General features: G+C 45.5%; 9 protein-coding genes and 1 long non-coding RNA gene across 30 annotated transcripts in view; 6 read left to right on the forward strand and 4 right to left on the reverse strand.

Annotated features, from left to right (window-relative positions):
- Positions 1–50,201: 50,201 nt before the first annotated feature.
- csf3r (colony stimulating factor 3 receptor (granulocyte)) lies at positions 50,202–57,548 on the forward strand. 4 transcript variants are annotated; one of them, XM_037273622.1, is made up of 17 exons: positions 50,202–50,329; positions 52,489–52,579; positions 52,714–52,785; positions 53,079–53,363; positions 53,453–53,585; positions 53,797–53,963; positions 54,054–54,214; positions 54,297–54,444; positions 54,519–54,601; positions 54,799–54,997; positions 55,067–55,261; positions 55,504–55,605; positions 55,926–56,072; positions 56,157–56,297; positions 56,616–56,712; positions 56,805–56,883; positions 56,974–57,548. In XM_037273622.1, the coding sequence occupies exons 3-17, from the start codon at positions 52,725–52,727 to the stop codon at positions 57,409–57,411; spliced, it is 2,436 nt and encodes an 811-aa protein (XP_037129517.1). In that variant the 5' UTR covers positions 50,202–50,329; positions 52,489–52,579; positions 52,714–52,724; the 3' UTR covers positions 57,412–57,548. The 4 variants fall into 4 exon arrangements, with proteins under 4 accessions (XP_037129517.1, XP_037129518.1, XP_037129515.1 ...); XM_037273623.1 differs by having other exon boundaries at positions 50,215–50,329; positions 52,478–52,579; positions 55,073–55,261; XM_037273620.1 differs by having other exon boundaries at positions 50,218–50,329; positions 52,478–52,579.
- A 133-nt stretch (positions 57,549–57,681) lies between these two features.
- mrps15 (mitochondrial ribosomal protein S15) lies at positions 57,682–60,419 on the forward strand. Of its 2 annotated transcripts, none has more exons than XM_037273625.1 (8): positions 57,682–57,938; positions 58,348–58,416; positions 58,495–58,570; positions 58,688–58,736; positions 58,864–58,948; positions 59,054–59,112; positions 59,348–59,539; positions 59,959–60,419. In XM_037273625.1, exons 1-8 carry the CDS (start codon positions 57,824–57,826, stop codon positions 60,049–60,051), a joined length of 738 nt encoding a protein of 245 aa, XP_037129520.1. In that variant the 5' UTR covers positions 57,682–57,823; the 3' UTR covers positions 60,052–60,419. The 2 variants fall into 2 exon arrangements, with proteins under 2 accessions (XP_037129520.1, XP_037129521.1); XM_037273626.1 differs by having other exon boundaries at positions 58,372–58,416.
- Positions 59,408–59,782, reverse strand: LOC119135767. Its single transcript, XR_005100612.1, has 2 exons — positions 59,721–59,782; positions 59,408–59,671 (listed from the first exon to the last, which is right to left on the reverse strand). It is a non-coding gene; the product is annotated as an uncharacterized LOC119135767 (long non-coding RNA).
- LOC119135765 (cornifelin-like) lies at positions 60,394–62,530 on the forward strand. Of its 4 annotated transcripts, none has more exons than XM_037273629.1 (4): positions 60,394–60,503; positions 61,426–61,551; positions 61,626–61,762; positions 62,172–62,355. In XM_037273629.1, the coding sequence occupies exons 2-4, from the start codon at positions 61,440–61,442 to the stop codon at positions 62,274–62,276; spliced, it is 354 nt and encodes a 117-aa protein (XP_037129524.1). In that variant the 5' UTR covers positions 60,394–60,503; positions 61,426–61,439; the 3' UTR covers positions 62,277–62,355. The 4 variants fall into 4 exon arrangements, with proteins under 4 accessions (XP_037129524.1, XP_037129523.1, XP_037129522.1 ...); XM_037273628.1 differs by having other exon boundaries at positions 60,421–60,503; positions 61,406–61,551; XM_037273627.1 differs by lacking the exon at positions 60,394–60,503 and adding an exon at positions 61,262–61,324 and having other exon boundaries at positions 62,172–62,530.
- Positions 62,531–62,858: 328 nt separating this feature from the next.
- oscp1b (organic solute carrier partner 1b) lies at positions 62,859–65,903 on the forward strand. Its single transcript, XM_037273624.1, has 10 exons — positions 62,859–63,089; positions 63,196–63,350; positions 63,497–63,664; positions 63,733–63,813; positions 63,938–64,041; positions 64,337–64,465; positions 64,569–64,638; positions 64,823–64,965; positions 65,030–65,093; positions 65,263–65,903. Exons 1-10 carry the CDS (start codon positions 62,978–62,980, stop codon positions 65,389–65,391), a joined length of 1,155 nt encoding a protein of 384 aa, XP_037129519.1. The 5' UTR covers positions 62,859–62,977; the 3' UTR covers positions 65,392–65,903.
- A 1,177-nt stretch (positions 65,904–67,080) lies between these two features.
- Positions 67,081–78,465, forward strand: stk40 (serine/threonine kinase 40). Of its 5 annotated transcripts, none has more exons than XM_037273873.1 (12): positions 67,081–67,323; positions 71,174–71,303; positions 71,803–71,888; positions 72,217–72,360; positions 72,732–72,956; positions 73,071–73,123; positions 74,239–74,354; positions 75,240–75,384; positions 75,456–75,575; positions 75,662–75,746; positions 75,825–76,818; positions 76,855–78,465. In XM_037273873.1, the coding sequence occupies exons 2-11, from the start codon at positions 71,183–71,185 to the stop codon at positions 76,038–76,040; spliced, it is 1,311 nt and encodes a 436-aa protein (XP_037129768.1). In that variant the 5' UTR covers positions 67,081–67,323; positions 71,174–71,182; the 3' UTR covers positions 76,041–76,818; positions 76,855–78,465. The 5 variants fall into 5 exon arrangements, with proteins under 5 accessions (XP_037129768.1, XP_037129770.1, XP_037129765.1 ...); XM_037273875.1 differs by lacking the exon at positions 67,081–67,323 and adding an exon at positions 70,516–70,591; XM_037273870.1 differs by lacking the exon at positions 67,081–67,323 and adding an exon at positions 70,658–71,060.
- An 11,578-nt stretch (positions 78,466–90,043) lies between these two features.
- On the forward strand, positions 90,044–97,183 carry eva1ba (eva-1 homolog Ba (C. elegans)). Its single transcript, XM_037274007.1, has 4 exons — positions 90,044–90,339; positions 94,870–95,026; positions 95,971–96,053; positions 96,182–97,183. Exons 3-4 carry the CDS (start codon positions 95,987–95,989, stop codon positions 96,625–96,627), a joined length of 513 nt encoding a protein of 170 aa, XP_037129902.1. The 5' UTR covers positions 90,044–90,339; positions 94,870–95,026; positions 95,971–95,986; the 3' UTR covers positions 96,628–97,183.
- Positions 97,184–99,374: 2,191 nt separating this feature from the next.
- On the reverse strand, positions 99,375–106,079 carry sh3d21 (SH3 domain containing 21). Of its 2 annotated transcripts, none has more exons than XM_037273108.1 (17): positions 105,911–106,079; positions 105,613–105,770; positions 105,493–105,550; positions 105,310–105,419; positions 104,969–105,059; positions 104,700–104,761; positions 104,582–104,621; positions 103,985–104,079; positions 103,480–103,581; positions 103,185–103,236; positions 101,640–101,690; positions 101,444–101,561; positions 100,812–100,977; positions 100,430–100,498; positions 100,154–100,350; positions 99,998–100,061; positions 99,375–99,887 (listed from the first exon to the last, which is right to left on the reverse strand). In XM_037273108.1, the coding sequence occupies exons 1-17, from the start codon at positions 105,912–105,914 to the stop codon at positions 99,855–99,857; spliced, it is 1,470 nt and encodes a 489-aa protein (XP_037129003.1). In that variant the 5' UTR covers positions 105,915–106,079; the 3' UTR covers positions 99,375–99,854. The 2 variants fall into 2 exon arrangements, with proteins under 2 accessions (XP_037129003.1, XP_037129002.1); XM_037273107.1 differs by having other exon boundaries at positions 104,915–105,059.
- Positions 106,080–106,640: 561 nt separating this feature from the next.
- Positions 106,641–116,609, reverse strand: thrap3a (thyroid hormone receptor associated protein 3a). 4 transcript variants are annotated; one of them, XM_037273105.1, is made up of 11 exons: positions 116,462–116,609; positions 112,787–112,950; positions 110,827–111,687; positions 110,084–110,728; positions 109,822–109,994; positions 109,591–109,702; positions 109,289–109,373; positions 108,328–108,491; positions 108,081–108,243; positions 107,874–108,005; positions 106,641–107,794 (listed from the first exon to the last, which is right to left on the reverse strand). In XM_037273105.1, the coding sequence occupies exons 2-11, from the start codon at positions 112,921–112,923 to the stop codon at positions 107,570–107,572; spliced, it is 2,697 nt and encodes an 898-aa protein (XP_037129000.1). In that variant the 5' UTR covers positions 112,924–112,950; positions 116,462–116,609; the 3' UTR covers positions 106,641–107,569. The 4 variants fall into 4 exon arrangements, with proteins under 4 accessions (XP_037129000.1, XP_037128998.1, XP_037129001.1 ...); XM_037273103.1 differs by having other exon boundaries at positions 112,787–112,953; XM_037273106.1 differs by lacking the exon at positions 116,462–116,609 and adding an exon at positions 112,502–112,698 and having other exon boundaries at positions 112,787–112,934.
- An 11,865-nt stretch (positions 116,610–128,474) lies between these two features.
- Positions 128,475–139,156, reverse strand: part of map7d1a (MAP7 domain containing 1a) — a 16,128-nt gene continuing 5,446 nt past the window's right edge. For 2 of the 6 annotated variants that reach the window (XM_037273942.1, XM_037273938.1), the window contains 17 exons: positions 137,652–137,720; positions 137,279–137,299; positions 135,622–135,785; positions 135,344–135,449; positions 135,047–135,151; positions 133,745–133,867; positions 133,529–133,665; positions 133,326–133,456; positions 132,561–132,802; positions 132,209–132,440; positions 131,941–132,121; positions 131,377–131,481; positions 130,788–130,838; positions 130,651–130,708; positions 130,040–130,097; positions 129,726–129,961; positions 128,475–129,015 (listed from right to left, as the gene is read on the reverse strand). In XM_037273942.1, the coding sequence (XP_037129837.1) occupies positions 129,005–129,015; positions 129,726–129,961; positions 130,040–130,097; positions 130,651–130,708; positions 130,788–130,838; positions 131,377–131,481; positions 131,941–132,121; positions 132,209–132,440; positions 132,561–132,802; positions 133,326–133,456; positions 133,529–133,665; positions 133,745–133,867; positions 135,047–135,151; positions 135,344–135,449; positions 135,622–135,785; positions 137,279–137,299; positions 137,652–137,720 (2,030 nt within the window). In that variant the 3' untranslated portion in view covers positions 128,475–129,004. Of the gene's footprint in view, positions 129,016–129,725; positions 129,962–130,039; positions 130,098–130,650; positions 130,709–130,787; positions 130,839–131,376; positions 131,482–131,940; positions 132,122–132,208; positions 132,803–133,325; positions 133,457–133,528; positions 133,666–133,744; positions 133,868–135,046; positions 135,152–135,343; positions 135,450–135,621; positions 135,786–137,278; positions 137,300–137,651; positions 137,721–139,156 lie in introns of all 6 variants that reach the window. The other 4 variants (XM_037273937.1, XM_037273939.1, XM_037273940.1 and 1 more) reach the window with 4 other exon arrangements.

Here is a 139,156-nt window from a genome sequence, read left to right on the forward strand (position 1 = left end):
ATCCAAATGCCACCCTCGATTGTCATGCCGAGATGTCGATTGTGACAAATAATAACGGATACTAGCTGCGGCTTATACTATTTACCACTGGTGATCCTATTGATGTTTTGCTTCATATGCGCTCAAAGATGATTCAAATGTTGATTTTTTTTTTATGGACACGGAATACATCGGTGAACATAAAAATTGGAACAAGAACTTAGGCAGGTTTTAGATCAGAAGTGTTTTTGCTTTTTGGATGTGATAATAATTCCCAGAATGTTTCGACGTCAGATGTTTAAAAGAGTTTCAACCTCGTGTACTTTGGATGGCATTCAAAATCAATACGGTTGTTGCTCTGACGGAAAAGAAAAAGACTTGAAAGTTTATTCAAAAACATTGTGCTCAAATGCTAAATAGAATTCATGACGTTATAGATAATATAATATATATATTTATTTAAAATGAATACGGTTTGTAATCCCAGAATTCAATAATTGGTTTGAAAAAATATATACATACTTTATTAATGTTTTTTGTTTTTTTTGCGCAGTCAATGACAGTTATATTTCAGTACTGGGGAAAAAAAAACAAAAAAACTTGATAATCACGGTACACTGCAAGAAAAACCCAGGGGTGATTTCTATTTTCATTTCAATCATTTTCTAATTTTGATGGCGCCGCTCCTTTGAGGATTTAATTGCTATGAATATTAATGTGGATTAGCGGCTGCGGCTTTGCTTAAAAAGCCGCAGTTCTGGCTGTTGTTCTTAGATAAAGAAAATAGTTAATGAAGGGACAAGAGGATGGGAGGGAAATATGTTTTATTATGGGGCGGGGGTGGGAATGAAAGTGACAAATGAATGAGGGGCAAGTTCCTGCAGGCCAGCTCTGGGAAACAACAGATAAAACTCGCATTCTGACAGATAGGCCCGCTGTTGTTTAAATGTCTTCATTGTTGGAGACAAAGAAGTTAATTGTTTTGAGAACATTTGGTGGAAGTAAAAACACAGCTGCATGTATTTATTTGATTCTTTATATGACTCACCGCTCAGCGAGCGGATACACAATGGGGTTTTTTTTCTTGTCATAATAGTCTTCTCAAAAACCTTTTTTCCGATAAATTGCAATTTTTCTTTGAAATTGTCAACTTTTTTCCTCACTTTTTTTAACTTATAAATTTGCGACTTCAAACTCTTTTAACATTCTTTTGGAACTTTATGAACAAAGTGACGAGTCTGCTGTACGAAGTTACTGTTCGGTAAAAAAACAAAAACATTTTCAAAAAATTACACTATTGTCCCTATATTTCAATGTAATGGATTTTTTTTTTCTTTTCCTTCTTAACCATAAAACCATTGACATGTTTGTTGCAGTAAAGTCATATATGGACGGATATACCGCGTTGTATCCAAATGGACACGATATATTATTGTCATCCGCTGAGTCATCATATTTTATGCTATTGGACTCAAAGGACATGAAACATAACCAAGCAAACGTCTCCCACTTTGTGTAAGAGCCCTAAAATAGCGAGCGACTCGGGTTTAGCCTCGCGTGGCGGTCAAACGACCGTCCGACGCTCTGTCGTCGGCGCGATGAAGTCTCCAATACACACGCATAGAAGAAGTCCTGTAACATTTCAAAAGATGATCCACTCGGCTCTTCTCCGGCCGGCCATCGTTTCACGACGTGCGCTCGTAAATGAGCCCGAACCAATAAAAACCATCATTACCGCAAAGAACATTGGGCGCGGGATTCTTTTAAGGGGGGACTTTATCGAAAAAGCCGCCGAGCGGAACGACGGCAAAAGAGTGATGCGCGTGAAGTCGGTCGGCTCTGCGGCCTTAATGGAAACTATTACAAGAGGAGCCGTAAATGTCAAATCCAAGTTGGGTGACTTACTCTCAGAGCTGTTGGACTTGCTTAAAATTCCATATAAGTCTTCATTTTGTGAGAAGGGACCAAATCTTTCATGGCGAGTTACATCATGGAGTCATCAAAAACTACTTTGTATGGGTTCAACTTTTTTACCAATTCTCCAATGAGTGTTTCACCCTCTTGACAGACACACAAATGCCAAAAGCTGTGGTCTTTCTTCCAAAACATTTCACAATTGCTGCGAGGTGGCATTGTTGTAGCGCAAATGACTGCACGATTCCCAGCGCGAGTGCACAACAGGGGATGAAGCTTCATCTCCAGGTTGTGTCAGCATCTCTGCACACTACACAAAAGAAGAAGCAGCCGACGGCTCCCCAGATGCTGAGTCAGTGCGAGTTCCTAATTGGACCCCCCCTCCCCCCCGTCACAAACGGCCGGCTGGCGTCGGCGCTTCAAGTGTTGCCGTGTCGCTTTGTTGACGAGCTTATCGGTTGAAGTGTGCTTTTCAAACGCGGCTCTCAACTTTGACTTTGGTTTCTCTGAAGTACGCCCGTCGCGATTGGAATCAGCAGATCTGCGGCGGAGGGAAAAGTGAAAGTACGTGGAAAGTTTCCACAGCAGAGTCTTTTGTCGCACGAACCAATTTTCTCAATCTATTGACTCGTCATTCGGGCCCCTTTGGGCACCAGCGCAACCCAACCGAGAGAGGCGCTGTGATATTTCTTATTATCTAAATAAACGGTCGCAATTGTCAACTTACCCGGCGACAAATGGAGAGCGATCACAATGGCGAGCGAGTCGTTGTTAGGTCGACCCAAATTGAAAGGTTCCATTAAGTTGCTGGCACCTCATCGGTTCTGAATGGTAATGATGTTTTTTTTTTTACATGAAGTCGCAGCTCGGCGTTTCACACGGCCACCGGGGCCAGAATTGAATTTGCTTCATTTCCTTTTTAGATGGCTAATTCCTTTGATAGCGGAACTAAACTTTCACCCGTGATGGTGCGTGTGAGCTGACTTGAAATAAATGTGGACCTCTTTGAAGCTAGATTATTACAGTTACAAAAATAAAATGATAAATTAAAATTGAAAAAGATGTTGATTAATTACAATTAAAATGAGTGCTTAAAGAATCCATGACACGATACATATTTTTATTAACATCTGTCTTATAGATGCCGCGCCTAGATATTTGTCGACCGCTACTTGCCAGCATGAGTCAAAGCTCAGAGGCACCACGATTTAATGAATTTAATCGGAAAATAAACGAGGGCTCAACTGGAGCTGCGCTGCTTATTTGTTCAAGTGGACGTCCCACTGGAAGATTTAGTACGTCTGCTATTTTTGCCGGGCCAAGCGTTTGCTGTCTGATTAGTACTGTCAATAACGATTTCAGCGTGCATCTGGGGTGATCCCGCCAAGTCTTTAGTAGCACTTTGTTTTACATCTCTCCGAGGATGCGAACGATCCGTAATTGGAAAGAAGTACAGGCTTGCAGCTTCGAGTGGATCTACACAGAATTGATTCCCAGGTATACAGCTCATTGACTTGCTGTTTAAGGCAAAGGGTGGGTGGGGAAAGTATGGCTTCCCTCTCCGGTCAAGAATTCATTTTGCAGTTTTTCCATGCTGTATCTAGCGACTCGCAATCGATCGACTTCTTTTAACAATTTGCCAGCTCATGAGTGAAGTGATGAACTGAACGTTTTGCATTTGGAAAGTGAACGATGCCAATCTGTTATGGATAAATCATTAAGAATGAACAGGGAATGAAAATGTTGACTTTTGGGACTGAGCAAAATAATAGCCTGCAAGGCATGAATCTTTGGAGTATGTTGAAGATGGAATGACGTGAATTGGATGAATTGTGTGCAAGTAGATGCGTGTCAAAAAAACGGGTGGACGAAACATCAGCATTCACACAATGATTGTTTGCAGCATTCACAAATAATTGGTGTTACAATTAAAGTGACTATAAACTAAACAATTTAAAAATGCTTATGAATTACAATTGAAATGAACATTTGACATTCTCCTTATACCTCGTGTCATTAAGAAATGCAACGTTTAAGGCAATTGTTTTGGTTTTTTTCTTCCCAGGAATATTATTTGGTCGTGAAACGCAGCTAGGGACTTGTGGTGGTGAAAGCGTGCGCGGCCTCCTGAGAGAGTGTGCTGAATTCCGATAAGCGCTCCGACCGCGTGGATTGTCCATCTTATCTGGAGCTGGCAATGGGCGCACCAGATTGAATCATTTGGTGGGGGAAGTTGAGGAGCAATAGCTCAAGGATACATGGGTGCACAAATGCCCAATCGGACAGTGGTTCCGCTTGCTAATAGGCAAGTGAGTCACAGAGAACAGTGGGCCAAGTCCTTTTTTTTGGTACGCATTTACTGTATATCACACCAAGTCAATATCGGGCTAATGCTAATGACGTTGTGCTAAAAAGGTTAGCATTAGTAGTTGATGTAACGCACAAGCAGGATTACAAGTCTGACACATTGTGTGTGTTCTTTTTTTTTTTTAATATCAATATGAAGTAGCAATTCATTAGGATTCATAAGAGAATCCAGGCTAACATTTTTGGAGGCGTGCTAATTAATCCACATAAGGGATTTAATAACCGCCATCTTCATTCATTAGGCGTCCGTACAGAATCATTTGTAGCCGTCTCATTTTCGGAAAGATATACAACGCGTTACGGAGTTTTTTTCGCATCGGGGAATTGTAAAAGCAAAAATAGAGCGCGGGCCGCCGAGACGCTACGAAGGTGCATGGCGTTCATTCATTTACTTGACTCAATTAGTGCCAAGGCGGCGGCGGCGGCGGCATCATCATCAATTCACGTGCTAATTGTCCTGCGAGGCTCACCAACGTCTACTCGCCATCTGTGCACATCCTCTGACTCTGGAGCTGTACTTCTATTTAAAAGCTACAGTTAAAGTGCTAATGTCTTTCAAACATGACTACTCCTTATTGACCAAAAGCTAAACAAACTTTAATAGGAGTATAAAAGCAATGAATTGAAGTTGGTATAAAGACCTCAGATGAGATGTTTTTAGTAGTGATAAACATCAATTGCTACTTCAAATGCTGCCATTTCACATCAAAAGTCAACTCAAGAGTTCTACCAGCTATCGTTTATTTTGTGTTTGAAATGAAAATGTCGAGTAAACATTTTTAAAAGGCAAAGCTGTGACAGATGCCGCAGCACGATACAAGATACACATCTGCTGCTTTTTTAACATTTGAATCTGTGTTCTTACTGTTATTACTCTAGTCTTTGATGTATTCTCCATGACAACAGAGCAATCAAAACAAGTCATAAAATCGACAAAAACAATCCTAGTTTCTGGTAAATATTTAATAATAACTATGGAATAGTTATAAAAATGAATAACAAAATAATAAATAGGAATTTGTTCATTAAATATAAATTGTTTTTATATTACATCATATCGTTCTTTCAGAATCTTTATCGGAGAATGTATTGTTAGTTGGACTATTTGAAATGTGTTCCTGATGTGCTTGATTGGCTACGTCCGAGGCAGTGTCTTTTCCAGGATGTCACATCTCAGCTCGGATTCCAGTCGAATCGCAGGCCGTCCAATCTTTTCATTTCTTTCAATCGCATCCATCCCGGCCGGGTCAGTCAACCCCATTTCAGGTCGTCCCCTCTTCAATCGCGACGGAAAATGTCCTCCCACTCAAAAAGAAAAGCTCTCTCAGAAGAGAAGAAATCCTTTGAATGATTTGATTGTCCCGAAGAGGATTAGGAATAATAATAATGACGGGGATTTTCTTAGACTTGTTTTGTGGTTCAAAACCTTCAGTCTCCGATCCGAGTCAATAGCAAGCTAAAGGTACAAAGGCGTTGGTTGGTTGGTTGGTTGGTTGGTTGGTTGGTTGGTTGGTTGGTTGGTTGGTTGGTTGGTTGGTTGGTTGGTTGGTTGGTTGGTTGGTTGGTTGGTTGGTTGGTTGGTTGGTTGGTTGGTTGGTTGGTTGGTTGGTTGGTTGGTTGGTTGGTTGGTTGGTTGGCTTGGCTTGGCTTGGCTTGGCTTGGCTTGGCTTGGCTTGGCTTGGCTTGGCTTGGCTTGGCTTGGCTTGGCTTGGTGGAATGAAAAACTGCAAGGAGCACCTGGAATGCAAATTGCGGGGTGGTCACTCGCAATTTCGGGAGATTCCCAAATGGCCGGTCCAAAATCGTTTCACCCACGAGCCAAGACTGGATATATTTTAGAGACTTTTTTTTTCTTCTTTCTATTGACTGGTGTTGCACAAAATTAAACTGCCCTCCATTTACTGCAATCACAGTGCAGTTGAGTAAACAAACAAAAATCTGGCACAATTTCAGTTTCAGCTTGGTCTCTAATCGATTACACCCCACAGCAGATAACAGGGGGGGCTTATATGAGCATGATGCATTATTAAGTACTTTAAAAGATACGGCCTACGAGTTTGAACTCGGGACGTTAGAGACGGCTAATAAAAGCGGACATTAAAAAGCCGCCTCCTCCCTCGCGCTCGCTCGCATTGCGGTGACAAGCATTAGAGCAATAAGCAGCAACGTCTAAAGGATAATGCTCGCATTAGGACTTGATTCATTCACTGTCCCTATGCATAGCTTCGGGCCATAAACGAGGCTATCACTGGTCCGCATTACGTCCGCCTTTTGGCGGCGCGCACGGCATACATCACTGAAGAAGAAAGAAAACTCCCTGATTGTCATTATCCTTTGCATCCAATCACTGAGATTGCTTGCCTAATACAGATGTTGCTATTAACCTCAGTACTGGCATGGATCATTTCCAGAGTGTTGGACTTCTAAAGATAAAAAGCAACAATAGTGACCGGGGGAGGTTGTCTCCAATCGATTTGCTCACGGTGGACGTGTGGGCCAGAGACAACCAAAGACAATTATGGGCGCCAACTTAAAGGTAGCAGAGGCTAATCCTTTTACCAGCCTCCCTCTGGGTCCTGACGCAGGGATATTGACTCCCGCTACTCTCGCCCGGCCCCAAAATGACCTATCGATTTGGCCTTTTGACAGTTGTTTGTTGGAAACTTAATCACAGCCACCCGCGTTGTCATATGGAATTGAATGTTGTTTGGTGCCATTTGCCCCAAACTCTTGCTTCATAATACAACAGTGGATATAAACGGTTCACTTTTACCATGAGTGAAAGAGACTCAAAGTATTCGTTGGCCAGGATCTAGTTCGTTTACACATGGTGCAATTACATTATTGACCACTAGATGGCGGCGCACTTAAGTTGCAGATGGTGTAAATGTGAAAGAAGAACAAAACCTGTTTTTGTTGAAAATGCTTGAAAGGCATCCACTGTAATCCTGCTTTTTACGCCTACGAACTTTATGGGCATGATCATTTATGTGTGTTGTGAGACAACAAGTTTGTTGTTTCAAAAAAACAGAAAAAGCATTGTATGCCCTAGATGAAAAACCGAGCCTGACAGTATATCATTCAAATTGACTTTGGCCTGTCTGTGACATTCTGCGTTTCCTCCGAGGACTTGATGTTATGGACATTTCTGGAGCATCCTTAGCTAGTGACCATCTCCAATCAACTACTGCTTATTAATAGTTTTCAAACTTGGCATGTCACGTTCAAGTCTTCCAGCTCATCGCCAAAATAACGGACTTTTGTCACAAAGGCTCCAATTCCCTCCCAAATATGAAAGAATCGAACCGGAGCGTCTACTTAACTCGCGCCGGGGCAGGTGGCGCACACTGCTGGAATATTCATGTCGTCAACTTTGTTGTACAAACTGGAAAAGTCGAGGGGAAACTCACCGAGGTATGTTTGGGTTTTTAATGAGACGTCTGAAACAAAGTCGCGCCATCTGCATTGCGAGACGACAATACTTCAACGTTATTTACAGACTTAATGACTTTTGTGTGATCCATATGGACAAAAATAGGCCTTTGATTAGCGTGACGCACGTGGAATTGAACTCTTCCCGATCATTAAACGTGATTATCAGAGCCCCCCTGCTAATCAACGGCATTAGCATCCAAGGGTAGCGCTGACGAACAACTCGCACCTGCTCGTGAGAGCGCGCCAGCTCCACGGGGAATTATTCCTATTGATCTACCAATTGGAGAGATCGTCGGCGTTAATAACTATAAAAAGAAAGTCCTTGACTTGCTGTTCCTCAAAGTGGGAAGGTTAGAAAGATTGGTCATGAAAATCGCTTCAGGGCTTCAACGTACACTTTCTAATTTTCTCTGAGAAGAAAACAAGACAAAGACTAGCTGCAGCAATGTCGCGTTATTCTCGAAATAGAACTTGCAATTGTTGTGGAACTAGTAGGGCAAAGTCAAAAGGGGCTTGTTTATTTCTAAATAGCGACGGGGGAGCGCAAGGTGTAATGAAAAGCCAGTTTGGAGATGATATCTGTCCGTCTCCAACGGCGGCGATTACAGCCATGACAGGTGTTGTGGCGAAAGGGCTTATAGCAACCTGCAAAAAGATGGCAGGGGGATAAAATAAAGAACCTGCCCGACAGCTAACGGTGTAGAGAACATTATTTTTATCGCTTTTGGGGTTGAGGCTAAAACTGACAGAGATTACGAGGGATTGCCTTCACCGTTTGTACTGGCAATAACAATTTAGCTTTAGCGTTATCTTTGAAAGTCCACATTCTGCCGGTGAGTTTTCCCGCATAGCGTCAAAGAGACCTCAATTGACTGAAAAGGCAGGAGTGCCCAAACTACGGCCGGAGGGCCATTTGTAGCCCGTGTCCATTTTTTCTTTTAGCAGCCGGCTATTTATGGTTGAGAAAGTCAACTAAGTCAAATGAATGGAACAAAAAAATAAAACATGTAAGCATCCACACAAACATTTTCCAGCAAGTCCATGGTCAAAAGGGACTCCTTAGGCTAGTTTGCACGAGCATTCTCAGCGTCTACAACCTGTGCTCAAGACTGCTGTGCGACATCGTGATTTCTTTCCTTCCTATTTTTTCCCCATGCAGCTCTTTGCACGCTGTGTCTTTGGTGGCCAGCTTTAAAGAAAACGACTTATCAGTGTTCTGCAGGTCCTCCACCTTCACTAGAGCAACTCTCTTCGGGGGGCAGCCAATGGATGAGGAGCGGTAGAGGAAGCAAAAAAACGGAGAGTAAAAGGAAAAACATTGGACGTGAACCACAAGCTAATGCAGAAGTCCAAAGTAGAAATCGACGCTGTAATTCTTTGACGGTGCCAATGACATCCGTGTCGCCGCATCGTCAGCATGTGGGATGTTTCGTGTGTAACAGGGAAGGGGGTGGGCGGGCGGTGGTATTAAGGGGACACCCGCCACGCGAGCTCATTGTCATTCATGACGCTCGGCAGAGCTTGCACATACGCGACAGAAGGCTGGCATCCGGCGCGCTACCCGAGTCTTGCCAGTCGCTCAAATGAACATTTGTATCATAAACCGAAATTGGGTGGTTGGCTAATTGCGTAGCTGTCACGTGTTGGCTGTCAACGCATTGATGGGCTTTTGCAATGTGAATTTGCTATGTTGCATGAAGGTGTGAGGCGGAAAGAGCTTTGCTGGAAGGCTTTTGTTGTTGCACGATCCAAGCGAAGCTTTGCCACTTTCCAATACAATCAAATGAGATCCAGTGCAAAAGTTACAATGTTCAATTTCTTTTTACGCAACTTATTCTTAGAATGTTGTCGTGAAAAAAGATCATCCAAATACTCAGGCTATTTTATCAAGCCATATTCGCTGAAGCGGCAAACGAAGGAGCGCCACATGCCAACCGTAATGATGTGACAATTAGAACGCAACATCACAATGCCCGGCGGGAGTTTCGCCTGAATCGAAAAGATAACATGGGTCGCTGTTGGTGTGTTCTAAATTTGAATCCTCTCGGGGCGCAAATTACCAAACGCGCTCCCGCGTCGGGGAGACGTTCCGTCTATTGGCAGGTTTACTTTCAAACTCAGCTTGTAGCAAAAATGAATGACGTCATGCACGTCGTGCTCACAAAATGACAATGGAAGTGGCTATTGGCACTGGCTAAGAGTCAAGCTTACCTCAATGGATTTTCTCTCATGACTTTTGGGGTTTAATATGAGCCGCGATCAGCGTCAAAATGCAGAACCGGCATCGCTATCACCTTCTTTGTGGTTAATCTATGATTCCTATAGGTACCCCGCCTCGCCTCGCCTCGCCCCCTCCCCCCTGCTCAACAAAGGCTCAACGGATGGATCGCCCAGGCTTAATTTAACACGGCAAACAATGGCGAACGGCGACAAATAACGGCCGTCTCGCGAGCTTATCGGCCTGAGTGCGGATTACAAGGGAAATGAATCATTAACACCGTTGCCACTCCAAAGCGGCTAAAGCATGATTGGCGGCTCGGGGTTTTGGGCAAGGGCACGTGGGAAGGGGGCGGAGCGGGGCGGGGGAGCGGATGGGAAGCTGTTGATGCCAAGGTAGCAGATAAGAGATGACTTCCGAATACCGTAGAGGAAGGAACTAAAGCTCCAAGCAATTGCATCAAAATGTTTGCTTCATAAACTCAAAGTCCTTGCAGTTGACTTTTGGGTTTTAGGAAAGAACACAAGAACCCGATAACGTGGCACGCCACGACCCGTCGTCCCCTCTCCTAGTATGACACCGGGTCGAATTGAATGGCTTTATGGAAAATACTGCGGAGGCACGCCGGTGAAGGGGAAGGATCGCGGGTCACGGAGGGATTTGTTAAGTTATTACGGCGTCTGGAGCAAGGCCCTTATCGGCACCTGCCACGTCTCTGGCGGACCCGGTGGGATTGCGTTGACCCTGCTGGAAGTAATGGATATTAGAAAATCTTCCTCCCTGTGTGAGGGTGGAGGGAAAAGGGAGGAGGAGGAGATGGGTGACGGAGCACGACGAAGGCAGCCAGGCGGGAGAAATGGATAGAAGCTCAAGGACACAAAAGCTACATTGAGGTAGCACTCCAAACTCTGCAAAGAGCTCAAATACTGAAGAGAGGCCACGCTCTGTCCTGGTATCTAATGGCAATTTCAGGTTCTTTCAAGTTCCAAACAAAACATCCCTTCGGTGAATGTTTAATGTCGTTTTTTAATTTGATCTGCCACTAAGTGGCACTGATATTTCATCTCGGACGTTGACGAGAGGAACGGTACATTTTTCCTTCTCAAACTAAGAGCAAATTAATTGGAATGAGTTCAACGCTTCTTAATGCCGGCCGTCGTTTTGGCAAACTCAATGGAATGCTTTTTTCATGATCGGCATTGTCACAGGACACAAAGTGAAGAGGAAGTCAGCCCAATGGCGTTTGAATGAGCTATTTTGGGCTGTTGTCCTGCACCTGCTGTGTCCACCCAAGCGACGGTCCAGACTTAATGAAGATGGAACGTTTTGGCGTCTTACATTCATGCGGACAGAAGGTGCTGGCTTTCTGACAAGCGCTTTATTACCGCCAGAGTCGCCCTTCGCAAGGTCAAAGCCACAAATATCGGAGCTCGTTTTCTCAGAAATGCACTTCGGTCATCCGCCCGCGTCGTTTGTTTTTGGGGCTTTTTTACATTCCCTCGTAGAACAAATCAAAAGCAAACATAAATGTTTGATAGGGTGTCACATCTGCTGTTTGGGGTTACAAGATTTCTAGCTCTTACGCTGATGGTGGAAACAAACTCAGAGTGACAGCCAGCGTAAGAAATGTCCGCCACGGAAGAAGCAAGGCTCGGCTAAAATAGAGCAAGGAGACGCGGCTTTCTTTATCAAGAAGGACATTTTAATGTTGCTTCTGTCATCACGCATCCCCGCTCGTGAGGTTTGGACGACAGACATCCTAAGCCCCGCCCCCTCCCCCCAACAACAGCCACGCTAACCTCCCAATGATCACTTATTGACTCCAGCTCCGGCTTGGGTGGAAAGCTCAAGACTTGGTGGATAAAGGAGAGAAGAAAAATGAGCCAGCAGTAAATAGCTGAGTTTGATAAAGATCCCTAAGAATAAGCCTTATCGCCCTCTCTCAATTTGAAACAGCCGTGGAAGAAATGGCCCACTTGCCACTCAGTTTTAATTAAAAAGCCTTGGCTGTGGGTGGGAAAAAAAATTCTCACAGTTCATTTTAGGGGTGTTTAAACAATTAATTTCGAAAATATAGTTATTCAAAAGGTATTTTTTATAACTAATATAACAGTCACACTTCATAACATTTGCTCACTTGCACTTCACTTTTAAAACATATACGTATATATAGTATATATATATTTTTTTTTTAATAAAACGTAATTATTTTTGGAACTTAATAAAATGTCAGATTGTTTTAACACTAACTTAAAAAGATTTACTTTTTTAATTCCAAAAATATATCTTAATGAATGACATTATAAATACTTATATTATCTTTCTCCCACTTTTTAAAGTACATACAAACAAAACATTAAATGAGGGAGTGACCCTGCTAGAGGGATTTTTTCTTCTTCTTCTTTTTCCTTTGACCCCGTATGTTTGCACTCATCACGGACGTTTCACGGGTGAGTGTGCAAGTCAGATGGAGACGGAGAGGGAACCGACACGACCGGGTGTCTATTCATCAGCGCGGGGGCCCCGGCTCACGTCGGGCCCGAGCAGATAAGGCCGCCTGCTGTCACGCCGCTGGAAGCAATGACCAGGGGAGCTCACCCTCTCTTGTCGGATCGCGCTTCGTCCCAGGCGCGGAAAGAAACAGAGAGGCACTGTCGGGTCGCTGAGTGATAACGGCTTGACCAAATATTGACTCGGGCCATCTAGCGCTTATCTTAGAAACTTCGTCTCGAGATTGGGAAAACAAGTGAAAACGTTCATCCTATTGGATCGCAGTTGTCTCACCCCATGGCTCCATATAAGAATAAATAACCTTTCGTCAAAAGCAAGCTAACACAATAGCAGCAGAAATGAGCAAACAATTTCAACAACTTGCGTCAACCAACACTGCGCACAAGGACGTGAAGACAGCAAAGCAGTCTTATGAGGCCAAGAAAAGCATCAAGCACAATGGTAGCTGCAAACAATGATGGCAGCGGCGTCTCGACGGCCATTCCAAAGCCCCTGAGCAAAAAAAAGACAGCCAAGATTTCACTCACCTATTGTTCATGCCTTTGCGTGTCACCGCTAAGGCCTCCGATGCCGACATAGCCAATATCCTGCTCCAGTATTCACAATTGTGTCAGACGAGACTCAAGTACTCACACTCGGTCCCTACTCGAAGAGGAAGTTAGCAATTTCCCCCCCCCCCCAAAAAATAGACTTTTTGTCCACTTTAGTCAGCTCCGTTTTGCTCCCATGTTGTGCCACACTGCAACTGCCATCACAGGTATTCATTATTACATTGACTTCTGGCCACACCAAAACAAACTCAGAAAATCAAAAAGCAACGTCGTCAAAGACATTTTTGCGGTCTTTGTTTAAAGCAGTTTTATCTTGGGTACACTATGAACAACCGTCTCCAACGTGTAGTCGAAGGTCGAATTCCCTCGCCGGCGATGGTATCGCTTCTAGATTGAATTGGCTTTCTGTTTATAAGGCACGCACGCCTGGAGGGGGGCTCGCCAACCCTGAGCCAAATCACATCAAGTCGTCGTGTTCCTGGGGAAAGCAGCGCGGGACATCAAGTCCGACAAATAATTCTTCCGAAGCCCCAAAAAATAATAACAGTAAACAAACATGACTTTAACAATAAAGAAAGCGTTAGCTCCGTCAGTGCCGTTTTACAAACTGGAATGAATCGTCTCCCATCTGTCCCGAATCGTTTTGGATTGATGAACGTGGCTGTAATAGACTCCAACGTTCATTTGTTTAATATTGCAAAGTGCTTTATTGTGTTTGCGTAGCTCTCAGGCGAGCCGCCACGGTAATCCGCGCTGCTTGGCAGACGGGCACCGTGGGACCTGTTTTCGTGCGTGTGTATATGAAACATTGTCGATTTAATGAAGTGCAGTGACCATCAGCGCACACTTGCCATGCCGCCATAATTAATCGACATCGTCGCCGCTCGGTCACTTTGCGGGAGTAGTTTTAGAGCCGCGTGCGTCACTTCGCCAAATGGGATTTTCTTGTAACGGAAAGGTTCGAATCGACGCCGCGTACGTTTGCGTTTTGATGCGACCGAGTGATTGAAGAAAAAAATCCTAAAATGGTGATGGCTGAAGATTGAACATCCAGTATGTTTAAGCATTTTCCAGCTGGATGTGTTAAAACAATATTGTCTTAACAATAACTGTAAATATTCACAGCAGTGATAATAATGAAGTGGAGGAGCAACATGAAAATGGTTACGGTGGCAGCCAAACGCGATTCAAGCCTATTTCATAGCCCAGACAAAATCAAGAAGCAAACATTACGCATTAATAGCTTTTCAACCTGGGGAAAATAACAACACTCGTTAATTCAAGATGATATGTCGCCCAGGCGTGTCTGTTTTCATTCACCGATTACCCTCCAGAAACATTTTGTGTACGCAAGGAAAAACCCACATTTGAGCCCTGGAATCTGGCCAAAATGGCCGCTTCAATTCCAACAATTAGGACTTTTTGTCAGTCTTGGTATCATAGACACAGCCACCAAATGTTAAGAGCATCTGCATTTGCAATGTGAGTCCGCAAGGTTACGCTCACCTCTGCGCTACCAATATCCCAAATGCATCCTTTAATCTCAGCGTGAAGAAATACGGGGTTCGGGGAAGCCATCCCCCTCATTATCTACTTGGGGAGCGCTGCTGAGCAAGCAAGCAAGGTCGCCGGCGCGGCGGGGCCAAAGGTCGCCGGCACGGCGGGGCGATAGGCTCCTCCTCCGCCTGCTTCCACCACCTCATAGCCGACCGACCTTGTCAAAGTCAAGGGCTGAGCGGCTCCCGGCGAAGGCGGCGCTCAGGGCCGCCACGTGAAGCTTGCTGCTAATTACCCAAACTCGGCTGCCGCATCAACCTCCCGACTCTCACTGAATCGTATTTTATTTTCTGTGTTGTTGGCGTAAATCCAGGAGCGTCATCGCAATCACGTGCCCTGCCTCCAAAGATTTAACATTCAAAAACTTTGACGGCAACAAAAATTGCCCAAAATGTCATTCAAAATACACTTTAGTGACAAAAGCTAACTGCTAGCTAGCTAGCTAACGGCATGTCTGCATTTTATTTACTTTATTTTTATTTTAAACTTTCATGCCACACTGGCTCTCAAACATTGATAAAGACATTTTTTTTGAAGATATACCTTACCTTTTTTTTTTTAAAGTCTCATAAGATATACCTTACCTTTTTTTTTTTAAAGTCTCATATGGTCTTCAGAAAACTGTATTTTAGTCTAAAGCGCAGTCAGTCAGTCTCTCACTTGTTTATGACACCAAAAGTAATTTACAGAATTTTATTTTCAATTTTTTTTCCTTGCTTGTTTCTTTACCCAAAATTAGACATGCAAAATGCTGTGCGGTGCTCAGGCTCAGCTCCCCTGTAAACATTCCTGACGGATCGCAGGCCAAATCCTCACGGTTGTGAGTCACGTAGAGGAGAAACAAGGTGGGTGGTCGGATGCAGGGCACGCGATTAAAAAAAAAAAAAAAAAGAAGGAAGATTTGAGGTTTATATTAGTTTTTGCTACTGTCTAAGGACTAAATTGACATTTTAGTCCACATTTTGCAGAGAAACGCAGTGGGGTTAGGTCTCCTTTTTGTTGTTGTTGATACGTACGATGAAGAAATCCCAAGCGATGTGATATTAAAATTCAGCAGAAGCAGAAACCCACTGCGCTGTCTGTCTGTCTGTCTGTCTGTCTGTCTGTCTGTCATTCTTGCACAGAAATAGACAATGTTTGTGATTTAATGCGACTTGCCACCCCCTCCTCTTGGGGTTGTCTTTCCTCCGTGTAAAACCTCCGGCTGGAGGAGGGCACGCTGAGGAAAGCCGATGCTGTTTGTCGGAGGCTGTTTTCCAAGTCCCCGTGTGCACAGCGGGACTTGACTTCGCATGCTATCATTGTGAGGGCGTTCCTTTAATGGTGCTAAGTTTGCAAAAGGAAAACATCAAAAAGGCATCTCTATCCATGCCGAGGACTTCTACTTCTTTTTCCAGCCAATTGGATTTCCATATTCATCTACTGGAAGCTTTGCATCTTTATGACTATAAAGTATCTGTTTCAAAGAGCTCAACGCCAAACTTTTTATAAAGCACATTTGACCTCAAGGACTGCTACCAAAATATGTTTATTTGTACTGGAAAGTTGAAGTTTGCGGGGAATTTGCGCCACCTGGTGGCTATTTGCCCAGTCACGTGACACAACGTTAAAAAACGTTATCTATCTATCCATCTATCCATCCATCCATCCATATACATACATACATACATACATACATACATACATACATACACATATTATTAACCCTAAATAAACACTCATACATTTGACAGAAAAAAGTACTATATATATAAAACGCATGAAGCAACTGTAATGACTGACATGTAGGCTACAATAACCCTAAGGTGATGTGGACATCAGTTGTCTTTTGCCTCCAACAAGGACAAACATGAACACAGCACCCCAGCAAAAAGGCGCTCCCCTTCGCCGCCACCGCCGGCGGTGAGAAATGGGAAAGGACACGCATTTGGCCCTCGGCGTAGTTCACGCGGCTTCCGAGACGCTAATGGATTCACCTCCGTGCCATCATCACCTTCGATTAGGAGCGGGACAGAATCGATAGTTCTCCAAATGCGACGGAATCGTTCATTATGAGAGGCATCTGGACCTGGTGCGAATCTCATCTACGGTCCACTACCTCGGCCGGCTGGCTGGCTCAATATACATTTTAGAGCCAGACTGAAATAGACATAATTTTTTATGGGGACAGTCCTAACAAAGATAGCCAGCCAATTTCATATTTATAGTTCAATTTTGTTGACTAGTCCGCAACTCTTAAAGAAACGGTGGCCGATTCTATTCAACAAAAAGTCATTTCGACCCAAATAGGGCAGCGGCATCAACAAATCCAGCCTAAGCGTGCTTTCCAATTGATTTGGACACAATACTGTGTGGCTGGCGGTATTGTCGAGCCATAAATCAGCAGCACTGTGGCTTCTAAATAAGTCATTTTTCTTAACCCAAGTTTGATGGACGACTAAGTATGGCATCAAGCCGCTGTCAAGTTACGTCAAAGCGTCTGCTCTAATTCTTCGCCGTGTGATGTGCCTCGACGTCGGGCCTTTATTCTGCCAGCGTTCTTGGGAGAGGCCGGGCACCGGCTGCTCCGACGTGATGAATTGCCGCAATAAAGCTCATTATGAAGATTAAGTAGGAGTTACAGGAGCATTATTGATCACTGTCCTTTAAATAACCTCAAAGTTGCTTGTTTGTGCATGATCGTATGGCGCCGGTCAATGCGGCGGGAGCAATGAAATGCGGCTGCGAGACGTTTCGACCATGACATCAAATCAGGCCCGTTTGCGACTTAAATCATCAACGTCTCATCATTGTTGTTGTTGGACGCCGTAACAAGTGTGTCACTCGCGCGATCGGCCTTCTTTTCGAATCATGTCAAGCTACATATCTCTTGTCTCGCAGAAGAATCACCGCCTCAATAAATTGTGGCTTTTGAAGAGATGGAGATTGATTCACGAGATAATCCTCTGTCTTTAAAGAATGCCAAACGAGGCAAGATCAAACCGGGACAAAGTAGCCTGCCGCCTAGATGGGTTGCGGCAATCAAAGACCTCGCTCGCAATTCTTTTGCATTATTGCTGTGCCTTAACGCAATATTTCTCATCCAACAAAGGAATCGACCCAATTAGGCTTGAAGTAGTGTACTGCCTAAATGGTCATTGGATTTCAATATTTGGATTAGAGGGCGCAATTAAATGAGCTCCAGCTAGCATGCGGTAGCCTCAACGGGTTGTGGCATTCCAAGCCATTTCTCTTTGGTAGCGTATGAATGAGATCGGGTTGCAGGATCGGTGATTCTGGATTGGCAGTATCTGATCCACAACTAGCGAGTAGTAGTCACAGACTTATCTAATAATTGATCACTGATCAGCAAGACTTAATCATGTATTTCACAGGACAAATGTAAAGTGTCAAATACGTACAAACAATTGCACTCTTCCTTCAGCCAAACGCCCTCCCTTCTCAAAAGTATGTTTGTATTTCATGAGCTTGAAAGAATTCCTCTACAAGGAACTGGCGACCCTTCTAAATTCCACAACATGCGCTGATCTGCTCTTGAATGCTGTGTGGATAACATGGCTGAGGAAACACTCAAGTGGGCTCTTATATCCAAGGTGTTTTTGAAGGTCACCACTTGGTTGAGGCTTAAACGCGCTCATTCATTCGGGGAGGGGGGCGCCAAAACTTCAGTCGCCCGCTTAAGGAAATTCCAAGCGGACGGGCTGGCTGATGTTGCACGCCTGGCAGCTTGCCTCTCTATTACAATCAAAACGTCACTCCTTTTTTTTTTTTTCCAAGAGCCTGGCCAAGGACGATTGCGGCGAGCTTTAACTGGCAGCAGGTGTTGTTATTTCTCAGGGGAAAAATCATACGGCAATCGGCAGAGGACAGCGTTAACGAAGTCAAATGTAGAGATTTTGAATAAAGATAGTTCCGAAAATAAAGTTTCCGAAAAATAAAGACTAGCTCACTCTCAACCTCATTATTTGCTGCCTCGACGGGCTGCAGCGTGTGAATTCGTGAGATTGCGCCGCATTACTATCATATTTGTTTTCCAAACGAAGCACAATGCCAATCAGAGTACTCCTGCTCATGTTGCATCGTCACTGTCTTAAAGAATGTTTGTTTCAGTACTTCAGCCTCATCTAAAGTTTGATCTCAATATATTGCAGTACAAAGCAATAGAGACATTTTGTTTTTCCATACTCAACGTACATACAAGTCAATCAACGGCCACAATAGCGTACATGATCACGAGGCAAATTTTTCCAGCCGGTTAGCATTTGCTCATAAACGTGATGAATGAGCGATCAGAAAGACACGGTTCCTATCGGTTCTCTCGGGATCCAATCACTCTCCGGCCGGCGCCGTGATTCAGCACCACGTGCTGTCAAATGAAACAAACCAGGAGATCAGCACCTGCTCACTGCATGCGGCGGCGGATATGTGTCAAGCCGCCACTCAGCTCTGCTCATCGCCACCGGCCTCACCATTCCCTGTCAGGCTCAAGGCGAGAAACTCATTTGGAGTTCAGTCTTCCCGAGCCGGAATGAAAGGACAGAGCTGGGTTATAACGCAGAGCTGGGTTCTGGTATGGGCGAAGGAGGGGAGCGTGTCGGCAAGATAAGGGACTAGCGAGGTGCATGTTTGCATACCTTATCGGACCATGCCAGGAGAGCATTTAGCCTCCTTTTTTTATCCGTGATAAAACAACCTCAACGACACACAATTTGCATGCGATGCAGGTTTGCCAGAGAGAAGAGTGCAAGAATGTTGAAAACAACTCAAGTGGATATGAAGTGGGGGAGAAAAAAAAAATCATTGCTATGTTACACTTATTGTAAAAGCTGTTTACTGGATTTAATGACTAGTCAACACATTGCGCCAGTTCACATTCTTTGGCGCATAAATGGGCACCTATATTATATTATATATGATAATTGAAGAAAATAAAATACATTGGCTGAGACATTCTTGGTCAGGCTTATCATCAAATGTCTCTTATAGGAAAATAGGAATAGAAAGTCTTTACGAAGCAGTAAAAGGGGAGAAAAAAAACAACACACACGGCACTGTATCTGTTTCCAGCGATTAGCTAAAAGCAACAAATTGAAGCGAGGCCTTATTTATGCTCTCCACCTCCCTCGGTCTAATCTACAGGTGAGCGAGCGGGAGCTGCTGGACCGGACGTTTCGGCCAGATAAGCGTATTCATTGATGTGGGACACTCTGGCGTCATTTCATTCCCACTCCTATTAAAGCGTATTGATCTCGGATCTCCGTCTGCTCTCAAAGTTCCCAATAAGGCAGCAGACGCTCTAACTCCAAGTCAGCCAGCCAGCCAGCCAGCCAGCCAGCCAGCCCCCCCTTCCAAACTTCACGTGCTACTATTTGAGGTTTGGGGTAATTAAACTCCCCTCCGTGCTTATTAAATCAACGTTTGATCACCCCCGTGGCTGCAAATTGACGAGTGGGCAGCAAATTGATTGAACATGGAATAGCAGCGTAACAAAAATGCACCAAGGAATTCTATTTAAGCAACAAAACGTGTTGGCTGATTGGGAAAAAAAAAATGTTTGTGTACTCAACATAAACACTAGCTGTCATTTCAGAACACTCCCGGACGCTACAGCAAAAGTGTGTCTTGCGTGAAATTAAAACAATGGGGCCTTGCACAGTCGAACAACTATTAAATGGAGGGAGAGTGGCTGGGGGGGGGGGGGGGGGGGTTAAGGTAATCACTGTACGAGAGCCGCTTTGTCACCGGGAGACAACAAAACCAACACGAGAGCAATATCCGAGCGACGGGATCTCCAACGTGGCGGAATAATCGAATATTCAGAGATGATTTCAAGGAAAAAGTAATCACAAAGTGAACCAACTTGCTGGCAATGATGGAGGAAAAACGATGAAATAAATGTAGAAATGTAAAGCTTTTATGCCATTGCCAAGAGTACTTAAGTACATCATTCAAATGAAAAATGAGTACCGTATGTACAACAAATATTTTGCCAAGCAGGCGAAACAAAAGTATTTTAAAATCAACAAAAGCAGTATTTTTTTTAGGTGCTATTTGGTGTAAAGGGTTTGCGAATGACTATTCTAAACTCCACGGCCAACCTCCGATTTCTACGGCTTTGTGTCTACCGTCGCGTTACAAACCTCCAAAAAGTCTGCGTGCATGGATTCGCACAATTTGCTGCTTCCGTTTGATCTGCTTTTATATGTATATATATATATATATTTTTTTTTTTTATGGTTGCCGGTATTCCAACATTGCGAAAGCGTGCGCTTGTCTTGTCATGCTACGGTTGAGCACCGCCATCTAAGGATTGTCTGTAATCGGATTCCGGCACGCAGGCACGCGCACAGCGCAGGCAGCCGAGGGGGGGAGAGAAGAAAGGCTGGCCAAATTTGATCCTGCTTTTCATTGCCTCTCAAAATTGAAAGCAAGTATCAAGATGCAATCAGGTGACATTTGAAGTTCATTTCTAACATGCTTTTGATGGGTCTTGAAAATGTATTTGCTTTGACTTCATGGCTAGGCTATCCGAGGTGAGGTGTCATCGGCACCTCATCAGACTAACCAAATTATGAGTGAAATAATGACAAAGTAACTGTCAGGGTGGAATTACGGGTCAAATTTGTCAAGTGACACAGTGTCATTATTTGTGATGAACACTCTCGCACAGTCTAATAGGGAGCAAACACTTACCTGGCATCCGCCATTGATTGGCACGTCAATCTCTCATCAATCATCATAGTCGCTCGGCACGTTGATAATTATGACGTCAGTCGGGAGCGTTGATGAGTGGGAGCGAGGCGGAGGCTTGATGATGGCGGCCAGCCGGGTGTGACGGAAACCCGCTGATGTTTCTATTATCAGTCGCTCTGTTACCTGTTTGGACAGACAGATTAGATTCACCACTGCGTGTACAGAAAACAAGAATTGTCATTTCGATTTGAACACATATCGGACGAAGCAAAAAAGCTCTTTTTAATAAACGATCTGACAGAAATATATATTTCTGCTCTCACGTGGAATCTGAAACTTGTTGCCAGTTGGTAATTAGAACATGTGCAAAACTGTTTTGCTGCTTATCTGCATTGTGTTGTCTCCCTCCACAGGCAAGCGTGAAATGAAATCCAAATCAACGAAGGACTTAGAATTAGTGATACCAATGGACTGCCATTTCTTTCTTTTCCGTAGTAATGGCAAAATTCCTCAAAGAATGTCTCTAAGTGCACTTCTGCGGCAAATATTAAAACGAAACGACGGGGTCCATTCAGAGGTAAGTGGTTCCATAAGCGCAATTGATGACACCGAGGAGTCTCGTGAAGAGCGTTGACATCACCTTGAGGGTTCTATCTCCTTAATGATGCTCCCGTTTATTCTTTGCAGGGAATAGCAGCCCTGTTTTGTTTTCCTCTCCTTCGCTTCAAGGCAGCTAGCATTTGATGACGATGCTTTACATTTCCCATGAAGGAAATGGCAAATGCTAAAAAGTGACTGTTTATGCTAACGTTAGCCAAGCTAACAGGCTAGCCTGTTTATCTCCAAATTAGCCCCGTGGTCCGATAGAAGATTCTCGCTTACCGCGTAAAAGAAGATTTGTGCGTACGTCCTACAGTATCTTCTCTGGTGTAATTAGAAAACAGCTTAGCCAGGTACTGATAAGGGCCGGCTCATCTGTAATTATCAAGCGGACAAAGTGTGCTGCCCTCGCGCTCCAAAAGCAATTAGTTTGACCCACCTGAAGAGAAAAAAATAAAATAAAATTGATTTTCTTCTTTTCTTCTGTGAGCGTGTATTCGTCGGGGTTGCTGTTGCGTGCAGATAAACAGTATTTGTTGTTGTTGTTGTTGTTTTTTTGTGGCAATTATTGCCTGAGGATGGTTCCGAATGTGACTCGACTGTCAATGAGGAAGTGAGCAAGAGAGAGGGAGGAAGGGAGGATGCGGAATCAACTCGTGTGTGTGCGTGCGTGCGTGCGTTCGCTGGCAGCCCCCGGGGAGCATCTGCCTCGGATACAAGCCGTGCATTTGTTATATTTTTATTATCATACAGTATCAGCTCATTGTTTGGGATTTTTGAGGGGTGGGTTCAGCGCTCGGTCTAAATGTCACCATCTGCAGCAGTTATTTCCGAGTGAGATTACTTGCGGGAAGAATAGTCAATGCTGACAGCTGCAGGCCAATTTGATTCATTGACTCAAACATGAACTAAAATGATTGGCTAGTAAAAGTTTCATTTTGCTCTTCTCCTATTGCAGCTACTTATAAAAGCCGTTCGATTGATGTGAGTAAACAAAAGGGCATTTAAAATATGACGTTAACATCACACATTCTCTATAAAAGCATCATTATTGCCTTGACCTCTTTTTTGGAGACATCACAGCATGAGACAGTTGCCCTGGCTTACGTCACACGGTTATTTTTATTAAATGCGTAGCGTGTGTGATGCTTGCACGCGTACATTGGTGACCTTGTCAAGGTCATATGAGAAAGCCTTTGCCCGCAGACAGAGACGCTCGCATTTGCATGCATTAGCTTCAGCATGTGAGCACGGGCTGCCTTCTTTTTTTGTTTGTTTGCATAATGGACTGACAATTGTATCGCCGTGCATTGACTTGCCAGTCTCTCAATTTTTCCTTTTTTATTTGCGTTGCGAGCAAAAACTTGACCGATGGGTGAGTTTTTTTGTTTTTCTAATCTTGGGTCGGACGAATGTGTGTGCTGAGAGGAAGGAGCGGATGATATTTATTCTGACCTCCTGAGTGTGCACTCTGGCAGAATTCTTCAGGATTCCAAATGTTTCTTATCACTCAAGTTAGCTGTAAAACTGTAAAAAAAAAAAAAAAGAAAAAAAAAGAAAAACTAAACAAATCGTGGTATTTGGGGGGTCTGGAACGGATTAACAGCATTTCCTTTTATTGCATCGGGGAAAGTTGATTTGAGATACAGATTGGGCATGGTTACAAAATGTATTAAACTTGTAAGTCAAGAGTCCCACTTTCTAGTAATTGCAATTAGTTGGCCTTTTCCGTTTCTTTGTATCTTTCCCCATTAATTGGACTTGCACAGGTCGTTCATCACCTCAAACGGCCTGACCTGGATCGAATGATGCGCCGCTCTCAGCAGGCGCATGCAACTTTCTTTTCTGCTCTTTGTTCGCCAAAGTGGGCTGTGGTGTTTTGCTCCATTCAGAGATACAAAGGTAGGTTACATGAATAAAAGCTCAAGGATAATGTTGAAATTGATCAAAAACTATTTTGAAATGAATGGATTTTTTGTTTTCTTTTTAAAAACAATCAAATGTGGTATGAAAGCTTGTTTCAAGCTGTTGATTAATACTCTCCATTGAGATTAACAGTAAAACCCAAAAAATAAAATAAATGTATTGAACAAAACATATAGCTTTAGCTTACAAGTCTGTTAGCATCACACTAACATAGGGTATGAAATTCCCCAGACAAGCTAACAAAATAAGCATTGACGTCGGGGTGTAAACATTTACATCATAAACCAGAAAAATGAGATAACAATACTCACAGGCATATGTATTCTTTTTCCTGCATCTTAGCCGTGGCAGTCTTCTTTGTGCCTTTTCATCAAGTCTGTGTATTATCTGAATACGTGCACCACACTGACCCCTGATGGTCCTCCGACATAAGTTCTTGTACTCTGAACAAAAAGAGGTATCGTGTCAAACTAATAAATCTGCAAAACTGAGAACTTTCAGCTATTAAAGCAACGGCAACACCATTTGGAGAGATTCAATTGTCGCAAAGTCCATTTAGTGGTATCTGTTCAAGAGGGCCTTTTAAGGAAGTACACCTCACATGCGAGTTGTCAGTTGAAGTGGGAGCCGGGAGAGCTCTTTACATGAAGAAGGAAAATTACTTTTTTAAGTATAACCTTTTTACCCACCCAAGCCCATTCAGTGGAGCCAGGGGGCTTGTTTGTCTCCACCGTGGGGACAAGGGAGGGTTTGCATTACGCGATGCTTTTCACTTGTTTTCAGGAGAGAGAGAGAGAGAGAGAGAGAGAGAGAGCGAGGGGGGGGGGAACGAGCGGCTTGTCAAAGTAGTGAATCGTTGCAGTGTCTTTTGGGACAAAGCTCGGCAGGGGTGGCTGCAGAGTGCACTTCATCACCCGGGGGGGGAGAATCACTTAGCGGGGGCTTTTCCAGATGCGATAAAGCCAAGAGGTTGCCAAGGAGGGACGTGGGGACTTTATGATACCAAAGCAGGCCACACATCTACTGATGTTTCAAATTTGGACTTATTTCTGGATTTATTTTTGAAATATCCAAGTGAGTTAGCTACTATCTCTTATTAGCAGCGCCTAAAGTTTTCACTGCAATACCCCTAACATAGCTCACACCACAAGATAACAATTTTCATTGTGTGTGTATTTTTATCTCTCTGCATATTTCAAGATGTCCTGTTTCTTCTAATTGCGGGCTCTTTTGAGGCTCAAAGTTCTCAAATGACGTCAGCGCAATGTCTGAGGCAGCTGAAAGAAGCGACGAAGCACTTTTTCCTTTCATTAAAACTCATTACGCTTCAGGAATAGAGGACAAATTCCGGGAAAAGCATTTAGCAATTAGACATCCGGAGCCCGTCACGCTTTGTAATGATGGCCAATGCGCATGATTAGGGTAAGAGGTTCAATAAATTACGCTAACATACTTTTCGAATCGCAGAGGGAGCCGTCTAGCAGGACCCTAAAAGAGGCAGAATGCAACTATCGATTTCCCTTCTTGCCCTCCGTGGAAATTTATTTGGTGGCTGCTGAGCAGTGAGGCCCGCAGCCTCCCCGGCAGCCGCTGGGCCTTTTTCCTGACAAATTTGTCTGGAAAAGAAGGAAATTATGGATAAAACATGATCTGACGTTCATATTTCATTATTCCAAGTTCAATTTTCAAATTAAGCCAGGGTTAGAAAGCTGTTGAAGTGGGGAAGGTCAGGTTTTGGTTCTAAAATGTCATTTTTGGAGGTTTTGAGTCATGGGGCTTTTTTCTACTGAAGTGAAATAATTAGCTAATAGCTAATAGAATATAGCTAATGGAGTAGACAGCTAGCTCAAAGTGCTAACTTTAAAAGTGCCACTTTGTTTACGTGCATGGCAGTACCTGAATAGCAGCTGTTGGCTTGAATGGACTTTTTCCAAACACGAAAGATTTGCCAGTCCCAGGAACGCGCACCTTCAAATCGCTTCTGAAGGTTGGTTGGGCGACGCCGAAGCCGTCGTCTCGGTGGTCAAAAACGCCACCTTTCAAGCACCGTCTGCTAGCCTGGGAAAAAAAAAGTGTTGGCGCACTTTCAGAGGAAAGGGATTGCGCAGGACGTCTTCCAACCCACCGGCCCTGGCGGCTGCACACACCTTTTTGTCTCTTGAACGGGTTTAGAGGCGCGCATCGCTTGTCAGGGATGCTGGAAGCGAGGACCCAAGGGGGGTGGGGGGGTGGTTTCCTCCTCTTTTGCAAACTTCTTGACCCTGCAAACAATATATAACATATGGACAGAATTGGTTTGCTAATATCGGAAAATCCCTATTCATTATGATTAGACTTTTTTTTATTCCTGAACATAATCATGTAACTAGCATGTGTGTTTCTTTCTGTCGCAAGCTATCAAGCAAGTCAAAAGGAGAAAAGTTACAAGCACCAAGACAAAGCTTAACAATTACATAACGTACTTCATGAAAACTCTCCAAAACATATTCCTCAGTAGGAGGCACTGAGACGCGTCTTGACAATTAGATGGAAGACGAGACATTCAATCATCTCCTTGGCCTCCTATTCATCAAAGTGTCAGTAAGCTGCGTGAGCAGCATGAGCCGCCAAGCGCATACATCATGAGGACGTCACACACTCGCGTGAGCCAAACTACGTTTTTTTTTTTTTTTTAGGCTTTACCTGTATTCTCGGACAGTTGCACACCTGGGAACACCTGCAATGCAATGCAAAAAAAAAAATCAGCCTTTAAATAAAACAAGACTCAGTTTTGATTGCTTGTTATTGAAATTGTTACTTTGAGCTGTCCCTAATGGTTTGACTTTTGCATGTTGAGCTGTCCCTAATGGTTTGACTTTTGCATGTTGTCACCACTGTACAGTACTGGATCATTTTGATGATTTTTTGTTGGCTTTACCTCCACGTGCCCTCCTATGAGTGGATTGTGTGTGGGAAGATAGCATTATTATGGGTGATTGTTTGCGGGGCTTTGTGGGAGTAATGCCTTCAGGCTGAATTTGAAGCTGCTGGTGGCAACAACGAGTAAGGGAAAAAAAAAAGAAACGGCTCTGCTTTGGTTTGCCCGAGCCTGTGAGTGGCCAGAGAAGCACGAGAGAGAGGGAAGAGGGGAGCTAAACGCTGGCATGAAAAATCCATCACTTCACGCTTTGCAAGGCGTGTCATGCAGAAATTGCTTGAGGTCAGGAAATTGTGGGTTGCATCTCCATCTTCTTCTCCTTTTCGGCTGCTTTTGCTCCTGCCTTCTTCGTCTTCTTCTTGCTCTTCAACGCTGATCAAATGTCAGCTTTTAGTGATGTGAGACCAAGGAAAATGATTTCAAAACTTTTTCACCATTAATGTATCATACAACTCAAGTGAAAGAAAAAAATATATATACAAATTAAGAGGCAAAGTGGAATTCGACATTTCCAGCAGCTCTTCTGGAGCAAATCCGGAACTGAATTACATTTGTGCATTTTCTGCCCTGCCAATATGACATAATGTCCTGTTTCCAAACAAAGTATCCGTTTCATCGATTACTGGAGAAAATAATCTCACGTATCCTCCACGAGGGAAGAATCACAACAGCAATTCTTGGCTTTCGACACTTCACCGCCAAAGACGAGGCGGATTCGGCACCGCTGAGCTGCCTTGATTGCATCGGCGGAGAGGCGATGAAATCCAATCAGCGCAGTCAGTGAAGGGAGAGAGAGGAGTGGAGACGTCGGCCGTTTGTGCAAAGAATCGACGGCCTCGCAAAGAGACCATCGGGAGAGGGCCGTGATTGGGGGCAGGAAGTAGATGGCGAAAGGTCACCTGACCAATCCCGAACCGTTATTCGCCTGGGCGTCAGTGTCCGATCTTATTAGGGGCGGAAAGTTGGATTGAACAAACGCGCTGGTCCTTCTATTCCACCAGGTAGCACGTTGGGTGGATCGAATGAGATCTATTACAAGAGCTGTGTCAAAATAGGAAGTAAAAAAAAAAAGAACGGAAAACTCCAATGCCCAGATCATTTCAATTGTAGCTCTGCAAGCGGTGACCCTGTTTGAATGCAGATGCTGACAAAGGAGCCGTTCAATTTGCTGCAGATTGAGCTGTTACAGTCTACTTGCGGCAGGGCAGGGCAGGGAAGGGAAGGGAAGGGCAGGGCAGGGCAGGGCTGGGCAGGGCTGGACAGGGCTGGGCAGAGCAGGGCAGGGCTGCAATCGGTTCCAAATAAACCAAAGTGCCACCTACGGACCTGGAGTGGAACAGCCATTTGGCCGCATACGCAATGTTTTAGAGTCTGTTGGTTCATTTGCGCCGCAGCCCGATGAGTCACCGGGCACGGCTGCCATGTTCTGGGAAGCCGTTTGCATGGCCGCGCGGCTTTAACTCAGCGCTCGGCTCCACAAACACAATGGCCGGATGGCAGAACACCGCAGGGGCAGAAATAATGACCCTCTTGCCATGCTCCCCGCCCGCCAATGAACACTTTTCAAAATTAATGTTTATGATCGAATATTCATGTCCAAACAGAGGATTTAATCCACATTACTGGCGCAGGGGGGAGACCAAAAAAATGGAAGCTGTAATTGTGGCCGTTAAGCCGAGGCTGCTCGTTTTGTGCCTCACAAGTCACATTCACAGCGTGCTCTCGCCATGCTGACACCAACGCCTGGGCCTCCTAACATTGTTAAAATGTGAGAATATTATGTTTGGAAGCATACGCCGATCTGTTCTTCTTTTTTTTTTTTACCAGTGCTGTTGCCAAGCCTGCCCACTTGCTTCATTGTATACTGTAGAAGAGGGAAAAAAGCATGCAAAATTGCCGCGATTGTCTTTTTTGCAATCTTGTATCGAGCAAATGCGCAGTGACAAGACTCCTGATGGAATTCGATTAGACATTCAATTTGGCACCTGCGGACTAGACGTCACACGTCGATATTGGCGTCTGGAGACGTTTTTCTCGACGCGCCCGCCACCTGTGACGATGACCGGACAAGCTCACCTTGTCTTTTTTACCTCGGCGAGAGGTCGATGGGAAAAACAGCGTGTGGATCTTTGCAGTACAAGGTGGGGGGGCTCCACAACTATTTGTCTGCGTGATTGTGTGACAGTCTTCGTAATGACTCGTGCTGCACTTCTTTTCCTTTACACACCGCCTGGTGGAACATCTCAAAGGCGGTGAAGAGAGCAAAATCAATAATCTATTCTATTTAGTGGGCTGCGGTGTCGCAGTGGATGAAGTGCGAGCAGGTGGCGCTGCAGCGATGCTTCGGAACAACCGAGGGGCTCGAATTTCAAGGCCCAGTTACGGCAAGTTTTGGGCAACCCAATTTGAACCCAAATCGGTTTGTTTTTAACGCAGCATTTTTACCGGTGTGGCCAACTTCTTGTTCATTTGTGGGCATGAGATTTTTTTGGTCTTGCTAGCATAGACATGCCCGCCAAATTTTGTATCAATTAGTGCCACCAACCTTCAATAAATCTTCAAAATGCTCGTCACGTACTTACGCGATGCAAAGAATCTTCCCCCTTTCGCATCGGCCATGTGTCCAGGACGGCTTGTTCTGATCGGGCCACATCTGAACACAGAAGAATAGATTTATCGTCACGTGTCAGATGGTACAGCACAAGTGCATTTTTTTTTTTTTTAAGGTAACGAAAAATAAAAACAGTATAGTATATTAAAAGAAATAAAGTGTAAAAATTGAACGTGCATATTTTTTTTAAGGTAACAACAAATAAAAACAGTATATAATAAAAGAGGTCAAGTGTCAAACTATCATGTCAACCCTGCTCCACACAAGGCTTGTGTGCCTAAAATCCTCTTCCGCTTTGATGGCAGTCAAATGGCCCTTCGGTCCTTCCCTACTCTGCTTTCTCCACGCACACGCCTCGCTATCGACTCCTAAATTAATCTCTGTGATTAAGCCGAGCGGGAGAGCTTGACAGTTATGTCGCTTGTACAACAAACATCGATGATTTAGTCACTCGCTGTGTCTGTATATTTACGTACGTGGCTCCAACTTGCCAAGCGACATTGGCTTTGTACTTAGAAAACGTCTCGTGAGAACAAACGTCGGCGGCCTTTGAATTGATGCGGCGTGACACGAGATCCAATTGACAGACTAAAGCGAGAACATTTCAGGCGAGGAACTGGAAGTGCAACTGCCCCGTGCTCGAGACGCGTATCCACTGCGTAAACAAATAAGCCCGTTTACATTACAATGCAATTTCCACGCATCTTATAATTAACAAGTGTTAAATGACTGTCGATGTCTCATGCATACACATAAAATGCGAAATACTGAATATAGAATAGGACCCCGATGGAAAATAAAAAATGGCCCGAGGCAAATGCCAGTGTTGAACAGTGAAACTATTAGGCGATGCCTGTCATTTGCAATATTCTGAAATTGCTATTCACATCCATACGTCACCTGAGAATACAGTATGTGCCGCCATAGATCGAGCGGGGCAGATAGGTGAGGGGAAAGAAGACGACGCAGCCGGAATGACGAGTGGACGACGGCTTGCGAATGCCCAAGTAGAAAAGGTGTTGAAAAAGTGTTCAAGAGGACATATTTTGCTTCTTTTTTTTTGGGCTTCTTTTGCTTTTTGTTCACCAACCATCGCTTGAAAGTAGATCTGGATCTTCCCCCAGCGTATCTTTTGATCATGGCTGGAGCAATGCGGGGCCTTATGCAATGTTTGTTTCCATACTCAAATATTCCTTTCTCTTAAAATGCCAAATTTCCATGGGTTGTTGTTGTGCTTTTATGCGCCGTGAATGTAATGAGGTCTGAGTGAAAAAACAAAAAAAGTGAAAGTACATCAAATCACTGCCAAAGTTGAATTTCAAGTCAAGTTTCTACTGTAATTTTCTCTCTTCAACTCTCTTTGTATTATTTAATTCCACCAATCCAAAACACATGGTAAAAACGATAGTTCCATCCAAATGTTTCTTACAGCAGATGGAAGTTCGAAACGGTTGTCATGGTGACATGTACGGCGTTTCCATGACAACAAAACGCACTCCTTCCATCTGGCGGTGTTTTGATCATGCATCCGCATTTAATGGTGGAAAAAGAAGGAAAGGGAAGGACTCCATTTCCCATAATCCTCCTTTACCTGCCCCCATCATTACAGTGAAGCAAGAAGCAACAATGACCTTTTTTTATTTTTTATTCGTAATGTGTCATTTTGATTTTCGAGGGTTGTGTATTTTTCACTACTTCAGTGACAATTATTATTTATTATTTATGGTTTGTGCCTTCTTGTTTTTGTTTTGTGTCGCCTACTTGTATGTCTCGTCACCGTGGGATGAGGAAACGGAATTTCGGTTTCTTTGTGTGTCTTGACATATGAAGGGATTGACAATAAAGCTGACTTTGACTTTGACTTTGACAACTCCACGCGAGTGTTTATTTTTGCTCGGCTCAAGTATCACTCCAGCCGGGAGTGAAGACACGTGCCCCGCCCGCCATGTCCTTTTCCACTCCTTTATTCTGGTTCATCCTAATGCATCTAATCATAGGCGCAGAGGCGGACCTCCCGATGTCAGGCAAAAGCTTAAGCGGCCATTATTCGACCATGACACACTCTCCTTCCCGATCGGCTGCAGTCCTTCAGGTCTCCTCTCCTCCTCTCTTGGGGTGACGACGAGCTATTATGCTCCACATAATTGCACTTGGTCACGCCGCACATTGCCCCAGTTGTGAGCATTTCAGTTATTACCAAGGCGGATAGAACATCCAGTCAGATAAATCCATCTTTCTCCACCTGTAGTAATACTATGAATATATTTCATAGCGATTTATTTTCCAGCTACTATGCTCGGAAACGTGTCGTCGCCGGGGGAGGCTAATTAGCCGCAAAACTCATTATGGTCTTAGCGAAGCAGTAAACGAGCCATGTGGACTGACGAGCGACTGTCCCTTGGCCTCCCGCCACCAGGGGGCTCTCAGCAGGGGAGGCGGTGGCTTCCTGTCCCGTTCCAAGGTCATGTTTTGCTATTAAATGATATCTCTCATCTGATTTCCTCCTGAGCGTTAATCACTTGAGTTGCTTTTCTGGCTAGCTTTGCTTGCAAAAGGTGTTTATATGGCGGCTGTGGGGCAAAATGGTTGCATCTTCCAAATCACGGGATGAGGCAGATTCAACCCCAGAACCTCAGAACTGTGAGGCAGACATACTAACCAAATTGGCATTCCTTCTTGCCCCCTTTGCCTTCTATTTGACTTTCTGTTCGCCCTCTTTTCTACTTTTTCGACACATGTTTATTTCCCCGTCTCTTCTGCTTAAGTGACATTTACAGATGAGGGTAAAATCAGGAAGGCGGGGGATCTGAAATTGGAAAAAAGCACCGGAGTGAAGATAATGCCACGGGCTGCTGCATGATATCACACCAAAATGATACGAAATGTCAAAAGATGTGACATCGTAGCACTGATGAATTTGATGCGCCCGCCTTCTTCAGAGGAACTTTTTTCATATTTTCTTTTTAAATCCCCCTCAGGACTCATCAGCAAATTTACAGGGCAGTTCATTCGAGGCCAAACAGATTTTAAATTTAATGTTATAATCTTTTTCCAGGAAAATGGGATAAGATCAAAATGAATCTACCTCTAAATTATTGTAATCATTTCTTTGTTTTTATTTTGTTTTAAACTGACACACTAGGGAAAAACAAGGTTAGGTTTGAAATTAGCATAAGAAAAATCTGAAAAAGTCTACTTGCTTGCTTAACCCTAACCCTAACCCCTTTCATGAACTACGATAAGACTTTTTTCATTCTAGCTAGCTCACTTTATTTCGCGCAGAGCCCTCTTCATTGCAGATTCCTGGTCTTTGGCTCCCGAGGTCGGCCGCAGCGGTTCATTTGCAGTAATTTGCGAGACGTGGGGACGAGGCGGAGCAGGATGAAGGGCCCGAGTCATATTGTTTAACGCGAGCAGTCAATTACGCGGCTTCTAATGAGATCAAAGTGATGGAGGCCATCAGGATGGAACATAAAGCCTCATCAGTTGGGCAGATTAATGGTCGGGCCGGAGCCTTCCGGATCCTTGACTTAAATGAAGTTTGAGCTCTGACAAACAATCTGCGGGTCACTCTATTAACCTTCTAAATCACACTGCGGATTAAAGACGCCTAATCCGTACGGAAATTCTGAAAGGGAACAGAGTCTAGACTTAAAGCTCATTAAAACTTGATACCAACATGGATTCTTTTTTTTTGTTGGGAGCTTTGTTGTCGTTTTGGAAACATAATCACAGCGCAGGGACCGGCTGACATGACCATCCGCCAGTTGTATTTTCATGTCAAATAGGAAAAAGGTGAAGGAAAGCTGAAGGACTGTATTCCTTCCATTTTTGAAGAAGATACCAAGAAATCCTCCATTAGGACAGTGACAAAAAAATTCTTCATCCCTTTTCATCTTAGATGCTATATTGTAGATAAAAAAAAAGTGAGAGCTGTAGTATAACATTTGACAAAGTCCAAAAGAACCTACCTGATAGCTGACAGTGTGATAGAGCGATTTTAATCCCTCTGCGTTTGTCCTTTGAACCGAAAACTCCAAAGCGATGTCACTCCCAAAGGTGCACAGCAGGGCTTTGGAGAGAGCAGATGGAAGATTATTAATAAAAAAAAAACTTTTTCATCCAGGTACAGCACATAAGAGGGCACTTTATGACCCCAGCGAGGACGCCGTGATGAATGGGATGCGGCCTAAATACTTTCGCAAGGGGAGCCGCTTTTAACGGGCGCTGAAGTGCAAGCTTATAAAAAGGTGAGTTTTTTTCTGTTGATTTTTCTCATCTTCCTCCCTCGTGCTTTTTTTTTTTGAAGGTGCAGTGTCAGCTTACATTTCTTTTTTCTTTTTTGCTTACAGTGCCAGAAAGGCCAGGTCAGTCGGCAGGGGTTGTGGCTAATGCGAAGATTGGTGCCGGGTTGCGTAGCGACCGCTTTCAATGTCATTCAGGGGCTGTTCTTCTTCTTCTTCTCCAAAACTTGTGAACAAGGCTCGCTGGTGAAGGCCCTGGAGGAGGCAAAGGGAATCTTTTGATGCTACTTTGTAAACTTTGAACTCTGACACTCAAGCCGCTCTGGTTAACTGAAGTGCTTTTTATTCATTGAAGGTGGAAAAAGAGGTGTAACGCTTTTATTGGGACACCTGGCCATCATGCCTACGAGATAAATAGAAGGAAATACGAACACCCACTCTGTACTCAACTGTAACTTTGTCGAAACTTAGTGGTTAGCATGTGTGGTTCGAACGTGGGCTGCTGGGAATCCAACGAGCGATTTAACAATGAATAAAATAGAACAGCCTCTTAAAATGACCATCTTTGACACTCAATAGAGTGAATTTAATCCCCACCAGCACTGTGGTAATGATTTATTTATTCACTTGTATAAAAAAAAAAAAAAAAAAAAAAAAGTCCAAAAGTCTGATTGGCCGCAGCGGCTCCGAGACATTAATAACCAACTCCACTCGTCTCTATCATAAAAGAAGCTTATTTATGAGAAAACTCTCTAATTGACATGACAAATAGTAACCTGCAGGGGAGGATGTGCATGGGTCCTCATCAAACCATCCGCCCACGCCATTTTTTTTTTTTTTTTTTAACCCCTGAACAATTATGCTGAGACAACAGCTATTACGGCCTGTTGTCCTTTATGATTGGTTTTTCCAACACACTGCCACTTGTTAATAACTGCGCCGGGGGCATAGGAAGGACACCTGCTCGCTCCCATCAGCTTCACTGTCAATGGATGTCGGTCCCCACGGCCAGGAGAGGACGGAGAAATAGTTCACTGCGCCACAAAGAACGACAGGTAGCGAGACTGGGACACAAATACTGGCAAAGGGGCTTCTTAAAATGGCCAACATCATAATTGGAGCACCAAACGGAAACCTCATTTGGTTATCTTTAATTCCTTGATCATTTGTTAAAATTAAATTTAACATGAATACAGATTTTAATGTTAGTATTTGCCTACTTACTGTGAAAAGGCTTTCGCTAAATGCTAACGTTACGTTTTGACGCTAAAGCACATGGTAGCACAGTTAGCTATAGCTTACAGCAGTTAGCTGTAGCGCTTTAAAAAGTGCTACTGGTCAAGATCAAAGTTTGGTTTAAATAGAAAATAAGAAACGTTTTGATATCAAGATGTTGTTTACTGCTAATAATGGTTTGAGCGAGGCACTCCTTTTCGGCTAAAAACATAAAACACAATCCGAAAATAGAATCGACGTCTTACCTTCGTGAGGTTCTGCCACGATCTGAGCTACAAGCTTGATGATGTCATTCGTGCTAAATCAACCTGCTTGCTTTTCGATGGCTAATCACTAGGGGTGTAAATCGCGGGTTTTGTCACGATACGATATCATATCGATACAAAGGTACACGATACGATTATTGCCGATATCTTAAAGCCTGCTGTGATTCATTCACGATACATCACGATATAGTGCTCCACGATCGATATTTTTATTTATTTTTTTTTAAATAAAAAATATAGAACAATATCCTGATTTATAACAATTCATACGCAAAATCAACAAGGTACTGCAAACTCTTTATTTAGGAAATTACAAGAGTATTGTAGGATACAAAGTGCTTATTTTAACACTGAACTTTATCAAATTCCTCTATTTTTTCTCATATAAGTAAAGAAAAATGAATATTCTTTCTTTTTTTGTAATACCATTAACTTTAAAGTGCATTACTGAACTATTTATTTACAATAATTGTAATTGTCCGTTGAGCCATCTTTTCTTTGGAATCCAAAGTGCTTCCAAACGAATGACTTGAAGCCCAAAGGGGAGCGAATTTCCTCGTCTTCTTGGACAGACACTAGCCATAGCACCAACCCGCCCAGGAGCCGCGTAGTTGTCGGCTCCCCTTTCACGTGCCTGCTCTGCTCTGCTCACAACACAGCACGCCGCGTACTGCTCCCGGAAAGAGGAAGCAAGCAACAATGAACTGGATTTCAAAATAAAGTCGCGTCTAATGTCCGAGGTCAAACACGGCGATATAAATCGATGTTTACGTTTAGCATCGATGCCAATAAATCGTAGAGCATTATATCGATTAATCGATGTGTATCGATGAATCGTTAGACCCCTACTAATCACATTTTTTATTTAATTTTTTAAAATGCTCTGAAAACAATATTCAAACACATATTTTATAAACTTTTATGCCACTCGCATGTTGTAGTAATCCCCGTTCTATCTTTTTTTAATTTAGTTAGTTAGTTAGTTTTTAATCATTTATTGATTATGTTACCTCCCTCTATTATTCATTTTCTGTATTTGTTGATTGCTATCTTGAACGATAGTCCTACAAATTTGTATTATATGTATCATTTGTATCGATGACTACATTTGATTCTTATAGACATACACTTAACTTTATTCATCCCTTGGGATTGCTCCCTGTATTTGCAAATTTTGTATCATCAGTTTTTTACAATAGAGTTAAGAAATAGATAGCTAAAGAAAGGTTCTACTTATAGGGTTGTGTATATGCTGTACATATGTGTGTATGATTAGGTTTATTATGTATAGTTTCAGTTTCTTGTATTTTTGGACACTTTAGGAAAGTGAATCAAATTTCAGGATGGAAAAAAAGGTCTAACAAATATTTGCTCTGTTTTATCATAAAATCTCCATATGCCCCTGTTACTATTCGTGCAAGCTACATAAAGAGCCCCGTCTTATCCATGGCTAACTACTCATTCCCATGTGTCCCTTCACATCGGCAGTGAACTCCAGGCAACGACAGTTGGGTGAAGAAGAAGAAAAAAAAAAAGTCCCCGTGCTGCTTTTGAGCCTCAAGCTTGACACTTTATTGATCCCCCTCTCATCTAATCAGTAGCCTTGTCACATTATAACAAAGGGGAGCCGGGGCCAAAATGAAAGCAATTTATTTCAGCTCAGCCAAGATTGCAGGAATGGCTTGGCCGCCCGCGTTCGTTTTCCAGGGCCTTTTCGTTGACAATCTGAGAGGGGGAGCGGACCGGCTGGAATCAAAACAACCGAGTGGCTTATTCCGTCCGACCGACGCCGGTGGCAAACAAACACTCCAAGTGACTGGCCTGTATGACTGCTCTCATTGCAGCTGGCCAGATGAACGCCGAATCAATAAGGAAAGAAACTAAATGTGCCTTTATACGACGTATACAAACAATTAAGTCTTGGCCCAGGTATGGGAGGTTTCTCTTGTAACAGTTGTTCCGTATCTGCCGCAAACATAAATAAGAGTCGCCATTACCATTTAGATTGCGGAGGCCGGCCGGTTGGCTGGCCGGCCGGCCGGCCAGCGGCCGGCGGGCTCGACACACTTAATAGAATGAACACTTTGCACTGTATAGGAGAAAAGCTGCCTGGCTGCCTGGCTGCCTGCAAACACTCGGCAGCTGCAATTTCTGTTTGCTGTCAGATGTGGCAAAAGCCTCAATTGAGTCCCACAGGGGCCCGAGACCCTTTCATTTACCGTCGCAGGCGCTGTCCGAATAGGCAAAAGATACACCTGGTTTGTTGCTTGCTTGCTTGCTTGCCTGCTTGCTTGCCAGCTTGCTTGCTTGGGTTGGTGGATCGGTCGATCGGTTGATCGGCCTCCAAAGACTATCATTGCTAATTGGATGTAGACCTTTCTTGGGCTAGAGTTCCGCAAAGACAAATCCCATTTATCACTTGTCATGCCAGACGCATTGTGTGATGTTCTCCTTGTCGGTATCAACAAAATGATCGGAGGACTTACACTAACAAATTGTAATCGTTTAAAAAGCGTTTTGTTTATTATTGTTTTTTCCCCTTCGTACAGCAAGGCAGGAACAAGGACTGTGGTGACGCGATAAGGCGCAGAGTCTCTTTGGCTGTCTTATCTGTTTCCTCCGTCGTCTTACTACTGCCACTGCTCCGTCGGGGGCTAACAATAAAAAGCCTTTTTTTTTTTCTTCACCTGCGGATGGATTTGCGGGATGTTGAAGTGTGAAAGCCGCTGCCAAGTCTCACTATTGAACGCTAGCCCACCTCATTTAGTCAGAGAGAACTCCCGGCGAGTCGTTGGCTCATCTTTACAGGTACTGTTGACACGGGCACACTGCGAGCCGTGCTACTATTTCAATCAGCCTCCACTTTGCTTTGTTGATGATAAATGTAAACAATTACGAGCCATCTTCTATATTCTTACATATGTATGACTCACCATTACGGACTTGCTTGGAACTGACTTATTACTGAATGCGTAGGTTTGTTTTTTGGTGATATTTTCCTGTTGAATTCAGAGGGTGATGAAGTTCAATTGTGCTATGGAGAGTACCTGCTAGAAATATTGTCGTTTTCTAATTAATGGTGTTGACCACCGTTTCAACAACACATCTTTGTAAGGGCTTGTTGTCCCATCATTTTCTTGTCATATCAAATTCTCGCCTGAATGTTCACGTCAGGCCGTTTTTTTGTTCTATTTTGCTGTTGACCCGATGACCGGGCCATTCACAAAACGCGATTGGCTGTGAAAAGGAAAAAGAAACAAGGCCGGAAAACATGAGGGGAGGGGAGGGGAGGCGAGGGGGTGACACCCCTGTAATGCAGCTTGAGTGACGTTCCCCCCAAAACGGCTGCACAGTGCCATCTAGAGGGGCCTTGGCTTTCTGAACAAGAAGGGGAAATAAGTCATCCATTTCTGCAGGTATGAAAAAGACTGTGATTTTGTTGCCCCCACATGGTTATGTGTCAAGAAAAAAAGGGCAACAAAAAGATCAGCCACTACGTGTCCATTTTGTTGCTGTTTGATGTTGCAAGTGTACCCCCTGCAGATAAAACACCCTCATCACTTTTCCTGCCCACTGAACTCACACTTGATGTTTTCCATGCACACTTGTCAATCACCAAAGTCAAACGTCACTTGACTTGTTTTGGTGAAGGATTTTGAACAAGTGACATCAAGAACAGAAGCCTCTGAAAGGCTTTAGTCACTGCAAGGTTAAAATGACATTTTCACAACAGCAATTCTGATGTATTATACTAATATTCCCCCAAAAAATGGTGAAAATAATTTCAGGCCAGTTACAAATATTTTCAGAATGAAATAACAATATCTACACTTTGAAATGGTGCTGTAAGCAAATTTTTATGTCTTTATTTATTTTTGATTCAGACTGTGAATATTTTCTAACTTTCCAGGAATCTCGCTGAATTGACTTTTGCAGAGGTTGCGCTCGAGACGACTAGACACAGATCGTCAGCGGGACTATCAGGTGAGTCTAGAATCAAAAGGGCAAAATTAGAAATAATTGATGCCAACTTCAAAGCAAAGCTCCATTTCACCACTCCATAATGACAGAGGTCGGAACTCCTGCAGCTCTTGCCCTTGCTTCTTATGTCAAGAAAAAGAAATGTTTGGACTTTTTAGCAATGTCACGGTTAAATTCAGCTTTTTCAATTTGTCTGGCCTGGAATAGTTTGGCAAAAACATCTGATCATTATTTTGCAGGACTGTGCTAACTGAAGGATTTGTGCCTGAAATTGAAGGCAAGTCAGCCATTTTGGATGAATTCTGGCTTTCATGATATGTTGAGTCTATTGTGATATATGCTGCTTGCTGTATACGTCGGTGCTTCATATGAAACATGAGTGTGAGGTTCATTGTCAGAATGCTGCGGGCCATTCCTGAAGGGAAAGATAGCGCTTTTGTTCTCCATCTTCCAGCATCATATCGTTCCGCCTCGCAAATCCCCCACACGAGATCTCCCTCCCCCCACCCCCCTCGGCAGTTGGCAGATGTTCGTTCGCTAGCGGCATGTTAATCTTGTCGGGTAAAACGACAACGACAGCGCCCCTGTGAAACGTTTTCTTTTTCACTGGGGATGGGCGGAATTTGGTCTTGTTGGGGATTTGATCAAAGTGCCATTTGTACGTATGTTTTGTGAAGCAGAGGAAGCAACACGAAGGGTGCCATTAGCCATGAAAACAATTGCAACAAAGCTGCCAGCTAGGTAAAAGTAGCAACATTTAAAGCAGTTAATAAGCAGCAATAGTAGTTGAGGAAAAGTCCAAATGATGTTTGGGAAAGAGGCGGGATCAATTGCAAACAGGCGACGTAGTACAGATAGCGTCATGATGCAAAAAGAGGCCAGTTTTGCTTCTTACATTCTACCGTCGATAAAACGCATTCTAGCTATTCGTGTCACTCAAGAACAAAGCAGTCGCTTCCCAAAAGTGCCAATATTAGGGTTTTGACTTTTATTGACGACACGTGAAACGTAGTCAGTCATTTGTATAGCTAGCTAGCATTACTGGTTAGCATAGTTTTAGCTCAAATAGCAGTGCCTTTTGTGTACCGGTACTTTATTCAGGTAGCGTCCATTTTCTTAGGCTCTATCACTTCACTCGGACAGAAATAACTCAATTATTCTTATTATTATTACCAGCCATCTACTTTGTGGACTTTCGGGTTCACCGCTCGGGCGCATTGTGATAAAGCACTGCACGTAAGCGATGCTTAGCTCATCATATCGACTCATGTTATATTGCACACCATGTTGCCGCCCTGGGCAGTTCTCTCTGCATTGGGGACGTGTTTGAAATATGTGAAGGGAGAAGCGAGACGGCGGACTCGCCAGATGTTTCCTCGCGAGGTGCCGGCATCGCCTCGCCCTCGGCGCGACAACAAAGACACGAGGAGAAGAAGGAGTTCACTGAATCATGAAGTTGTCTCCTCTCCCTCGGCGCGTGTGTCACTGATGCGCAACTGCTTGCTTCACTCCCATGCATTTCCATGAATAACTCAAACCAATCCGTTCGATGATGTTGGTTAACTTTCATGTTGTTCTCATTTTAAAACATTTCAATGAGATAAAGAAGTGATTTTCTTTGCTAGTACTTTATGCATGACTTGGTGTGTCTACCAAGTGGCTGAACCGGTAAACAGCCTGGAAAGGTCACTGTGCGTTGGAAGTTGTTTTTGAAAGAGCCCTCATTTGAGACCCTTTCTGTACATTTTGCGCAATCCAGGCACAGCCCCAAAAGACGGTAAGTATGTCGAAAAGAAGCACCCGAAAGCTCCGAGTTGCCGGCTGAATAGAAGCTGATGAGCATATAGCAACGCACTCCTAGCATATAGCAACGCACTCCCTCCCGCTGGTGCTTTTTCAGCACACAATGGCATTTCCCACCCGGCTCTCCCGCGTTCCTTTTATTCCAACCTTCACAATACAAAATTGCCACACGTGACACCTGACATAAAGCTTCGGCGGAACTGTACCTGACGTACGCAGAGTTTAAAACCAAAGAAATGAGTGAGGCATAATACTGATCATCCACTCATCGGACCAGTAATTAGAATTATATTTATGTACCATAACTTGTTGTTTTGGTCTCTTAATGCTTTTCGACACTATGCTATGTCGCGCTTAACTGCGCTACATGCTATTTGAACTCATTCACTTCCATTGGCAGCTGCAGACGTCAAAGTTCCATTTTTACCTGCCAATAAGTTCACCTTTGCGTGACTGCATTAGGTGGCTAACAATAAAATAAGCTCAAAATGACTCCGGAGAATGTGACAGCAGAGTAGTAAATGTAGCCGATTACAATCCAACACTGGGGAGCTTTAGCAACAAACAGCCTCTCTCGTTTGCAAATCAAAAAAACAATTTCGTCTTCCTCCATCCCCTCCTGTAAATCACGTATGTCCTTTTTTGACGCATGAAAAAAAATCAGGCGCCTGGGCAAGACGACAAATGAGAGGGCACGGCGGGACAATATGCGGCCAGACGTGATAGGACAAGACAATCTGGGACGCGAGCGGGAAGTTAGCGGTGAGTTTTATGTGCTTGTTTACTCGGGAAGACGAGAGAGGACGATGACGGTCGACGCTAGGTCGCCGTGACAAGCGCGGCTCGGATCGCACGCCTCTCGGAATGAACGGCGGGCGGTAAACCTCGACAAAGTTACTTTGCTACAGGGTATTGTGCTCCAACATTGCTAATTCATGTAGCCTCTATGCTAATAGACAAGTAAATAAGCGCCACACCTCAGAGACACACTTTTGTACAGTATTCTCAAATCGAAATAACAATATAATGTTGCCTTGGTGATTTGGAGTCAAGCTTGGCGTCAACATTTGGACAAATTAGTTTGTTTATCGCTTAACAGCGACACTTCATAAAACTTTGCTGTAGAAATTCAAGCACGATGTTGATTGGAATTAAAATTCTATCAGCATGAAGAAGTAAATGATTATTCGGGAGTCTTTTCAAGTCGACCCGCAACAATGCGATGGAGGATTGTTCTTCTTCTTCTCTGTCGCCAGCTGCTGTTGGGCGTTCAAGCGAGCCGCCGCACGGTAAACACGTTGATGAAGAGCGCCGGCTGTTAAAAAAAAAAAAAAAAAAAAAAAAGAGTTTCCCCCGCCGATGAATAACCATATTAGGATGAATTAATGCCGCCGGTATTAATTAACTCACTCACAAAAGCGAGGAGATGAATACATGATGATGATGATGATGCAATCAGTCGCTTTAGTTGGTGCAAAATGGAATTTGAAACTTCTTCATGGCAGAGATGTCAGTCATATTACCCCTGAGGGACGATAAACAGTCGCTAATGCATTCATTCCAAAACATCTATTTTAGGCCTTTATTTTTGGAATAATTCTTATACTTTCTGTTCTATGAGTACTTTTGTCTGTTTTATGGATTTGTTGTTGTTGTTGTTGTTGTCTTCTGAGATTTTTTTTTATTTCATTTTATTCATTTATTGATTCATTTGAATGCATCATGATGTATCCATGGAGCATAACTGTCATCACATAACTGGCACAACTGTCCAACTGAACTTAGGCAAACATTGCTATTTCCATCCAAAAAACAGGAAACAAGTATACAGATATCCCCCAAAAAATATTGGGGAAAAATTGTAGCATAATAACGCTGTTAAAGAAAACTGCTGGAATATATATATTTTTTTTAAACTGAAGAATATAAAGAAAACATACCCCAAAAATAAATCGCTCCAAAGAAAAGTTACTTTTCCAAGTGAATGCCATACGCTTCATTTGTTAAAGTGCATAATATGCATAGCATCACATAACATATCAAAACAAAGTCCAGAATAGTTTTTGCTTTGACAATATCAACATTTGAGTAAAGCATTTAAATGATATTTGTCTGATATTTACTTTTATCAGTGTTCCCTGAGATATTTCTGAGGCGACGGCTGCACAAGTAACACGCAGTGACAGCGGCCTTGATTAAAACATGCGGCGGATAATGAAATACGAAGCGACACCGAACTCACAAAGCGAAGTGGGGGGGGGGGGGGGGGACACACAATGAAAGCGACGTGTCTCGAGCGCCCGCTCCAGCGCCCGAGCTCAAAGTCCCACTCTGCCCACCTGCTCGCCACGCGCTCTCCGGAGAAAGGCTCGGCGTCACACGCACCTCCATGATTTATGAGCCATCTGTCGTGTCTGATGTTCTTCTGGCCCAAGACAGGATGTTCCCGGCCGGCGCCGCCCCAAGGTCCACGGTAATCAAATTAGGGCCTGGATTGTTCAAATGTGCTATAGGTATGCAGCTATACCACGGTACGAGGTACGAAAGGGAATTGCGGCCTGAAGCCAGTTCAGTTTTCTTTAACTTGCAACTGAAATATATTTAATGTGTAAGAACAAACTTTATTTAGATGGTATTTTTCATGATGAGAAACAAAATAGATGATGGTGCTATTGCTCAATTGCTAGCATTTACAATCGACATGTAACTCCAAACAAATGAGTATACTGGGGATACTAAATAACGAACTTTTAAGAACCGCTAGCAACAAAGTGGCTCATATATTGCCATCATTTGTATTCCATATAAATGACGCTGATTGCACCTTTAAGTAAACGCCTCGTGAATATGTATGAAGCTCCGCATGGTAATTATCACCAGGTCAAACCCCATTTGCATCTCATTGGTCTTTTGTGTGCTTTGAACTTGCACTGAATGCAAACTGATTTTTAAACTCCCGTTTTCTTTTCGGACACCTCTAAATTGTCATTAAGCAGAGAATACATTCGAGGAGCTTGGTGGGACCAAATACTATTTTGAAATGTTGATTTCCGATTTGCCATGTTTTTGTTCTGGAAACCATTTCATGAGAAGTACAGTTACCCATCATGAACAAATGCATCAAACAAAATACAGCAGACTATAAACAGGGTTAACACATGTGTTGTACAAATACAAATGCAAGAACTTCAGCAGTGCGTTCAATTGGTCCATAGTTTGTTGCTCTCCATGCACGCGGCCAATGAAGATTGCGTATTTACGGGCTGCCGGGTCTCACTGCTGAGCGGCCGGCCAATTACGCGGCTCAAAATGTGTTATTCAGCAAAAGCAAATGGCTCCTGACTGCTGTGAGGCAGCACGCTGGGAGCGGCACCGCTAAAAAAAAGAAAAATCTCTTTCATTTGGGATGTTTTTTTTGTCGTTGTGTTTTTTTGAATGTGCAAAAGAAATGACAGGGCAACAACCACTTAACTAGACCATCTAGGTCGTTTAGCAGGAGAACTGCTGTGTTCCTCCTCTCGCTGAAGTTGGTCTATTTGGATTTATTTCACTGTTTAAGTCCTTTGAGGGCGCTACTGACGGCTGGCGCACACACACCGGGAAGAATGGCAACAAGCCAAGTACTTGCCATGTACCGCCCACACCTCCCAAATGACACCGACAGAAGGAGCATATGCTGAAAAGTCACCTCCATCCGCCGTCCTCTTCTCCAGCAAGCGGGATGCCAAACATTAGCTCAGTATTTGGTTTGCTCGAGTGCAAAAGAGTCTTCAAATTGAGAATGCAAACGGCTGCGATGCATGTTGCTTTGGGCTCAATCAATATCACAGTGGTGTGCGCGCCGCGCCCCCCACCTGCCATCTTAATGAGGCAAAGACCAATCACTAGCATCCTCCACACCTTTTTTGATCTCCAAAGCCAAAAGGAGAACAACGGGAGGCGTGACCTTCATTTTTCCCCAACAACTTCAGATGCATCATTTCAATATCCTTGTTATGGCTTTTTTTTTTTTAAATGCCACTGTAAACATTACAAATGACAAATCAGAGTAATTTTTTCAAATGCCTTTCTGATGAGTCAACGTCATCCAAGTAAAGACGTACACTGCTAAAAAAGCAATATTGTTGGTAGGTTAAGATGTTTGTAAACAAGAAGTGCTTCTACTGTTGACCCCTGGGGGAGCGACTCCTTTATGTTAAATGATTAACACGTCAGATTTTGCTCTTATGAAAACCATTCATCCAGACTCTTAGTACATCATTGCTAGTTTTTGTATTATTATTTACTGATTTACTACATTTCCTGAGCCTGCCTATTTTTTGGCCTTTTCTTCATTTATCAAAAATCCTACTGAGCTTTCACACTCCTGCCGCTCCGGCTGCAGGACGCGTCCAGATGTACGGCACTATCCGCCAGGTACCTGCAGACACGAGTCATCTGATTCACACGGTGTCACAGCCAGATTTTCTTTGGGGGGGGGGGAGGGGGCACATCCTTTCCTGGCTGGGCATCTGAAGCCAATGAAAGTTGAACTTTTCTCTCTAATCCCTCAATCTTGTCTAAATTCTAAGCAGTGCTGCTTGATTGTAGCTTGTTTTGAAATCAATCAATGAAAAAAAAAAGTAATTACAATACTATAAATAACATTTGCTTTGACAGATTCAACACAAGTGACTATGAGATAAACCGCAGAATTGATGCCGCGGCTCAACTTCACGATTTGCTACTCTGCATTTCAAGATGTATGAGGGTAGTTTTTGCTAAGATTGCAAAAAACATTTTGGGGACATAATTGTTGATTCATCACAACATTTTTTTCAACTTGACTCAGTCTACGTGGAAGTAGTTAATTACTGCGCGGAGGGACATTCGAGACAGCGCCGTGAAAAATGGAGGCCACCAACGTCGGAGCGAGGCCTGACAGGTGCCCGCATCCCCGTCGCGATTCGCCGCTAGCGTCCGCTCAGGCCGTCCGTGCGACGCATCACAAACAATATTTGCTGACTTCTCTTCCCTCTAATTGGTGTGCGATTTCCAAAAAAAAAAGGGGCAACACTGCAACACTGGCATTGTAAATTAGACTGCAGGGTGACTTTTTGCTTATTCGTCTTCCTTCTGGGAAAAGCCGGGGGGTGGGCTAACACGAGCGTGTGAGTTAAATGACAAGAAATACACTCTCCAAATTAATTGTTTGTCCCAAACTGCCGCCTCAGCACGATTTGAACTTGTGAAGCGATTATGTCGACTGCAGCATGAACACAGAGTTGCTAATTGTGGAACGGCACGCTACTCTAGAAAAACAAAATGTTGCTGTGAACTTTTCTGTACCATCTCGGCGTGGTAAGTGGTAGCAACCACATGTCAAATATTTCAAATCAATTCAAAGGAATTAGACATGTTTCAGTTCCGTTGGATATTAGATATGTTTGTCATTTTTAAAGAGGACACAGATTACATCAAGTATTCAAGTAATCCCATTATCTACATTAAAGTAGGTTGCTTCTAATCAAAATGGCCGACATCCTGTTTGAGACATTTTTCGTGGGTCGTGTTACAACGAACATGTCCGGCCACTTTCAGGCGGATTTATGAAACTAGTGTCGGGGGCCTAATTTGTTTCCGACTTGTAACACACCCAGAGGCTATCAATTCAATTCAATATTTTTTTTCGACACATATTGCACTGTCATAGAGAAAAGAAAACACTCAAGCTTCAAGGTCACCAGCAGCCAGTGAGCTAAGAATCATATGGTGTACTTGGAAAATGAGCCGTTTTGTGCGGCTGCGAATCTGCAGTCGCACCTGTGGAACAAAGGCTAGCTCTTGAATACAAAACCTATAAATGGTCATCATTGTCATCATTCCATTTGTGCTCCCCGCCGAGGCCTTTGTGAATGAATGCGCGTGGTACTCCAGTGCCATCTGTTGGCTCTAATGAAGGCACTTTTTTCTCTTTCCTTTTTTTGGGCTTAGTTTTGATCACAGGTGCTGTTTGACAGAAGGTCAAACCTTGGACAAATCCTGGAATCTGTTCACAAGCTGTTGTTTGCTGCTGCTGCTGCTACAAGCGTTGATGCCAATTTGTTCCCCGTAGCTTTTTTTCACCATGGCATAAGTTTGGAGGATTTATTCCAATTCATGAGTTGGATTCGAAAGGTAATTGAAGACATAAATGGACACGTGTAGGCAACATAGTCATGGCTCGTGTCGAATCCCAAACAAAATCTGATGATGACGCTTCGCCAAAAATAAGTCATTCATATGCTGATGCTGTTAAAAAAGCCAGACTAGTTTATGCTTTATTGTCAAATATACATCCAATGTTTATGTTCAAACTGTTCTTTAAAGCCCATAGCAAAGGTACTTGCTAATTGTTAGCCTACATTGTGTGTTAGCATTAAGCTAACAGATTTAAAGGCAAATTGAGATATATATATATATATTTGATTGTTTTTCTCAATATTAGCTGAAACTCAGCGTAAAAAGTGATCTTCAGAAACATGTTTTTTAATCTAAGAAATTGTCATTGGCAAGGCTTTATTTAATTTGAGTAAAATGGAGGACGTTTTTTAATGATACCACCTCAAAGTATGCATCTTGTCAATGTCTCTGTATTTAGAAAAACATCATATTGAAGCAAGTGTAATTATACAGCAGTGCCCTAACAGGTGAACAGATTGGTAGTTTGTGACTAAACAATAGTCACGCCCCTGATTTTCTACTCACGGCTCACCTATTTAACACAGTCTGTATTTGGTGTACATTGTCTTTGTCTACTGGACTGCGTCGAAGCACTTTGCACTGTTATCCGAGAAGTCATTTTTCCTGACACTTCTCAGCTCGGCTGCGAGTCCGCCCGGAAAGCACTCGCGTCGGTGGTCTGGAACGAGACGACGGAACAATGGCTATTCAGGGGAAAGAGGCTTATAAAACAATGATGGTGGAGAATAATGGAGCTCTGCTGGCTGTTTACCCCGCAACAATGAGCAAATGGTGATGAGCGCCACAATGCCAGACTCGACAAACGCGCACCGGCGCCGTATTTGGTTTAACATGCTGCTCGGGATCCCCATGATCAAATGTGCAAGTACGTCAGGGCGTATGCGCCGTGGAAAGTTACACATGATAATTGCGACTTTAAGCATCATCAACGAGCAACGGTGTCAGATTGACTCAGTAGATAGAAGTCAGCCCCAAAATGGCCGCAAACCTTCCGAGCTTGCAACTGCTTGTGTTTTTTCTTCCACTATGTTGTAAGACTTGGCGCAAGCAACACTCATCCTCTCCACGCTCCCTCAGCGTGCTTGTGTGTGTGTGTGTGTGTGTGTGTGTGTTGCCATGGTTGGCGTTTCCCTCCCTCAATGCTGTTGTCCCGCCGCCCTCGGCCACAAGTGACCCGCCATGCGCCAGGTTGGAAATCAATAGTCAATTCCATTTTAGCGTTGCAGCGTGCGACAGGTACTAGATAGAAGTGGATTGGGTGCGTGTCTGCCGCCGCCGCCGCCCAAGTACAAGTCCGAGCTCGACTGACCTCCCCTTCCTTTGTCTCTTTTCACATTTCTCCGTCTCCAAGCGGAGAAACGACGCGCCTCTTCAAGTGTGAACACCCAATATGACAGATAATTAAATTCATGACAAGCATGTCAATACATGTTCTTAGTTGGCATATTTTGGTCGATACCGCCAAGGGAGGTAGTATTTCAACTTTACATGCTCACTGAGCTCAAGTCTCATGACATTTGCAGCTTTCACAATTCACTAACTGGCTCCCCTTTTGGTTATATTTAGATTTCTAGATGTAATTCATTTGTTTGTTTCTACCCGAAGCTGTGTTGCTTAACCATTCATTGAAGTGGCACACATTTTGCACTGTGCCCATTTCAGTGTCAGACTTATTGGTGACAAAATGAAGTGTTCCTGCCAGCACGTATTTTGAAAATATACGTACGTACATATAAAAATACATGTCAATGATACATGATGTAAATCGATCCAATTACAGAGCACTATCTCTTCTTACCACAGCTATCCAGTCTATCAGTCATCATAAAAAAAAAAGTGTCAAACGTCCGTCGAGACAGTTTGCGTGTGTCCACGCATGCTAATAATAACACGCGTGGAGAAGAGGAACAGAAAGTCATTCACATGCACTCAGCGCATTGCCACATTTCAGCACATATGGTCGCTCCATCTGCGACTTTAAGCACATCTGGATTTTAACAGCAGGCAACGTATCACTTTGTAGACAAGGTACAAATGTCATCTTTAATGCAGGCAGGTGGACACCAAGGCAGGGAAGCGACAACAGGATTGAAGGATAGTAAACAAGTCACGGGAGGACGCCAAACCAATAGGCGATCAAAAGCTCATGATGAGACAGAATAGTACAATTTTACATCATGACATTTCGTTTTGTTTACAAATCATGGAACGGTACCTATTAACATAGAACAACCTGAGTACAGAAAGCACATCTCAATCATTTTCTGTCGTATGAGTTGACATTGCAATTGCTAACAGTTGGTTAGATAGCATACAGCGAGCTAGCATTCTGAATCACAAACTGGCACATTTTAACATGATACCGACAGAATATTATATTGGCATATATTATTCCCTCCGGATTGTACCACATTTGGGGTCATTTGACTTTGGAGGTACAGCTTGGGCCTTCGTCTCTTTCGTGTTAGCCGTCGCCGTGATTACGACAGACCCGACTGCGGTTAACGACTGTGTAATGTCAGGCCACAAGGCCATCTTTGCAGCTGCGTGACGACTAATGTGAGCTCAGTCACGTCTGCAAAGAGGAGGAGGAGGCCGGCATCTTATTAAGTACGGTAACAAGCGGGCTAATGAAAAATGGCGGCGGCGATTCATCACTTAGATTTGGGGGCTAATTTCTCCTGCTTGCTGAAATGGAATGCCCGGCGGACGGCGGCGTGCGTGTCTTCCATTCCTAACGATTAGCAGAGTGGTGGCAGCAGCAGCAAAAGTATGCCCTCGTGGGTTGACTAGTTAATGTACAGTGGAAATAAAAAGATGACACGTTTTTGTCATCATCATAAATGTACTGCGGCACATTTACGGTTGCATAAGCTAAGAAAAGCTAGCATGCTAACATCTAGATAGCTGGCTATCTAATACAATCTGGTCACATTTATTGGAGTCGGTTGACTTGCACGGTTCACGCATTTGCATTTTTTGACAACTATCATTATTCTTTAAAAAACAAACCAAAAAAACGTTGTTGTTCGATGAGCACATGACATTTCATGACCACAGCTCGTTCCAAAGTGTTCATACACTTCTTGCAACACTATTTGTTTTGACCATACTTGAACAACCTCCCTTGTTTTGTTTTGATTTGTCTTCCCCCTCCTCCTCCCCGACAGTCCGTCCGTCCGTCCGTCAGTCAAGGGCCTCTTCCTGGAAAGTTGCGCTCCGCTTTCAAAACAAGGACGTTTGGCTTCACGAGCACACGTGAAGCGTAGCCACTCCGAGCCTTATCCTGTCGTCTGCGGTGAGTAGATAAACTCTAAATTCTCTGATGGCATCTCTGCCTGACCTTCAGTCCACTTGTTTAGCCTTCTATTCATAATGACCTAGTGTATAATTCACCCGCTTTTATTATTACAGCTTCCAAGTGATAACATTTCTCTTCAATGTTGCCAATGTTTTTTTTCAAAATATGGACAGACATTGATTTGTTCCCAAGTGATAACATTTTACTTAGATGTTAGCATTTGGGGAATTTTTTCCCCTCTGTACAGATTTAGCTTTCTGTTTGTTTACTTGTTTTATGACCAGGAGAAAGATTTCCTCCCTTAAAATAAGCGAGAATTTATTCCTAGGATAAAAGATTCTTGAGTTGGATGTTGACATTTGCAAATGTTTTCCTTGCAGTATGGACAAGAAGCCATGTCATTGTTACATTCCGTCAGTTAAAAAAAAGACAAACATTTGTCCTTAAACGTGTCTCAATATAAACCATTTCTGTGTGAACATTTTTCTCTGATGTTGGCTTATTTTCCTCATAGCGTTGCGTGTTTGCGCGCTTTCTATTTATTCGAAAGAGGATGTGGAACCAATATCTTTCCTCTTCAAATAAAAACATCTGGGAGCAGGTAACTTTTATTAATGTCAAACGATGCCATGTTTGTTTAGCGTTAGCGCTTGTTAGCGTTTTCACGGTCGAACTTTCGTAGCATTGCGTGAGCATGTTTGCACACTTGCCATCCGTTTAATAGACATGTTTAACTGCTAGCTTGGAAAAATAAATAAATGAATTAAGTGAGACTTTTTTTTTTATGCCTGCTGATTTAAAGGTCAATTGGAAAGGCTTCAAGCACAAAGTAACATTCTTATCTAATCATTCCTTCTTCAGAGTGGCCTTGTTGTGAGAAATAGGTCCACAAAATGGGGAAGTGGCGTCGAGTGTGTAATTGTACGGTGTGTCAAGGATGTTGCTAAATGCTGAAAGTGTTGCAATAATGGTCCTCGTCCTCAAACATCAGCAGCGCTAAAGGAAACATATGGCGGCGGCTGTGCTACAATCATTGCGACACAATTGCACACGCCTTCATATCACTTACTGTCATTATCAAAGTTGCATTTTTATAGCTAAAGGTGGAACCTTACAAATCTGGAGTCAATACAAAAACCAACAATATATACGTATATACAATATATACGTATATACATATATGTGTGTGTGTGTGTGTGTGTGTGTGTGTGTGTGTGTGTGTGTGTGTATGTCATAGCAATTTCCTAGTTTGAGTTATTTTTCGAGGGAGAATCATACGATTTCTGTTGTTTTTCACCATAAGTCCTATTATTTACTCACAAAGAAATGCAAATATTACATCAGCAACAATATCGTCTGGAAAACAAACCTCGGAACGCAATTTCATACACACGTGTAAATGGATACGTGTCGGTCTTTATCAAATTTGCTTGCTCCCCAAAGCAAATCGACTTTTGGAGCCTTGGGCTCCTGCACCTGCTGGGACTAATCAGACATTTTCAAATGGAAAAAGCAAAAAGGATTGGGAGGTCTTTATGCGAGCCGATGATAAGGAATGAAAATTGTTCTCACATCTTCAACAAAAGAAGCAAACAACAAATGATTCCATTCATCATCTCTGGCTGCGATTTAACGACACCACCCAAAGTCAATCGCTTTGCCATCTTGTTGCCAAGGAACTAAGTTGGAGGGAATTTTTATTTTCACTTGAGAGCAACTTGAAAGGTTTTGTAATGGCCTAAAAAAATAGATCCAAATATTTTAATTGGGTCACTTGGAGAATTCGGCCACAGTGTGACTTTCTGGTACAATGCGGCTGTCGTTCCGACTTGTGTGTTGAAAGACAAAACCAAGGGAAGTTTCCTCACACCGTCTCCCAGTTGTGTGTGTGTGTGTGTGTGTGTGTGTGTGTGTGTGTGTGTGTGTGTGTGTGTGTGTGTGTGTGTGTGTGTGTGTGTGTGTGTGTGTGTGTGTGTGTGTGTGTGTGTATGACAAAAGGTTGATTAGCAACAACACAATTGTGCATGATAACATAGTATATTTGTGTTTGGCATTTACATTAGCAAATTGTCTGTTTTCTAGTTTTTCGTTTATGAACAATTATTACTTTTACTGGAATTACATTTGTGTGCGTTTTCTCTGTAGATCAATTCCAGCGCCGACCAGCAAAAACACCGACTTCAGTGGCGGGTTTGATGTGTGTGGAAGGGTGAGTAGCAGCAGCTTGTTGATGACACCACATTACAGGTGCAATTTAGTGGAGAATGATCGGATCTGTTTTTTTCCTCCATATCCTTCTTAGCTTAAGTCCAATCATTTCAAAATAAATTAAACCTTTCGGAAATGTGACACCCCGTGTCTCTTTTCCGACTGCCTGACAGGTTTTGCCGTCATGGCGTCGGCGTGGATGTCGGTGCTTGTCACCTTGGCGGCCGTGAAGGCGGCGCAATACGGTAAATATCGCTGTCAGGAGGAACGTGACGGAGGGAAATGATGATACTGTCGAAAAGTACGGGAAAGACAAGAATATACGGTGCCATGAGAACGGCTGTATTGTTTTAACAAAAGATGAAAAAATTAAAAAAGTTTGCAGTCATTCTTCTTGTCTGTTTACAAGAATGAAGTCACATTTTGTGCTTAGACAAAATGAATAAATAAATACCAAAAAAAGGATCGATAGCGGCCTTATTTATCATCGCAGCCCAAATGAGAATAATTCTATGAACTCGATTGTGTTCCTTCTTAGGGAATGACAGGCGACCGTGCGCGAGTATCCTGGCGTCCAGTTCGGTGGTGACGCTGGGCTCGCCCGTCACCGCCACTTGCGTCATCGACGACGACTGCCCCGCGCTCGCCGGCCAAGTGGAATTGCGACTCGACAACCGGGTCCTGTCCGCCGTGGTTCCCGTGTCCGACGGCAGAGCCTACCGAGTGGTGATCCCCGCTTTCAACCGCAGCCGGGCCACCCTCACCTGTTGCCTCCGGGCGGCGCCAAGTCACGTCATCGCGGGGCTGGAAATCCGAGCCGGACGTAAGGAAAAATTTTTTTTTATCTAAAATCTATTTCATGCGTGCGTAGAAGGTGCCATATGTATGACATATCATATTTGGATACTTTAGATCCACCCCCAGTGCCACAGAACTTGAGCTGTCAGGCCAAGCTGTCCACCCACGAAAGCCTGACCTGTAAGTGGGATGCAAGCCCGCCAGAGTCCCACCTGCCCACAAAGTATACGCTCCACACGTACATCGGGTAAATATTCCAACAGCACCTTCTGACGCTGATTAAATGTCACTCTTGGTAGCACTGGTGGAGCTTTCAGGTTCAGTTATGTACGTATATCTTCGGGGCGGTGCAAAAGGGGGTCCAAGCTTATTTCAGAGGGGCTGTGCCCCCGTGGCCCCTCATCTGGATCCGCCAATGGTAGAAATCTGAAAATGTTCCTGTGCATTGTTTCTTTCAGGGATTTAAAGTGGAACCACACGTATGAGCTGCCGCCGGGGGTCCGCAGCTATACCATCCCTCGCGCCGGCTTCGTCTTCTTCTCGGAAATGGAAATATACGTCAAGGCTGAGAATCCGCTCGGACAGACGAGCTCGGCGCGCCTGATTTTGGAACCTGTCAGCTCAGGTAGTCCGGTGGTGAACGCAAACTCTTTCTAGGCATGAAAAATAGTAAATCAATCCAAGCATTTTGTTATTTCTGCTTGTTTTATTCCAGCGAAATTTGACCCGCCAAGGATTATGAAGCTGCAAGCGTGGCGTATCGGCTGCCTCAGGCTAATTTGGGACTTTTCCCAGCACCAGAACTGGATGAAGGAATTTGTCAGTCTTGAAGCGCGACTCAAGACTGAGGCGAGCAGCTTGTGGACCGAGCGACCGGTAAGTAGGTCACCCTGCTCCTCCTTTGGAATTTTGCTTCGTGCCCCTGTAATTCCTGCTTGTGGCTCCTCGCCCCATTCAGATTCTGGACCAGATGACGCCCGAGAGGCACGTGTACCAGCGTGGTCTTCTGCACGGGACAAAGTACCTCGCCCAGATCCGAGTCCGATACCAGCAAAGTCCCTGGAGTGACTGGAGCGATAGCCAGTCCGCAGTCACCCTGGAAACCGGTAGGCCCGCTCGGAGTCATTCGGAGGTAGCGGACGGTGGAAGTTGAAGACGTTTATCTTTGTATCCCCCACAGCTCCCGCTGGGGCCCTCGACACATGGATGAGGGTTACCGGGAATCTGGTGCCCAACCAACTCAAGATGCTTTTGTTTTGGAAGGTACACAAAAGGTTGAATTCAACTCACGAGAATAATCACATTCAAATAAAGCTTATCGATGAAAACATGCAATTCAACTCACAGCAAGGGAAAAATACAACAAAGGGAAGGACTCAAACGTTGCGTCAAACTGCAATCTGCTACATTTGGAAGAGCGGCCCTGACGCTTCTCGTTTCTTTTTCTTTCTTTCCTCCAGCCGTCAGAACGATTCCGAGCCAACGGTCGAAACGTTTCTTTTGTGGTCTCGGCGCTAAAAACGAGAGGGAAGCTGTGCGCCACGGCCGGGAATCACTGCACCTTCCACGTTCCCAAGAAAGCCAGGAAAGTGTATCTTTTCGCTCTGAACGCCGCCGGGAAGTCCACGCCCACGTCGGTCCGAATCTACCGTCCCTTAGGTACGTATAGCCCGGAAACACTTTGCTGCGGCGGGAAACGACTCATTTGTGACAACGTCCGTTCTGTAGCCGCAGCCGGCGAGGCGATATGGGACGTTGGGGCCATCGCCGTCGGTGACGGGTCCGTGTCGGTCCGATGGGGAAACCTGGCGTCGCCGAACGTCATTGATTACATTGTGGAATGGGGACCTCTGTTAAACAGCGACCTATCTCTTGTTCACTTTGAGACGGCAGCATGGAATTCATCCAGTCTTAACCTCACAGGTACGTATTTTCTGCCTTCGTTTGTGACACGATATCCGATGATACGATCGATTCCTCTTTACAACAACAAAAAATCTTGACATGTTTGGGGACCAGTGAGAGATGAAATATCCATCTCACGTGTCGACAACTTGGTCTCATTTTTTCTCGTGCGATATGGCAGCCATTGTTTGGTTTGTCATCTCAACCTGGCCCAGGAGCTTCCAGATACACTCCAACTTCCCTCTCTCTCTCGTCCGCAGGCAACTTTGAGCCGTACAAGCCCTACGGGATCTCCGTGTATCCCAGATTTAAGAACGGCATCGGGCCGCCGAGAACTGTTCATGCCTACTCGCTGCAAAAGGGTGAGTGGTGTAACAGTGCCCCCTTGTGTGTGGCTGAAAAGAGAACTTTTAGCCTCAATTCTCGAGTTTGGGTATCCCAGTTGAATAAATATCAATTCTCGGAAATAGATGATTAAAATATGCAATGACTGCATTTTTTGCTAGATGAATATCAGAAATGTCACACGATTTATTTCACTATTCCCCCATTTTGGGTCTCTTCCCCCTTTTAGCACAACATTAATAAATCGGTCACTCATACCCAAATATGGTTTCCGGCTCTTACAAGAGAAAGGATCATTTAATGATCGCCAACTTTGATCCTTTTTTTTTTTCTTCAGCTCCATCTGTGGATCCAAAGCTAATCATTAAAAAAACCTGGCAGTACCACGTGGAACTCACCTGGGATGAAATACCTTTGGAGCGGCGGAACGGGATCATTCAAAGCTACAAATTGTTTTACTGGGACGAGACGAAAAGGGTACACGGTAGGCGACGATTGATTCCAAATGAAATGAGTATTTTGTGTACGTAAATCCAGGTCACGTATGGACGCATCGATGTCGTTTCAGTGGCAACGGGAGACCCGGAAGAGCGGAAAGTGGTTCTGACTGGCCTCAGCTCCTTGTCTGTTTACCATGCCGTGTTGATGGTTAGCACGCACGGCGGAAGCCGGAACGGCTCCATCTTTCAGTTTGACATCAAAGAAATGGGTTTGTATTGTTTCGACACACTTTTAATCCAAATTGTAAACAATAAGCAGCAGCAGCAGCAGCAGCAGCAGCAGCAGCAGCAGGGTCCTTTTTTGTTTTTGAACTTTGGAAAAAAGGCTTCAAATTGTTGAAGTCACATTCACAAGTTCAGTCCAACGCAAACATAAAACCAAGTCAAACACACCTTGGGTCTTAAAGCCATAGCCGTCTTACGGTAGCTTGGTGCTAACACAGAAGGCTAGCTCACCGAAAAGTCATCAGCTCTCTGGGCAATTCACAAGCCACTGTCATGGATTCATCCGTCTTTTTTCATCACAGATCCTGTCTCTTCCATAATCATTGTGGTGGCCACTTGTGCTTGTTTCTGTTTGGTGATCATTCTTCTGGTCAAGATTTGTTCCTCCAAACATAAGTGGTAAGTAAGTCAGATAGAAGCGATGCTACGCTGCTACATTCAGGCTGCGACCGTGTTCCATGTCATTCATTCTCTGTGGTCTCTTTTCGCAGGCTGAAGATGCGTTTTTGGCCCGATGTTCCTGATCCTGCAAACAGCAGCATCAAAAGCTGGACCTCCGAATCCACCCAGGTGACACATTTCAGGATTAGAAACCAATTTGCGCTATTCCACAATATTGGCCTCCATCCAACCTTGTTACTCTGACCAAACGTTATGCAGGATATCCGAGCTTCGTGGGACTTTGATGAGCCAAATCCGATCTATCTATCCCACTTGAGCTTCCTGGAGATCGCCCAGAAGCCCAACAAGGCAGAAGACGTCACCGCTTGGTTGAACAACGCGGAAGACACCAGCGACCTTGGAGAGTCCATGTGCGGCTCGCCGTTCATCCCCGGTTTCACCTCCTCCAACAGCGACTCGGTGCCCTACGCCACCGTCATCTTCCCCGCCGCGCACTCTCATGAGTACTTGCGCTCCGAATCCACGCAGCCCCTCCTACAGTCGGAAGAGTTGCAGAGTCCCAAGTGTTACCAGAACATAGCCGCGTCCGAAGACCCGCAGGTCTTTTTTGGACCCAAAGAGGACACCGTCGCAGCCACCATCCAGTGGGAGGACTTTCCTTTTCTCAAAGCGTTAACCTTGAATGACACTCAGTGATTGACATGACTTTACAGGGGGGCAATATAAAAAAGCCTTTCTATTGAGTTTCGAAATCAAATGAAGATCGTTTTGATTATTTGTATCATTCAACTTTTTCAAGGTAATAAAGTTTGGTCTTTTTTAATGAAGAAATGTGTCACATCGTATACTGCAAGTTTAACCATCATGTCATCAGAGTTCTTTACATTTTTGATAAAAATGTACATAAGTTGAATAGTTGTCCTGGAGCGTCCGTTTTCCCAATCGATGTGTTCTGGGTTCGTTTAGTAATCCTCGATCGAGGATCGACGACTGCTCGCGTCTAACCAATATGGCGGAACACATCTAGCGGTCGACCGAGTGTTCCGTTCTCCTTTTTGCCCGATCTCCTTCGCCGCTTCGGGCAAATTTGTGGATTAAAACCAACAACATGTTGTCGAATATAGCTCTAAGGACCGCTCTGAGGTGTTCGGTGGGCGTTTTGAGGGAAAGTGCCCCACCGGCGTGCTGCTCGGCGTTGCTCTCGAGACACAAAGTCAGCAGCGGTAAGAAGACAACATGCAGAGAAACAGAAATGGAGGCTGGACTTATATATGTATATATATATGTATATATGTGTATATATATATGTATATATATATGTGTATATATATGTGTGTATAATGTGCTACTCAAGTCCAAGAAACTTCTCGAACAATAAGGTTAATGCAGCATTCACAAGTAGCATTGTTAGCTTATAGCAAAATGCGACGAAATGCGCATGCGTGGACGACACAGTCGCTGGACAATTCATTAGGTACACTTACACATTGTAATACAAGGATGCGTTCTCTGTAACAATATTTGTCATCGTAATGTAACATTTTAATAGTTCACGTGAGACGGTTCATTTACATTGTTAATTTACAAGACTGTTTCAGGCTTCAGTCATCAATGTTTCTTGTTTCTCTTCAGCGTCGGGAAACTTTGCCTTTGCAGCACCAGCCCGACATTATGCTCGCACTGCAAAGAAAAAGGTGCAAGGTACGTCATTGTAAATGACATGGCTACGGCTCTGCTTAAAGGCTCACGTTGTGCCGTCTGCTATCCTCTGCCTTCCAGGTCCCGAGAGCCAACTCAGCGACCTCTCTCCGGCTCTGCTGAAGTTGGATTACGCCGCCGTACCCCTCGCTCAAACGTAAGCACCCACCCAGTGCACGATATACACTCACACAAGTAGTCACGTTCCCAATGCGGGTGGTTGTGTAGCTATGACGTCTACTGCTCTCACATAAGTGCCTGTTTGCCAATGCAGGACGGACGATGTTGTCAAAAGACTTCTTTCGTTGGAGTTGGCGAGTCATGTGAGTTATTTGAATAACTCGTAACAGCTACATTGTATCATTGACTCCTGATTGATTGATTGATTGATTGATTGATTGATTGATTGATTGATTGATTGATTGATTGATTGATTGATTGTGTGTCCAGAGTGAAAAGCTGGCGCTGAAAAAAGAGCAGCTGATTGCCAAGGTGCAACGGGACGAGAGCGACCGCAACTCGGTGGAAGTTCAAGGTGAGCTTGTCTTTGCTGCCACACGCACGCATACTGCGCACATAAACGGTTGAGTGTGTGCGCTAAATGACGCTTCGTGGGTGTGTGGGTGTGCGCTTGTTGCAGTGGCCATTTTGACGGCGAGAATCCGCAACTACCAGGAGCACTTGCTCAAACATCACAAGGTGAATTCATGACGTGATAAGGTTCATCAGAAATTTGTGTCAACGTGTTTCCTTCCTGTCGTTTCTCACACGCGCGCACACACAGGTACTACAGGATATCCTGTGTCAATCATGACACGCACAAGATAGTTGTGGTCGGAAAATGTCCACAATTTCAACACAGTCGTATTGCCTTAGTGTTCACGTTTGTTTTCTTTTTTTTTTATCCACACGAGCCGTCCTTTATGTTTTGTAGGACAAGGCCAACAAGAGACGCATGCTCATGGCCATCGACAAGAGGAAGAAGTTGCTGAAGAACCTGCGGCTGGAGCGCTACGACGCCTTTGAGAATGTGTGCGAGCAGCTGGGCATCACCTACACCTTCCCGCCCGAGTACTACAGGAGGGCCACTCGACGCTGGCTGGCCAAAAAAGCCTTCTGCATCAAGGTAGCAAACACGAGGCGTCGCCCCCTGTTGGTCAACACTCATGGATGCCATCTTTTCATCAAAATGTGGCAAAACACTTGTCCATTATTCTGGACAGAAATCTTATATTCCATTTCATCCATCAGTTTTTTTCTTTTTGCAGAAAATACAGAAATAAGTCTGATCGACAAAATGAACAGACACGAATCAACTTTTACGAAGCATTTTCTATGAAAATCCTCCCCAAATAAAACAAAGAAAAAATTGTTGTTAATATAAAAAAAACCGCATAAATGCGGAGGGGCCGAAACACGAGTATGCTGGTGGTCCACTTTATGTCATATTAATGTTTTAATTAGCATTTGCAGTGGAAAGAGTGGGAACTGCAAGCCTGCTTTCAGTTTTGTCTGACACGCATATGGTCGCCCCCCCCCCCACAGGTCTTCCAGGAGGTGCAGAAGCAGAAAGCCGAGCAGAAGCTGAAACCGAAGCAAAGCGCAGAAGCGGCTGAGACGCAAACTGCCAGTCAGTAGATGCCTTTTTATTTTACAACACTTGGGTGTCCAAACGACAGCTTTGAGACCCATTTACGGCCCGCTGGTCATTTTGATGCATCCCACGGCAAAGTCACAGGTGAAAAAAAATCCACTGTCACAACTTTTTGAATTTTTTTTATTTTCTCAAACTTGATAAGTGGGACTGCACTCCAGAAACACAACCATGTGCATGCAAGCCGTTGAAAAATCAAGATTCCATCAAATATCCCTCTCAGTGGACTATGTGAATGATGCAAAAGAGGAAAGCAAAATAAGCTGCACCGTTTCATCCGAGAATCACCGCAAAGATCTTGTCATCCTTTTCAGCCGTTTAAGTTTCACCAATAAAGGTTTCTTAACCTGAACGTCAAACTTCCTGTGTGGTCTCAAGCGCTGCAGTTTGCTCGCTCGCTCGGTCGGGGCCAGTACGCGCTCACGCATTCCTTCTGGTAAGTCGCATTCTGTTTTTCATCACTATGCAAAATCTGAAACGATGGTCTGTTTAAATTGAACGAGAAAACATGCGTGCAATTCATCCATGTCGCAAGCTCGTTTTGCATACTCGACATATTCATGCATTTTTCTCTCGAGTAGTTTTTTCTTGCCAACAGATTGCCTAAGTTTCTAGACCTAGAGTCAATTGGATAGTTTTTCCTTCTATGTCGTATTTCAGAAGAAATGTTTCACTCAACAGAATAAATCCAAAAATCCACACAAGAAATCTAAATAAATATACAAGATGTCTATTTTAAATAAAAATGTTCATTATTCTAAATGTACTGATGAATTAGATTGAAGGTGAGAAAATTCATTTCATTTATTGTTTTATTTTAAAAGTTTTTGTATTCAAAGATGTTCTGTATTATGAAAAAATAGGTGTTATTTTATTGTTTGTATGGGGGAAAATCAACGTTTATTTTTCTTAGTTTTATTGTTTGTATTTTGATCATTATTAGGGGGTTAATTTAAATTGATCAATTTAGTATTTACTATATTTAAATAATTCATTTACTATATTTGAATAATTCATCATTTTGTGTTTATGTATCTATAAAAATATTGAAATGGATTTTTTTTTACTTTCTTTTGTACAATTTTAAGAGAGCACCACACACACACCGTGCCTACAAATACAATGTGAAGCAGGGTAGCTCAAAGTGAATGCTCATCTGCTGACACCAGGCTTCATCTTATAGGCTTATTACTCACCCTGTAGAGTGGGAAAAAAACGAGCAGAGCACAACAACAATGTGGCAGGATTCAGATTCAGGTCATTTTTTTTTTCCTCCTGCAAAGAAAAAAATGTCGTAGTAGTAAATACGTCCTTGTTTTTTGTAATGATAATAAATAGCTATACTGTACATGCATCAGAACCTGCGGCCCACATGTCCAACCCAGTGGTAACCAGTCAACCGGGCGCCGGCGGCTATGGCACCAACGTTCAAACGGGACAGTGGAGCACGGGCCTCTGCTCTTGCTGCAGTGACTTATTGATTTGTGAGTAGAACTATTGTATACGTTGGAAAAAGAATTCAATCATCACAAATGTTATTCCAACTTTCCTCCACCAGGTGCTTTCGGCTGCTTCTGCCCATCCATACTGGGCTGCTACACTGCGGACAAGTACGGTGAAAACTGCTGCTTGGGCTTCGTGCCGGGCGGCTTGACGGCTATGAGGACTCACATGAGGCTCACGTATGGCATCCAGGTATGTGGAAGTGCAGAGAAGAAGTGCTTTGATTTCATTAACAGCTTGCGCAAGGGAGGAACTGTTGCTCAGTGGGGTGCCAATTGAGAAATGTGTCAACACTGAAATAATATGTGCAAGTTGCAAGTAAGTCTTAAAGTTGAATGTGCTCCCACTAGTCTAAAGATGGTATGGGAAGAGGTGCAATTAATGATTATTTTCACTCCTTGAGTATCATTTAATTAAATGGGAAAACTTATGAGGAGCACAAGTGAGGGAATTTTTTAATGGAAATGGGTGGAGTAAAGTCTTGGCCTGCTTTAGTTTGATATGGGGAAACAATGAGCTATGGCAGGCAGAAAGCAGCATTGGGTCTCTAGCTATTAGAAAGTCACGTTTCCATAATGTGTGCCCTTTCATTTCTTCGCAGGGGACAGTTTGCAACGACGCACTCATGTCGTGCTTCTGCGGCCTCTGTGAGTTGTGCAGAATGGCCAGAGAGATCCGCATCCGGAATGGAGAAACTTTGCCGTAATGGCAACGGTAGAGCAAAGGAATGCTTGTGCCCCAAAGAAGAGATACAATAAAGATTTTTTTTTTTTTTTCCAAACAAATCATCGTGTAGGTTCCCGACCCCAAAAGATTTGGACTTGGTTGTTTATTTCATTAAAATGAAACATGCAGAGAATTCTGCAGCTGACCAAAGATGAATGTAAATTAAATGCATTTGCACTGAAATTCAACAATGCACATTGGGATCATAATAAAGAGGGTTTTGTGAACTTGAAATTCAATGAAGTCCCACATGTGAAAAAAAAAAAGTGTGGTGTGTTGATTTGCATAACCAATATAGACATAACTACATGATTATGAAACTTAATACGGTTAAAAATAAAAAAAAAGCTTCCGAAACCTTTTTTCCGGAAAAAAGAGAAATACCCGTCTTGATTTAAAACCGTTTAATTAACTTAGTGATATAAATGATCTCGAAACTAATAAAGCGTTCCCATCCTTTTACGGAATGTCGCTCAACTTCCTGTTTTGATGACGTTGATTGCTCTGATTGGCTACTCCCTCCGTGGCCTAGCAACGGCGGAGGAGGCATTAGCAACCCTTTCCTCGCCAGTAGCGAGTAGCGAGTAGCGAGCTTGCCTCCACTGCTAGCACACTCACCGTCGTTTTCGAACGGGCTGTTTGTTGTTGAGCTTTTTTCTCTCTCTCTCTCCAGATTCCGACATGTCGTCGAGGACACTCCCGCTGCTGTTCATCAATCTCGGTGGAGAAATGCTTTATATTCTGGACCAGCGGCTACGAGCTCAAAATATCCCCGCCGACAAAGCTAAGAAAGGTGCTTAGCTTTTTGGCCGGCCACCCGACTCCAAACAACCGCTTCAACACGTCACAAAGTTTCATCATTCATCTTCTGTATTGTCTTTCTTTTCATCCTCGACTAGTCATGAATGACATCATCACCACCATGTTTAACAAGAAGTTTCTGGAGGAGCTTCTCAAGCCCCAGGAGCTGTATTCCAAGGAGGCGCTCCGCACCGTCTTTGACAGACTGGCCCACGCCTCCATCATGAGGCTCAATCAAGCAAGCATGGACAAGGTTAGCGGGGTCATAGTTGATTTCAGACTGCCTGTAAGATGGTATAATGCTACCGCAGCAAACGCTGAATTGTTGCATTTTTCAATGATGACCAAATGTGCAATGTTGATCACATCTGGATTCAGCCCTGTTTTGCATCATTCCAGCTGTACGACTTGATGACCATGGCCTTCAAGTACCAGGTTCTCCTCTGTCCACGGCCGCGGGACATCCTCCTGGTCACCTTCAACCACATGGACGCCATCAGGGAATTTGTCAAGGACACGCCTTGCATTTTGGCTCAGGTGGACGAGACGTACCGGCAACTGATGGAGGTGCGGCGGCACTTTGTAACACCGTGGCAATTAGGTGGCAAGCAAGTGACGTCATCTCTTTCGTTTAGATGTACACTCTGTTGCCGAGTGGCGAATTCCAGCTCATTAGACAAACTCTTCTCATCTTCTTTCAGGACATGCACATAAGGGTAAGTCGCTTCCTAACAATTGCCTATCAGTGCCACAGGATGGCGCTGAAGGATGACAGAATCACGGACCTTTTGCTGCAAAAGCATTTGTATCAAATGGTTATTTTGCTATCTTGTCTGCCAGGTATCTATTTTCCTCAAGGACAAAGTTCAGAACTCCAACGGCCGATTTGTGCTCCCCATCAGTGGTCCGGTGCCTCACGGGACACAAATTCCAGGCTTGATAAGGTGACATGTCGGCTTTTAGATGAATGTCGTGATTCTCCCCTCGTGCCGCGACGTCAAGCTTAAGTCGTCGGCCCCCGTGGAGCTAATTGCATTAGCCCTCTTTCTTGGCCTTTGAATTCTAACTTTAGACAACTTGTGCTGTGCTGTGTTGCTCAAGGCTTATGCACATGGGAGTCAACACAAAATGAAGACCTTTCCAGACCTAGTTGCAGTAGAATAGTTGTCACTGTCTAATCAAAAGCATGGGGGGGGGGGGGGGAGGAAAAAAAAAGTCTCATGATTTTTTTCATTCTAGGACGTATAGCTGCACTGGCGAGGAGACCGGCAGGCTGCAGTTCAAAAATGGCGGAAACTACACGGCTGCACTCTGCGAAGGATCCTTTGAGCTGTTTGGCGACAGGGTCACCAAACTGGGCACGAACATGTGAGACTTTTGCAACCAAAAACAAGTTGAAAGGATTTACACGACCAGTATGTTGTTACGGTGTTCCAACAATTGTGTATTTTCCTCTGGTGTGGCCTCACAGGTACAGCGTTTGCCGTCCGGTGGAAACTCACATCGCGGGAACCTCCAAGCACTCAGCTCAGCACACCAAGGTAATAAAAAAAAATATTGGTACCTAGCAAGGTTATTATATTTAATCCAACCTAACTAAATGAATATATAGCATATATTTTGTTTACGAAATCAATAAACGCCGCACATACGAAAAACTAAAATCAAAACAACATGAAAAACAAATCCTTTGCGGAAAAAACCAAACACTTTTGTTGCTGCCAGGTCAACCTGGCTCCCAACCCGCTAGCTAAAGAAGAGCTCAACCTCTTAGCCAAACTCATGGGAGGCTTGGAAGTCCACAAGGCCGGCGGCAATGCCGAGAGCGATTTCCGGGTTAACCTGTTCGCAACCGACGAGGAGGAAGAGTAAGTACCTAAATCTGATGATGACATTGCAATAAAAACGAACAATTTTTTGGTGTTGCCACAGAGAGGCGTTAATATCCAGACCGGATGAGCTGTCGTATGGATTCATAAACATCCAAGCTACAAAGGTATTGCTTTTCTTGTTATGATGCCCACGTCACTCACCAGGCCCCCCCCCCCCAACATATTCATATTAACATATTCAAATGGCGACCTCAAGTGGACAAAAATCGTACCCGCACCTCACACACACATGTTAGTGTTTGAAAATAGTAACAAGCATTTTCCCAAATGCAGGACCAAACAGCCAACGCCGAGCTGGCCAAGATCATGGGTGAGTTCAGCGGGTCTCGGGAGTCACCTGAGCGATCCCCGAGTGACTGCAGCAAAGGAGACGACCTCCTGGCCATGATGGATGGTCTGTGACGCCGTTGGGTTAGGATGGAGCGGCAAAAGTCATGCACAGGCAACCTTCTGGTTCTTTTCCTCCCTGTGCCGTCGGGATTGTGCTACATTCAGGCTGAATGGCCCACAGCCAATTTGGACACCACCCAAACGTTGTAAAGTACGCCATGCGGGTCATATCCGAATTGGTGGATAATTCAGGCACCGGCATTTTTTAAAAAGGACCTTTTATCGGATCGTTTTCATATAATACGGACGGCTCCATCATCCCAAGTGCTCTTTTCTAATCCAATTGTAATCCAATTTTGATGCTGCGACATTACGATACGCGCTCAGGAGGGAAAGTACGATGTCATTTTACGTGAAAGTCTCAAAAGGAAGGAAAACTTGTTGGTGGCTACCTGCAATGTCAAAACGTGTGAATATGTTTCTTTAATAGTTGTATTTATTGGATTTATGTACGGTTTTCTCTGACTAGATGTGCATATTTCTGCAATATAGCAGTTCCAAAAATAAAATGACCTTTTACAGATGTGGTTTGACTTGTGTGTGTGTGTGTGTGTGTGTGTGTGTGTGTGTGTGTGTGTGTGTGTGTGTGTGTGTGTGTGTGTGTGTGTGTGTGTGTGTGTGTGTGTGTGTGTGTGTGTGTGTGTGTGTGTGTGTGTGATGAGCCAGTAGAGAGCGCTGTTGTAAATGTTTACATTTAATTTAGGAGCAGCAGCGTCCTTGAAAAGGCTTTTCATATCATTTTCTAATCCACAGAATGTATTCTACCATTTATTCACAATATTTTCAGGCTCATACCTCAATTTCACCCACGTGTAAACTCTTATGGGGCCAAATGAGGTTATCAGCATGCAAAAGAAAATACCAAGCCATGCATGCATTTTCTTTTAGACAGTTACCGGATCGAATCTTGGACGCCCAGCTCATTCTTGTGACCTTTGCAAAGAAGAAGGAATATGAAAAAGAAAAATACTCAACCTGTAGCACTGGTGTCAAACTCAAAGGCCCATGGGCCTGATTCAGCCTGCAAAAGTCTGAAAGTAATATGTTTCTTAGTTCTGCTATGATAGTACATGTAATATGACTCATGAATTAATAATGCGCATCCTTAATGTGGCTTAGGGCCAATGCATTGCTGAGTCACAGGGATTTAAATAAAGCCTCTGCCATTTAGGCTGCCCTTTTGTTGTGGTTTGTGGTTGCAATTGAGACGTGATAAGCAAGCCTTTTTTTATAAACGCCTATCATTCAAAACGGAGTCATTGAGTAACTAACAGTGACCCTTTTTTTTTTTACAGAAGTGACTTCTAAAGTGTGTAGCTCATTTTTTGTATCGACGTATATTAAATACAGGTATATTATAATCTATACAGGTAATCTACCTGTATTTAATCTAGTGATTATACTGTATAGGTAATGGGTCTATTACAATCAAATATGGTGAGATTGTTTGAAGTATTTTAAGATATTTCGTAATTATTGAACGCATTCAATCATTTGTCAGTATTCCAAATGATGAAGCCATCTCTTCGTGTGACACCCACCTCCTGCTTTGTCGCCCAGTTTGCAATGGTTTCACACGATGATGTAATCGCATCCTGTTCCATTACGCAAATTGCAAAAAATGTCATCGTCGGACAGCAGCTCGCCCGTGATTGGCCGAGCCCGGCCGTCAATCTTGCAAAGAGCGTGTGCGTCACTTCCGTTGTCAGGTGGCGCTGTCGCTGTGGAAAGATGCGATCAGCGGCGAGCGAGCAGGCTTTTCTTCCCTAATCGCTGCATTTTCGGCGACAGCCACCCGACCCGCGGCGGTCCGTCCGTCCGTCTGGAGCCGTCGACCAGCACACAACCCACCCTGCGCGAGAAATGTCGACGTTGTGAGGGCGGAGGACGACGCCAGACTTTTCTTTTTTTGGGGGGGGACCGACCCGGCGGTTTCGGCTCGAGGTGAGCTAGCCAGTTAGCCTCGTGCTAAGCAGCTGTAATGTTTGTTACTTTGTTTAAATGGCCGGCCTCTGCTCCCGCTGCGTGACTGGCGCTCGTCAATAGAACCTTTTAGCAAGGCCGCCAAATGGAATAAACGTGCACAATCCGTCGCTGTATTACACCAACTAAGTCGTTTGCACGGAAAACTTGGTGGTGGAGCGTGCCTCCTTTGTGTTTTTGCATGCCTCTCTCTCTCTCTCTCTCTCTCTGTTGCTGGCGGCTCCAACCTAAGGAATTGTTCACTTTTGTTCCGACCGAATTTCAGTCGAATCGGCTTTTTATTGATGATTCTCTCGAGCTCCGCCTGAGGTTGTAAACAGCTCGCGGAGGGATTTTAGCGGCCAGTAAAACGACTCGTCGATATCGATTGTTGCGGGGGAAAGATTCCCGGGGCACTTTCTTCGGTACAGCTCCATGATCATCTGAAATCCATCAATCAATACAGCTCTTAAAACATGTGCCCTTGTTATGATTCTCTTGTGCAAGTGTGAGGAGTCAAGGCACAAACAGTGCAACAGGGGGTTGTTGAGAAGCCAACAAACACTTGACAGTATTAAGTCCTCGGTGAAAACCAATGCTCATGCACTGGAACTTTTTGATTTTTTAAAATTAGTACATGAAGGGCAAATACAGCCCCAAATGTGAAACTAAAAGGGACATTTTCTTATGAAACAATGTGAATTTAGGCCAATGTTCCTTCATTGTAAAACCGTATCTGGTGTCTTCAAGTTGGAGGTGGAGTGCTTGTAGCCTGAAATGTGATCGTTTTAGGTTGGCACAGATGACAACAGGTGACGTAACTGTCATTTTTCATCATCTGTCCACCCATTTTCCGTTGCGCTTCTCACTTGGGCTGCAGGTGACCTGTCGCTAAGCGAGTTTGGCGGACCGTACAACTATTGACTTGAGGCTGAATTAAGTGCGCAAACTGTTTTGGAAGTGCAGCAACTTGGGTTGGTGCAGGTGTACCTAATATTGTGGCTGAAGTGTCTGTGGATTCGTCTTTGCAAAGAAGCAGCCAGGCTAAATTTAACCGGCGGTAAGGTGACGCCGTACAAATGCACCGGGAAATGTGAGCCTCCACGTGCCATTGTTATTCCAAGACCCTTCATTAGAATGACGTCCGGGCGATCCAGTCAGGAGAAGTCTCGGTCGGTCGGAGTTGGACTCGCAGCTACCTCAAAAGGTGCAAAACTGCTGAATCGGCTTTGCCGCTCATTTTGTGTCTGACAGAAAATACAGGACGGGAGAAGGCCACCATTGGGTGGGAAAAATGTGCGGCTTTTTGACCTTGCGTCTCTTAGCCAATCAAAGGACGTTGGCAATGTGGTGTCATGTCTGCAGATTTTGCCCTTCGTTTTGTTTTGGGCTCCAACAAGTGTGTGTGTGTGTGTGTGTGTGTGTGTGTGTGTGTGTGTGTGTGTGTGTGTGTGTGTGTGTGTGTGTGTGTGTGTGTGTGTGTGTGTGTGTGTGTGTGTGTGTGTGTGTGTGTTTTTTTTGGCAACGTGGGCAGATCTCGTTAGAAACCTTCTGTGTTTGATTCAATTCTATTTGCGGGTGCCGGCCTCTCTCTCGCTCCTGTGCTCTCTCCGCTACCTCTTGTGTCCGCTGCAATGTGATCCCCAAGACTTGTTGAGAAAAGAGATGGCCGCATGGCGCTGATGTCATCTAGGTCGTCGCGCATTTTGGCGGCGGCGGCGGCGGCTCTGACCTTTGCTTCAACTGTGTCGGAATCAAATAAAATGCTAGCTCTGTCCGTGTGTTGCCTTGAGGAGCTTGTTGTTGTGCTAAATAGCGAGCAAGCTAGCTCTTTCCAGTCAATCATTTACATTGCCCAGAGGTGCATGGATGATTGTAATTGCTCAAGTTTTCTTGTTCAGTGAGCTCTTGCCTGTTGGCGTGTCGCACTGACAGGAAATAGACCAAACCAATAGATTTTGCACCGTTTACCAAAATCAATTTGTGTGCTGTGGTTATATGATTTCCTGTCTTTTTTTTTTTGCTGCTGCTGCTGGCTCAAATCGGCGTGATGGTCTCTTCGTCAGCGTGACTTAGTGTCACGGGCGCTTTGTCTGTCACAAAGCCTGGCCTCATCAGACTCGCCGGCCGATGACTAGCGGCAATGGGGACAGATGGACGAGAGAGACACCACGATGACACAATCTGCTGTCTGGGATCACAAAAAAAAAAAAAAAAAAAAGCCTCACGGAAGTGAGAATTCGCAGCGACCGCCAACCGTCCGTCCCTGCCTGTGCTCTGGGCCCAAAGTGCCAACTGACGGATGATCCATCCGTTGGATGCACGCGAGAATCTTGCCTGCTTTAGTTACCGTGTCTCACTTGTGGTGCACACAAAGCTCGTGATGCTGTCCAATCTGGTTTTTATTACAATCTTTGAATTCTGCCGGTGTGAGTCACCCTTCCTTCAGAGCTTCAGTGTGCACCCAATGGCTGGATACGGCGGTAGAAAACAACAAATGTGATGGACGGCGTATAAACAGACTCACTCGTCTGCTCTTGTACAAAGCGGAAACTTAATTAGCCAGCATTTTCCAGTCTGCGTTCTATTCATAGGTATAAGGATTAAAATGGGACGCAAATAGAAAGTGCTCATTTGAACACCTTCCTCCAATTGTGACGTCGAGGAAGCTTTATTAACCCTGCAATTAGGATTTTTTTTACTCGCGGAAAAGTGTGACGAGGCCGCATATTGTTGATGCTCGCGTCATTAATTACATTCGATTTCATTTCAAATAAATTTGGAAGCAGACCAAATGGGGGAAAAACAAATTCTGATGTCAGGTGTAACTCCAAGCTTGGACTTTCCAGCCAAATTCCCTGTTTCTTTTTGGACCCGCCAAAAAAAGCCAAGCTGACCATTTGAGTTTTGTTTCAGGTTTTTTTTCTATGAAAATTGAACTACTTGTACAAGATCAAGTGTTTCCCAAATTTGGATGGGGCAAATGGTGTAGAAGGAGATCAGAAATTTCACACGGACCGAAAATGGTCAAATGAGGAAGTTACATTTTGGAATCCAATTTCCCACACACTTACACAAATATGCCTTTTGTCATGCTTGAAACCCTCCAGAGCTGGTTTGACATGCGCGTCACACGCTGGGGAAGGGAGGGGAGGGGAGGGGAGGGGAGGGCAGGGGAGTGTTTGTTTGGTGTCATCACCTGAGCATTTCAAGGCATATCTCCACCCGACGGCACTGGAAGTCGAAAGCGGTGAGTCATCCCTCCCCGACTTACTTCCCTGTTACGGGAAGCCGGCGTGGCTCCAAACAAAGCGTACCTCTCCACCCGCCGCAGCTCGTTTTTTGTGTCACGTCACTGTCGTCAGGGGCTTTTCCGCTTTCGTCCAGCGCCCGCTCGGCTGCCCGCCCGTCCGTCACCCCGGGGACGATAAGCCGGCAGATTTTGGGCTAAAACGCGCAGATTGAGAGCGGAAGGATCGGTCGGGGAAGCTTGGAAGAGAAAATGGTGTTCGTTCATGTCAATTGGGCCATTGTTTGACGGCTCAGGGGTCCGGGCCGAGGCGCACGGGCGGCCCTTCGGTGAATGGAGCTGTAACGCTCTGGTGTTTGTAAACGTGTGGGAGGGCCGTTTTGAAATAAGCCGGCGGGCGGGCGGGAGCTGCCCTGTCTGGCACCTCCTTTCACTTGTCTTCACGCGCTGGATCCACCAAGCGCTCTCGGTATTGTCTCATCCTCGCTGAAGCCGCTGCAATGTTATTTCTTATTTATAGCTGCGTGGTGTGCCATCATTCAGTTGGTGATGTTGCCCCCCCCCCCCCCCCCCCCCCTGCAGAGCTCCAGTATGTCCAAGCGGCGTGCGTTGGAGAGAGGGGCCGGAGAGACATCGAGTAGGGCCGGCAAGCTGCAGTGTCCCGTGTACAGTTCGGGCAGCAACGCCAAGCGAGCTGGGCCTTTCGTCCTTGGTAAGGAAGGCACCCTGCAAAACCCCAACGCACATACAAAAAAAGACCTGTCCATTTCCCAGAGAGAATGTGTGTTTTTAAATCCATAAAGCAAGCCTCCGGTTGAACTTGAGCTTGGATCGCGAGTGGTTTGTTTTCAGGACAGAGTGCCAGGACGCTGTGTGTGTGTGTGTGTGTGTGTGCGCGCGTGCGTGCATGCTTGAGTGTGCATGCTTGTGTGTATCAAAGAGTCACATGGTGTCTGTGTGTACGCACGCCTGAGACGAGGATGCAAAGAATTTTGCAGATCACCATGACACAGGTCGGCGTTGACACAAAGATGTACGTACTTCTCACCCCCCCCCCCCCCCCCCCTTTTGTTTTTACTCTCTGAGCCATCTGCAAAGCGGCAAAATAAACAAGACGCCCGGCTTTTTTCTCTTTTTCAAACGAGCACACATGCCGGCCAGTATGTTGCCGGCCTTTTGGTCATGCAGCTGTTGTGTTTGTTTTTTTGCAGGGCCTCGTCTGGGCAACTCACCAGTACCCAGCATAGTGCAGTGTCTGGCCAGGAAAGACGGCAGCGACGATTTCTACCAGCTCAAAGTGCGTGCATGCGTGTGAACTTTTCACCTTCCGTTTTGTTGCCGTTCCCTTTACGGCCTGGCACGGACAAACCGCTCTGTTTTTATTGGGGGGTTGCGGATATTGTTACAACATTTTTTTTGTTTTTTTTAATTTGACTAAACTCAAGCAGCCCCGTTGCCTCGGCGACCAGCTTCGGGCGACCGTCTGGCTTCTCGGATCAAGTTGGCGTCCTGTCGACATTTAAAAGTTGATAGTGTCCGGGCTGAGGATCTTCAAGTGGCAGTAAACTGTCAAAGCTGCCCCTGCAGTCTGACCCCGACGTCTCCTCTCTGTTTTTTTTGGCCAGATCCTGACGCTGGAGGAGCGAGCGGACTCTGCCGGCGAGACGCAGGAGGAGAGGCAGGGCAAGATGTTGCTGCACACCGAGTATTCCCTCCTGTCCCTGCTGCACAACCAAGACGGTGTGGTCCACCATCACGGCCTCTTCCAGGTAGCATCCAGCTACAGCCAGCGCAAAGTGGTTTTCCTCAATGAGCTTCTGCCGTCATTCACTCTTCGCAGCCTCATCCATTCACACGATCCCCCCCCCCCCCCTAACTTTGTTGTTGTTCCATCTTCCCATCTCCTCACAACCTGCGCTCTGATTCCTTTACGTCTGCCGTATTGATCGGATTACGCCGGGAGATCAAGACCATAGAAGCTCTCAGAAGTGCCGGCCGGCCGGAGCGGAGAAAGAAAGAAAGAATGAATAAATGAATGAATGAATGAATAAATGACATAGAGAAATCAATGAAAGCTCTGCTTTTAGAGAGCCTGCTAAGAGGAAGTTGAAAGGTGACACCAGAGTCTGGATCCTTGCAGGACCGGGCCTACGAAATGGTGGAGGACCCGGAGGCCAACAAGCCGCGCAAGATGAAGAAGCGCATCTGCCTGGTGCTGGACTGCCTGTGCGCGCACGACTTCAGCGACAAGACGGCCGACCTCATCAACCTGCAGCACTACGTCATCAAGGAGAAGCGGCTGGGCGAGCGCGAGGCCATCATCATCTTCTACGACGTGGTGCGCGTGGTGGAGGCCCTGCACAAGGTCGGTGGGTCGGCCGGCCAGCCGGCTTGCTTGCTTGCTTCTATTGTCCCGTGGGAAATGTTCCATTTATACTGACGGACGGGACTTTCCCCTGCGTGTTTTTCCTGTCTGCAGAAGAACATCGTGCACCGAGACCTCAAGCTGGGAAACATGGTGCTGAACAAACGGTAAGGGCCAATCTGATTGGCTGCCTCCCATGTCACTAACCAGGCCAGACCACAGTTTAATAAAGCCACACACACTCCAAGTCACCGGTGCGGAACTTCCTGCGTGATCTTTTATTCTTGAGTTGTCGTCTCACCCCGTTGACCCCAGCCAGCGGCGGCAGTGATGTTCAAGTGCAATGGAACACTTTGTCCCCTGCTGGAGACAAAGGAGAGGCCCGCCATAAGGGCCCATAGCTCACAGCTGACTCACACACACACACACAGTCGTAATTTATTTAGCCTCCTCCCGCTGCCCCGCTTTTCCTGCTTCCTTTGTCCATGCAATTTGTCTCCTTTGGTCATATCCTTTTTCACTTTTCCCGTCATGTCCTCCCTCATTGCTACACGGCACAAGTCGTGATGCCCGAGGACAAAAGAGCAAAGGACGCAATTATGCCGAGGGCGTCCTCCAAACGCTGCGTCGTGTTCCACCCTTGAAGGAGAAGAGCAAGCGGCGGCAAGGGAGAAAGAAACTCTGACCGAAAGTGAAATTGGCTGGAACAAATGCCTGCGTGTGCGCTGTGAAAGCGAGAAAGACGAAGGGGAAGCTGATGACCTTTTTTTTTTTTTGGAAGCGCGTGTCTGGAGAAAGGTTTCACATATGTGGCGTGGGTGCATTTTCTGCACATTGTTTAGTGTTCTAAATCCAAATCAGCTCATCGCCACGCAGGCTCGCTGAGCAACAATCATCCTCAGACGCCAGTTGACTCGTATGTTTGTTTGAGCGTTTTCTGTTTTTGCTTCTTTTTTCTTCTCTCTCTTTTCCTTATCAAGCAGATTCGTCATTCATTTGGACCTCCAATCGCCTGAAACAATGCCTTACCTTTAAATGCATTTTTTTGCTGATTCAGCGAGTGAGAAATTACAATACAATCAATCAACGTTATTCGAAAATACATTTTTGCTGGAAACCGAAACAGCTTTCCCTCTAAAAGACACCAGATACTTGGCGGTGGAGTGAATCATCACTCCATGAGTCATTCGTTTCGATCGCGGCGCACAAAGACATCAAGAACAGGTTTTATTCTCCGGCACTGTGAATTTATAGACGTGTGTGTATGTGTGTGTTGTTGCAGGACGCACCGAATCACCATCACCAACTTCTGCTTAGGAAAACACCTGGTGAGCGAGGACGACCTGCTCAAAGATCAGCGAGGGAGCCCCGCCTACATCAGCCCCGATGTGCTAAGCGGTGAGCGTCGCCGCAAGCCACATTTTGACATGTCCGTTGCGTAACGCCTATCGGCCCAGCCGGTTGGAGCGGGCTGCTTTTGCAACGCGGGACTAAAGAAAGCACCCATTGATCAGGGCTGCCTGGCCTGGCCTGGCCTGGTTTATCGGTTGTGACCAGGCTTATTTTCAATCAAAAGAAGAAGCTGGCGCGCAATTTACGACACGAGAAGTCAATGTTGACGGCTTGCGTGCCAACAAAGTGCGTGGAAGCCGCACAGAGACCGCCGTGTGCGTTTGTGTGTGTCAACATAACGTGACTGGCGTGCAATTAAAAGCAAGCGTGAGTGACTCACTCATGCAGCCATGACTCACTGGAGGGAAATTCTCCCATGTACCCGCTACTACTGTGTGTGTGTGTGTGTGTGTGTGTGTGTGTGTGTGTGTGTGTGTGTGTGTGTGTGTGTGTGTGTGTGTGTGTGTGTGTGTGTGTGTGTGTGTGCGCGTGCGTGCGTGTGTGCGCGTGCGTGTGTGCGCGTGCGTGTGTGCGCGTGCGTGTGTGCGCGTGCGTGTGTGCGCGTGTGTCCTTTTGTGAGTGTTTGTGTGCTTAACATTGCCCTCCCCCATCCTCCTCACTAGTGTGAGCTGATTGGACGACTTCACCTCAATGTGGAAAGTGTAAATGCACAGCGACCCGACTTGTTTGCCTTTACTCATCCCGTTAATCATTACAGTCGCCGCCATGACGGGAACTCGCTTATCACCTGGAGTCAGCGAGGGTTGACCTCGTGCTTGGGCCTAATGAGCATGTTGGCGGGATGTTTGCTTTTAGAATGGAAGCCCCTCCCCTCTCCTAAAAGTCTTTGGCAGATATTTATTGGAAGAGCTCCCGCGTGCGCTTTTGCAGGTCGCCCGTACCGCGGTAAGCCCAGCGACATGTGGGCTCTGGGCGTGGTCCTGTTCACCATGCTGTACGGCCAGTTCCCTTTCTATGACAGCATACCTCAAGAGCTCTTCCGCAAGATCAAGGCCGCCGAGTACTCCATCCCAGAGTGAGTCACTCAAATGGCTTCCTGAAAGTTTGGATTCACCACGGCACACCTAACGTCAATGCGCCCCGCAGAGATGGCCGCGTGTCCGACAACACGGTTTGTCTGATCCGAAAGCTGCTGGTGCTCGACCCTCCGCAGAGGTTGACGGCCGGCGAGGTGCTGGAGTCCCTCGGGGACATCATCGCCTCTTGGTAAGTGCCGCGGGGTCGTACCACCAAAGGGGCCTTCGATCAAATTTCCCGAGGCTAACCGAGGACTCGTCGTCGTACCGTCGCAGGCAGTCGGTTTCGTCGTTGAGCGGCCCGCTGCAGGTGGTTCCGGACATCGACGATCAGCTCAACCACCCGGAGCATCTGCAAGAGGTAAAAGAATTCACACGGGCTCCAGCTTAACACGACAAGAACCAAAGTCCCAACGCGGTGTTTTTGTGCTGGTCGCAGGCCAAAGTGACGGAGGAGTCGTCGCAGTACGAGTTTGAGCACTACATGCGCCAGCAGCTGCTGCTGGCCGAGGAGAAGAACACCTTCCACGAGGCCAAGGGCTTCCTCAAGCGTCACTTCAACAGCCTGCCGCCCGTGCGGCGGCTGGGCCACGACGCCCAGCCCGTCAGCCCGCTGGACGCCGCCATCTTGGCGCAGCGCTTCCTCCGCAAGTAGAACGCTTGCGTGAGGCGGGCCGGGCAGGGCCGGGCCAAACAAAACGGGGCGGAACTGCCAAAGATAGGCCCACCTTTGGGTTACCGCGCAAGCCTCCAGCACGGCATTCTCAGCGGCGCCGGCCGGCTCCCGCGGGAGCGCCATCATGTAGCAGCCCCTCCCGTCACGCCTCCTTCCCTCCCTCCTTCCTTCCTTCTACTGTCGGCCCCGTTTTGGAAAACCTTCAAATCAATCTACCTCTCCATCTCTTCTTCTGTGTTGTTCTACAATCCCACCGACGACGTTCACCATTTGGCCGTCGCGCTCCGGGGAGAGAAACGACAAACCCGCTCACTCGAGTGGTTTTCTGCCAGGGGAGGGGATAGAATGGAATAAGCTTTTTTTTTCTTTTTTTTTTTTTTTCTTTGAATCATTCTGACCTTGGAGTAGCATTTCTATTATTCTATTGAAGACGGACTACATGGAAACACGCTTTGGTACCGGTTGTCTCGTCCCTGCGGAGATCTCTTTCCTAGCATCAGGCAGCTAGCGTGCGGAGGAAGTCGCCACGCCAAGACCCCCGATGAGGCACAAATGTTGGCTGCTGCCGCCGCCCCTCGCCTCCTCCTCGGTGCCACAGCCAAATAAACTTGAGAAACGCCACGGAACTGGTACCCAGCACCTCATTGGGAATTGAAAAGGCCTCCAGGTCATCTGACGAGCGACGGATGAAAAGTGTGTTTTTGTTTCCAGTATGAATGTGAATGACACTTTGACATGTTTGCATAGCCATGAGCGTGTGCGTGCACGTGCGCGCACGCGTGTCTCAAGCCAGTGGCCGCCGAGCCGGCCATCTTTTAAGCTATCCTCCACTCTCGCGAGGCTTTTTCCACGCCGCCGTACCGGCTGGAGTACAAGAAGGCGCGCCCGTTTTTACCTGAGAGCAAAAGGGACTTTTGCCGGCGCTAATGGCGAGTAGAGCCAAGCGCCGGCCGGCCGGCCGGGTAGCGTGCGGTGGAAAAGCGTCCAAATAATTGTTCTTATCTGGCACACTGTGAAAAGCAGACCAACACCCTTGCTTGTGTATTAGCGGCCCCCTCGTCGACACGCATGTATGATTCCGCTTTGTAGGTGCTTGGTGATCCATACTGTAATATTTCTTTTGTGCTTGTTACCCCCCCCCCCCCCCCACTGTTGCCTTGGAATGCGGTGACGATTGACACCATCTTTTTTTGTTGAACTTTTACGTGAAGCTACGCCTACCAGCGACTTAAGCGACGTTGCCGCGGGCTCAATCCAACTTTGTATTATTTATGTTTGCATCCCAACCTCATTCACTTGCAATTTCAAGGTGGATATTTATTTATTGTTCTCTCCCAAATCTTTCCTTTTACGCATCAATGGTAGCTCCACGCTAACAAAAGTACATCTGCATTTCTTGCCATCTTGACACCAGTTAAGCTACTCTGACTTACACTAATGATTAGAATTGATTTTGGAGTCTTTCTTCCTTCTCTTGAATGATCCATCCCCATTTGGACAATGAGTGTGTATTGTCGTAGTAACCAAAATGGCCCACGAGATGGTAATTACTTTACTAAATGTAAATGGTTTTGCCCCGCCCCCCTCCTTCGAGTTTGTTTTTGGCTTGCAGTTGTGTTGCTTGCCACTGTGGTTTGAAACGCATGAAAGTAACGCAATGTGGAACTGAAATGTTGCATGATGTTGCTGCCACACTTCCCTGCCGCTCATTTACTAGCGAGTGGATTGACTGTACTTGGTTGAATCCTCTCATTTCTTTTGCAAAAATTCTATAAATCTCCAGACACGCCTTTTCTAAAAAACTTCGCCCGCATTTCAGACATTTTCACTGTTTTTATTTGACAATTTCGTTTTGTAGCAAAAATCCTCAGCTTCATCCATCCCACTGATTTTTTTCTTTTAAATAGATAAAAATGATATATTTATTCTCCACCCTGAAAATGATTTTCCTTACTGATTTTGTAGTCATATTTGAATCTACCCCCATTATTTGGGAGTGTAATTTAGTAGCAAAACTGCAGTAATGGATTGATTCCTTCCCACAAAGCCAACTGTGTCCTCCTCCCACCCAAAAACATTTCACCTTTTTTAGTAGCATGTTTTTTTTCAATATTTGTTTTCTTTCTTTTTTTTTTTTGTTGCAAACTACCCCCACCGGCTTTGAAGTACTGTAGTTGGGTTTAGTTCAGACATATTGCTGACGTGTTTCAAGCGCTCATTTGACAAGGCAGATGTGTTTTGGTCGTTGTCTCGTAAGCTGCTCGCTCATCTTTGGGGGCATCTCGAGACACAATGACATTATTGTACAGTTGGGAAATCATCTTTGTATAAAATAAACAAACATATTTTTCTACTTCATCAGAAACTACATGCATGTCAGCAATAAACTTTGATATGGAAAAAATGAGACTTGTGTTGTTTGGTGATTGCAAGTCTTACTTTCGGCCAGCAGGTGGCGGAGTTTCTCAAATTATCCTTTCATTTGATTTTTTCCGATATTTGGTTGATAACTTTTTAGTCAGTATATATTGTATTTATGATTACATTAAATTCAATAGTACAGCTTCATGGGACTGGAAAGGTCAAAATCATTCAAGTGCTTAAATTTGATGTCATTGAGTGATTCATGCTTCAATAGTTTCATGATACTGAGTTGAATTTCTTAAGTTGTTCTTGTATTTTGTCTTGATTTGAACCATTTAGTGCCTAACGATATGTACACGGGGATGAGGCCCGAGCAGCTGAGCCTAGAAAAGAACCTCGGCTCCAAGTACGTCACGCATCTGCAATGTTGTTGCCTCATTTCCCTGGAGAGCTTTTTTGTTGTTGTGCATTCCGGTGACAGACATCCATCTGGATGACAAATTAAATAAATAAAATATCCAAGCAGACCCAAAAAAGGAAGTTCATAGTTCTAGTTCCTATATTACAGTACCATCCATCCATCCATCCATCCATTTTTTTGTTGACTTTCTCCTTATTTGGGTCAGCCACTCAGTTTTGGCTGCAGTCTCCCATCTGACGTTGGGACAGTCGCCAGTGAAACACAAGGTCATGTCCTTTCAGTTTATTTAGAATGAATTTCCTGTGTGACCACGAGAAAAAGAAAATACAGTTTGAGCGAACTATGAATTATAGCTGCCTTAAAAATGAGGTAGACAGCATTGGGAGTTGCAGCAAACTACAAATTGACGGCATGTAATATCCATTAGAATTCATGAGAATTCGCTCCAAAATGTCGGGGGGGGGGGGGGGGAACATATTTTTGCAGCTGATATGCTGAATATGAATTATAGTTGCCTGGCTCCTCAAAGATGAGAATCGCAGCATTGTGACAATACTGGCAACATCTCCGCTGAAATGCACTTCCAGTCCGTTTACAAGGAGCTAAGCAGATAAACAGCTGTTACGATAATAATCATAATAATTCGGGACTCGTTTTTCATTTTGGCCACACTCATTTTCCATTTTGCCTGCTGTTATTGCCGATGACAAAGAAAGTGGATGTGAAAAGCACCTCGAGGCATTTTAGTATAAAAGTTGATCAACAGATTCTCGGTTTTTGGTGACGTCGCAGTTTTTGCATGAAATCTTGGGGGAAAAAATCATGTAAAAACTTTATGAGAATAGTTTCGGATGGATATTTCATTTTTTGGTGTGTGTTGGGGAGCTTTGGACTTTGTTCGTTTTATGGAACCCAGGCGAATGGAGCTATTTCGGTCTGTAGGGAATGACTAGCTTTTTTGTCCCTTCTTCCCTCACTATCTGTCAATCAGTCTGAAAATGAGTGAAAGAAATCCATCCCGCTAACCTTGAACATCTGCTTCCACGTCCAGGAGGGCGACCCCGTCAAATTTGTCAATGGGAGCTCTTGTTGGGCATGCCAGGTGAACAAGGAGACCTGTGTGTGTGTGTGTGTGTGTGTGTGTGTGTGTGTGTGTGTGTGTGTGTGTGTGTGTGTGTGTGCGTGCAAGCAGCCGGTTCCGACGTGCAGGACTGGACTGACGGTTGGCAGGCGTACTGTAGAGATGACAGATCTGCTGATGTTTTTCTTCATTCAGTCTGCCTGCCTGCCGTCCCTTGAAACAGAGCAGCTGCATGTGTTTTCTCCCCAAATGGGAATTTGATTTCCTGTTCTTTGATTGCAAATATTCCAAACATTCCACGTTATTAGAGAGCCTGAATGCACTTCACTTGAAATTCTATTGACGTTAGAATCTATGCTTGACGACGATGGTTAATGTGCAGCATGTTGCGCTATTGAATATTTAAATGACATTTGGCTTTTAGTTAGTCGAGTGTCTTCCTGTTTGTTTACAACTGATTTATTGACTGTCTGCTCCTCGGCTCTATTGTGAGCCTATGCTGCTCTTGCAGCAACCCCGACAGAATCAAATGGAACGGTGCACATTCCGCTGCAGCCAGGCCACCAGGCCAGGCCAGGGCAGAGGCCTGCGGAGAAGAAAAATGCCGCTGTCATTGCTGGTTGTAATAAGTCTCAGATGTGCCCACTCAGCACAGTCAAGTCCATTTGACTATTTCGAAAGCACTGGATTTCATCTCAAGGCTCTCTACACATGAAGCAGGTCCTCGATCATAAAGGAAAGAAAACCAAGCGAACCCCACATGGGCAATCCATTCGAAGCAAATTCATGGAAAAACTCAAGGAAGAAATCTTGAACAGAACTCGGCTCAGCGGGCCACCAAATACAAAAGAAAACGTGTAGCATTTCCGCTTAATTTATTAGCCAAGTCTGAAAATCATTTTATTTTGAAAAGTCACCGGATTTCCCATTACTTTTGTCGAATGACTTTGGACACTTGTCAAGTTATTTCGATCGTGTGATGCTCATGTTAAATCTACAAATTAGCAAAATTTTGTGAGTCAAATGTTCGGAAAGCTTCTTTGCAAAGAGGAAAAAAACCCTGTGAGGATTCAACACAAGAGCCTTTGCCCAAAGATGCATTTTTCAGCTAACTTTTGGCGACTTTAGTGGCTGCAAAAGAGTGACTTGAAGGCTGGCGTTGCAGGTACGGGACAGAGGGGTGGAAATAGACTCCTTGCATGTTGAAGCTCTTCCACAGCTGAGTAGCAAAAAAAAAAAAAAAAAGGTTGCAATGCTTCTTCTGGAGAGTCCATTACTGTTTTCTGTTGTCTTTGCTGTAAGGAATTTGTTTAGTGTAACCTCTAAAACGGGTGTTTTGAGTCAAGAAACCCCAAGAAGGTGATAAAAATACAAAAAATATATATTTAAGGACCCCACCCCCGCCTTTTCAAAGTGTGGCACCCCTCCTAGCGGTGTATAAAATAATCATTGCTTCAGTACCTTTTAGTTGTAGTCTTTCCAAAGTGCTCAAATTGTTTTCTTTCTATTTGATTTGCCATGCAATGCATTTTACTGAACAGATGTATATCCCAAATCTTAAAAAGTGTGGTTGAATTGAACTTGACTTTGTTTCCCAAGAAATCAAATTCCAAATCACAGAACCTCGGCAGCCTTCAACTTAAGAGGTCTCATCTGGATGAAAGGAACATTTGCGGATGTGGTGTCGTAAAAAAACAAATTCCAACCATGTGGGAAAACCCCACGTCTATCTTTGGGGAGATTTTCTTTCCAATCTAAAAAGTTCATCCTTGGGGGTGGAAGGCAGGCAGGCAGGCAGGCAGGCAGGCAGGCAGGCAGGCAGGCAGGCAGGCAGGCAGGCAGGCAGGCAGGCAGGCAGGCAGGCAGGCAGGCAGGCAGCCAGCAGACAGTTTACTGTAATCTTGCGCTTGGTTGTAATGAATGTCATCTTTGAACCTTTCTGACAAGAAGAATGTTTGAGACAATGTTTTTGCTTCATGTTGATCATGTCAGTCTTGAAACTGTATCAATGTACAAAGACTAATCAATCATATGAAATACGCTCTAACTCTGAGTCCACAAATCAACAGACTGGCTTTGACATTTATCGCGCCGCGAAATAAATGCGAGTTAGCAAAAACAATCCACCGAGCGGCATCTGCTGATGGCGATCAAATGCTCTTTGCTGTGGGCGACCTGCTCTGCTGCTGAGGTCAATATTCTCGACCCTAATCAAGGCGCATTTCCACGTCCCTTCTAATCTCCCATTTCAGGTTGTCTCCTGCAATTTGCGCCCGCCGTTTCCCTTCCGGACTTTGATGCGGCACCCAAACTGACAACTGCCAGCCGTGATTGAATTGCCGTTTACGCTCTGTTGTAATAATAACGAGAGGAGCGAGACGCGGCAACAAGCGCCGACCTGCAATCCAGACTGAAATGTCTATTTTTGCATTCCTCCCCTGGCACTCGAGACGTGCTCATTAAAAGCTGCCCGAGCCAAGTCTGAGCGCCGGGCTGGTAGGCGCAAGGGCGACAAACACCCCATGTGGGCTTTCGTTCTTGTGGCCGGGCCCGGGTGGAGTGCCACTTACTGTACTCGGAGCCAACCGTGATTCCCCCCGCCCCGGTGGTGCCAAGATTCGACACGTCTGGCCCAAACTACTGCTTAACGTGAATTCCTCCGGGTTGGGGCTTGGGCGCCGTCCCATTTGGGTTTCTGGTCGGGTTAGCTGCTTCATATTTGTGTGTGGGGGAGCGTTGAGCAGAAAAGCATACTGGAAGCTTGCTGTCAGGCCATATTTTCTTCTACTTTTGAGCGACACCACTTTATTTGGTTGTCGGGCTGTTCTTTCTTATGCTTTTTTTTTTTTTACGATCAAAACGGGAGATGGTGAACCGGAAAACTTATCTTTGAAAATCAGGTCCTCACAAAGGCCAAATCCATTTTGGTCTGGGAAGGACATCAGCCTGCGTGTCAACTGTTTGAGTTATCGCCCGTGTGGTGTTCTATTTAACGATAGCACGCATCCTTATTGATATTTGAATGTTTCGTCGTCTCGTATTCTTTTGAAGGAGGGACTCTCTGGTTGTAATCCCAAGCATCCAATCTGAGCCGATAAGGAAAGCTAATAGATGGTGCAAGGCGGTTGCGATAAGGTCGGCCGTACCCATACTTTGGGTTCCTCAGATACGCTTTGTTTACCTTCCGCAGCTGTTGAATTCAAGTGCGCCGCCGCCGCCTGCATTCCCACTCCGCTATCAGTCACGGCGCAAAATGTACAGCTCGCAGAATAAGAAAAGAATGGGCTTTGACAGTGATGCTTAACAGCAAGGCGGAGCCAGTTTGAGCGTTCCAAATTGCAGCCTACCCTTTCCCTCCAGATAATGACTGAGGGGAAAATGCAACCAAAGAATACAGTATAGTTCTTTTATTTTCGCTGGAAGTGACGCACGGCCTTGTGTGCTGAAACAACACGGATAAAGAAGTGGTTTCACAAGTCTGAATATTACACAGATAGCATCTCTTTCTGTTTGAATTGAGTTTAGGCAGCAAAAAGCCGTTTGGGCCTTGAAAAAACGTCAGACATTGCTCAACGTCGGTCGGTACGCTTCTGGCTTGAAGGTCTTGGAAGATGGCGTGCTTGCAAGCAGTGTTTGCAATGTTTATGCAGCTGAATCCAAAGTGTCCTCTGTGTTTAGCCTTGAACATGCTGCTCATGTTTATTGTTCTCCATACACACACACTTGCACATGTCATCTTTTTAAGTCGCCCACATTCAATCCAAGACTTCGGGATCCTTCGCCGGTTTGTTTTCTCCTCGGCTACGTCCTCGCGTGAACTTGTTCACGAGGACGCCAGCATAAACATCAGTGGCTGTGCCAAACTATTTCTGGTCTGCTGGGTGACAGAACCGCGAGTCACTCGGACCTAAGAATGCAAAAAGGACAATGGGTTTGGTCGTTAGCATTTTTTAAAGCTGAGACTGAGACAACGTCCAAGAAAAGTCGAACATTTGAGTAAACACTTTTCTCCTTGGCTGATCTGTATGGAAAATGGTGCTTCACTGCCATCTACCGGAGGTTGAGCGTCAGTAAGGTTAGGTCACGTATGCTTGTCAATGGTAGCAAACGAGTTTGAATGTACTGAAGTGTTTTTTTCTGGATTTTAAATGCAACCAAAAGTGGGAACCGATTCATTTCACTTCACTTCATTTTGGGGTGTTTTCCCATCACTTTTGAACGCTACATTAAATGGTGTTATATTTCCCACTGTGGAATTGTAACGAGCTCGATGCGATTTCCGATTGTCGAATTTAATTTCTCACGATGCAGCACCTGCATCATGTTTCAGGCCTTGGGATCCAGAAAGACGTCCCTCGTGTGGGACCGATCCCGCCACAGCTGCAACGATGGAATCTCCGAGTCGATGTTAAACACTTCACAGCATCGAGTCTCACCGATTCCTCAAGTGAGTAAAATCCACACGTCGGCTTTCATAACAGACTTTCTCGATTAGAGCAGAATTCGTAGCTCTACCCGCCACTACCATGCTCAAATCCAAATGCATCCAATGAATCACCGTCACAGGAGCTTTCCATTGTAATGGCGCCCAGGGGAAACGTTAGCCCGCCATATTCTGGAAAGGATGACATGTGTCTGTCTCCTGCGAGTTAGTTCTTGCCCCCTATCCCCCCAGCCCGTAAATCATTAACGCCTTTGAACCAGGAAAAGGCTTCCGAAGGTGGAGACGGTGACAGACGTTTGAAGGGACATGCAGCCCGATCTGCAAAGCAGATTCAGTCACATTCTTGACTTAGACGTCTTTTTGAAACAGAAAGGATGTTTCTGCCATGTCTTTTTGGTCATTAGCAGGTCTCAGAGACCTGGCGGAGATGTCGCCCCAATCCCCGACACCTGGAGACTTGAAAAACTCTCAAAAAGGTCTCTGGAGAACACAACTCCCTGTCAACCCGGCTCGTCTCTAGGAGACGTAGCGGCTAGAATTCGCCTCCACGATGTCTCTGGTTGAGACGTGGAAAAAGTCTCCGGCAAGTTTCTGGGTACGTCAAATCCCTGTCAAGCCGGCTAGAGTCCAGGAGACCGAGCCGACCGAATTACTCTGAGCAAGGGCTTGTTCCGAGGTCTTGCTTTTGGAAAAAACAAATGTTTGTATTTCCCCGCAACTCCCTGGCAACCGAGCTAGCCTCCATTCCATGTGGGGGAGACATCCAGTTGCCATCAAGTCACCAAGTCGTCTCCAGGTTGGCGAGATGGGCCCTTTCCAGTCTCTTTTCATTTACGTAATACTCTTTGACCTTTGCAAATGCCAATACGCTAGCCCCGCTTTGGCCAGTTTGTTGTCCCAAGTGCGGACGCCTGTTGACCACAACCGCAGGGGTTTGTTCCGGGCTTGGCCGGGCCGGGCCGGAGGCGCTGCAGTCGCCGCCGTGCAGATGATGGACATCTCCCGACCCTGAAGTGTTGTTTCACTCGACCGTGAGTCAACAATTCCCAAGCAGCGGCGGGAGAAGGAAGCAGGGAGGGAGGGAGGGAGGGAGGCAGGGAAAGGAACAAGTTGGCAGGGTGGCGACAGGAAGTTCACAAGTGTTGAACGATTACATGGGGGCTTAAGCTTCAGGGGGGCAGGAAGCATATGCCTGCCTGCCTGCCTGCCTGCCTGCCTGCCTGCCTGCCTGCCTGCCTGCCTGCCTGCCTGCCTGCCTGCCTGCCTGCCTGCCTGCCTGCCTGCCTGCCTGCCTGCCTGCCTGCGTGGCTGCCTGCCTGCATGGCTGCCTGCCTGCCTGGCCGCCCGCCAGCCCGCCCGCCCGTCCGCCTGCCTGGCTCGCTCGCTGAAAGAAGTCAACACAAAAGCCTCACATTTATTGTGTGTGCTGTTTTTGTGTTCAGTCAACCTCATGTGATATTTCAACGACCATCACGTTTCATATGAATCGATTCGACTAGTCCTGATATCAGCAGGGTATGAGTGTTCCATGACCTCATTGCTGGTGCTGGATTCTGCCGAGACGGGTTAATGGCTTTTGACAGTCAAGGTCCCATTCCTTCGTTCCCCCCCCAAATGTTGTGTTTTACACGCCTGAAACTCACATCTGGTTCCTTTGGCTCTCCCGCCGGCCTGTCAGGTCCTGTCCTCCGGGGGAATGCGCTGTCAGGTAAAACCTGCACTTTGACACGCGCTCGCTCGCTCGCTCGGAGCCGACCGGCAACCGTGGCTCGGCTCGGCTCGGCATCAGCTGCTGCGCGTGCGAGCGTGCTATTAAATCCGATTACCTGCTCGCTCATGTCGTTGGAGGCATAGGCGAAAACTGGCCCATTTGTCTGAGTTGTGTTGTGTGGAAGGCTCCAGTTCACTTGAATTTGTCTCTCAGCACTCGTAAATACCAGCTTGTATTTTTAGCGCAAGTGCGTGGGAGGGTGTGTGGATGCTCATTTCTCTCCGTCTGGATGCGTTTATGCTGATTGCAGGAGGGAACGACAAAAGACCCAGGCTCTACATGAAGGGTCTTTGGGTTTCGAACCCATGCACTTAGTTAACCCCTATGTGGACTGGGGAAAACCCATCTTTTGTTGAGCCAGATAAAAACGGTCACCAGATGCTCTCGGCAAGCAGACATTTGCCAGAAAATAGCTCGCAGGCAGGCACGAGGCGGAATCTAACAAGTGACTCCTTACAGTGAAAAAAAGGTGGCGATAAATGATGATTCAAGCCGTGAAGATTGGGACGAGAACACGAGATCCGTGAAACAAGCCACAAAGGCGCGAGCCGGCGTTCTCGGTCGGCTGTGTCGTGACAACTCGGTGCGAGCTACTGGATCTTGTTTGTCTTTTTACCCCAAAAACTTTGCTCTGCAGAAACCAGTGTTTTTCGGCAAAACCATCCCTTGTTCTACTCCTGATGAATGAATCGAGAATGTTACAAGCTAGAAAAACAGTGGAATTGAACTGAAACAGCTGGCCATCTGAGGAAGTCTGCTGGCAGTGAACAAGTTGAGGGTAAAATGATATTCAACACTTTTGGCGTCATGGTTTGCGGTGTACTTCATTAATTGGACAAAATGATTTTGAACGGCGGTGTCATTAACGGGAGGGCCTCAACCCTTATCCAAAGTAACTTTCTCTTGCCAAATGTTCAAGTGTAAAGCCCTGAAAAGCTTCAACGCAGTGATAATGTTTCTTTTTAGCATGTGCGGCGTGCCACAAGGTTCTGGTGCGAAGCCCTGAATTCTTTGTTTAATCCTCTCCAAATATTCGGATGATCAATTGTCCCCGTGTTTGTGTTTTCAATTGGACCGTTAGACGAGTGTCCGAACCAGACAAAGGACTCGACGTCTGCGGCCAAAGCCGCCTTCCGAGTGAGTTTCGCTGGGCTCGCGCAAACAAAAGTCGTCGCAGCATAATTGCTAGTCTGGCCCTTGGCTGGTGTCTTGCTTCCAAATGGACCCAGTGCAAGTGTTGGCCCTGTAATATTCTCTGCATTCAAGCGTTCCAAATGGCAGCGCCACTTTCATTTCACGCTCAGCCAACATGAGCGCTCAAGGCTCTTTAGATGCCATTTGAAAGCTTGATGCCAAACGTGAGCTGCTGAAAGATCTTTGCTGGGAAAACATTTGCTTTGATGTCTAATGACTCTGAATCCGTCAATCCATCCATCTGTATTGAGTCATCCATCCATCCATCCATCCGTACTCCATCTTGAGTGTTATCGATACGCTTCAAACCAGATTGGCGCCTTCCAAAGAATTTGAAACCTTTTAAACATATGCGGAGCTTTTGTCTTTTTGAGGCTTTATGACTGCTCAGTGTGTGGGAGATGTGTTCAAAATTGCACCTTGACAGATTTTGCTTTGACGCGCTGTTTCTGATCGTCCCGACACGCAGATGGAGAAGAGTTTATGATTGCGTGCACGGGAGTTCCCTGCTTCCAAATCCCATCTGTAAAGATCTCCTGGCCGATGCCTCCTCTGTGCTTTTTAATGACATGAGACGGACGGCACCAGCGCCAAAGACATGTGTTTTGTTTGGTTTGGGCTTTTTTCCTCTTGCGCTGGGGTGGAGGTGTGGAGGAGCCATCCATCCGCTGACAATTTTTTTCCAAGGACATTCTCATCAAAGAAACATTTTGTACTCGTTTTCCTTGTCACTCCCCGTTATGGGGCTCATAAGTTAATTGTCGCTGGATGTAAGCCCAGGTTGTCCAGAAACACGTGTTTGCCTTTGGATAGAAGCGGCCAGTGTTTTTCATTGAACCGATTGCAGCCGTCGTCGCATGACCAAGGCCACTACTGGATCTTAAAAAGCCACTGTCCAAATGGGACAAAACAGGGGGAAAAAAATGTCTTTAGCTTGTCAAATCGGCAGTTTTACATTTTTACAACTGTTTAAGTGCCTTCAAAATCCAAAATTTGGATTTTGGGTGATTTCTGACAGACTTGCGAGCGGCCATTTTTTTTTTCCAAGTGGGAAATGCCAAAATTGCATTTATTGAGCAACTCCATCTGTCCGTCCGTCCGTCCGTCCGTCCGTCCATCCATCCATCCATCCATCCGTCCATCCATCCATCCGTATGTTTCTGCTTGACGGCAGATGGGATCAGCCTTTCCTCATGTTCTCATCAGCCACGCACGGACGGGAATTTGATCAGCCTCCCGAGCATTTCATTTCCTCTCAATCATCTCATCCACGGCCACCTTTTGTCGGGGCTTTCGTCACTCCCTCGGGTGGAGATTATCAAGCAAAGCTGCGTGTTTGGAAAAGGTGTGGGCGACTGGCGCAAAGCCCGGCAAATATCAACGCGGCTGCCTTTTGTTTCTCGTATCTTGTTTAAATTTCCCACCTGCGGAGGGACCCTCCGCATTGGTGGGCTCCTTCCTGTACGCCACGCCACGCCGCCGCTTATCGGGGCAAACGCTAAACGGCAAGCTGCTTCTCTTTTGTCTGGAAAGGTTCCCTGTAATTAGAGCGCTCTCGTTACTTGTGAAGATTCATTCTCACCTCCTCTTCTTGGCGGGAACTTCCTTTCTTTCTTTCTTCTCTGTTGCATATCCGCCCTCCTTCGGCTTGACCTCGGTGATAAATCTGCCTCAGGGACAATGGCGCTACTGATCACAGAATGACTCACCGTGCTATAGTTTTACTATTTGGAAGACTCCAACGATAGTGTCAACATCCCAAAAACAAAAAAATGCCCAGACATACATAGAATGCAATACTTAAGTCGTTCACTGCCAAGCACGTTTATCGTCGTCATTTGTAGAAAGAGTGGGAATGTGACTTTTATTCTACTTTAACCCAAGTAGATGTAAATGTTGTCAAGCACCAAAAGTTCTTTTTGTAAGATGTGTACTACTTTGTGTTCAAAGAGATGGATTTGAAATCAACACCACTGTTACGTTTAATGGAGACTGTGAAAAAAGATTTATTTGCTCGTTGAATTTCCCACACAAGCCATTTTGAGTACATTTTCCATCCTACGCTGCCAATAACCCAAACCAAAAAGGTTCTAAGCAACTCTTTTTCTACATCCTCAAGCTTGTGGCTTCAATACAAGTTTGTCACATTTACAGCTGAGATGGCACAAAGTGAAGCGTGTACTGTAGTACATCCCACTCCCGCCCGTGTCAACACCTTGTAGTTTGGTCGCGTAGCGCATCCATGTCGTGCCTTCATTTTGCACATCATGTCAAACGGCTCATGCGGCGAGCGAGCTCCAGCCAAACCGTCAGACAGTTCCTGCAAAATCATTAGCACCATTCATACCTTGACTTTCTATTTTCATCTTTTTTCAAGAGCAAACAGGTGATGGACAAAAGTATTGGGACACGCCATCACATAATGGAAGTCACAGAAAACATAACATACAGCGTTTGGCAAGTTTTTCCACTCCCCATTCAATCAATGGACCATGTGTTTGCTGTTTGGTCACTCGATATTTGTTAATCATACATTACACGCCTCAGCTTGTTTCTTTCTTGCTAATACACCAAATATCCTCCATCAAACTATGATCTCTGATTTGCTTGACCATTTTAGGCTGTTCCTTCCCCCCCCCCCTGCCGGAGTCCAACGTAGGGGGGATAGTATGACAGCTTTTCCTGCTCTGGTGCACTCCGAGCCAGGAGAGAGGAGGAGAGAGAAGTCTTGTTAGTCAGCCTCCAACTTGGGGAGGAAGTTACCACCTCTTCCCAGACTCACACACACACACACACACACACACACACACACACACACACACACTCACTCATGCGATCTTGACGATTTGAAGCACAGCGGCAAAGCCAGCCAGCCAGCCAGCCAGCCAGCAGGGAAACGCTCAGGGCTGCTTGCTGCTTGCTTGTGATGTTTTGGAGGCAACCATGTCGTTCCTGAAGCTCTCTGGAGCGTTTGACTTGGACGTGATTTAGCTGGACACGCCGGTGAGTACTTTTGCTCCTCCATCAAACTGTCGCTTGGAGTATCGTATGGACATTTCCAACATAAACAAAACATTCTTGACTTGAATGCTCCCCCTTTTTGTTTAGATAGCTAACAAAAGGTGCTTGTCTCTAAAATCCCGCCTCACCTTTGATGATTTATGCTGAGCGTGCAGGGCCGAGCCGAGTCAACCGCCGGCCGTCCGCTCATTGCTAAGTTTGTGTTGTGAGCGAGCACGCGTGCTGAGGCAGCGTTTTGCGCTGGGCCGGCCGGCCAGCCGGCCGGCGACGGCTTTTCCTGCGCAGCTGCACGCTGCTCATTGTGGTGAATGATGACTTGTCACTTGGAATGCAAACAAAGTGGCGCCAAAGCCATGAAAACCGACTCCGATGCGGTGCGGGCGGGAGGTCCGCTGCCTGCCATCCTTCTTTTTTTTACAAACTGCAAATGTAGTATCACAGACATCAATGAATATAAGCCTTTTCTGAGGCCAATATTTCATTTAATGGTGGAGCTCCTCCAGTCAATCAGATAACGCTGATAACATAGGACAAGCGTCAAGGCGTGTTTGGGTGACCCCCTCCGTTGACTCCTGCGCGACCCCCCGAGCTATTCACCTCCCAACAATCAATCCGAAGCCCCGCCAAGCCATCCATCAGTCTTGTCTTCGTTTGTCCCGAGGATGCTTGTTAGCGCCGCTCCTTTTTTTTTTAGCTCGCTTGTTGAAAGTCCTGCCCGCCAGTCAGAAAGTTCTGCCAAGTCAAGACGGGATGCTGATGATTTGAATTACTAAGCAATGGGAGCGAGCATGTCCAGTCAGTTCCGACTGATTGATGAAATGGGGCTCTTGGGAAGGGCCCCCCGCCTCCATCATATGCAATTTCACAAGTATTTCTCATTTTACGTCCAAAAGTGAGTCACCAACGCGGAAATGTTTGTCTCATCCCTGAATCCACCGACATCATTTTGTGCCCTCAGCCGTTTCCTGTATCAAATGACATGGCTTGGCATTCTTAACGTTGTGACAAAATGGACAGCGCCTTTCGAAATTGCCCTTTTCCCAGTATTGTGTCCAATCGAAGTTGTTTTTCACTCGAAAATAGGTCTGACCCTCGAGGAGACGGCACAGAAAAATGCAAACACGTGTTGCGTGTCACAGGCCAATAGGCGGCGGCCGCGGCCCTTTAATTGATACGGCGTGTTGGACGGCGTCCGAGATCGATGTCACGGATGAGATCAGCGCTCGATGATCCGAAGCCCGACGCTCATCAGGAATGCTTCGCAACGTGCAGAAAGTCTCAAAAGGCATGCCAGGATTTTGGACAATCCGCTACTTGCTAGCTTAATTGACCAGTTTGCGCCCGTTTTTGCACGTGCAAACAGTTATCAAATGAGCCGGCTTGCGATTTCCATACGAAAGCACGGACGCTGGCTCCGCTTCGTATCAGGAGAACATCTGGGCGCCATTAAGCACTTGCCCTAACCCCCAGCGCCATCGCATATCTCCATTACCCTCCCATTACCTGCCAGGGCTCGCAGAACACTCGGGACAAGCGCTGCTCTGTGGTTGCCCCCTCCCTCCCTCCCTCTCTCCCTCCCTCCCTCCCGTCACGCTGGCGTCTTGATTTTACAAGGCTATGTTTTTTGGAAATGTTTCAAGGCTGGCGCACATCCATGTTTACTCTTTTTTTTTTTCCCCAAATAATATTCTTTTTCGATCAAATATCGAACGTGACGGCTTGGAGCGGAATCGTGTCAAAGTCCGAGAGCTGAGCAAACACGCGGCCTTCAATTCACACCCACTCAAGGTTTTAACGGCAACTTTTGCAGCTGGGAAAACAAACCTTATGAATAGAAATATATCACAGATACACCGTCCTCATTGTATTGCATGTGACAATTTCTGTAGTGAAACCTGGAAGGTCCATTTGGAAACTGTGAATGGTCTCGAGATGCGCCCTGTGATTGACCGGCAACCAGTTTAGAGTGTAATTTGCCTTTTGGTGGTTGCATTCCAAATTGCCCCCTTTGGTGTTTGACTTGAGTGATTCCACCGTACGTATTTGGGATTTGTTTTGTGTATGCCGTCCTTATCTCCATGCGATGGTACGCTTAAGAACACGGATGCGCTTGTTTCCAAATATTTAGCCAAAGGTTAGCTCTCTGTCACTAAATCAAAGTACGTATAAGATTGTTTGAAAGTCTGCCGTGACCTAGGTCTGGTTTGGGGGGGGGTCAACCACATGCCTGTCCCGTATCCAAACGCAACAGCCTGGAAGGCCTTGCATGGCCTGGAGTGGAAACTTGATTTTACAGAATAATCACACACAAAAAAAAAAAACCCATGCGTGATAGCTTTATTAAAATCTTGCAATTGTCCATCGCTGTCAGGAATGAAAATGACAACTGGACGGACGGACATGTCGAGCTTTAAAACTTTACACGTAGCGATTATAAGACTGTTCCGCATCCCGAGTTTTCCTTCTGCGGCTGCCGTGGAATCAAAGCGGGGACTTTTTAACGAACCAGGGCGATGACACAGGATGTTGTAAATGTTCACCTCAGCTTCCACGATCGGACACGTCGCTTTTGACCAATGAAAGTCTATTTATGGTCGGCTTTGCGGTTTGTAGCAAAGCACAGAAAGCGCTGTCGCGGCCGTATGGAAATTCCAGATGCCCAAAGTATTGATGGTGGTTCTCTGTGCTATTAAAATGAAGAAATAACACGGACACTGCTGATATAATTTCACGAGTGCACGCGTCAAGCGTTTGGACTCCCGACATGAATTCCAAAGGAGTTACAACTTCTTCATTGCTTCAGCGCATTTGAGGAGGCCTTGGATAAATCATTCGTCTCAGCTTAGGAGGCTGAAGTCCTGGATGACAGAGCCGTTGTTGTTTTAGCATGCTCACAAAAATATGGATGGCTGGATGGCTCAGCCTGACCATCCTTGATAGCAAACAATACCCGGATAAAAATAGCGCCTCCTCTTTTTTTCCTGGTGTGTAAACAAAACATTTTGTGGAAGTTAAGCGATGTCTTTTTGCGAGGTCTTTTTATTTGGGATGTCAACACTGACAGGAAAAGGGACGCTTGCGTGTTCCACTTTAGGATATGAAGCTCGGAAAAAACAAACCGATAAGCCTGCGGGAACCCAAAATAGGAGCGGATATTAATGGCATGGGAGCCTCCAGTCCAACCGCCAACCACAAAACTTTGGAGGCCAACATCACTGCAGTTACGGCAACATCCCCACTTTTGCTGGATTGCGTGTAAAACGTCACGACTGACTGCAGGATTCCTGCGTGAAAGAGGCCACTGTTGCGTTCTTCCCAAAAGACGACAACAACATTTGTTCTTTTTTGTAGCATGGAAGGCTAACATCACTGCAGTTAAGGCAACGTCCCCACTTTGGCTGAATTCCGTGTAAAACGCCAGCCACGACTGCAGGATCTCTGCGTGAAAGAGGCCAACTGTTACGTTCTTCCCAGAAGACAACAACATTTGTTCTTTTTTTTTTTTTTTTTTGCAGCAGCAGCAGCACTCAGCATTCCGCAACAATGCAGGCTATGGAGAGCGCGCTAAAGGCTTTACTGCACTTCTAACGACGGGATTGTTGTCAAGCGGCCAGTGTTTGTAATAGCGAACCAAACTTGGCACGCACGCTTGACCGTAAATCCAGATTGGGGAGGATCGGTTCTGTTCATAATTTAGCCTAGCAGTAAAAAGCAAAACACAACAAAACAACACGGTGGTGTGATTAGTAATGAGATCCCCTGTGGTCTTTTACCGCCTCGGAGTCTTCGTTCCAGCCAAAGTGTGCAACCCTTACCGTTGACCTTGAACAATTCTGCACTCGTCGACTTTATTACCCTTGAAACAAAAGCAACGATCTCAGTTTAATCATGCGTTCTTGGTCTGCTTTTGCTTAACGGAGGGTGGATTAGTAGCGAGGCCTTTTTGCTCCCTAGGGGGCGCCGGAGAAGGAACTTTAATTGAAAAACCAGGTCGATAAAGTTGGTGTCTTTTATTGCAGTCGGCCGCAGTCGGGCTCAGATCGATAAACCTTCATCAGATGGTATTTTTTCTTTTAAATGGCACTCATGCACTCCCAGCATGGGTCCTAAACTCCCGTTAGTCATAATCAAGGTCATTGGTATTACCGTCAAAGTGTTTCGACCGCTGCCAAGTTTAACAGCCTGTCACTGGAGTATTTGGCCTTCCAAATGTGACAGGTTGTTAAACTCTTCGACTTCCTTTACTGTTTGGAAATGATTCCTAGCCTCATTGAGACAAGGATGAATCCATTTTAGATTTGAAGACAAAGACAGAAGCACGATCGGAATCCCAGTGGGCCTCATTCACATCTCATTCGACAGATTTTTTTTGCCATGGAGTCACTGGGAAACGTGAACGCTGCAGTCCGCCTACTGTTTGCACTGCGGCCGCGTCAGCGACTCTGGATCTAATGCGGCTTGACGACTATGTGTGTGTGTGTGTGTGTGTGTGTGTGTTTGCTCTTGCCTCAGGGTTACCAAATGAACTGTGGAGCCTGAGGACCAAAGATCACAAGCCGGCTCCAGCGTCGAGGCACAAAAGAAGGATTGGCAAATCTGTTCCCATCTCCGAGTATTCTCCGGACACCATGAGCTGCCACTGAAGACGGCTTGCTCCTTTGATTTAGTGGTGAGTGCTTCATCTGTCTTCTGTTTACCACCCTGCTCTCACCAGCAACATGACATGTGGTCTACATATGTGGATTTGATGCTTGGACCCCCCTGACCTCGACCCCCCCCACCACCACCACCAAATGAGTCAAATAAGACACGCATTGACATCAGCGTAGAAATCTTTCGCCCAGGTCGTGAGCGGGTGAAATTTGGAGGTAAACGTAGACATAAACATGGCGTCCGTGCAATTTTTCAGCCACGCGTGTTACCTATGCAAGGTTCGGTGCCATGTGGTTCAACTTAGGTTAAAGCGGGGCGCCATGTGCGCTGCGTCATCGTATGTTTTTTATTTTCTTTCACCGCCGGCGGCCACAAGTTGGTGCTAACATGAGCCAGGAGAATTGCAACCACCTCCCGTTTTCATCTTAGTTTCATTATGATGTCATCGGACCGAGGAAGTGGAATTTTAGGAAGCGGCTTTAAGGCAGAGGAGATTAAAGTCGACAATACAAGCCCTCTATCAAACTGCCATTTTGTCGACGAGCGAGTCCTAATTACAGTCAATATTTGCACCGGACCAATCCGTAAATATGAAACGGTACGAGTTGATGACGTAACGTTTGTAACCTGGAAACGTATATGTTGGGACCACCTGCACATTTCATCGGGTCGGAGGAAGTCCTCTGCAAACTAACCCTTAACCTGCATTCGAGGGCTGCGTCATGCCCAAGAGGGTTAGTGCGTGGCTGCGCCGTGTGGACCATGCATTACATGGAGCCAAAAAGCTCACAGTGGAGCTTTTGTTTGACCCTCTTGGGGCGTCATCTTGCCCACCCGCAGGCACACGGAGGCTTCCGCGTGGCTTTGTCACGGAATGTTCCGCGTCGACCGTCGTCTCGCCATGCCGTTGAAAAGTCCGACCGACCGACCGACCGTGTGTGTTGTCTATCTGTTCTGTAGCTTTCAAGACGCCACCATGGACGTGAAGAAAAAGGAAATGGATCTCCTGAGTAACAGTATCGCTGCTTACGCGCACATAAAGGGTAAGTTGCATTTTTAGAGGCAATATTGCAGCCATTTTCTTCTCGAGCCTTTACAAACACATTTGAGTCTTGAGTGTAGCTCACATACTAACTGTATCGCTAAGCTAACATTGTGAACTCTTTTTCAGCCAATCCGGAGAGCTTCGGCCTCTACTTTGTGCTCGGCGTGTGCTTCGGCCTGGTTCTGACTCTCTGCTTGCTGGTCATCCGCATCTCCTGCAAGCCTCGCATCCGAACCGCCGCCTTCGCGGCCGCCTCGTCGACGCTGGAGAAAAAAACGGCGCGGGACGACGAGGACCAGGAAAGCGAGGACGAGGAAGACGACGACGAGAGGGACGACGTGGAAGCGCCCTCTCCTTTGCTCGCCGCCGCCGCAGTCACCACGGAGATCCCCGCCGGGAACCACAGCAACCACTCGGACGGGACGCTGAACGTGTTCACCTCGGCCGAGGAGCTGGAGAGGGCGCAGCGGCTGGAGGAGCGCGAGCGCATCATACGGGAAATCTGGAGGAACGGACAGCCGGACATCTTGGGATCGGGGACGGGGACCATCGGGAGAGTGCATTACTACTAACAGACACCGAGCCGCTAAGACTTGAAGGCTGCAAGTGTCTTGTTACAGACTAATGAATCCATGTTGACTAAACGATGCAGAAGGAATGGAGCCGAGGACACTTGAAATACGGTGCTTGACGACATGAAATGGCCACACGGTGATGTACTATTCACAAAATGTGTGTAATAATCAGCTTTCTGGGGAGCAGTTTCTGTGATGAATCGAGATGATTACGCACGCACACAGTGAAGTTTCCGCCGTGTCGACCATGAAGAGCCACTGGATGGCAATAAAGGAAATGAGTCGAATGAGATTGTCTGAACACAAACATATCACTTAAACTGAGGGCCGAGATAGTGTTACATGCAGTCAAATGAAGGTTTCGACCAAAAGGAAATTAAAGATAAAATCAAATTATTTGCAGATGGTGCCCAAGGGGCAAACGGATTTATTTTAAAAAAAAAGTTGGCCGCGTCATCTTTAATCATTTTCAATGTACCGCCGTATGTGCCTCATTTTGAATGGAAACGTATCTTTTTAATAAAATCTGTGGGACCAACGATACAAAGATTAAGCCTTGTGTGAGATTAATGTTTTTCCAAGGCTGCTAAAAAGGAAGTGGCCTAATATGGTGGGATCGCAGAGAATTAAAGTCATTTCCTTCGAAATGGAGGACAGGAAACTAACGGTGTCACGCGCATGCTTCATTTATTAAGTGCGTCCATTTGATTCTATTCTATTTGTAGCAAAATCACTCTACAGTTATGTATTGTGCAGCTATGTTTCATTTTTCTATAATTACCACTGTTATGCTTAACATGCTGCAGTTGCCTACTACAGTGAAAGCTGACCCAGCCAATGGGAAACGAGCGTTGGTTGGCGCTGACCCATCAGCTTGTGATTGACCTACTTTTTGTTTATTTGAGTCTTTCTTTTATTTCATATAATCTGCGTTTCATTTAGTTCTTTAAGTTTTGTTTCGTTTCGTGAGTTACTAAACGTGTGTCAAACTTAATCAGCCAATAGAAAGCCAGCTTGTTGTTCCACTGACTAATCAGGTTTGAGCCCTTATTGACTTCGCCGCGTGTACACGTACACGACACGTTTTTCCCAAGGTACGTCTCCATTCACCGGCCATCATTTATTTTTTGTACTACGCGACGTCGTCATATCGTCATAACAAAAACGCGGTTTTGTTTTGTTTCAACGTTTGTGTTAAGCCACTTATTGTTCGTCTTGTTAATGCATTTCTCATAGCGCCGCCTTCAGCAAAAATGGCCGCCACGGTGAGGATGTGGAAACCACGCAAGATGTCGAACCAAATTTCATGTGAGTTTAAGCCCGAGTTCATCTCACGTGAAGCAATAAAACAATGTATTTTTGGCGGTGTGAGCATTTGAAAGCTAACGGCTAGCTGGAATGCTAACGCAAAGGCAACTTTCATCACGTTGTCTGCTTTTATTCTTCTTTTGCTAATGTTTCGCATACCTGGCAATGCTCTAAACGACTCTTGTGAATGCACGGAGGAGCAATTTTCATGTCCTCGAGAGGCGCTTCTGTTACAAATGATGAATACTTAAATTGGGTCTTAAAGAGCCTAATGTAAATGAGAGTTTGTGACGACAAAGTACAATTCACTTAATTGTAGCAACAGACACATTCTACCAATTTAACACAATGAAATGAGCCGTCGACCCGTATTGTTTGAAGAGTCAACTCTTGACATTATTTCCATCCAAATGGACCTTCCGCTGTATCAACACAAGTCAAACCATAGTCGTGTACATACATTTAAATCCCAATGTTGCGCCCTCAATGCCCCCCACTGACGGCCCTGAAGTCAATTCCCATGAAGTCCCACTGTGACAAACTTCCCTTTGTCTGTCGGAGCCACTCTTTCATTATTTCTAGTTTTTTATCTCCCAAGGTTTTTTTTTCTTTTCCGCCCTCTACACTCCCCCGCATTCATCTTCCTTCCCTTGTCACAAGACGACTTATGTTCATGTGGCGAGAAAGGGAGACAGAGTCCATTCATTTTCATATTTGCAAACGGTTGGTGAAATTTATGGCGTGACCCCTTTTCAACCCCCCCCCCTTCGTCCCAGCGGAAGCGTGCCTCTGTTTTAAAAATAGAACATTCGTTCCCATGGAAGTTGTGCAGACATTTGTAGATGTTAGCCAGATGTGCCTCCACACACACGCTACGTTTGTCACTTTGCGGCAACTCTTTGTGATCTCTCACTATGCAGATTAACATCCATTCCACATTTTGCATCATGTTTTAAGCCCATTGTAAATGTATTTAAGCGCAAAAAATTGCAAGCATAAACTACAGTATACAGAAAATAGTGTGATGTTTTGAATTCAATAAGCTTGGAGTTCCACTTACAGATGTACTTTTCTCAAAATGTGTTTGTGAATTTTGCTTCTGTCTGAACAGGGATCTGGAGCAAAAACATTCCCAGCTTTAATCGTGAGTGTCAGGTGAGTGTCTTCAAAGCCCTTGTTCCAACTTTCCACTTCACATCGTAGTGAGATGTTACAGTAGCTATTTCCGAGGATGGAAACATTTCGAGTCAACCTCTCCAAGGGGTCATGGATGCAGGTAGTGTGAAAGGAGCTTTTGTGACTTTATGGCTTCTTTCTTTGACGCTGGTTGACAACCCAATTGTAATGGAAATTGAAGGAAGAATGGAAAACATATTTCAACACCCAAGCCCTTTTGATTTGATTTGATTTGAGCACACATCACATCCTCAATAGCATCAGTCACACAAACGGTAATGTTTGATAGCCCGATGGCGCCCTCTCGTGGATATTATGGGAATAACATTTACATGTACAAAAGGGAACACAATTGTTGCATCTACTCCTCTGTACAGCTGCATACATATCATTTTACATTAAACGAGTAAATGTTTTCAAATAAAACCCAGGATAAATATGTGTGAATGGTCGTGTTTCTTACCGACAACGGTCATGGATCAATGTGACCCGATATACAGCTGATCAGCCCCCAAAAATAATAACACCGTGCAGGTTCTTTTCTTGTCTATGATTTTAAACAAAAGTAATATTAGAAAATAGTAAGCACAGCAGAATAAATGTATCATTTCTTGACCCTCTTCCACCTTTCCATACGGGTCCATTTGACCCGCAACATAACAAGAGGGATAAAGTAGTCCTTGTTCGTGAGCTTGTTTGCAGCCATCAGGCATTCTGCGTGATCCTCTTGTGCTTTGTGGTTATTTTTTCTTTCTCAATGTGTGTACTTCTTCCTGCATGGGAAAATACACACACAGGGTCACAAATGTTTTGTGTGATGATGATAATCACGCCGGTGCTGCTTGCAAAAAAAAAAAAAAAAAAAAAGCTGAGCTCATCTGACCTGCAGCGTCAGTCGTTTGTTTCTCTCGTCCTGCAGTTCTTCCTTCACTTCCTTCATGTCGTTTCTGATCACATAAAGTAAGCAGACGTAAGGTGTCGACTTAAAAAAAAAAAGAATCCAAAGTGGTTCGATTGGTCCCGAGTACACGCCACTCACTTGTGTCGCGTCTGCAGAAGCTCCAGAGCCATCCGCAGATCCTTGACTTCTGTCCACAGACTCGCCAGCGTCACCTCATCCTTTTGAGCAACGCTTTGGACTTCTGCAGGCAAGCGGGGAGGTGCCGGGCGCAGCGGAGGCGGACTCTTGGGTCTGAAGTCCACCTTTGCTGGGGGTGGCTTGAGATGCTCTGAACCCTGATTCCCCCCAAAAATAATTCAAAACCTTCTCTGTTTGGCCCACTCTAAACCAAATGTTTTGGATTTTGTAGATCACCTTTTGTAAGCCGGGCAGTTTATCACTTTGGACCTTCTTGGTCAGTTCTGGTCCAGAGTCGTTTGCAGTCTGGAGAGAAAATTCTGTGTCACTGATTGGAAGATTTCCTGCTAGTTTTGCGAATGACCTTAAACATGACATCGAAGAAAGTTTTCTGACGGCAACAGCTTTGATTCTGTGTCCAAAACATTTGATTGATCCTCTCCCTGAACCGGTTTGACTCGACCTTTTGTGGTTCTACTGTTGATCTAATATGTACAATGGTACAGAAGTAAAAGTCAGGCTTTGCCATTCTAATCAGATGACCGTCGCGGTTGAGCAGTGACTCAGAATTCAGAGGAAGAGGCTTGGCAAAGTTTTTTTTTCTTTTTTCTAAGTACACCTGCACTCCGGTGGCCGCGCCTGTGGGCGGTCTCCTCTGGGGTGGCTTGGCCCGGTTGGCCGTGGGGTGGTTCAGCTTGTCACTGTCCGGGTCCGCCCCGTCGAAATGGTCGCCGTTTTTATCCTCGTGGGATTTTGGCGAGTGCTGGGACTCGGCGCCGTTGGCTCTGCAAGAGTAAAATTGTTTTCACAATGGTGCGCAGAGGCTTAGTTGTTCAAAGGAAAAGGTCTTCACGGTCTGTTTTTTGCGGCTCGCATGATTGTGTACCAAACGTAGACGCTTTCTACGCTTTCGCAACTTTCAGGAACCCCTTGAATGCATCTTTGTTTTGGTTTTTCTGCTTGTGCGCTCACACAGGAAACAGGAAGGAGGCCCGTCTTGCGTGGTTGGTCGGCCCCCATCTGACCCATCCTAGACTTTCTTTCCACTGTTTGCAGCGAAAGGTCGGGCATCCTGGCATTCTTCTTTTCCGAGGACACCGTAGCAACCAACATTTTTTTAAGGCTCCCCTCCTGGTGCCAAGCCCGAGCCTTCCTGGCATTTTCCCTTCTGACCTTTACTTGCTTTTTTAAGAAGCGTGACTATTATTTGATATTTTTTTTTATAGGTGGGAGGTGAAAAGAGTAGCTCACTTGGATAAACCCTTGTTGGCTTTGTCTTTGAGTTGAGTCGGGCTGAGTTTGTTGATACTCGGAAGCTTGACTTTGGTCGGGGGATTGCTTCGCAAATCCTTCAGCTCGGGTTTTTCATCTGCGAAGAAACACCAAATGTCAAAACATTTTTCTTTGGACTCGATGATGTGGGTGACGTGTGTTAGTCAATACGTACCTTTTGTTTTTGTCGGCACAGTTTTGTCCATGGCTGGGCTCTCTGTTTTTTCTGAAACATTCAAAAGAAAAATAATGGTTTCAGAAACTCATAAAAACTGTGCTAAGCAGTTTGTCGATGTGCTAACCAGTGCATCACCGTGCCCCCCCACAATAATTTACTTTTTCAACTATATTAACAAGTGGGGGGGAAAAAAGAGAATCGGCTTTCTTCCTGTTTGTTTGGGGATAAAAGTTATCGATGCAACTAAAAATGTTTTTTGTCCCCCCCAATCTCCCGATTTAGAGTTACGATTGACAAAAGTCAGCCTTCTTTGGTTTCTGAAAGAAATCCCACCAAAACAGTTCAAATGACTTCATTCAAAAGAAAGTATTTTGAAAAATTAAAATTTGTGAAAAAATAGGCCTACGTATTAAAAATGCCCAAAACCTCTTTCTTCTTTCAAATTTTAACCTTGATATTTTTCAGAAAATATTCCAGTAGCAACAAAATAAAATTGATAGTGCTACAATGAAGGCATTTCTACGTGTTAAAAGCATGCAGTGAAACTTTCCATGTCTTGAAAAACCTTGGCAAAAATAATTCAGTAATATTAGCCAATCGCATGCCCCCCATCTTTCCAAAAAGGTTTCTACCGACTCATTTAAACAGAGCACCACAACCAGAAGCGAAAACGAAGTTCAAAAGCTGAATTTGAACACAAACATTGAAAAGGTCTGATGACTGCTCTCAACTGTAATTAATTGCACTCCCAAGGGTCATAACAGCAATTAAAAGTTGTGGCCTAGCTCAGCTTCCAATCCAATCAAATCCAGACCAATATAAACCCAAATCTCATCAAAAACCTACACGACACTTACACGAAGCGTAAACGACGAGGCGGACAACGTGGCAGCAGCGAAAGGAAGCCCACCTCGCGTACTCACAGCATTTCCTCTCAAGTGTGCTAACACACTTGCAAAGCAGCGTGACTCTAGTAGAAATGTGACGAGAAGCCCCCCTCCTTTCTCCTCACCTCCCCACCCTCCCGTTTCCTTGCAAGACTGACTCCCAGACAACGTCACGTGACCTCTCACTCACCACCTCCCCGCCCCTTGGGACACTTCCTGGGGAGGGGGGGAACTAACTGTGGCGTCAATCCACCACCAAACAACATAGTCTCCATTAAAAACAACAACATTGCCCTCGCACCTTCACGTGCAAATGGTGATTATCACTATGCGTTTTATGGTTATACACCATATGGTCTTGGTGGTGTCTGCTTGTGAGGCTCGGAGTGTGAGCTGTGGCCAACAGCAGCTCCGATCCGCTTTCAGTCACCACCGTGTAATCAAATGAAACCAACTGTTACTTTCCCCTCATTTACTCAAGTAACGCAATAAGAATACGTTGTACAAGATAGACGTCACAGTTCCAGCCACTAGCAACCGACCGTTAACCTTTGACCTTTTCCAATCCCATCACAGAACTCACTGTCATGACTTTGAGCGATCAAAGTTTATCATTGCTGCTCCGTTTAATCATGTCAGCATTCCAAAAACCTACCTGGGACTTCCCTTTTGATGTTGCGTGCAGGTGGTAGGCTGTTGTTGCCAGCCTGATGAAGAGAGCACAGACAAAAAGCAAACCTCAAGTTAGCCACACTTCCTTGTTCTCTCTCGGACTTTTTTACACACACTTTCCACTGAGGGACTTTTTGGTGGGTGAGCAATTCCCAAAACAGAAAACCATGAGTCACTGCATCCTGGCAGCGAGTTAGATATTTATAAACAAGCTTGAAATGCAATTGATCGTTTTTTTTTCAGGGCCTTATGTAAATGTCAATTCTTCATTCACTCACCTTCAGACTGTCCATCGGCGGTATCACCATGACAAAGTTATCGGGGAAGAATCCGCAGCGTCCGTTGAGCTCGCCCTCCCACCAGCCGTCATCTTCGGTTTCCTTCAGATGCGGATGAAAATGGCATTTGGCTTCCTTTGGGACATCTAATGGCTTTCTCAAGAAGAAAGCAATTGTCCCAAAACGTAAACATTGCAAAAGCCTCCACGTCAGTTACTATCCAAGTCATCTCAAATTCTTTTCAATATTCTTTATTTTCTTCTTCGTCTAGCTTAGCTTAGCTTCGCTTTATTTAAGACTTCTCTGAAATTTCTCATTCATGAAGGACTTGATTCATCAAAACATTCATTCACATCTTGCGGCACGTGATATTCTGGAGAGAGGTTGGACTGGTTCGGCTGGTTCGTAACACAATGACAAATAGGGGATTAAAAATGATAAGAAAAGGCACCTGTAGGTAAACAGAATGTTTGGCAAAAAAAACAGTAGAGAAATGTTTTTGAACCTTTCTCAGTATCACCACCACATCCCCAATCTTCAAATCCAGCTCGTCTTCCGCTTTGGCCGTGTAGTTGAACATAACTTGAGAGCACTCCACCACTGAGGAAAGACGACATATATTGCTTCCGATGTTAAATGGGTTCTTAACCTCATTGGGTCACAACTTGCCTTCAAGTAGACGGGTGTATCCAACTACAGTGACTTTCCAAATATTCTCTCCGAATTCGGAGAATTACAGAGTGAGATTGATTTTGTCACCGTATGGAAAAAAACACGTCAATCGCCAAAGTCTGATTGTTAAGTGTCGAAACTCAAATCAGGACTTTTAAGTCATGTGAACTTAGTCCTGGAAAACCCACGATGCCTCAAGGTAAATACGTAAGCAGTACACAGACAAACGAAACTGCGTCAAGTGTATTACTCAAGATTATCGCTGACCTCACCCGTGACAAATCCAGTTCGGAAATGTTGCACCTGTCACTTGATGGCTGCTGGTGAGGCTACAGACAGACCAGTTCATCTGCTTTTTTGCTACTGTGTAGCTTATGTAAGGACTGCAAGCACCTGAACGTTACCTTGAAATATTGTTAGCGCAACCTACCGGTTTTTGCTTTGCTGCGAACCGTCGCTCTCTGGGATATCTGTAAAATGGATTAAAACACCATCACGAGAGTGACCAGACTGGCTTGTCGAACAACCCTTCTCAACCAGTTCTATACCTCTTTGCTGAAGACTGCATCGCTTAGCTTCGGTCTGGCTTTGCTATCATTGTGTTTGCCATCTGGAAAGACAAATTCGGTATGAGCTCCCGCAAACTTTGTCCTTCTTGAGCCCCGTTAAAGCAAACCTTTTCCCGATGCAGGTCAATAAACATTGCTGAGCTTTTCAAGGACCCAAGAAAAATATTTGTCAAAAGAATGATAATGAACTCAATGATTCCAGGAGGGTCTTTGCCCTGCTCGGCTCGAAAAGTAGTTGCTGGACTCACCTTTAGGGGCGACGAAGATCTCTCTGACAAAGTTGCACGGAAACGCCCCCACTCTGCCGTTTTTGATGCCCATCCACCATCCATCTTCAATCTGTCACGTTGAAGAGACAGACAGCACACGCTTCAGAAACGTACTGTAGTTGTCTAACAGCCTGAAACATCCGTCAATGGTCTCATCGTAGCCTCAGGATCTAATCTCTGTCCCCTGTTGACCTGGCATCTAAACACTAGAAGGCCGCTACTGTACCCAAAACGGTAACTCTCACCTGAGCAAACGTCAAGTGCATTGATTTGTTCAGCTCACTCGGGTGTCTGTGTCTGCCAAGCGAGTGCAACCTTACCTCGCTGATGATTTCCACCGTCTCCCCGACGACCAGCTGCAGCTCGTCGTCGTTCAAGGGACTGTAGGCAAACACCACCTCGCATGTCCTTACTTGTTTCACCCTCTTGGCTGGAGAGAGGAAAGACCAAGTCACAGCAAGCAAGTACTGCACTGCAGATTTACAGAAGATTTGGACGCATACTTGTTCGGATGCTTCTTGGTTCTCTCTTGCTGTCCCCCATCAAATAAACAGGCACCTCCTATGAATACCCCAAAAAACATGTCAGATAGCCAGGACCCAGATCTTCACCGTCGAACAGACCTTGACAAAGTTGGCCGGGAAGATGCCTCGCTTCCCTCGGACCTCGCCCTCCAGCCAACCTTCCTCGCTGGCCTTTGTAACATTTTTCACCACGTCTCCCATCCGCACCGAAATCTCGTCCCCCATGGTGCCCTCGAAGTTGATCAGCACCAGAACCTCTATAACACGATGGGCAAGCGGGACAGATCATTGCTGTAGATTTGGTTTGAACTTAGCACTTAATCATTGGGTCTCGATCCCTGATTCCTAGCAAACCAACATAATCGTATGTCTCTAAAAGAAGCAGTAGTAGGCTCACCCATTGTGTCCGTCTTTGTCTTCTTAGTCCGGTGTGAGTCACAACTTGCTAATGTCGTTGTCTGCGACCTTCCTACTTGTCAAAAATTAACATTCAGCCTTTCCCGTGGCTTATCATTGCACGCCGGAGGAGGAAGGTGGGTCGAGTGAGAGCTGCAAGGAGGAAGGGAGGGAGGGAGAGGGGGAGGGAGGGAGGGAGGGAGGCGACAGGCTGAAGAAAAACAGGTGAGGCAGGTTTATATTGCTTCCTGAGACGCCGAGTCAGGTCATAAGTGTTTACCACCTTGTTCTCAAAGAGATGTAAATATTGACAACATATAGCTCTGGAAAAGGTGGCCAAAGTTGCATGAGGTTCTGCGAGGAGTGAGTGTTGGGGGAGATCTTGAAGCAACTAAAAAGCCGAACTCGTTTAGTGCAACGTTTTGGTGTTGAATGTTTTGAAAGCCCGAGTATTGTGTTTCTGTCTACCAAGCACATAGTTCACTTCTGGTTGCCATGATGCAAAGTCTTCAGTTTCCATATCAGATGTTATTGGAGAGGTAGTTGAGAGTGGATCAACAGAACTGCGTTGTGCATTCATTTGCTTTTGACACCATTAATCAACAATCAATTCTACACAATCCACCAAAGGATCAGTTTGAATCATTTTGATATCCTTGGCAACTTTGGCAATTGCCATTGAAGAGAATCGATTGAGAATCAAAGAGACGGGGCAATTAAGAGACACTCTGTTGTCCTCAGTGTTCCATTTAATAAAACAGTTTTCAAAAGCAAACACCCGAGATTATTCGAAAGTCCTTTAGCTCCAGCATAACACAAACAGGCACACCAGGTGAACACAAATTCTACAAACTGCAAATTATGCACACCGTTTGACCCAGTGAAAACCATTCAGCACAACCTTTGAATCATCTTTATAATTCGTATAAATTATTTCATGTAAACACTCCGCGTGTATACTATGGAAGCCAAGCAGACGTAAACACATCATTTTAAGATACTTTGGCAAACGAAAATGCTAATTCTGTGTTTAAAGTTTCGACCATGTTAAAAAAAATGTCATTTGAGATCATTGACACATCACCCAATGACGTGTTCTTTTCTACATCTAGCCAGCTAAAGCTCCTACTGTGAATAACAGAAATTCAAAACGTGACCACAATGTTACGAAAGTCCAGGTAGTTTGCTTTATGCTAAGATATTGTAAATCTGACAGATGACTTGACTTTTTGATGACCCTTTACAAGTTGGTCCCTTTGTCTGATCCAGGCCAACAAAAGTGCTCTTCAATCCATCCCTCCAGTATCAGACACAACTAGAACTACAAAAAAAGCGTCGTACAATTCAACAGTTTAATCCACCATTCTTTTAACCCCAGCATTCCCTCCCCAACTGATGCGGTCTTTGAATTTTAAAAACTTTGTGACAAGTTGGAGGCACAAACCAGAATTTTTTTTTTTTTTTTGTACTGGCACTCAAAACAAAAACTATTACCAGGTAAGGTATGTGAAACAGTAATGCACCGTGACTGTCAAGTACCAGTGAGTCATCTTGAAAGAACTGAAGTCAGATGTTAAACTTCTGGAATCGGCGTTTGTCGATTATTCCAGTGGATGCGAATCGGATCCCGTTTGAGAACGGTCTCTTAAGATGTGGACGCTCAAGTATTTCCATCTTTCTTTTGCCGTTCTGTATGGTCTTCCTGCATGCCACTTTTCTCTCCGTTGACCAGGAACTTATCTTGGGCCCACGTGATGTTGGCTCCCCCGACGTTGGTTTTTCGTATGATAAACCTCGGCCATCCACGTGACAAGCCACCTCCGCCGAGCCCTCCTCGGTTGTCCATCTGCTTGCTGGCTTCTACCTTGGCGTCTCTATCATCGTGCTAGGCCCAAAAATGGAAATACATGACAAGTGAACGATTGTTAAGAACTGAGCTGGATGTGGGAAGAAACGTGTCCTACCAAGTAGTATGCTCTGCTCTTTGGGGGACTTTCCTTATCCCAGTCTTCGTCTTTGGGTGCTCCTGCAATGTCTGGATTGCAGTCTCCCGGGTGGTTGCCCTTCTTCCAGCCTCTTCCGCGAAATCGTACTTGCTGCAATAGTAACGTGGTTGCTCAATCTCCAAGTTGTGGTGTTGACGACTCGATAGTATCGATGAGGGAACTTACAAATTCCCTCCACGTTGTTTGTTTCTCTGCAGTGGTCTCAGTCGAAGCTAGCCGAGCCCTGTTAAAGCCGTCGCTTTTGAGCTCGGCCTTGGGCACGTCACCCTGAAGGGACTTTGAGGAGGACGATGAGGAAGATGACCTGGAGCGAGAGCACTTACTCTCACTGGTCCGACAGAGAAAACGGTACGTGTGCATGACGCTGCAATTTGATTCCAATATCTCAGAAGGATGACGCTGTCGCACATACTTTGATTTCTTGGGGAACGTTTCTTCGGGTTTCTCGCGATTAGTGTCTGGGGAGTCAGCAAGCCCGTCCTGATCGTAATCTCGTTCACGGCCGGAGTACTTTTTACGCCGTTCGATATCCAACCGAAGGTCCATTGGGCCACCCTTTGTTTTTTCCCCAACATCCTGAGCGATGCAAAACAGAACAGTGTCGTGGACAGATTTTGGATTAGAATGCAGATGTTAAGTCTGCCAAGATGCTTTGTGAGATAAACTCAACAGTCCATGGGAACAAGAGCTAGGTAACCATACAAGTACAGTACAGGTTTAGCTTGTTTTTGCAATCTGAGCCCATGTTTTTTTGGGTTACATTGATAGTCTTCATGCAAAGCTTGGCAAGGTCCAGATTCTTTTAAAACACTCTTTTGGGGTGCTCATGGAAAGAAACGAGACGACTCGACAGCAGCGCCAGCACGGATATAGACTACCCACAGATCTTCTATAATTAAATATCTACTCAATGTAGGACAGTCGTGTGATATCCAATTCAAATGAGTCACTCCAGATTTCTAATCATGCTGAAATCAATTGCTGCCCACAAGATGGGAACCAGCTTTGAGGTGCATTTGGTCTAAAATCATCATCATTTGAGTGCTGAGCTTATGTAATTGTAAGCAAAGTAGCAATTTCTTGCTCTTTTTGGATATTGCCAACGTTTTGATACTTACAAAGACAATTAGTCCCTTGAACATCTTGGGCACGGACGGCGGCATCCACGCTTTGACTTTTATCTTATTCATTAGCCTCATGGTTAGGCTCGTGCCAACATAATAACCGACTCACGACAGAAAGTCAAAAGGCCACATTGACATTCATTCATGAGAGGGCCAGCCAGCCAGCACTCTAAAGGCGTCCGTCTTGCTCATTGACGTGCCGTTTTGTTTGCCCCCGTTTATACGTCATAGTGCAAAATATTCAGTCACCTTGTTAGTGCCATCCTCTGAGCTTTTCATTGCCTCAAAAACCTGTGAGTGTTTCTTAAAAGCACTTGGTGATACGTCAATTCTCCTGCAAAGGGATCACACAACAAAAGCATTAAGACAGCGCGCACTGCCTTGGCCGAGCTATGAAGACAACATTGGACAGGACAACGAAGACTTGACCATTGCCCGGATCGAAAACAAACAACAGTTCAGGTAGGACAGTGGAGAGAAATACCTGAGAGCTGCTTTTAAAATAGCAGGTGAAGCCACAGTACACTGAGAGTTGTTCAGGGCGACTCTACCTGTGAATCTCTGGGCTTTTTCGGGGTTTCATGCTCTCCCTCGCTGCAGCTTGCCTTTGGTACATGGTGAATCGCTCATTGAGAGTCATTCGGGAAGAGGCAAAGTGATGAGCTGCGACAAAAACAGATGAACTCTGTGAAACGTTTTGGTTTTCCCTCCAGATGGCAAAGCAAATCTTGAGTAGAATGATGATGATGATAAACACGATGGAAATCCACTTGTGAACTCACCTCTGATGTGGTGCAGGATGGTCACAATGTGCTGAGCAAACAGCTCGGCGGTAGTTCTCTGCATCGGCGCAGTCTGAACGTGTTGAAAGATGGAGCGGAACTCCTGACCTCTCTTTGACGATTGCACCAGGTCCTGAGACAACTGTCGCTCCTGAGCTAAAATCTCGGAAGTGCTGAACACGGTCCAAATGATTGTGTGAGTCAATTGGCACACAATTGGTCAATATTTGCAAAATATCCAAACCGGAAAACCACAACTTACCCGATCATGCTGTCTCCAAGGAAATCCATTCTGACATTAATCTTGGGCTCAGGTTTTCTCAAGGACAACAACGCTGAGTCCTCCTCTGTCATCAGAAACATCTCCCTGTCAGAGTTCCGCCTCAACAGTGGCACGGGAGATGGCGTCGAGAGAGATTTCGATATTTTCATGGGTTTGCAACCCAGCTCTTCAAAGGTTCCCGACATTTCCCGCCGAGCAATGGCAGCCAATTGCAGCGCATTGTACCTCTCCTCTCCGAGAGCGCTGGATTCGCTGTCGGCTCCCTGCGAGGAGGCCACGCTTTGCCATCTGTCAAAGCACTCATCAACCGGCTCTCTGGATGAATGAACAACCTTTGGATTCGCTTTGTCAACATCTCCATTGTGCCTGTCTTTGTTCTGTGACTTTGAGTGAGGTTTGCGGAGGATTCCGTCCTCCTCCGCCTCAGATGCAGAAGGAGAATCCTTCAGTAAATGATTTAAAGTCACTTTGCCGTTGAGGTCTTCTGTGTGGCACTTTGATGGTGGCTCAGCGACACCTGCCGGTGCTGGACCGTTTATATCGGCTTCATCGTCTACAGTATTTGCCTCTGTGCTCTTGTTTTCCCAACTGGGTTTGGGTTTTTTATTGTGCTCCTTCAGAAACCTAAACAAAGGTAACAAAAACAGAGAGTGCTAGCATAACTTAACAGACGACCACTGAAGTGATGGTTGTTAGTAACATAAGAACAAAATCGGTCTTACTTTCTGAAAGCGATGGAGATGGCTGCTTTGTCTCCATCAGGGAATTCCTCGCTCTTGAACATGTCAAGGCTTGAAAGCATTTGGTTTAGCGCTTCCTGTGACATTTGTGTACTTGGTGCATTACACACCGTCTCCCAAGAGGGGGCACCATTGCTGGTGTCATTCTGAGATGAGCTACCAGTCTGGTTTGAGTTTTGGCTGTTCTGAAGATTGACAGCAAGATTTTCTGGACTGGCTTTCTTTGGACTGCTGTTGTATTCAGTCAGGATATGCCAGCCCCCCTCAGTTGACCCACCACCTGGACCTTGGGCATCTCCCACCTCAAATTGCTCCCCATCTGCCCCTTCTTTCTGGGCCTCCTTGGCCAAGAGCTCCTCTTTTACATTGTTGGAACTCTGATTAGCCACCAAAGGGGCTTTGGGAGAAGAGCCATGAGAGGAAGCGTTAGAATGTTGAGATTGCCTTGATAATGGAGAAGGGGATCGGTCAGTGTGGTGGGATTGTCCTGGAGGAGGGGGGCTTCCAGAGAATTTCTGGAGGTAGGGTCGCCCTCGGGACTGGTTTTGATGCTGCTGTTTTTGCTGCTTCTGCGGGTTCTGCTTGTAATTTTTCCAGTTGTTACGAAAATTATAATTGTTGTTGTTGTTATTGTAACCTCTGCTGCCGCCGCCGCCACCACCACCACCACGCTGGTATCGTCCACGTGAGAAGTAGCCCCGTCCTCTGCCTCGGAAGTTGTACGGCCTCCGGAAGCCGCGGTGATATCCCCGTAACTCACGGCTGTTCTGATATTTCTTGTCGCGGTTATAAAGTGGCGATTGAGATCTTGACCGGGACCGTGATCGAGACCGTGACCTAGAGCTAGGAGAACAAGAAAATCATGATCAAAGCCTGCTTTTTATCCCCACACCTCGTACATGGCCCGGTACACAAAAGAGTGAAATGTGCGTTTAATTGAATTGGGGCAGTGGAGGGAAGTAGAAACGTAGCTTTTTCAGGGATGTGTACTTTAAGTATTATTTTTTTCTGTTGACTTGGCACATTCAAAAACTTGTGCCTAAAATTTCTACCCCTTACTTTTTCAACCTCATAATTTATGGATTGGTTTTCTTTCCGTAGCACTGTACTTCACCCCAAACACAAAAATCAGCTACAACTTCTTCCGTCCTTCCTAGTCCGGAACCTCCTCAATTAAGTAGCCATTCATGCAGTAAAGATGGCCTACCAATGTTGCAGTGACAAAATGCTCCACATGGTGGCTCTAGTGATCCTCTTATGTACATTACTCCAGCGTCAACCTAAAATATACCGTAGTCTGCAATTTATTGCTAAGCTCCTATAGTATCTTATCTCTATAGTATGTCGTATATGCGTGCTAGATACATTTTGAGACTCCTCACTGGTGCATTTGACGTTATAGACGGTTCACATCTGCTGTATACATGAACGTATCATCTTCCAGACCTTTGGTGTAGACATCAATACTTAAAATGTTTTCGGAATTTTTCCACCCATCTTTTACAAGGCATAGTATTGTACTCAAGTTTCCGCCATCAATGGAAAAGTAATACGACTGAACTCTACCAACCACCAATGTATGCCAAAACCAACGCACCCTTCCAACAGCAACATAAAAGATGTGAAAGAGATCGACAATGCAAAAAAAAGAACTCACCGCGTCCTTTTTTTCATTGGAATACCGAGTGATTCACAAGGCAGCACACTGAGCTGCTCTGCACACTTAAAGGCAGTGAGTTGCGCTGACACTCCAGCTGTGTCACATGGGCCAAACAGAGGAGGAGGGCTCTACTCAAATCCTCTTTGACTCTATGCTTGCCGGTAATGGGGATTAACCAATCGGTGGAGAGATGACTAATGGCAAGATCAATTGGGAAAAGATATTTCAAATGTGATCAGCCCAAGGCAAAAACACAAAGTCACGGGAATTGGTGAAATCTACCTGTATCGATGTCTCCTGGAGCGCGAGCGGGAGTGACTTCTTTGAGAGTGCGAGGTGGACCGGGATCGGGAGCGCGATCGGGACCGGGATCTCGAGTGACTCCGAGACCGAGAAGCTGATCTTGTGGCTCTGGACATCCCCGCTGGCAGGCCAGGCACCTCAGACTACTGTCATAGAACAAAAAAAGTCATCCATTCCAGTCACAAGTTTAAAAAAAAAAAGGCAAAAATGCACATTCCTAATAAGAACATGGGCAATAGAACTTCTTGAAGTGGTTCAGTGGTATTCTCGGGTTAAATGAAGGAAAGATGAGAGAATTGCCAAAGAGACCAGCATCCCAGGAAAAAACTGAAAATGAAAGAAAGAAAACCAAATGGCGTCAACAAGCAGCTTCCAAAGAGCAGGGTAGGCACTGCGTAGTAGTATCAACCACATGCTGTTTTTATTTAGTCACTGCTACTTATTTGCATAAAGGGCGGACTTGCCTTGGTCAACTCCGCCACTCACCATTGCCTATGCTGCAGAAAATTGCACAGTAATTCACACCGAGTTCTGAAAAGCGAAGCTGGTCTTTGAGCGACCGACCACTCTAGTCTATAATTTCTTTGTCATACCTACATAAATCTGAAAATATGAATTCTGAAGCCCCCAAAACCCAGACTTGGCTGGACATTGTGAAGCTAATACCACATGAGCTCAACACGAGAATACTTCCTTGCGTTTATTACACGTGACTGCAGTTTTCATTTGAACATGGTCCAGATAAAACCCGCTACTGTCAAATGTATTGTTTTACGCCACGTTAAACAGTATAACGCAATGGAATCTGCTCTATATGGAAGCTGCACAAAGATAACAGAAGACTCAAGCAACAGGAATCTATAGATTTTTGGGTCTGCAGAGGTCTGAGATCTGCAAAGGATCACCAGAGTCCTCTCCCTGGACTTTGGATCAAACTACCGACCGCGTACGACCGAGATTACAAAAGCGGCGCACCCTATTGCATTGGTGTTCCCGGTGTATATCCCTGCTACTATTTTGGAAAGTATCGAAACCAATCTGTCTCCTCCCCCCCCCCCCCCCTTTTGCTCCTCTTTCATAAGCACCACGAGCACGCTGCTCCCCCTTGTTCCTGGCACTTTGTTGTCATTGGCTTTCAGGGTGCAATTTCCTGAAGGCTCCAACCTCGAGCGAGCATCTACTGCGCTTAGTCTGCATATTATAAGAGCGTGACATTCACATGTGCTCTTTTTAGTAGTGAAATGGTGGACTGTTTTTCCTCTCGACATATCAGAACCCCCTTAGAGATGTTCACTTGCATGACAGTAGATGTCCTGGAACATCTGGACAACATTGGAAAGCAAGTGTAAAAGAGAAGGACAAAAAGCTTCCTCTGTGAAATGGCCTACAAACTGCAACTGGAATCCTTAATTCCACGCCACATTTCGTCTGTGTCAGCTCTGGCCTTTCTGTCTTTGGGTACTATGACAACTCCTATCTTCTACCACATGCAAAGTTTATAAGGATGGAGCCACGGTATCAGCCCTGCTATCTGTCTACTCTCACCCATGACGATTGGTATTCGCCCCTGGTCCTCCGGGTCCCTCCACCCTGCTTATCAATATTCTTGTGTTCACAAAACATCATAGCAATTGAGTAGGACATGTCTTAATCATTCAAGATCCACCAGCGTGGTTCCTTGTGGTGGCTACATTTTGTTGATGCAGTGTAAAGTACCAAAGGCTTGTGACTATTCTTACCAACAACTTGCTTCTTGCCAAGTCGTTCAAAGCTCACAGTTGTTGCATCTGTTTCGGAGGTCTCAATCGATAACCATGTGCAGCTGTGCCTCTGGCTTCCAACATACTGTCCGCAACCTAATGACGGAGAATTTAGCCTCTTAAGGGAGCCTGTTGCCTGTTTGGCCTTTTAACCAGTCAACACTGGATTTACTCTCAAACACGTAGCGCTACCGCACTTGTGAGGCCCTTTTAATGGATTCACTCCAATAGAAGTGATCGTCTTAACTACCTCACATTTGACAACCCGATGACACTGACAGTAGCACTGATAATGAACCCCGGGCAAGAAAATGTTCTGAACCCAGGACAAAGATATCGCCTATCTAAATGGTCCTTTCATAGACCGACATCAGAACAGCTGTAGTTTAATTTCACGTAATCCACAATGGACCTGCAACTCGATACGCACGATACTCTTTAGTGTCACTGAGCCAATCCACTGCAATTGATGCGATCTCGGCTTTACTAAAACGCAACTAGCCTTCCGCTCCCCTTGTCAAGACACGTTGAAGCGGTTAGGATGGACAACAGGGCCTCAGAGAAGATAAGCCACCCAGCTTCCTGCTAGCTTATTGAGCAAAAACAACTGCTTCGCTTCAGTCTGAAGGCTGAGAGTTCAGAGGAGGTCTTGTGTCGCGCCGTACTTCTTTGTCAAACCTAAATCGGTATGCGGAGGCGAGAGCTAAAGTACGACCGAGTGTCACCCAGACATCCTTGCGTTGACTCACTTCCCGACGCATCTGTCGTCCCCGTGTTTGCACACGAGAAGGACGCCATCAGCTGAAGTCGCTGGTCTCTATTTTGGTCTACCGGCAACAGGCCGGCCATGAGTTATAGCTTCATACTTGCAAAACATGCACAGTTGCCATTTGCGTTTTCCTTTGGGCCTTGTAGTCAGCATGGAGATAAGATGGTGGGCGGGTCTTTTCAACTCATTGTAGGGGTGCGCAACAACCTCAGATGGTGTTTTTTGGGGCAATTTGATCAAGAATGTCTGCATTCATATGAATGAAAATGCTGCACAGTAAATTTTGCTCGTCACAAATTCACCTCTTTCCATCAAGACCGAATGTATTATTTTTTCCGTATTATACGAGATGCAATGTAGTGTAGTGTTCTAACGCCACCTCTCCCAAACAATGAGCGCAATGTTACAGACACGTTATCGTACGATCAAAACGCAACAGGACACCGGACCGAAATGAAACCTCATTAATAGACCGCGAGACTGTAAATACAGACACTCCTTATCATTGTGCGTGTGCGTGGGCAGTACGTGTGTGTTGGCACAGACAGCTGGTGTTTATCAAAGCAGATCCAATGGAATCGGGCATCCCAACATTCTTTAACATGAGTCACCCCAAAGAATAGAGTGGAACTTGTGGATTCCAAATAAGACAGAAAGGAGTCGATTTGAACATGTGACCATGTTTTTCTGTCGATGGAGTGGGTGAAATCTGCATTCGCCTGGCAACCATCCTGATCAAGCAAAATTGAAACAGGCCATTCAGGATATTTATCCAAATATTTTCTTTTGAGCATTTTTACAATTTCTCCACGGTCATTGAGTGATTGGAAAAGGTTCCATTAAGATTGCCCCAAAAAGTACCGAACTCTCCACGAGTATCCAGACTTTTTTTGCTTTGGAGAACTACCGCAGTGAGTCTAACAGTGTACACTTCTTGGAGCTCGTCCCGACTCCTCTTCACCACAAAGGGGAACTGGTGCAGCCCACTTCATAAATCCTTTTCCCCTCTCCAATTGCCTGCTCACATGTCACTGTGCACTTTCTCTTGATTGAGTGCAGCGTGCTAAATGTGTCATGTTCTGCCCAAGTGATGAATGTTAAGAGGAGCACAAAGAAGTCACCTACCGGTCAGCGTTTTTGCTCAGCGTTGACGTTGCCTCATATTCAGCAGCACCTAAAAGCGTTAAAAGTCGTCCCACTGCAATGCTCCTTGCTTGTGTGTGTGTGTGTGTGTGTATGTGTGCGTGCGTGTGTGATCTGCAGTGGCGACTGGCTCACTTATGTCTGCTCGCATGTGTGCACGCATGTGTCGGTGGGAGTGTGCGTGTGTTTGCAATCGAGAAGGGGGCGTGGCCTCTGCCCTCCCTTTTAGTGTGTTCCTGTGTGTGTGTGTGCCTGTGTGTGTGTGTGTGTGTGTGTGTGTGTCTGTGTGTGTGATTATCCCAAAAGACAGTGATTCAAAATATATATTGTACGGATATATTAAACATGCATACAGTATAATTAAAAATAAATAACATGAATACAACTTAAGAAGTTAAAAAAGAATCAAACAAATTCAAGAAAGATACATTAAATATTAAATCTGTCTGAACGAAACTTTTGTAATCGTTATACATTTTGATTTATTTTGAATATCATCACTTTTCAATTAAAAATGTGAAATTTCTTAAATATTTATCCCCAAAACATCCAAATACTTTGGATAAAAAGAAATAAACAAACACTAGATGCTACATGAAACAAACTGAAAGAAAATTGGACAAACATTAACATTGATGAAACATGACCCTTCTAGAAAAAAATAATCGATTTAAATGAGTTCAATAATTATACAATGGCTCATTCCATCAACACTTGCGGGTATGTAAGAGCGTTACTTAACCTGCTCTTGTCTGTAGCAACAAACACCCGCAAGAACGCCCCAAGGATGACATAGAAACTCCTGTCAAAAAAAACCAACTCTCTGGGTGGCAAGCCAAAAGTGTTTTTGCTGTGCGCTAGAAGCAAAAAGTCACAGCTCTTGGACCACAGATGAAAGCAGGGTCGCTAATTGAGTGCAGTTGTGCAATATTAGTCACTGCATCCATTCATGATTCTTGCTCCAAAAAGTCAGCTAGCTCAAACGTGACTTTCCAGACGACAAGCAGAGCGGTTGTAATTTTCCTGGGTCATTCAAGGCCTCTATTAAGAGATCTTCTAAATTGCCTGCGAAACACAGCCGCGTTCATCGTTAAACAGTCGCCATATTGACGCTGACGTTGGATTTGTTTTACCGACAGGCATTCTTTTCATCGGAGCATGTTTTATGAAGTGCGCTGGCTTATCAGTTGACGGCTAAATGGAGGCTGAGAAGGCTCGCATTGTTATTGTTTCATAGAGTCAGTCGGCGGTATAAATATTCCGCTCAAAGCCGGCTTCTCGTCTTATCATCGTTTTCCCTCTTTTACCTCCACGTTAGCCATTCAAAGCAGGGCTTAGAGTTCATGTGCCCTTCCTGTGTAATGTTCTTCGTCTTGTTGATGTTATGTCTGCCCTACGCGGCGCGGCGGCCAACATAGGACCAACTGCAGCGATGAAAATCTTTCAACCCTAATTGGGGCTGACAATCAAGGGTGTCCCTTAGAACGCTCCCGACAACCAAGCAATGAGTTCACTTTAGTTGTTAAATTTTACGTGACTACAAATTTAATTGGAGTTATTACTCCAATTTCAGTAACGGATTTGTCAATCGATGCGAATGTTAACATTTTTGCTCAAGCATTCATGCTAGCTCTGTTAGCTGCTCTGCTTACGGGTGAAGAACAAACTTAAAAAAAGAAAAATGTTCATGTTGTTTAACCCCCCCCCGCCCCCTCCTTCTTGAAGTAAAGTATCAGGACACTTCATTCAACTCCACAAAGCCTGCAATGGCTCAGGTATTTCCATTTGTTTACCTTCATTCATTGACCCGAATGAACACAAGTGGTACAGAAAATGGATGGATTAACGCCGCATTCATTACCAGAAATCACAACAAAGCCAGACAGAATGTACAGACCCAACGGGACCACCGTGCTCGAAGCTTTAATTAGTCATTACGGTTTGTGTTTACGCTGCAGGAAAGTCGGATACGCCGCAATTCAGCGTGTGCCTATCAAAGCCCTCAAATTGTTACAATCATTCTGTTTGGACTGTAGGCGAACAAAAACCAGCCAGCCAGCCAGCCAGCCAGCGTGTGTATTTGCATTGGAAATGCTGCTGCTGAGAGCTTGCGCCGCCGCATCCTGCCATCCTTCCCTTTCTTTATTCATCAAGTTCTCTCCATCATTCAAACACGGTCAGCTTTGCAAATCATCACACTTACACATCTGTGATGGGCAGGACAGTTGTCACAGCAGATGGCTTCATGCATTTGAGACAAGCTAGTCTCGAGACTTGAAATTGTTGACTTAAATCGGATTTGTCGTTAAACTGGTTGACCCCTTTAAGTTGTACATGTCACGTGTGAACACGAGTGTGCAGCCTTGACCCCATAATAAAAATGAAAGTTTTAACCATGGACCGCTAACCTGGAGAGTCGCGAGGCCTCGATGGGCTATTTTCAGCAAGTCCCCTTGACACTATCTCCGTCTCTCGCGTGTGTTTGGATAAATGAGTTCGCAACCCCGCACAGCGCCGACCGACTTTGTATCCTCTCCACCTGTTGGAAGTGTCCATCTCCTCGCGAATGGTCTTGCGGTAGCACATCTCGTAACTCAACTCCCTTGGGGGGCGTTGTCTTCGGCGGTGGGCCGAGGTTCTGTACATTGCTCGGATTTTCACATACTGTCTTTGTTCTTTACGGCAACAAGAATCATTCTCGTCTTGTCTCGGCCGAAGAACAACCAGCAGTAAAACGTTCAGGTATTATTAACTCATTTAGCATTTCTTTTGTCACTCAGTAAATGTGATTCTCCAAATGGCATAGAATCGACGCAACGCTGGCAACGTACAACATCGTCTGTTTTTTTGTTCCCCATCGGTATCATGTCTGTAAATTAATCAAATGAACTATTACGAGCTTGATCTAAATGGGTAGAATATACTAAAATTGAAATCAGAATTCTTAAGTTCATAGTGTGACTTTGACCATCCCTGCTAAGAGTACTCTCGCCTTACCAACAGAATGTTGTCGAATCAAGACTTGTACGGGGTCTGCAGAGAGCCGAAACAAGCCGGCAGTGTAGTAAGTAAATCCTTCCCTTTTATGTCAAACCACCTCTGTTTTGGAGCATCTGGTTGTTGTTACCGCTTGTAAATATCCAAGCATCTCTTACTGGCTGTACCATGAATCATCCTTTATTCCGAAGAAAAGACTCGATTGTTTCTAAAAGGTACCTTACGTGGGGAAAAATAACGTTAAGCTTTCTTTTAATGGCAACAGAAAAAAAAAAAAAAAAAACATTTTTCTTGAGAATGTAAAAGCGTTTTGCTCAGTAGGGTACACGCATATGCCGATTTTAACGTCTACCGATTGAACTTGAAGTCATTCTTCACCGCCGATCCAAGATCACGTTGACGTCTGTGGTACTTTGAAGTTGATTGTAGGCTTTGGCGGTCCAGCTCTTACCCCTATCAAGGACTGAGTTTGGAAAGTAAGAAAAGACCACCTCCAACTCCATAGTGCGGCCACAACTGCCGGATCATCTGACACCTGTCAAAAAGCAAGATGGATGTCTGGCTTGGCCTCTTTGTCAACACAGCGGGCCCGGTAGGGGGTTGTGGAGACGAGCACGCATGGCAGACAGCTGCCCCGTGGCTCCAGAAGTCCTCCGTGATCACCAACCCTCATACACACCGTGGCTATAGAGTCAATTATCACCTTCTCCGTATTACGGCCAAGCACTCGGATGGCACCGGCGCTCGTCCAAACTCGCACGTCAGCTAGAAAAATGTGGGAAACCAAAGACGGCTGCCACCAGAGCCGCGATTATGAGCAAAATCCCGATTTGATTAGTGGGCAAACGAGGAGATAAAAGTAGAGCACAGCTTCACGAGCGTGCAATTCCTCCATACCAAATAGCCTCTGTCCCAGACGTGCTTTTGGCATGTCCAGTATCATTTGGACTTTTGACACCTAAGATGACAAACGGGTGTCCCGGTTTTCTTCTCTGACCATCTTCTTTGAACTGACTTTTAAGACCTAAACCTCCCGCAAATGGAGTGTCGCTCTCATGGGGTGGTCTTCTGATCCAGTCTAACATTAGTGGTCAGTCAGAGTGCATCATCAAGTGATGGAACTGTTTCCCAACGATCTCCAGAGTGGAGGTTCTATTAAATGAGGACCTTGGGAATTTGAAAATAGGAATGGCAAGACAAATGTGTGACCCTCAGCCCATTGGAGCAAGAGGTCGAGCTTGCCTAGCTGTCATTTTCTTCTTAACGCCGTCAGATGTATGGAGGCCGCCGGGCAGCAGGTGCTGCTGGTAGACAACCCACCAGTGCCACTCACGGGCACCGTACTAATGACCCGTACTAAGTAGAGGTCGCCTAGGTCGTGCCGCACCTTTTGCGGCATCTTCACAAACGGGTCGTGCAACCGGATCCCCGTCGCAGTCTCTCGGGTTTGTTACTCAACGCGGCTTACGGGAAAGCCTTCATTAACTGTGCGGGCAAATTGACATTTTAAAGTTGGCATAGGAAAGTAAGGTTCTATAATTGGGTTGTATACAAATAGTCTCAGCTCATAGGTGGACATAAAAGACGGCGCATTAGCTCGCGTACGTGATCCGCTCGCGGGAGTTGGTGATGCGTGCGGAAAAACACTTGGACAGCTGCGCCAGACCGACGCAATTGAAGACAGCCTTCACGACAGCTGAGGCTGCCACAATCCGTTAGACCAGTCAAAAATAAATTCAAAATAAAAAAAAAAAGCACCTATCTCCAGTTTTTCTCTTGGACCTTTTGTTCGCTTGCTATACCAACTTAGGTTAAATCAGGCGTAGTTCTGTGGTCTACCAAGGGTAAAATTAGTCTGTGCAAATGCGCTCAACCTTTGCCGTGGAGCTATCGGCGGTTTCACTTACAGTGAGCCCGAGGTGGCACTCGATGAAACTCAGTACTTGGATACAAAGTAAAAATCCAAGTCCGGTAACATACTTGCACTTTGCTACTTCCATGAGAACCCGAGAAGACAACCAGGAAATATAAATTTGCTTGCTTCTTTGTTTTCACTCCCTAGTGGTGAGTAGGTTGTATGACATGTTGTTTCTCATTGGTCTTAAAATACACGCCCACACTGAAGTACGTCTGGTGTGCCCAGATGGCCTCTGCCAGCTAAATTAAAGAGACGCTTCGACTTTTTAAGTTCAAGCAGCTGTGGATTTCTGCGAGTTGACACTCTTGGTCTAAGTAGACGTGAACAGACACACAGTAAACACGTCACATTTAGGCTTTTCATTTCTTTGCGCTAACGTACCAGCCGGCTAGCATAATCGCTCACTGACACAATGTTCATTTGTGTGCGCTAATTAACCTTGGCTTGTTTGTTCCCATTGCTACTCCTCCTTTTTAATCATTACGACCCCCTCGAACGAAGGGATTCAAGTGAACCTTTTTTGTTCAGCTAAATGGAAGCAGATGGCTCCCACGGAGTTTCTTTCGTATGGGGGCAGACACGCATGACCATACCGAGGGACAGCAAAATCAGAAAACAAACAACAATCAAAGCCACACTGGCGTATAAATAAAGCAGCAGGCAGGGTAGCTCAAAAGTGTTTCTTTGGCCTCCCGCAATGAGTCACAAACGTACATCAGCTTGCATTTGTATCCTTTAGCTCACATGTGCGTGGCATCCTTCCAAAACAGTTGATGCGCAAAGATGTTGGCCGGCCTCACTGATTTGGGAGCTGTGCTCAAGTTTGGGACATTCTACCACCTGCTGACTCATGGCTTTATGAATAGATCATACAAAATTGAAATCCAACTGTTCTTTAAAATGCAAATGTTTAAATACAGCTTTTCTGTAGAGAGTTGGCGATTCTTTCCGACGCGGACCACACTTCGCTAAGTCGCGAAATGAAGTTTGACAGTTTGACCGTTTTCTCAGTCCCAACGCAAATCCTTCTGTTCTGTCAACAAAATTCCCAGATTCAACCCTTTCCTGTTTAGAACGTACCTACAAACTCCTTTTTGACCGCGTAATAAAAGACTTTCAGTGCTGCCCTTCCTTCCATTTGCTTTGGCTTTTGCGACCCGACGGCCGAACTGAGTCGCATTTGTCCCGCCGTCTCCTTTGCACAAAACGTCTAGCCGTTGTGTTTCTGCTCAGCCAAAGCAGTAAAGCTGGCGGCGGCGCAAAGGCGTGTTAGCAACCCGCCAACGAAAAGCACTTCCTGTGCAGAGTCACTGGAACTGAGCGGCCGCAAGCCCCAAGCCCGCAACTCCTCGCACCGTGGGCCAAACAGGATGTTGTGCGATGTGCCAGGCTATAACAACCCAGCTGACTGGACCTGTTGACTGACTCGCCCTGGTGTTAACACACGCACACACACACACACACACCAACTTTCCATCTTTGCCTTTTCTTCCAGGCTCGGATCGAGCTGGAAGAACTGCGGGATGTTAAGTGAATCATCCCAAATGAGAGCTGCTGATGTCAGCAGTTTTTATCTGATTTATTCCTATGACTAATTATGATACGATGAAACAGTTTGGCACACATTGCCAAGAGTGAGAGGATCAAACAATGAGATGATGGTATCAGTATCTGATTTAAAAACAAATTGTGGACCTTACCTTCAGTCTAACTTTTCCAAGTGACCTAGTGCACCCTCTGCTGTTTAGAAAAATATGTTTAGCGCTTTGTTCCCTTACTGAGCTAAACGCTGACCTCAAAACCAAGGTACATAGCGAAGCATGACTCGTGTTTCCAGCCCTCGCCAGGGTGTCTTTTGCCATTAGGCCTCGGTGCAGTCAAACATGCGGCAGTCCGTGGGCCCGCCCGTCAAGCGCTATGCGGTTAAGCCATGACAACTTAATATCACCAAACATTATTTTTGTTGTCTTGTACTTTCATAGTCCAGTTCATATTATGCCCGTCAGGCTCAGCTCATTTTTGGGGGGGCGGGTGTAAAAATACTTTTCTTTCTGCCTTCGTTTGAATTTCTTCTGGCATTTCTGTGAGAGAAAAAAAAAATGACCTCACTTTAAAACCCCATTGACATGTTTGCCAAGGAAAAAATGGTTAGCTTTGAATAGAACTACTGTTCTCTTGTGTTCTGTATCCTACTAGACTGCTCTGCGGGTCCACTTTTGTGGGTGTTGGTTCCACTCCAGGTTTGGGTTAAGTGGCATTTCCCCTCCCATTTTTGTTTTTTCTTCTTCCCTCTCTGGTCTGCTGACACGTGCGCTGGGTGTGTTGACTCGAGCAATGTACAGCCGCCATGTTGTTGACCCACATGCTCCATGCTCATCGGGAGGGCTTCCTGCCAGAGAGCCAACAATGTCGCCTCCAAGGGGCTCAGGGAGCTCCACGCTTTTACGAATAGCTAAAGTGACACCCTACACTTCTGTAAACGCGCTGGATACTCTGAAAGTCTTTCTTCTCATCATGGAGATTAAATCGTCGAATGATGAAATCAAATCTGGGTCTGAAGAGGAACTTGAAGAACTCCAATCAATCAATTTTCTCTTCCATCGGTTCTCAAACGAGGGTACCTGGGGTCCTCGAGGATGGTGAGCTTGGCCGTAAATAAATCTATCAACGGAATGTCTACCTGGCTGTCTCTGGTTTTGAGAAGACATTTGTTTTCACAAAGTGTTCCGGTCTGTACGCAAGAATTTTCCATAGGGGCTCGCTCGTCGCAATCTTTGAGCGAAGCGCCATTAAGCGGGCTTTCATGCTTCGACGTCTATTCTGACCCAGAGCTTAGCTGCAATGGCTGCCAAGGTCCAAAAGGCTCCGGTACAACACCAAAGTCCCTTGACTCTGCAAATATCACTAAGCGCCACGGATGTGCTGTACTTTTTGTGTGTTCCAGTTTCGAGCAAGACCTTGGTTCTTATAAACCTGGCTCGGTTCCTCTCCTCAGAGAAAGATCTGTTTGGCCGAGACGAGCAGGATTTTGTTTTCGGTCCAGAGATTTTAATTATCCCCAGGAGGCTCGATAGTTGATCGACTTTTGGAGTATTGCGTTTTATATGACCAGTCCACACCAGCGGGGGAAGCTCGAATTAGAAGTCTGGACCTCTTCGTCCCCTCTCCTCCCCAGGCGGTCTTCTCAACACAATGCTGACTTGGTGCTATTTTCACACCAGATGAACAACATATGGGGAATCTGACAATCTGCTATTTGTGCAAAAATGGCATCATAGCTCAATTTGAATCCGATCCCAACTCACCGTGATGATTTTGGCTCATTTCAAGCAAATGCAGCTAGCATGGGAAGACCTTTTTTTTTCTCATGCTCGACGGAGCTCCTCTGACGCCACAGCACTTGCTTATGATTAGAATTGTTTAGCTCTGTCAAAACTGAAATGAAAACACCACATGCTCCGCTTTACCCGCAATTACACCAAAGCTACTGGGAAACATTTTATTGATTGGAGGAAAAATGTTCAACTCTGAATATTATGAACAGATTTATTTCAAGAACTTTCCAAAAATATTGTTTTGTTTTTTGGTTTATGTTTGGCATCAATTTTTGTTGCTGTTTTGCACGACTGTGAACATCTTGCACTTGTCCGACCACATTTCCTGGTGCGTGCCAGCCCTCGCCAACTACTTCCTTATTTGGAGAGACACTAAAAAGTCAAGATGTGAGCCACTTGTTGGGATTAGGTAACGGGAAATTCGACTTTTTTTTTTTTTTTTTAATGAGCCCGCTCACGGCAGACATGCCTACTGAATTTCACGTCGCCGCGTAAAACTTGCTTAGGGGTCTGCGTCCATCTGCTTTTTAATACTCGCGACATACAAATGAGTGTCGATCCAAGTGGATGCCTTGTCCAGAATTCCCTCCATGTTTACTTTTACTTTCTGTTTTTCCTATCCTTCCTGTAGTGATCGCCCAGGGTTGGATTTAATGCACATCGCATCTGGAGCCAATTCGACGACAGCAAAACTTTCAAAGTCCTACGAGTAGTTTCCGGGATGTCCCACTTGTTGGGATTTAGAGCCGCTCACTTTAAGTCTCGTGAGATTTGCTCGCAGTCGGGCAAGATGCGGGCCAAAGTATGCAAGAGTTCACGACACATCCTTCCTTCCTTTGCGTTTTTTTTTTTTTTTTGCATCGTAACGTTCAGACTTCATCCTGCTTTGCTGTTTTTTTGCATCTTACGTTCCAGACTTCATCCTTCTTTCCTTTCCACCTTCCTTACATACATTTTGCTTTCCTTTCCTTCCTTCATCCTTCCGCAAGTCAATGTACAAAGTGTGCATAGCTTTGGTCCCTGATGTATGCCTTTTTTTTCCTTTATTTTTTAATAGTGCAATTTTGAAGCATGCGTCCAGGCTCTGTCAGCAATCCGCCTCCAGTTATTTTGACTGAAGCGCAGATCTGAGTTTAAAAAGTGCCCAGTCGGCGTAAAAGCTCCGGGCGGTCGTCTCGCATCTGAGCATGAAGAAACTAAAAATTGAAAGAAAGAAAAAATCCTCCTTAGGTTACTTTCCACTTGTCGGGGTGAGAAGCAGCTGTCTGCGATGTCCCCGTGGGGAGAACATTTAACACTTCATCATCACCACCACCACAATTTGCTTTTTGAAAGTGACTGCTTAGTCATTTGCGTGGACATTTTTTTTTCTTTTTCTAATGAAGCAAACAAGCCGAGCGAGAGCCAACACGACGTCATTGACCAGCTGCGGGAGTCTCACCTGGGCCTTCAAGGAAACGTCATTCTTTGGTTCTGGCTTTCGGCTGAACCATTCCGTCCGTCCGCTTCATTTAGTTGATCTTTGACGGAATGCGTTTACACTGCCCGCGTTGACAACTCGGGGTCGTGATGCTACTTTAAACGAGATCATCTTGCCCTCCCCGGCCGGCTGTTGTCACGCCAACGCACACAATTGTGAATTTATTCTGGCGAGAGTCTCGTCACTTTTGTAGCTTTAATGTCGCCATTTTATGTTGTACAAATCGAATTTCATGTTTTCACGTGAAGGTGGCTCCAGTTTGGTGTTTTACCATCAATCATTTGAGAACATGCAAATGCATCAAGAAGGCTTTGAACCCAGAAGCTCAGAACTCAAAGGCAGATGTGCTAGCTCAAATGAAAGTCATATTTATCATAAAAAAGCAACAACAAAAAAATCTCTGCTTGGCGTTTGAATAATTTATGGTTTGCAAATGTGCCGTTGTTGTTGGTAACAAGAGGCTTCAAAGTCGCAATCGCGACGGGAAACAGCCGAGTCCTCGCGTCTTCATGTGGTCGCCGGGACAAAAAGAAAGGTGGCTGAGGTCCAAGAACAAAGGGGGAAAAAAAACCAACATCTGGAAGTCTCTCCCACAATCGGACAACTTGTGTTACTGCAAGAGATCCAGTTTCCGGTCCTCGAGTGGCGCGAGTCCAAAGGCCCGAACGGCCGGTTTCGCTTTAACGTGTAGCTCACATTCGTGTCCTGTCAGCTAAAAATAACGGCCAATGCGAGACGCCAAACCCGAAGCTGCTCGTGATTGGCGGGGAGCATCTGTGACTCACAGCTGCGTCACGATCCAACCGATGGAGAATTTAATGCGTCTTAAAATTGTCAAATGTGCACGTTCACAGACTCCTTGAATTTATTTTGTTCATTTAGATGATGTTCCCTTGAGATTTAGCAGCGTCCTTTAAAGTTTGTTTTACGATAACATGTCTGCGCAAGTCAACACATTGCCACCGAGCTTCAGATATCGACCAAAAAAAACAAAGCACGAACGTTTGACCTTTTTTTTACATGTCAGGTTCTATTTTTACCCCCATCTGACCATGCATCCTTAATCCCCAACTCGCCATCAGACTAAACACCTTTATGACGAACGGATTAAAATATTTCCCATAGCGCACGTCCACCGCATTAAAATTCATTTATAGTAGCGACATGAACATAGCCCGAGCTTTGTCTTTTTTCCAAATGTCACGTAACAAAATAAACGGTAACAGCCATCATTCGCAAAACAAATGTGGGCTAGTCCAAATAAATCTGTCGCCGCCTCTCCTGAGCACGTGTCCAGCTCAGACTCCTGAAATACGCATCCCGGGCGAGAGTCATCCAAGAGCACTCGGACTGTGACGATGACCCCCCCCCCCCACCCCCCTTTTGTATGGAAATAGCCCCCACGCTTGGACATCAAACTGCGGCTTCTCCTTAATGTACCGTCGGCCGAGAGCAGCCCTTGCCCGTTGCCGAGCGGATACGCTCGGGTCGGGTCCAGGCAGAAACACTCGGATGAATGTGACGTCCTCACGAGCTCTTATCGCCCAACACTCTTGTTAAAACCCGGGTCAACAGAACAGATGGTGGTCTTCAGCTTGCAGTCCAAAGACCAAATACGTCTCGGATTCGCTTAAAAATGATGTCCGACAAATGTTTCTTACCCCTAAAATGGAAGTGCCAAGTCTTGTTTTGTGTCCACCAAGCCCACCCGCTTAAATTCCACTCTTATTATTGTTCCGGCCTTCGTCTGTCCCCGACGCACAACGGAAAGCACAACGCAACTCGGCCTCACTTAGTAGTCCCTAAAAATAGAGCCCTATAATCCAGCCCCCCTCCCGCTTCTTTCAAAGTGCATTAGCCAGATCAGTCGAGCACATCTTGGCACTCTCGGGAGGCCACCGAGTATGTGTACGGTCATTTAACGGCGTCCGTGATATATACGCAAGAACATTTTTACTAATGCAAGTCAGCTGTGTGGAAGACTGGAACTGCTTGGGCTTATGACCCGATTGACTTACAGCTACAACTACTGTACTTTGACTATAAAACTATCTACACGCCGAACGTTTGAGGCAGCTTTAAATGTAACGCTTTCGTGAGACTTCAATGACCATATTTAGAAACGAGAGCTGATGCTGCGCTGTTTCCAAAACACACAAAGTTGGCAGACTACTTCCTGGTTCGTGGGAAATACCATTATGGTTGTGAAGGGGTGTGGCTGTTGTTAGGCCTTTTTATTCTTCTCTCAATGAAAGCAACAACGGAGACAGTTGAGTTTTGTCTTTAATAAGACGTGTTAAACGACTCCTCATGGAGCTGACAGCGCGTCCAAATATATTCCGAGCGCATCGGCGCGCTCACACAAATCAGTCCGGAAAAGCACATGAGTGAACACTTGAGTCATGCACGTTTGTCATTATTTAAAACTAACAAAACAAAAAAAACAACATCTTTTAGCTTTTAAATAGCAGAATATATCTGTATTTATACGGATTTGCCCTTTATAGATGCGTGACTTCAATTTTGTTGAAGCTGTGCGCTAACGTTATTATTATTATTATTATGATTGCATCGAATGAGTATTTGAATAGTGGGCTTGTTTGCTTCCCTCATTTATTTACACACCCAAAAATATTCCCCTCCAGTTCAACACAAGCTAGTGATGTGTAGCGTGTCCGCAGGATGAAGGTGCACACGCCGACTTCAGCGCCAAAGGCGGAAAATAATGTTTTGTTTTTGTTATTTTTCTTCACAGGTTGTGTGAAAGGGGCTGGACACTGCCGGCAACTGCCGGATCACAGCACTTCTGGAAGAAGAAGAGGCAACATGGAAAAATGGTAAGAAGAAAGAATCAAATCTTCAAGAAATGGGACTTTAAAAGAATCGATATTGTAATATAATTTTCCCTTGAAAACGAAGGAATTTCTCCGATTACTCTTATTCGGTCGGGGGAGTTGTCCCGAAAGACTTACAAAAAATGCCTTTCGCAAATAAAAGACAACAAATAGAAGTTGTTCTGTTTCGAATTGAAAAAATGCAACTATTTCTAAATTAAATGACACTTTTAAACTAAAAGGTTTCTCGAACAAAATGCAATTTAGTCTCAGTTGAAAAAAAAAAAGAAAAAATGAATTGCGAAATTCTAAAAAATCACGTATTGGATTCGTCTTGAAAAATGAAGCTTTTTCCCGTCTCCAAAAATCGGACTTTCCAACATAATAGAAAAGACATTGCTCTAAATAACCATTCAGCGTTCTCTAATTTGTAACTCAGTAAGTGTTTAATCTGTAAAAAAGTCCTCTCACGTATTCGCAGCGTTACTGGAAATAGCTGTCGACTCGTCGCTTAATTGCTTCAGAGTCGGGTTTCTAAGCTCCCCACGGATCGAGTCACCTCATCACTTTTGCCATCCGAGGAATTTTACTCTGGAAATGTGCCCAAGTCAAAACCTGTCACCATCCCAGCTCAATCAATGAGCTCCTTATTTCAAGCGCTAGTGTTGCAAACAAATTCTACCTGCCACGTGCTGCGCTTTCAGCGGCGCCGCTTTCTTCACAAAGGCGGCGGCGGCATCGCCGTCGTAGGCCAGGATGTCGTGGCCGTCAGCCTCGGAGCGCCCCCGCGCGCCGTTGGCGGCGTTGATGATGATATCCTCCACCAAGTGTGCCGCCGCTGCGTCCACTTTGGCCGATAAGCCGTTGCGCTCGCGTCTGCTGGACTGGAGCCCGTTGAGCTGAGTTTGGCCCGGGGGGCTGCCGCAGGGGGGGGGGACACACACAAATTGTCAATGATTTTGGTTCCATGGCAACAAGGAAGGCGTTTGACGTCACTTTTGTCTGCTGTGTCCATGTTCCGTCTTGTTGTTGTTGTCCATGTTGAGCTCGCATTCTGAAAAGCAAATTTAAGCAGCACATTTAACACCAAAAATATGCATTCAATATGTAATCCCGAAATGGACTATTTTAGTTTGGATGATCAATAGCCATAATGTAATTCATGGAAAATGGTTCTCAAGCTTTTGTTCCAATCTCAAGACAGATCGGCACACCTTAAAGACACGCCAGGTGCTATATTTCAGAAGAGCAGCACGATATTTAAAAACATTGATGTGCCCAACATAAAACAGTAGGACATTGTACAAACGCCGCTCGCGCTATTTTTATGATACAAAGCAGCTGTGTGGATCAACTTTACACATGCGCTCCTGTCATTTACGCTTTCCAAAGTAAATGCGGGTGAGCCCACTCTTCCTCCCGTCCAGTCGAGATGAGGCGGAGAACGCAACGTGCAGCTGCGCAGGATATCAGAGATGCAATCCAAAAAAAAAGCGCAGCGAGCGAACCAGGCCGCTTCGCTAACGGTGGCCGATTGAATTATGACGCGGTTCAACGTGACTCATTGGTAAGAATCGCATTATCGGTGACCGTATGATGTCACTGACCTTTGACCTCATTTGCACTCTCTGGATGCGGCTCTGGCAATGCGCATTTAGTCTCCTTCTGCGGAGAAAAATGAAAATAGATTCATGGCAAATATTGTTGTTCCTTAACGATGAATGGTGTCTTTCATCCGGCGTACCTTGTCGCTTGCATCCGATTTACGCGTCCTCTTCATAATCTCCTCCAGACGCTGGGAAAAGTCACAATTCAATTGAAATTTGTATTATTTGATCATTATTATTCCACTATAAGCAGTGGCTTGTCAATATAACTTGTTCCCCGCAAGATTTATTTATTCTCATGTTGTTATTCCTCGGAACATTCCGGATTGCAAAATTCGAAATGATCCTAACGCTACCGCAGAGCATTGACTGAATTTGCATCCTCGCCTTCCGCCCGTGCGAGCCTATCCCTCTGACCTCAGATGACCTCCAGGCGCACAGAGTTTATATTTAACTCTCATTAAAGCGCCTCTATTAAATGACAACATGCCGACAGCTGATTCCCCCCCCCCCCCCCCGCGAGCTTGAGACATCACTCATCTGAGTTCCCGGGAATCGGCAGAGCCAGTGTTGTCCCGAGACTACGATATCTCCTCCAGTGGGAAGGCTTGTTTTCAGTTGATCATTAGCCGGCATAGCGGTGTCATGTCAATGGCTGCGTTTTGGGATGACGAGGCTGGCGGGGAAACAGTTAACAAAGCCGATGGCGAAGAAGGCCGAGCCTACCTTTTTCCTCTCCAGCCTCTCCTGCTCCTCCTTCTGGAAGTGCTTCTCCCTCTCCAGACGCTGCTTCTCCGCCTCCTCGCGAGCTTTTGCCTCGGCTTCCTCTTTCTGAGGACAGAATCCAAGATTTTTTTTTGCCTTCTTTTAATGCCGAGCCGAGATTTGAGCCAAGTGGGCACGCCTCACGCCGGGTGTGGCTGCACAGTGATGGCTCGTCCGACCGCAGAAGCGATATTTCGGTGCTGGAAAACAACTTCTTTTACGAGCATACTTAGGTTGTCTTTCTCAAAATAAAGAAGTTCAACTCAAAATGTAATGACTGTAAGGCCACAAGAGGGCGGCAGAGAATTGACACAAACATTTTCTCTTTTGATTTTGGAAAACCAAAATCATAGGATGTTATTGTCATATATATTATTATTCATATTGTCTTTTATTTGTTTTTATTATTTTGATGAAGTAAACATTTGTAAAAAAAGACAAAATCCCAAAGCCATTCTGTGACACCGGTTGGTTGACTGACTCCCAAGTTGTTCCAACTTCAAAAATACCTCAGTCGGTGCCTACCTGCTTTTGTAGCCGAACGTTCTCCTCCTGCTCGGCCACGGCTCGCTCCCTGGCCTCCTCCTCCTCCCTCGTCCGCTGCTCCTCATCCCTCCTCTGCTGCTCCTCGGCCATGGCTCGCGCCTCCTCCTCTCGCCGACGCCTGTCCTCCTCCTCCCTGGCCAGGCGCTCCTCTCTCAGAACCCTGGAAGTCCAAATACATCGGCTTTCATTCAAAATGGAAGCGGGCCATCACGATGAACTTGCTTTGAACTCTTCAACTCCATCTGACCTTTCCTTCTCCTCCTGCTCTCGGCGATCCTCCTCCTCCCTCTCGCGTTGCTCGCGAGCCTGCCGCCGTTTCTCTGCCAGGATGCGGGCCGCCTCCTCTGGGTTGTTGGTGCCCGCCATGGGCTTGGGGGACGGCGCCGCCGAGGGAACGTCCTTGATATATGGCTCGGGTGACGGCGAGGCAGATTTGCTGGAAGCCATTGAGTTTCTGACGGCAGGAATCACAGGAGAACCTAGGAGAGAAAAAGCAAAGGATGACCAAGAGTTGATGGACCCGCGCGGCCACACCGCAAACAACAATTGAGGACATGTGACAGGGACATCTTGTTCTCCTGCTGCATGCCGCCACTCACGCCGACTGTGGTTCTCCGGGGTGCTTGGCCTGCGATGTTCCCTCACTCGCTCCAGCTGGACGGGGGAAGAGGTGCGATGGTCCACCTTGGCGGGGGTCCTCGCCCTCCTGGGCCGTCCCTTGGGGGTCGACGGGCTGCTGCGTGTGGAGGGGGGCCTCGGGGAGGCGGCGGGACTTGGCGAGGCGGTCCTGCCTTTGGGCATGGCGGGCGATGACGGCCGCGGTCTCGACAGCGGACTCGGACTGGACGATAAACGCAGTTTTAGAGCGGCGTTTAGACACGCTAAGCAATAGTTCATTGCCAGATGAAACCATTTGTTGAACTCTCTTAAAGTCAAGCTTGTGTCCCGAAGAGACTCAATGCGGGGGAAACATGACATCATCCGTTGAAGTGCGTTCTGCCATTAGCGATGACATCACTCTCGTTTTGGCCTCGGGCACCGACAACTCACTCGTGCTCTTTGTTCGTCCAGCCAAAGGAAGTGAATGTGTTTTCCCCCCCCCACCTCGGATTGCATCCCTCTGTCATTTATTGTGCGGCCTGGGGATGAAAGAGCTCCCCCCCCCCCCCCTCCTTTCTCATCTCTGCTCTGCACGAAGCGTGCACACTAAAGAGTTGTAACACGTGTTTGTGATCATACCACTGACAGCTGCGCATTAGCAATTTTAAAATCCTGGTTTTTGTAAATTGTCCATTTTTGAATGCACAAAAGCTTGTGCTGGGTGGAATTCTGCCTAGCAACAATCTTTTTTTTGCCCGTTTTACCTCGGGTCTGCTCTGTGTCTCATGCTGGGAAGCGATTGCCTCTTCTTGAGGAACTTCTCCTTTGTCAGGGCATTTTTCTCTTTCTCGTTCTCCCGCTCCTTATCTTTCTTCTCCTTTTTGGTTCTGTCCATCTGTGCCACACGACAGAAGAAGTAAATCAACATACCGTATGTGTGTGTGTAATGGCTCTGCGTGGAGCGTACAGGTGTGGAGCTCCGTCTGTGCTGGCGTTGGGTGATGTCGGGCGTGCTGGACGTCACCCTCCAGCGCTCGGAGCAGCGCTGGTGGGCGCACAGCGTCAAGGGGCTGGCGGACGACGAGCGGGGGCACAGCGGGGACTCTGCCGAGGATGACGTCCAGTTACGCAAAATGGAATCCAACTAAAAAATAGTCTCGATTGGACAGAGTGTCCATCTTACGTCCGTCTTTTCCGTTCGGGAGCACGCTGGCGGCGCTGCGGCTCCGAGCCAGGAAAGACAAGGTGGGCGTCATCAGGCGGTCCACGATGCTGCTCTCCCACGGGCTCAGGGCAACGTTACGGGCTGCGAGATGAAAGAAAAGACAAACAACAACATTAACACCTGCGCCTTGTGTCGTTACAGGGCTGCCTCGAATCCTGAACCAGTTTGATGTCTGAGCGAATTTTTGATGAATCATGAATCAATTCTGGACATGGAACCGCAATACACCTCGTAAAACTTCAAGGACCGCACAAAGTGGTAAATAAAAGAAGAATATCCGCTGGAAGGTACAGTTCAAAGACTTTTTCTCTGGTGAATGTTCATTTCTTTTTTTCCGAGATGATGCCCGGCTGTTAAACGAATGACATTTACGCAGTTGGTGGCCATAGTTTGCACACCCTGTTTTTCTTTCCATTCACACTGACAGTTTGAGCAGGAATGAGTTTCAGTCCATCTGTGCAAAAATATTGCTTGTACTAAAGTTGACAGTTTATGACTCCTCTTCTTTTGGGCAGTCGGGATGCCATGTGGCACCATGCTGCCTCCAACAGGTGAGTTGTGGTACTACTTGTTTGGGGATTGCCCTGGGTATATTGTGTGTGGTGGGCGGTTGGTCACATGGCAAGTTCTGACTCAAACGTAGACGTGCATAAAAAATGGGTTATGATGTGAAAAATCGGAATGTGTAATTGCCGTTCAAGCCGAGCATACACTCAAAACAAGACGAAATCAAACAAAACATGATCAAGGTGCTCCAGGATGGAAAGGAGCCCAAGAGTTGAGTCGGAAGTTTGCGTGTCTGGACAGTGACTCATCACTTTTTTAGCAGCAGCAGCACCAAAGGTACTTGGCGTCTATTTTTATCAGCAACACTTTCCCCCTGGAATACTTGATCCACCGCGCCCCAAAATGCTGACTCACTCGCTCACTTGACTTTCGCGGATGACAGTATAGTCTCGATTGAAGAAAATAATCAGGACACGGGGAATGGAAATCACCACAGAATGAAGCAACCACGAGATGACACACACAAAACGCAATCATGCAGAAGCTGCGGAGCAGAACCTCAAAGTTCAGTTCTGAAACGCAAAGGGAAGCGGCCGGTCAGGGAAAAGGTGTCCACCATCAAGCACGATTGGAATCAAACTCAAGGAGGAAGTAACTGAAGGATGAAATGACACTGATGGTTCCCAGGCGGTGGTAGGATTGGGATGGACACATTTGGGGTTGGGTGCTTGCTCATTCCAGTCGCAGCCTTACTTCTGCTGGGGGAGTTCCACAGCGTGGCAGAGGACTTGGAGAGACGCTTGTTTAGGGCCGAGTCCACGTGTTTGGGCAGGTTGACGGTGGAGAGAGAGCATCTGCCTGAGAAGCCAAGAGAGCGCCACACACATTCACACACAAGGTCGACTCCCTTGCGCCAGCGGCGCAAACTGCCACTAAAGCTTCTCAATCCGTCGATGCGATCCAAGCGCACCCCAAAGGCACGTGTGGTCCACTTCCTCATTGCACAGATTCCCTGTGGGCTCATATTGACTTGCCTCCTGGGATACTTACTCTCTTTCTGGTTGGCGTTCTGGTTGCCAGCCCAGGACCACCTCTGTTGGCGGATTTCGGCCCACGTCTTCTTGGCGGAACGGTGGATGGCTGCCTCGTAGCGTTCCTGGAGAGCAGATATATGCCAGGTGAAGAAAGTCTTTGTCATTATGAGCAACGGGCTGCGAAAAACTTGACGGCGGGACGCCAATGGAACCCCGGGCCGCGGTTTGGACACCGCCGCATCGTCTATTTTGAAGATGTGCCCGTTGGAACCCGGCGGACGTCACCTCACCCACCTTGTTCTTCTCCAGCTTCTGCTTTTGTCGCTCCTCAAGGGCGGCCCGGCGTTTCTCCGCCAGGACGCGTTGCTCCTCCAGCCTCCTGCGTCGTTCCTCCAGCTGCTGCTCCCTCAGCTGCTGTGCCCTCTCCTCCTTCTCCAGCCACTGGCTCTTCTTGGCAGCTGAGGTGAGGAGAAAGACGACAAACCGGCCCGAAAAGGTCAGAGGAGCCCTGGATGAATGCGAGGCCTGACAGGACTGTCTCAGAAAATTTGAATATTGTGATAAAGTTCTTGATTTTCTGTAATGCAACTAAAAAAACCAAAGTGTCATAGATTCTGGAGTCATTGCAAATCAACTGAAATGTTGCAAGCCTTTGATTATTTTAATATTGCTGATGATGGCATACAGCTTCAGAAAACTCAAATATCCTATCTCAAAATATTAGAATATTTCCTCAGACCAAGTAAAAAAAACAGATTTATAACAGCAAAACAAAATCAAACATTTGAAAATGTCCATTCATGCACTCAGCATTTGGTTGGGAATCCTTTTGGACGGATTACTGCAACCCAATGCGGCGGCGTGGCATGGAGGCAATCAGCCTGTGGCATTGCTGAGGTGTTATGGATGCCCAGGATGCTTCAATAGCGGCCTTGAGCTCATTTGCATTGTTGGGTCTGGTGTCTTTCAGCTTCTTCTTCACAATAGCCCACAAATTCTCGATGGCGTTCAGGTCAGGGCAATTGGCAGGCCAATCGAGGACAGTAATGCCATGGTCAGTCCACCATTTACTGGTGGTTTTGGCACTGTGGGCAGGTGCCAGATCATGCTGGAAAATAAAATCATCATCTCCATCGAGCTTTTCAGCAGACGGAAGCATGTAGTGCTCTAAAATCTGCATGGAGGTATTATGCTTGAGTGCATGATCATCAACATTATTAAGGTCAGTCAATTGATTTTCAGCGACTGGGTTTTTTTTGTGATGGAGCAACGAGAAGTTGAAAGTCAGGCTAAAGTGTGACCCACTTTTGGGCTTTGCCATAACAGGTCAAGGATTCATTGGTCTGGATATTTTTGCAACATCCTCTGACAGAAATGAAGTTAGCAGTGAAGACACTCAAGGTTCAAGATGACTCACGGAAGATGGAATCCATCAATGGCCGAATGAATGAATGATACATGGATGGTCACAATGTGAAAAGCTTCAGCTTCTTTCGCAAAATGGCCGCGTCAGACTAACAGAAGCGTGACGGTTGCTCTCAACACAACAAGGCGGCAAATATGAGAGTTGGGTGTTAAACTTCTCACCGCCTTATGGAATTACTACAGACACAATGTCTCTGTTGCACCTTCGATACTGCCGAAGGTGGAAGTTTGCCACGTCGTGTTCCGTATAAACATCAGCGACATGAGGAAAAGATGGAAACACCGACAACTTTTAAGGGACGTACGAATGACTCCGTTAGCGGGACGGGCAAAATGACCAAATCTTCCAAATAAGTCCTTCATCTAAATTGAAATAAAGTCTGCAAGATGCCAGCTCAGTGAGTGTTGGCTTTTTGGTGTATCGCCCAGCACCCTTCACAAGATCTACTTGGATTGGGTTACATGGAACCAAATGAGCAGGGTGACAGACGATGTCTGAAGCACCTCGTACGCAAAGGTCACTTACCTTGTAACTTGCTCAGCTCTTCTGCAGGGGGGTGGGGGGGGAAGGGGTGAGAGAGAAGACAAGCAGCTGTCAATCATGCAAAGCAGTGCGCTGCGTGGCGACCAAAGATTCCGATTTCAAACCAAGTCAAATCAGCCATTTCTAAAGGCGTCATGTGGAAAATATTCTTTTGTATTCAAACAGTTGGGCCTCTGGAATGCAGGCCATCAAGTAGTGACTTAGTTTGGATTGTTTTTTAGCGCACAGGCAAGCAAGCTCATGCAAGAATGTGAGTGAGCAGCACACGTGCATTTTTGTGTCCGATAGTGCCTGTTTCGGCCCTACACCAGGGGGCGCGCTCATCCCGCACGAAGCCGCCCTTGTTGCCTCTTACCGAGATATTTGGCTTTTTCCTCTCGCCTCTCCTTAGCCAGTTGCTGCCTCTCCTCTGACTTCATGGTGTCTGAAACGAAGGTGTTTATAGATTAAGAGATGCAGTCAGCGTAGGGTTGGACAACCTCGGCGAGATCTATGGCCTGCCAGAGCAATTTCTTATCATCCTCAGAGAACATAAAGCTGAAATGACAGTGATGTTGTCTACTATGTCCGTATAGCTACGTTTTTATCCTAGGCGGTCAACATTTCAATGCCACTTATTTGCACTGTCAATTATTTACAAAGACCAAACTATTTGAATGCATTCCTGTGCCTTTTAAATAGAAGCAAAAGCATGTGAAACAATTTACAGACCAAGCCTGGCTTCCATTTGTGTGTGGCTCTCTGTTATGACAGTCGTGGAACAATGTGACAAATCCGAATAATAATAATTCCTAATGAGAGGAGAGGATATGTCAAGTCCAGCTTGACCCGCTCGTTCGTCATGTCGCTTGTCACTATTATTCAAGTTAACGGTAAGTTACAGTACACATTTTACACTGACAGCGCTTAACTCCACAACCATACGATGACATACTTGACGAAACGACTTCATGGTCAGAGAGTCTAAAATGCTAACGCGGCAGTGGAATTTCGAATGAGTTGTTAGTAAGCAAAAGACCGCAGGCAGGGTATTTTTGTCTCGCTGGGGGGACCCCCTATCTCATCTCACTGTCCAGATGTTCCACATCAAACGCAAAGCAACATCTGCACCTACCTAGAAGAGGCGTCAACTGTAAACAATATGGCGGGGGGGGTAAATGACCCACTTTGGTATTTATAGGACTGTGGAAAGCCCACACGTGTTCCCAGCGAGGTGCTGCATGCACATCATAACATCACGTGAGCTATGGGGAAACTGCAGCGACTTTTAGCTTTTGGACTCCAAGCAAACAGTCACCGCAAGTCACCTGTGATCTGAGATAGTAGTTGCGCTTACGTCCTGTTTTGATGTCAAAAGGGAGGTGTTGATTTGGAAGTTGCGTTGTTTTCCTGGAACCCCCAGCTTTTTAAAAATGTCCATGATCAATTTGCGATACAGCTTGATGGTCATCCAATGTGAAAAGAGAAACACTTTTGCTCCCTAATTATTTCCATAGAGAAGATGGACGGCGGGAACAATCAAATCAGTCAGAGTGCCACTCGAAGCAAACGGCCGTTGTCAGAGCACGGAACGGACCACAAAAACAGTCTCTCTTCCGCTAATGGCCCTGACTATTCACTTGGTCTAATTAAGGGGGCTACAGAGTGCCTTCCCCCTTCATACTCCTCTGGGGAGCACAAAAGCCCACAATTAACCAGCTTCACAGCGCCAGAAAAGGAGCCACAAGGACAAGGAGGTCAATTCTTGTTGTTTTCATTTGGGAGGGGGGGAGACTCAACTGGTTTATTTGTCAGAAAAGGCAACGAGACGGCTACAAATGGATTAATGGATAAAAGAAAGAACAGAGTGCAGAGAGAAAA

Source organism: Syngnathus acus, chromosome 16, assembly GCF_901709675.1.
Source record: "Syngnathus acus chromosome 16, fSynAcu1.2, whole genome shotgun sequence".
Taxonomy (NCBI): Eukaryota; Metazoa; Chordata; class Actinopteri; order Syngnathiformes; family Syngnathidae; genus Syngnathus; species Syngnathus acus.

Bases quoted from the DNA above. Each gene is read 5' to 3' on its own strand.
- csf3r (XM_037273622.1), top strand. From the start codon at position 52,725: ATGGCGTCGGCGTGGATGTCGGTGCTTGTCACCTTGGCGGCCGTGAAG. The intron at 52,786-53,078 runs GTAAATATCGCT...GTTCCTTCTTAG, and splicing joins CGTGAAGGCGGCGCAATACG to GGAATGACAGGCGACCGTGC. The intron at 54,998-55,066 runs GTACGTATAGCC...TCCGTTCTGTAG, and splicing joins CCGAATCTACCGTCCCTTAG to CCGCAGCCGGCGAGGCGATA.
- mrps15 (XM_037273625.1), top strand. From the start codon at position 57,824: ATGTTGTCGAATATAGCTCTAAGGACCGCTCTGAGGTGTTCGGTGGGC. The intron at 58,737-58,863 runs GTGAGTTATTTG...TTGTGTGTCCAG, and splicing joins CGTTGGAGTTGGCGAGTCAT to AGTGAAAAGCTGGCGCTGAA. The intron at 59,113-59,347 runs GTGAATTCATGA...TATGTTTTGTAG, and splicing joins ACTTGCTCAAACATCACAAG to GACAAGGCCAACAAGAGACG.
- LOC119135765 (XM_037273627.1), top strand. From the start codon at position 61,303: ATGTGGCAGGATTCAGATTCAG. The intron at 61,325-61,425 runs GTCATTTTTTTT...TACATGCATCAG, and splicing joins GTGGCAGGATTCAGATTCAG to AACCTGCGGCCCACATGTCC. The intron at 61,763-62,171 runs GTATGTGGAAGT...ATTTCTTCGCAG, and splicing joins GGCTCACGTATGGCATCCAG to GGGACAGTTTGCAACGACGC.
- oscp1b (XM_037273624.1), top strand. From the start codon at position 62,978: ATGTCGTCGAGGACACTCCCGCTGCTGTTCATCAATCTCGGTGGAGAA. The intron at 63,665-63,732 runs GTGCGGCGGCAC...TCTTTCGTTTAG, and splicing joins CGTACCGGCAACTGATGGAG to ATGTACACTCTGTTGCCGAG. The intron at 63,814-63,937 runs GTAAGTCGCTTC...CTTGTCTGCCAG, and splicing joins TTCAGGACATGCACATAAGG to GTATCTATTTTCCTCAAGGA.
- stk40 (XM_037273872.1), top strand. From the start codon at position 70,857: ATGTCAATTGGGCCATTGTTTGACGGCTCAGGGGTCCGGGCCGAGGCG. The intron at 75,385-75,455 runs GTGAGTCACTCA...TGCGCCCCGCAG, and splicing joins GCCGAGTACTCCATCCCAGA to AGATGGCCGCGTGTCCGACA. The intron at 75,576-75,661 runs GTAAGTGCCGCG...GTACCGTCGCAG, and splicing joins GGGGACATCATCGCCTCTTG to GCAGTCGGTTTCGTCGTTGA.
- eva1ba (XM_037274007.1), top strand. From the start codon at position 95,987: ATGGACGTGAAGAAAAAGGAAATGGATCTCCTGAGTAACAGTATCGCT. The intron at 96,054-96,181 runs GTAAGTTGCATT...ACTCTTTTTCAG, and splicing joins TGCTTACGCGCACATAAAGG to CCAATCCGGAGAGCTTCGGC.
- sh3d21 (XM_037273107.1), bottom strand. The intron at 105,420-105,492 runs GTATGCGTCCAA...TCCTCTCTCCAG, and splicing joins ACCAAGAAGCATCCGAACAA to CCAAGAGGGTGAAACAAGTA. The intron at 105,060-105,309 runs GTAAGGTTGCAC...TCAACGTGACAG, and splicing joins CGGTGGAAATCATCAGCGAG to ATTGAAGATGGATGGTGGAT.
- thrap3a (XM_037273105.1), bottom strand. From the start codon at position 112,923: ATGTCCAGAGCCACAAGATCAGCTTCTCGGTCTCGGAGTCACTCGAGA. The intron at 109,703-109,821 runs GTGAGTTCACAA...TTTTTGTCGCAG, and splicing joins CATCCTGCACCACATCAGAG to CTCATCACTTTGCCTCTTCC. The intron at 107,795-107,873 runs GTAGGACACGTT...TTTTGGGCCTAG, and splicing joins AGAGCAGAGCATACTACTTG to CACGATGATAGAGACGCCAA.